Raw genomic sequence first — 144179 nt, forward strand, 5'->3', positions numbered from 1 at the left:
CCAGAGAGGTCCAAATGGACATTTGCAGCTCTTCTTTCCAGGAATCTGTCGCTGGTTGCTATAGTGATAAACAAGTTGGCTTATTAGGAAAAGGAACAAAGCACTAGAGAAAATTACTTCCAAATGGCCTATGTGCATACATAAACATGCAATCTCGTTCTTCATTGTCAGCTGGGGCAGCTGGTTTCTTGTTTCTGGAACAGCGCAGGCCCTATATACATTATTTTAGCAAGCCCAGCCCAGTCTCCACTGCCTGTCTTTTCAGCACACAGCGCCTGCAGGGCTTCACTTACGAGTTGGATGATTAAATTTCTTGGGGGTTTCCACAACTGGATACTGTAGGAAAACATGTAGGAAAAAAGTATTAGGTGACCTAATGAGGCTGAAATAAGTCTAAAAGAGCAGAAGAGGAGAGAAGGAATTATGGTTTTGCTGTATGCTGTGCTGCTGCTTCCTTTTTCCCCCCCTCTCTCTGCTCCTTGCTGATGCCAGGATACCTCCATGCAGACACTTACGGTGGCGATCTGTGCTTGTCAGATGGCAGAACGTTACACTCTCTGTAGGATGCCTAGCTTAAGCATTGGTCTTTTGGGCCTTCACGACATAGAATAAACCTGTTTTCATTTGAATCCCTAGATACACAGTGACTCCACTGAGATCGAGCTTATGCCTTTGAGTGTGCAGGAGACAATGGATGTTCTTTGACAATCCTGTGAGATGCAACCCCAGTTCTCTTTCTTTGGCTAGCCATACATTTTGATTGACTGAGCAATGCCGAAAGGTGTAAATCCAAATGCTAGCAACTACACTGCTTATATTTAATCTAGACAGGCAGGCTAGTCTTTTGCCTGCTATGATCTGAGTCACCTGATATCTGGGTTTACCCATCACAGAAACTAGGCTGATGTGCCACCTTTGCATGCCAGAGGAGGTTACCCACCTTCAGTTACCACCAGTTGATGCTGTTGAAAGAAAACCAAAGCAGTGAACCATCCTTGGGTTGAATCTATTGAATTACAGCCATATAATTCATGAAAACTATTTCTCTGCAGTGTTTTATCCACTAGCTAAAAATAATTGCACATTTTTATATGTTTATCCAACTGGTTTTGCTTCTGCCTCCCACAGGACTGTAATAGTTCTATCAGCTACAGAACCTATGAAACAATACATTTTAACAGCTTTATTTCAAATGCTATCTATAACTCTGACCATCTTTCCAATATCTGAAAAATAACAGTCTGTAATGTTGTACCTAGCTTGAGAAAATCCTGGTGTTCAGAAACTGAGGGCAAATTCATATGGAGCAAACACAAGGCTTGGCCAGTTTGCGTACCACTCCCCCACCGCCCCGCTGCCCCACTGCCCCACCGCCCTGGGCAGGTCCAGCCGAGAGGCTGTGTGGGTAGGCTGGGTCTCAGCAGAAGCCTCTAGGCAGATCTGCCTGATGGGTGAGTGACCCAGAGGGGTAAGGAGGAGAAAACAAAAAAGAACTTAGATGTTTTAGAGAAAGTGGAATGCTACATTTATGGCACAGCTATAACAACTCTCCTGCCATGCCTATCCTTTTCCACAGGTGTTGGAAAGACGGAAACCAATGAAGAAGAAAGAAACCGAGGTCACACAATTGCTGGCTAGCATTACAATCTCTTACAACTGTGTCCAGCCAGTGCAAGACAAAGAGAGTGCGGTGTGCTCCAGTTTGAAAAAAGCCTCTGTGGACCTGTTGAGAATGTTCCCAGGGATGAGATTTCTTTTGCATGTATGTGCATATGCACACTTGCACACACACACTGCTTTCTAGCACTGTGTCAAGCACTCTCCTGACAGAGACAGGTATCCTCCGCTAGTAAGAAGTGCAAGAAACTGAAATAGAAGTACGTTTTTTTAAAACAAATGAAAAATTGGGTGCCAGATCCTGACACATCTCTGACAAAAATCTTTGGAGAATGAGGGCAGCAATCAGCAATACCATAACAGATGATCCAAGCCATAAACTACCACAAACAAATAATTCTGGACCAGATCCTGAAGAGAAATGCCTGCCCACACGCTCTGATACAACCCAGAATATGCACTGTACTGCATATAGTGTGTGAAACCATAGGAACAGCCTGAGTCACACAAAGATTGGTACCATCCATCACAAGTCAGAAACTCGTCCTTTGTTTCAGAGTTGCACCTGAGGCCTCAAATCAAATGTGACAATTTTTATAATAACCAGTGCTAAGGCGTTTGGCAGAAAAAACTATCTCTGTAGACAGTTTGTCCCCACAAATGGAGTGGTTATTTGACTGGGTTCCTCCAGTTTCCAAAGGAAGAGCATTTTGCTTTGTCTATCAAGAAACAACAGTTTAATAAATAGTATTTGGCTTGTATGTAGTGCCTTCGTTATCTTTTACCCTTCCATCTAAGATAATCTACACCTAAAGCTAACAGGAAGCGCTGCTGCATTATTTGATGTCACACCTGATGTACCTCACTTATGACCTCGGAGCCTGTTCTGTGGCACGTCAAAACATCTTAGAGCGGTGCTGGGGTAAAAATATAGCTATTGTGATCTGTTTTCAAACAGCCAAGTGTCTCATATCATTATGTTACAGATCTTGTGTACAGATAGAAGCAGTAAATATTATGTTAGCAAGTGTACAGAAACACGTAGTTACCAGCTTTCTGGAACACAATTGAAGAGGTGGAAGAACACCAATCAGTTCATCGGGGTACCTCCCTGGTGCTGAGTTAGTGTTTGTGCTCCTTCCTAAACTGTTGCAATTACATTTAGCGATTCTTATTGCTGCTTTTATTAAGGTCTTATAGCCATAAACAATGAATTATTCTCTCTAGACTGATCTCTGAATACAGCATGCAAGTCCACTAAAGATAATATTTTTGGGTGAAAAAGAATATAAAGAAAAAAATAGTATTTTTTAACATTATCATATTTTTGGCTATAAAGAATGTCAATTAAACACATCCATTTGTAACCCTCAGTTTCTAGGTTCTGCCCCAATAAGTTTTTAGGGTCCTGACATTGTGTCATATAGTATCTAGAAGTGACTAGCTTTGAATTAACTTTTCCAAATGACCACTGACTTTCAAACAAGAACAAGAGATAGCTTCTTGGTACATTTCTTTAATACATATGTTTGCATTATTTGAACAAATTATCTCTCTAAATAGGATTGTACTGTAAATGAAAAAACAATAGTAAGTTCAGTCACTGGAGAGAGATGCTGTTTAGATGATTGTCCTCTAGGCGAACTGCATCAGCACAAAATGGGCAACTGTAATTTCATGTCCGAGATGTTTTCCATTTGGATATATCAAACTATTTATGCTCTCTGCATTCTTCCGTATTATTTCAATAATCATATAACAACCCTTCCACTCCCCCACTAAACATGCTAACTCTAATTAGCTCTCTGCTACACAGATGTTTCCTCATTCAGACGTTCAGGGTCTGGCCATGTGTCACCCTCACTTTCCTATGGATTTCAGCTTACATTACATCACTTCAACGTCCTTTCTGTGTGTGAGCCCTCTGGGTTAATATGTCCTTTTGGATAACAAATTGATTGCAGATAGATATGAATGATAGATATACACGGTGTCCACATTATCTGCGTTTGTTATACCCATGCAAATGTGAAGGATGCATATAAAATAGAAATGAAAGCAAGTGGTTCAATTCAAGGAGACTGCTGTGAAGACATGACCAATTTCTCTAATCTGCACTATTCCTACCAATAAATCAATGTATCACTGATGAATCACTCTTTTTCTGATCTGAAATAGTCCACAAGTCGGTGAGGCCATCATTTGTTCTATGCAAGGGCAAACGTTTGAATCAGAGAATTATGGAGAATTCATTTGTAAATACTAATGCTATGGCTCTGTGTTTTTATGGAACACGAAGTTTAAAAAGCGTAATTCAAGCTGTTAAAGTGTGTGCTCAGTTATGACAGCAGGAAGTGTTGAAAAATGCATCAGAAACTTCCCTGGCAGGACAGGATCCGTAAGAGGTTTCAGATCGTGCATTCCGTGTGTGTCGCGGCACCTGATGAATGCCTTTGTCTCAAAATAAAGACAGGTGGATTGTTATGAAATTCTCATATAGGAATGCTTTTTAAAAAGCAGTTCGCACGCCCGTAGGATCTATGGGGCAGCCGCACGGCAGCAAACCGAGGGGCACAGGGCTCAGCCCAGGGCGGGCGCGGCCGCGGGCCCCCTGCGGCGGGGGCAGGGGCGGGGGGCCCGACGGCGACAGACACCGAGGGGAGCCGCACGGAGCGGCCGCCTTATTTACAACTTCTGGCTTCTGCGGAGCTCAACAGTAATTCCCCCGTTAAAAAAAAACAAACTACAAAAGTGAAGCGAGCGGCCGCCCGCCGCTCCGAGGGGTGCGTACTCGGGCACGTACCCCCCGTCTCCCCCGGCCCGGCTCAGCGCGGCCCGTCGGGCGGCCGGCGGCGTCCCGGAGAAGGTGGCCCGGCCGCCGGCCGAAGTTGGCGCTCGCCGCGGTGAGCAGGAGCCCCCCGCCGCCGCCAGCCGGGCCACGGTGCCGCCCCCCGAGGGCGACAAGCTCCGCGGGCCGCAGCCGCCGCCCCCTCCCCGCGGCGCCCGGGGGCGGCAGCCGGAGCGGAGCGGGGCGGGGCGGGAGCCCCCCCCCCCGGCCCCCGCCCGCGGGGACCCTCCCTCCCGCCTCCCCGCCCGCCCTACCTCCCCTCCCCGCCCCCACGCACCGCCAGAGCCGCCCGGGGAAGCGGCGGCGAAGGAGCGTCTCCCCAGAGCCTCCCGCCGAGCCCCGGCCGCGACGGCGCGGCGCCCCCGGCCCGGCCCGGCGATGCCGAGGGCGAAGGAGGCGGCGGCGGCGGCAGGGCGGCCGCGCACGGAATAGAGGCGCGGCGGATCGGGGCCAGGCACCTGCCCCGCCGGGCTGCCGCAGGGCACCGCGGGCACCGAGCCGCCCCGCCGGAGGGAGCGCCGCCCTCCCCGGCCGCTCGGCCGCCCCGCGGGGGAGCGCGGGCGGGCGCAGGGGCAGCCCCCGCGGCCATGCGCTGAGCGCCGCCGCGCCCGTCCATGGGGCGGCGCTGAGGGGCGGCGCGGCGGGAGGGCGCCGGGGGCAGGATGAAGTCGCAGCTCTTCAGCCGGTTCCTCCTGCTGCTGCCCTGGGTGCTCATCGTCATCATCGTGCTGGACATCGACAGCAGCCGGGCGCCGCTGCCCGCCCTGGCCCCCCGCGGCGGGGGCGGGGGCGGTAGCGGAGGGGCCCGGCCGGCGGCGGCGCGGGCGCCCCCCCAGCGGCGGCCGGAGGCGGCGCTGCCCACCATCTATGCCATCACGCCCACGTACAGCCGCCCGGTGCAGAAGGCCGAGCTCACCCGCCTGGCCAACACCTTCCGGCAGGTGGCGCGGCTCCACTGGATCCTGGTGGAGGACGCGGCGGCGCGCAGCGAGCTGGTGAGCCGCTTCGTGGCGGGCGCCGGCCTGCCCTGCACGCACCTCCACGTCCCCACGCCGCGCCGCTACAAGCGGCCGGGGCTGCCCCGCGCCACCGAGCAGCGCAACGCCGGCCTGGCCTGGCTGCGGCAGCGGCACCAGCACCTGCCGCCCCCCCAGCCCGGGGTGCTCTTCTTCGCCGACGACGACAACACCTACAGTCTGGAGCTTTTCCAGGAGGTGCGTGCGGGGCGGGGGGCGCGCGCCGTTTCCCGCCTCGCCCCCCCTCGCTGCCGGCCTCGTCCCGCCTCAGGCGCTCGCCGCTCCCGCCCCTGCTCGCCCCTCGGGTGCCCGCCGCCACCCGTCCCGCCTCGCCGAGCCCTGACCCCGCTTTGCGGCGCGCCCGGTGCCCCTCGCCCACAGCCCGGGCGCGGGTGAGGCAAGCCTGCCCCCCGGCGAGGACCCCTCGCCGCGCCCCGTCCTTCCCCGGGGTCCCCAGCCCTGCCCGGGTGTGACCGCCCCTCTCTTGATGTTGAGTTTCTTGTTCCTCCCCTCCGCGGCGCCCCCGCACCCCACCCCCAACTTTTTACCGCTGTTTTCTCGCTTTCCTGCTGAGCGAGGCAAGCTGAGGGCTTAGCGATCCCGCGTTTTTGTTAAAACCGGGATGAAAAGCGCGCTTTGATACTTGTTTTTTTCGGGCTGCATCCCTCCCCGCAGGGCGAGCTCGCACGGAGAGAGCCGCTGTCCTTCGCCGTTTTTTCTTGGCGCGGATGAGTTAATCCGGAGCCGGCTCCTTCACGTGGAGTTGCCCAGTCCTTTTGAAGCCTTTCACTCTCAAAAGTAGCAAATCGTTTGTGTAATGACCAAACACCCTTTCAGGAGTCTCTTTTGTGAAGGGACCTGGTTTTGTCTTTATTGCGGCCCCTTGCTGAAGGGCTTTGCTCCTTCTCGGTGGGAATTGGCAAGTGCTCGGGGGAGAGGGTATCCAGCTTTCTTTCTGGGTGCCCCTTGGCAGGAAGGAGGGGTGTTTAGTAAGGGGACATAAAACAGCAGAAGAAAGATCATGTGCGTCTCCTGTGACAGCTGGAAGAGTAATCTTGGCAGTGAAATGAGGGAGGGAAACGGAAAAGTAGATTGGCAGCAGATAGGGAATGTGCAGGACTTCACACTGCAGTCCACGTCTTCTGCTGGTGGGTAGTGCTCTGTGCAGTGCTGTACACCCATGTTCTGCAGCTTGGAAGCACTGTGCTTCCTCACATGCTTCGCAGGCGGTAGGTTGAAATGAGCAAGATGCACGGAATGTGAAGCACGTGAAATTTCCTAAAGCAAGTTATTTTAGAAGTGGTTATGTCCTTTTATGTTTAGATGCAAAATGCTTCTCTTTCCGTGGGGCAGGTGGGCAGGTGCAGGGTCCCCATTCAGCAGGAATGCTCTGCTTCCTTTGCCCATTTGACATTCAGCGTCGAAGCTGCTAATTCCAAGACCTTTGCCTGGAGGCTAAACCTTTGTTGTAATTGATTTTCTTAAAATCTCATGGCTGTGCTTAGCGCATTATAATGCAGAGTGATTCCACGTACCCATCTTTGATGTGATGGGAGTGTCCACCTCTGTTCAGGATATAAAACTAATTTCATTCAATCTTAGGGAGTCTGTAAATTGATACAGAAAATACACTTCACCACAATGAGTAGTGTGGAACAAAAGATATTTGGAGACAAATCTCTACTTTTTTCTTCCTCCTTCATCTTTTTTTTTTTTTGTTCCCCTGAGTACCAACATTGAGGACAAGCTAAAGGAACAGTTTTGACAGGCATATGACATGTGACCCACAGCTGCTGAAAAGAGGTTCAGTCAGGTTTATTCTTTTATTCTAATTGCTGTGACTGATGAAATGAAAGGGTACAAATTACCTCTGATCAGCTAGGAAACGCAGGAAAGCAAGGGGATAAACCTGTCTGAAGGGTTAACCTTGAAAATTGCAAGCACAACAGGCAGTGTGTTGCCTTGTGCTAACAAGAATGGTAATCTCCAGTATGCAGCTCCACAGTTCTAAGGCTTCTTTTTCACCAGGGTTCAGCTGCTGGGGAAGAGGTGTTTATTCTGAGCCTTGTGTTTGCAGGCAACCACACATGCATGAATGAGTTTTCCCTGTGAAATGTGGTGGTTGGAAGGCTCTGTTACAGGAGTGGAGAAGGAGCTTTTGCTTCAGTTACCACTGCACGTTCCCATGACTGTTTTCCGGGCTCGCTAATGAGTTGTATGCAAGGTCTCTGGGATGCTGCTGGTAGTAACGCAGGGAATGCCTTGTCAGCCTGGCAAAGATGATACAAGTCTTTTGGCAGGCATTGCCACCGGGATGTGCCTTTACGATGAGTGGGAGGTTGTGTTTGGAGAGAGCCAGTAGTCTTATTTTCAGTCGAGGCACCGCTTGAGGGTTGTTTGTGGGGTTTTTTTGTTGTTAAAAAAACTCTGGTTTTATGGATTCTGCCTTGACAGCTCTGTAGTAAATCCTGATCTCTCCTTCAGGAATTGATTGATTTATGAGGGTAAACTGTGCTTGTCTTCTCCAAGCATGAAGAGAGCAGCTTCAGAACGTGTTGTGGGCAGATGAAATCTGGTAGTAACTCCTGTCATGAAAGCAGTGGTAACAACACCTGAGAGGGAGGGTTGTTTGTTTTTTTTTTGGTTTGTTACCCTGCAAGCAACAATCCTCCAGATCTGCAGTCGCGTAATGCCAGAGGAGGTCTGATAAACTGTAGTCTGGTCACTGGAGAGAGTAGTATAAATGTAGAGCGACAAGACTGGAGCTCTGAATTCTGGTCCTACCACCATCCTGTGCTGGCTAGGTGACCTTCCGTATGTCACAGGCGTGGGCCCAGGGTCATGTGGCTCCCAAACTGCTAACAGTAATGTCTGCTAGCATCTGCGGGCAAGCAGTTATGTACATTTGCTGGCTTATGAAACAGTAGGTCTGTCTTCTTTGTAATGGCTTTCTTCTGAGTCAAAGTCGGTTTCAGTAACAGCAGTGAGGGCTTGAGGGGGTGGGAGCCAAGGCTAGTTAGGACCGTGAAATTGACATGAGAGCAGTGTTGGAGTTAGGGGTGCATTTTGCTCAGAAGTCGTAAAAGCATTACTATGGAGCAGAAGTTGTGCCAGGGAACTGCACATCAGTGAAGGATTATGTTTAAGGCCTTTGCTGTGGGTTTCCCTAGTGCCCTTACAGAAGATGGAGCCTTTTTAACAAAGCAGGATCAGCAAAGGCTTTACTGTGAGTGGAGGTGTATAAACCATAAGGGCATGATCAAAAAGGAGCATCCTTTGACATGAAACGCCATGGGATACTTCTGAGAGCTTTTGATGAGGAAATTCTAATCTCTGTCCAAAGTACTTCTGTCTGGTACTTACAGGAGTGAGTACCTTATATTTGATATGGAGTCTACACCTGGGCAAAATGTATTTCATGGAAATCGGGACACACACCCCCACACCCACAAACCCCCTCAGGCTTACAGTAGTGTTTTGCTGGAAAATGTCACCATCTGTAGTAAACATGGAACCCCCTGGTCCTGTTTGTAATTGTCTTTTTTCGAAGACGTACAATGGCATGTGGGCGTATTGCTTAGTTTTGCCAGTCAAAAACTATGTCCTCAAAGTCAAACTGAGCAGGGTCTGGGCAGGTTTAGTTGTCATCAGGTGGAGAGCCTGGTTTGTCTTTCTGCTGCTACAGTGTATTCAGCACTGACTCAGCTAAGTATTTTGTTAGGAAAAGCTCCCCTTCCCTGGAAAGGCTTCAAAGGATGAATTTGTTCATTGATTGTGAAATTCTTTGGAGTACTGAGTGGGGCTGCAGCAGTGATGAAGAAATAAATCCAGGAACAGAGATGTGGCCTTAGGGTTATCCCCAACTCCTTCCGTTGGAGAGTATAGTGGTGGTCAGGTAAAAAATCACACTTTTACTTAAATGCTGGTGGCTCTGGCAGATTGTGTTTTATCACTTATTATTTTGGGATCCAGACCTTGAGAATAATTTATACCATTTCTGCTCAGGTATGAACTGTTCACCTGGAGGTGTCCATCTGCATCTCTCCATCAAAAACAACAGTCCACTTTCTGAAAATATGTTTTTATCAGTTGCATGTCAGTCTGTGTTCATAACAAAGCCACTGAGAGGCCTGATATCCCACCTGCCATATGTGATACGCTCTACAGATGTTTCTACGTCAATCGTCATAACTTCTATTTTTTACTGTAGGCTGTTCTTTTTGGAGTGACTCTGTTATTATTTCTGTTGCGTTTGTGCTGCGTCTTATTCCTGAATGCAAGTTATTGTAATATTGTGACTGATGCCTAGCAACTGCCAATTTCATATTTTTTAAAATTCCAGAAAGAAAACGTTAGGTAAAGCTGGCATTCCACATTCATAGAGATATTTTAAAAACAAGATTAGCCTAAGTACTGGAAACCAGACACATAGCTAAGTTTAGTTTCCCTTAACTCTTTGCATCATTCATGTGTTTCTGTGTCTCAGGCATGTTCTCTGTATTTTGTATTTTGTGTAGTTGGGCAAAAGCCACCACTTCCTTGGTCCATGTGTGGGTACGTATGCAGGTCGGAGGAGTAAGTGTCAGAGGACCACTCTGCTGTTGATTGTGCAGACTCCTCTGAAACCTTGGGTGAGGGATGAGGTGCTTATGGAGTACAAAGAACAGGAGTAAAGGTCCAGCATGTGTGAGAAAGTGAGCTTGCTGCATTCAGAAATGCATTGATTTTTAGAGATTCCTGTCTGGGTTATATCTGTCAATTTTGTATTTTGCTCAGACACCTAAACTGAGATGCATGTGAAATTAAAATGCTCATATCTAAAACTGTGATCTCCCTCACTGCCAGCCCTAGCCCTTTAGTCACTGATGTCTTAAACTTCTGTAGCAAGATTTGCCAGGTGCCTAGAGCATGCTGCTATGGCATGTACCACTTACCTTGTCCCACGCTATAAGGCGTGATGGGAATACAGTCTTGCAGCATGGAGTTCAAAGTAAATTACACATTAATTGTCATTTCTAAGGGAAAAGCCCCAAACTTGTATTTAATAGCTTAGCAGTTAGCCCCGTTTGCCCACTGAGTTGGGGACCAGAATTCAATTGGCTGTAGCTGTTGCCTGTGTAAGAACACCCTGACAATGATGGTAGAGCTCAGCCCTTTCTCCTGAAGTTGAGGTAGTCTTTACAGGTAACTCAAGATTCGTGGAGCCACAGAGAAGGTGAGAATATGATTGGTGAAGAGGACAGTCAGCTGGATTGCTCTTTGTAGAAGTAACTTAAACATCAAATTAAACAAAAATTGACTAACATTTTGAAGGTATGCTATTGCTGATGTCATGGTCTAAATTGCTCAGGTAGGATCATCCTCAAATCGACCAGATGGGAGCAAAGGTTCATGAAGAACAGGGGGGAAACAGGAAACATTTTGTCTTGGCTAATGGACGTGACCTTCTTATTGAAGGTTAGGGCTGTCCAGCTGTGGTGATTTTCATAGTGGCACTGTAGAGCAGAGGGCATGTTGTACGAGAGATTTGGACTGAAAACATTTTCTTACGCCTCTGCCCTTCACTCCCCCAAAAAGTATGTGTGAAGGTAGTGGATGTTCTAACAGCTCTTAACAGTTTATAGCCCAAAAAATAAATCCTTGTTATTAAGAATAGGTCAGAAATGCAGGCATTGCATGTCACACAGGTTCAGTTTTCCCATGATCACCTTTGTAAAACATTTTGAGAGCGACTCAAAAAAGACGTTACAGAAGAGGTGAATATTTACTGTTTATTCCAACTCTGACTAGGGAAGGGTAAATGCTCCTTAGATAACTTTTACATAACTGTCCTAATCTTTATACACTGTATTAAGCTAATTTCTATGTATTTTTTAATTGATATATTTATGCAAAAGATTGAAAAGTAGCATAAGTGAATCTGTTTATCTTTGAAAACATGAAGATCTCTTGGAGCTGGTTGGAAAAAATCCAATTTTTGTTATAGTCTTAAAAATAACATTCAGTATTCTAGACAGAATTATATATTAGCTGTCAGTCATTAGTTGTTTTCTTCATTAAAAAAAAAGGATCTAAATATGAGTTAGCAGTGCATTAAATACCTTTCTAGTATAAAAATGATTTAAGAACACGACATTTTAAATGCACACTGACATTCCCCTTGCATGTAGACATGTAGTACCTCTGCTAAAGAGGCTGGATTAGAAAAGACTGGGGAAGGAACAATGAAGTGGCTTAAAAATGAGAGGAAACAGTGACAAAAAAAAGCTATTTGAAGCACATTGATCCGAGTGAGGGGCTCTGGGTTACAAAGTACCAAGCACTGTCTGTTTCTGTACTTTAACAGCAATCTTTTTCTTACCTGTGAAACTGATACTGTTACTATGAAAGTAATTACACATGGTCAGCGGCTCTTCAGTAGTACAGTGAACACAACCAAGTAGAGTAACAGAAAGTAGGATGAGAAAAAGATGTAGTGAGTAGAAGGACCAAAAGGAAACATGAACAGCAAATGTTTTGGAAGTCTTCCCAGTACAGAGAAATTGGCTTCTAACTGCTTCAGTTAAATTTAGTACAGTTTTCTCCTGTAGGGAAGCAATATTGACATTTGTGCCCAAGGATGCTGGTATAATTTAGAAGCATTACTCATTGTATCTGATATGTAAAATGTTGCTTGAGAGAAGAGGGAATTAATCTGTCCTTCCCTCTGCAGTGTGGATTGGGTACGAATCAGCAGAGGAGGTTTAAAGCAGATGTTTGGAAAAAAAGCTTTCTAATGGTGGGGATGGTGAAGCACTAAATCAGATCACCTGTGAGGGTTGCAGAGTAGGCTAGATCAATGATTGGCTTTTTTTTTTTATTTGTAGACCCTTTCTATAAGTTTTCCCATGGAGACATAGCCTTTAGAGTCAAGTTTACTGACAACAAACTTACTTTTTAAAGTTACTGTCCCCTAAGCGTCACAGTCCCTGAACCACAAAAACCACTGGCACAGATTTCCTGTGACTCAGTACCTCCTTTGAAGTAACGGTGAGTAGGGGCAGAAGCTCCGTTTAATGCCTGGGGAAACGGGCGTAGCATCACTGCAGCGGAGCTATCCCTCTGACTTGTAGTGCAGTCACGTAAGCGTTGTTGAAGCAGAATTCGGCTTCAACTGACCTGTGAGTAATGCAGGATGTCTGTGTGAGAACTGATACGGAACCTGGCTGTGCTTGTGCTTTAACACATAGCATTTTCCTCTGTGGAAAAGTTGTAGTGAAGGAGCTCTAGATCCCGTCTTTGGTGGTAATAAATCAGAATTTTGCATAGAAATCTGCTGGAGTCTTTGCTGGGGTGGGGCGAGGCAGGTGTGTGAGCCTGGATGATAACATGTAGCCCGACCAGTACGATCACAAATTACATAGGGGTTGAAATGAGAACAGAGGGGTGGGGAAAAAAGCTTACTGTGTGTGGCAGCCAGGTTTGCATTTGCTGAGAGCTTTGAATTCTGAATAGAAACGCATCAACATCATGCTGCAAAAACATAGGGTGGTTGTTCTAGCCTGGAAGCCTTTTCACTGTACGAAGTATGGCCACGTTGCCTTCTGTCTGTCATTTGCCTTCATTCCCTTTGGGCTTTTATATTTTATTACTGGCTTGGTATCTTCTCTAGCCATCAGTCTGGCGCATTCCATTAAGCAGTTTTTCTTGATTGACTAATGAGATGCTATTTTTGGCAATGCTTTTATCACTGTCTATTATTGCTCAGCTACATTTTCTGCATTTTCACTTGTTATTCTTTAGTGGTTCCTCTATTGCTACTGTATTTACTGTTATATGCCTTGCACTGGGGGTTCTTTGGTCAGTTGTTACTGCTCTCCTGTCATTTCCTTGCCCACTCTTTCCCAGTTGTGTCCTCCCTGCTTCATTTGGGTTTGTTCTACCATGTTACAGAATGCTTTCCTCATCTTCCCCTATCCAGCACATCACTTTCCTCCTATGCCCAAGACCCCCTTTCAAATAACCAAAAGTCAGAAGCATTTCCAGGAGGGAGATTCACCCTAACTTAAGATAGCTGCTGAAGCCAGGCAGGATGAATCACATCAGTAGGCTCCTACCTGTTCATTAACTATAGAAGTCTAACTAGGATAGACCAGATGCCTAACTTACAAAGAGTTAAGTGTGAGTAAGTTGAATACCATTTATGTAAGCTACAAGGACTTAAAAAGCTGCATATTAAGACAGCATGTGCTACCACACATTAAAATGACAGAAGAGTAATTTGGGAAGCTGTTTGTAAGTTACAGGATTTTGGCAGTTGTTTAACCCACAGTAATAAAGCTATTTAGAATGACCATGTGTTTGAATTGCCTTTTTGTGTCCCAGTGATTAGCAGCATCAAATTAAAGATGCAAGTTGGCCTTTTAATCCAAATAATAGCTTTCTCCCCATCATACATAAATACAGCCTTAACACATCAGTATGTTAACTGCGGTAATGCTATTCTCAGAAGATTAAAAGAAATATTCCTACTTTCATTTGCCTAGCATATCCTCAGGCTGTGAGGTGTTTCAGAATTAGCATAAATACTGGTCTAGATGTGCTCTTTCAGTTTTTATTTAAAGGTATTGCTGTATTCTTGACACCTGCTTATTTCATTTTCCAAAAATGTAACCTGTGAGAATAAAGAAAGTAACCCAAGGACAAAATCAAGAGCTCTGCAGAGTGTTACTTACTTCCTTCTGAAGTGTGGTGGCTTTACTGACTTAACTCATAGACACCGAGATGGACCCAAGACTGTCATAATTAAAACTTCTTGGGTCATTTCATGCTGGTTTCATGAGGTCAGTGAGATACTTTTTACTGACAAGTTTTTCCTACACACTGTGTATGGCGAAGTATTAATGTACATGAGTCTGGTTCTGCTAGCATAAATGAAGTGGCTACTATTGACCCAATTCAGAAGTCTCATGTGATCTGGCTCATTTTGCAGTACAGCTGTCCAAATGCTTACTGTGAGAAAAGGCAGGGTATGTATGGGCTATGTCCTGGTTTCAGCTGGGATAGAGTTAATTTTCTTCTTAGTAGCTGGTGCAGTGTGTGTTTTGGATTCGGTGTGAGAACAACGCTGACAGGATACTGACGTTTTCAGTTGTTACTGGGGGATGTTTGTACTAAGTCAAGGACTTTGCAGTTTCTTGGGCCCTGCCAGTGAGAGGGCTGGAGGGGCACGGGAAACTGGGAGGGGACACAGCCAGGACAGCTGACCCAAACTGGCCAAAGGGGTGTTCCATACCATATGACTGACGTCACGCTGGGTATATAAACTGGGGCAAGAAGGAAGAAGGGGGGGACGGACATCTGGCGTTATGGCGTTTGTCTTCCCAAGTAACTGTTAGGCGTGACGGAGCCCTCCTGTCCTGGGGCTGGCTGAACCCCTGCCTGCCCGTGGGAAGTGGTGAATGAATCCCTTGGTTTGCTTTGCTTGCGTGCGCGGCTTTTGCTTTACCTATTAAATTGTTCTTATCTCAACCCTTAAGTTTTACATTCCTTTCTCATTCTCCTCCCCATCCCTCTGGGTGAGGGTGGAGCGAACGAGCGGCTGCGTGGGGCTTGGTCGCTGGCCAGGGTTAAACCACGACAGCTTACCATGCTTCAGCTATGCCCTTGTAGCTACAAGGTGCCTGCCCTCTCTTGCGGCATTTTGTGTTTACCATGAGTACAGGTGGTTGGCACAGGGTAGCTAAAATGCTGCCTATCAGTACACTAGTAATTTTTTCAGGTATCCATACCCTCCAGAAGGTGTTAATGGCAGTGCAAAAAAGTTAGTGGGTGTCTGTGTTGGTCCTGCAGTTGATGCTGGTGTAGCACAGTTGGGTGTGTGTGGCTTGATCATGCCCTTGGAAACCTATTGGCAACTTGCCTGTGTAGACAAGCCCAACAGGATGATGTCCTGTGCCCATGTCTGATGTGTTTGGATGTTGCTATAAATATAGTGTTATCAAAATTTGCAGAATGAATGTATCATTCACACCAGAGCTAGATGATCTTCATTAGAAGGTTTGTCTGATTTCTGTATCCAAATTAATAATTGCAAACTCTGCATTTCCTGAACGGAGGAGTAGGAGAGATAGGAAAAATGATCTTAAGCAGGGAGAACGGTTACAGACAAACACATTTAAAAATAACCTGTGGAGAGATTCATGGGGGTCTTTCACTGGCAAGTAAATAGTCAATGGTTTGGATAGGATCCTTGTGAGAAGTCCCCATATTGGCAATTGTGTATATACCCTGTTCTTACACAATACAGACTTCTGCTTCTGAGTGAGATGATCTGACTTGCTGCAGCAGTTATTAGGGTGGAAGTAAGATAATTTTGCTAAACAAATTTAAAGATACACAAAGAATCGGAGGGAAAGAAGGTGCATGCCTCTCTTCTGTGTGTACATACGTATTTGTGGATTTTAAAATAACATATTTTATGCCTTCCCTATGTGAAAGTTACCCTAAGAATCTGCTAATGTTTCTAGCTTAGCAATGTGAACCAGAGTGATGCGACATCTTTGTTTTTTCCGGTGCATCTCCTGGGAGTCTAGATGATATGCATGATAAATCTTTCACCTTGGCAGAAAGAACATGTTTAATATTTAACCAAGGTTCTCTTTTACTGAAGTAAAGTCTATCAATAGGGGACTGCAGTTACAAATACATAAAACTGTGTGTGTTTTTGCCGAGAGGAGTGCTTGGGAGGAGAAAGGGATAATTTTCCCCTAAGGAACAGGCCTCAATTACAACAGAAGACAAGAGATTGTTTTAAAAATCTATCAAATTAAGCCCATGTTACACTGAAATAGTTTAATACTTGCTTAAATAGGACCATTTTTAAGTACAGTAGTTAAAACAGTGGCTTCTGAATCAGTGTGGTTAAACTGTGCGAGCTGCAGCACCTGTGCACTCATCTTCTCAAGTTCTCACACCAGACTGTCAGTGATTTTCCCATGGGGAGCAGGGCGTCAGGGTTCATGTCATGTTATCTCCTGTTTACTGAAGAAAATGGTCTACTAACCAGTGGACTGAATTCTCTGACTCCCAGTCATGCGTGCTTTTTGCTAAAGAAAGAGTAATATTTTAGTATCTATTGATTCCTCAAGGTGAGATGAGGACCACATTTCTAGAATTGTATTTAATTACATTTACACCATTGGGAAAAACACTTATTACTGATAGAAAAGTAGCAGAAGCACCCTGCCTGACTTGCTTTCTGTCCTTCTTGGAAACTTAGCAGAGCTTTGCAAGAGAAAAATGTAGAAGTTAAAAAGACTTAGTCCAAGCTTCATTTTTTGTGAGTCTTTAATGGATCTGAGCTGCATCAATTGTACAAATGTAGTATGTTGCAGGTAGGGAAAGAGTTCTGTGTCACAATTTCCTATGCTCAGTGTATTTTTTACGAGTCTCAAACTAATTGTACTTGTCTTAATGAAGTCTGTATTTGTTAATCATTATTATAACATTCTCTTCTCGCTGGGCTTGTACAATACGTCAGCAATCTATAGAAATAAGTCCAGTAGCTATAGTCTCACAGATAAAAAAGATCTACTACACCTTTGAAAGCCCAAACAAACAAGAAAACAAATGCTGGGGTTTTTATGGCTTTTAAATGTTTTGGTATAAACAAGTAATATAAATAGGATATTTTCAGTAGAATTGAGGTGCCTATGGGCTAGAGAGCTGGAGAGTTCACGGAAAATGAGTGGGCACACACAGCTTTCAAATGCTTACTCTGTTGGTCCGAAATCTGTGAGCTAGAATTGCTTTTAAATACTTAGTCTTGATGATTAATGTGTAGGCTTTCCACCAACACTTCCCAAAAAAGCCTACTAGGAAAAGGTGCATGCAGTCACACCATGCCTGCCTCTTGCAGATGCGTACAACCCGCAAAGTATCAGTATGGCCCGTGGGACTGGTAGGAGGACGACGGTACGAGCGCCCAGTCGTGGAAAACGGCAAAGTTGTTGGCTGGTACACTGGCTGGAGAGCTGACAGGCCCTTTGCTATTGACATGGCAGGTAAGTACCAAGTCTCATGATACATGTCATAGTAACTACTACATTTTTATGAGTGGGAAAGACAGTGATTTCTCAGTGTAAGCAGCTTTTAAAACTTCTGAAGTGCAGCTGCTGTGTGTAGCCTTTTGGCACTAAATATCCTGGAAGTCTTAGCTTGCACATCACATCTAATTAAGTTGCTGCTTGGTGATATTTGAACTTACTTTCACTTGTTTTTAATTTTATGAGACAACTTGGCTTTTATGTTGTATAAATTGTTTGTCTGAAACAAGTTCATTGTAAATTAATTCATCCAGTTAATTTTTGCAAGGAGCCCCTGCCTTTCATTGTCGTCAGTCTACACCAGACAGTATAAATGCAGACCCTTCTTAGACCTCATGTTGTAAAATGCTACTTGATCATGAAATTATTTATTTTTATTGGTTATTTGGAATGATGGTGATAACTGTAGATGGATATAGTTTGAAACACTGGGCTTAGGGGAAGAATCATTGACAGCTGTAGCCTAGTGGATGAAGGTAGAAAAACTTCAAAATGGATCTAATCAATCTTCTGCTGTGAAGTTAGCACACCACGTAGCTCTGTCTCGCTGTCAGTCCATGCTTAGACAATCTTTTGTATATATTCACAACTGCTACAAGAATCACCGCTGTGCAGAAGTCTGATTTCTGATGTAGCAGCAGCTGGTTTCCCAGCAAATGATATGATATTTGCACTTAAGCATCTCCTGTATTCAGGAAAGAGAGGGAAGGGAAAAGTTAAAATACAAGAGCAAGAATGGAGTAGAAATAGACAGCCGTTTTATTTTTTCTTAATTTTGTTGTTTGTTTTTTTTTTAAAAAAACAACTTATGTTTTGGGAAAGGGAAAAGGACAGTGCTTTCCCATCTCAACAGAATATTTGTATATGGATTGAAATGTCTGATGAAAAATGTGTACAGTATTTACAGTACAATTGGTTAGAAAGACTAAAGGAGAACTAATCATTGTTAACACCTCAAAGACAGAAACATCAACAGGTGAATTTTTCTGCAATGTAGAAGCATTTCAAGTTAATAGTATCACCTGGCATGAAAATAACTATTTGAGTGTCCAGGTAGAGGCATTCCTCAGAGGAGAAGTAGATATGTCAATCCCCACACCCATGCCGCCTGTTGAGGACTGCAGCTGTGCATTTTAATAGTTTCTGCCTGTGGATTTGTAGATACATACTGATACCATGCTGCAGAAGTGGTTACTTGTGGGCATTATAGATGATAACATGGTTCGTTAGCAGCAGACAAAAAGCCATTACACAACACTGGCCAAGGGAGTCTAACATAGACACGAAGTTCTGAAGTTGTTTACACTTTGCAGTTGCTGGCTGCAAACTGGTGTGAGGGAAAAGCAGCTCCATTAGGAGCATTACCTGCTCATACTTTTACCAAACTGACAGAAGGGAGGGTTACAGAGGCGAACTGAGAGGATAGGAAGTTACTGCAGATCCACAGATGAGGAGTTATTACTTTGTGAGAGAACTTTTATTAGTCTTCAAAAAAATAACTGAAGAAATTAAATTACATTTTTAATTTCAGCAAGGATTGAAATGGATCCTGTGCAGGCTGGTAAAAAGTAATGTTAAGACTGCATTTTCGTTCCCCTCGGGAATATAACGGAAGGGCACAGACAAACAGAACAGAACCTGCAAATCTAGAAGTGCATAGGTGTCTCAGCAGGTGCAGTCTGTAGGATGTGTGGCAACACTCAGATTTCCACCCTTGCCCCCCTGACTCTCCAACATACCCCTGGGGACTTGGAAGACTTGCTAACAAACCTAAGTGGTACATCAGTGGCATTCCTCCATCTGCTAGCACTGAATATACAAGCAAATTGGATTATACCACATATAAGGAAGATCAAGGATCTCTTTTGAAAAATATTACCATGAAATAAAAAAGGTGCATACATTAAACAGCTCAGCTGTCTACACCTGTTTATATAACTAATGTTCTGATTCCCAGGACAAAGGAGACTCTTTGGTTTACAGAACTACCTTTTCATATTTGATTTTCATAAGAATTTCATCATGAGGCTGGGTGTGAAAAGAGCAACTGCTTGAAAGGTTTAGGACCACTAGTTTAACTTGTGGCTGTTCAGAGGAAGCACATCCTTTCTTTTAAGCACATAAACTTCTTATTCTAGACTTCAGAATACAGGGCCAAATTCAAATCTACTGTAAGTGGAGACAGGTCCTGCTGATTTCATTAGGGTCACCTCAAAGACCCTAGCCAGCCAACTTCCCTAGATTCCCCTTTGAAATACACTCACCGACAACAATTGCATTAGATCAGTAACAACTGGTTACTACTTAAGAGAAGTTTGTCGTTGATGCTGCTGTTCTTGAATGCTACATTGCATTCACAAAGCAGAGTAGCTGTTTCCTGTGTTGCTTCTTGTTTGGCAACCAACACACCATGTGAATTAGTTCATGTGTTTTTAAAGTTACACCTCAATTTTAACTGTAGGTGTGTTCCAGAGTTTCATGCAGACCTCCTTACCCTCAGGTAAGGAAAAAGCAAGAGAGAATTGGGTGTTGTAAGTGAAGCGTGACATTGATTCAGAGGTGGGCACTGTTGTTTATGATAGTCCTGATTTAAAATCTTCTATATTAAATAATGCTGTTAGTGGTTTGCTTTTGGCTTGTTCCCAGTGCCAGAGTTTTTGAGCACCCACGATCATGATTATCCTGTCAAGATTGTTCAAGGAGAACAGATGCATACATACAATGCTAACATAGGTTAGCATTCCAAGAGCTACTTCAGTTGTAGAGATTAATCCACGCCTGTGAATCTCTGGGCAGGCAGATTTTGGACTTGTCCAGAGGTCATCCACTGCACCCTAAGTCCCTCTGCTAGGGCCTGAGCAACCACCTATTTTTTTTTAATTTTTATTTTTCTGTAGTTATGAGATCTTTAGTACATCTATCTGATGTTTTTCTGAGAAAACAGCTAGTCTATTAATGACCCTGCCACCCCTCCATCAAAGGCTACCAAGTATTTTAAATGCCGAGTTCAAAATTGAGAGCCTCTTTCATGGTGAATTAACTGTCAGCAGATGCCTTTGTTCTGAACTACAGAAACTCCTGGTTGAGCATCTCTGCCTTACTGCAACCCAAACAGTGTGTCACAGGGAGCAGGTAACTTGTAAGAAGCAGACCCCAAGCCGTGGCATGTTCAACAAGCCAAAGGTAGTACCTTGAACTGTGTGGAAACCAGTAGGTCTGTTTCAACACCAGCACTGAGTATTAGCATTTATATACTGCAGAAATGATAAACACTTTCAGTTTCTAGCTTGCCTTCTGCTACTATCCGATCTAGAGCATTCAGGAAGCAAGGGCATTAATTACAGCAACAAAATCTTTTAAGACTGGCTTCAGTCTAACTGGATGAAGAAAAATGGTTCTGCCTTTTAACAGAAGCCATTGATCTACCGCAAGTGAAGGTGTGAATTAACAGAAACAGCTTCCATAGAAATGAGCACAGATGTAGTCTTTGCCCTGTCTCCCTGGTATCTTGTCCTCTAACAAATTAATTCTTCTCTACGTGTCTCTTCAGCCAATTAGATTTAATTTGCAGCCTTGCATTTAAATACAGAACACCTCCTTACATTCCAGCTCTGAAATTGTCCTGTGGCACTTCACGTGAACTTAAGCCCAATATGACCTTGTAGGAGTAATGATCAAGTAAAAGAATTGTATGCATGTAGCACTGTTCAGTTGCGCTATGCTGGAGACAGTAACCCCAGGTTAACCCCTGTTTGGGGGTAGCATTCAAAATAATAGTGTCTTTTCATCTATTGCCACAGGATCATTATCTACTGAGAAGTAACCTAGTGCCAGTCTGGTCAAAACCTCTTTTTTTGATCCCAAAATGATCCATCTGCGATAAAAAGTCAACTGAAAGTGTTCACTAGAAAATTCAAGTCAAAATGTCATACATGTGAAATTAAAGCAGTTCTAAAGCACAGCCAGAGAGCCAGGAGACAAGTCTCCTTGAATTATTTCCTCTCTTCAGGTTCCTTTATTGGATTCTTTTAAGAAACAAAGACTTTATGACCACTGGTCAAGGAAACAAACCTCGGGCCACAGGCCAGTCAGCGCACAGAGGTCCACGTCCTTGCCACATACAACACTCAGTTCAATAATTTTGACTTTTATTTGATGCCTGAAAACCTGGGGGATTTTTGATAGCACCCTAAAACAGTGGTTTGCAATAGCATGGTAGCAGGGGGCACGGCCCAGCTGAACACCTGTGTGTAGGAAAAGCCCACCCTCAGAACTGAATCCAGTTTTCTCAACAGGAGAGCAAGCTTTGCAACAAGAGAACCTAGGAGAAATTAACACATGGTTAAGTATAGGCTACAGGGCCTAGGGAGCCAAGCTGAGATGTGCAAAGATAACCAGCAGACAATCTGCCTGTCTCTTCTGCTTAGAGTGCACTTCTCCACTCTAAAAACTAGGACAGTCATTAACTTTGGTGCTAATGACTGTTTATTAATGAAGTTAATTTATTAATAAGTAATTATGTTAATGAAGTTAATTACTTCATCTTCTCCTTTCTGGATGACCAGCTTAAATCTTTAAAATTTAAATCTTAAATCTTTTTTTGAAAGAAACGGCAGCTCCCCTTACAAAGCAAGCTTTTTTTTGTGTGTGCCCAAAATACCAACCACACTAAAGCACCATGACTTTATGGTCTGTTCTAATTGAGGGGGAAAAGCCCACCTTAAACAAAAATACTGAACTAAACTAGACCAGTTTGTTCATCAGCAATAAGCCTACAGTCACGTTTCACGGTGCAGAAAGCTGGCTGTATGCACTGCAGCGCTCTTGCTGACTGAGTTTAAGCTCTCAGCTTCAGCTCTTCACAAATGACTGTGCTTGGCTACAGACAGCACTGGTGCGGAGCCCACCTTGTGCTCCCTCACAGCCAGGCTACAAGTTGTAGGAAGCAAGAAAGCCCTGTAGTCTGCTGAAGAAAAAGCCCTAGGAAGAGAATTCCAAACTGCTGTTCTTTTGCCTGGTACTGCTTACCTAAACCGAGCAGCTGCAGCAGAGAACAGCTGGATCCCAGCACTGCTGGTAGCAGGTGGCGCGGTCTGCAGAGCTTAACAGCACAGGGTGAGGACAGACTACAGCCGAAGTCGCGCACCTCCTGCAAGTCTTTTATTTGCTAGAGTACTCTGCAAGGTGTGCATAAGCCCTTCTTATCTAGGCACCTATTAGTCTTCATCTTAGGCAGGATATAACGTATAAACTTAAATGTGTTTTCTGCAACTGTGTCCGTCAGTTACATCCAGCCCATAGTCTTCATCTGCAGTGTCCAAATCTTTATTTAAAAAAAACCCCAACACCCCAAAACAACCAACAGACTTCAATTTCTGGTGTCTTCCTGTGCTTTGCTACAAGCAAGAGCATGACAAAAGTGGTTTCAGTGTGCCTTTATTACATGCGACGTAATAATTACTTCCTTGTATTTTCCTTTTTAAAAGGCTCCTATAAAAGCCACAGGTATTTTCAAGGAAGATACAGTAGCAAGACAGTGCTGGTAAGAAAAGGAGACAGATTTATATTCTATTAGAGAAAGTTACGCTCATTATTAAATTGAGAAAATTGTAATATGGGCTTTAGAATTAAGTGTTCTTGCAGTTTTCCAGAGCAGATGTCAAAATTGTTACTACTTCTGTCATAAAGGGACAGCTGGAACCACTCTGAACTGCCAAAAAAAGGATTTCTTTGGTAGGCTTGGCCATTAGACATAAGGAGTTACAAATGCAATACTTTGTAAGTTGAGTTTTGAGTCATACTTAAAGCAGCATACACTTGACTGAACATTGCTGGATGAAAGCTGGAGAGTTCTATAAATAATGGCTAATTGGAGATTCATGCGAGCTGCTTCAGAGAGGGCAAGTTTGTTCGAATTGGTGATGTGTCAGCTTGTAATCTCCCTTTGAGGGACCTGATGTATGTTATTAGAGGAACACTGCAAAGAGAGGCACGTGCGCTGATGAAGTCCTCTCAGTTGTGCTGTGCAACGCACAGATCAGCTGCAAACTGTCTTGCAGGCCACCGTTGATGAAAATTATTCACATGTCCACAACAATGACATGGTGTGCAAGGCAAAATGTTAATACGACTTGTCTTTCATCAACAGTAATGTTAAAAATCTCTAAAGATCACAGTTGTAAGTAACATTTTAACCTTTTTTCCCCCGACTCTCACCTTTAAATGTGGAAGTGTTTGTACAGTACAAATTTCATACATTTTACTTAAAATTTAGTCTTCTTTGTTAATTAGAAGCAGAAAGGAAGGATAGTCCGAGATCTTAGCAATACCTGACTTTTCAGGCAAAAAAAGCATGTTCTCTACATGATAGGAAATTCATTAAACATGTTGAAAACATGGTGCAATTAACAAAAATCTGATCGCACCTTCAGGGCAAAGCCAAACAATGTGGGGTGTACAAACCTACCAAATATTGTCTATCCACATAATCATATTTACACATTTATAAAAAGAACATGGGGGATTTCTAGTTTTAAGTATGAAATGTAAAGCCTAAACGTTTTTCTTGACCTTTTTTCCCCACCCGCCTCTCTCCAAGGATTTGCTGTGAGTCTTCAAGTGATTCTGTCACATCCGAAGGCCGTATTCAAGCGTCGTGGTTCTCAACCAGGAATGCAAGAATCCGATTTTCTGAAACAGATAACAACAGTGGAGGAACTGGAGCCAAAAGCAAACAACTGCACAAAGGTACCGATTTCCACACTTACTAAAAAGCTTTGGTATCATCTCTGTAGATGACTGTACTAACACAAATGTTATTTTATAGGTTCTTGTATGGCACACACGAACAGAAAAAGTCAATCTAGCTAATGAGCCAAAATACCATCTGGACACAGTCAATATTGAGGTATGATGTGGAGACAGTTACACAGGAAGTAGAGTACGGTGGATGTGTCAGGCGGTGTTCAAATCCAGCCAGTTAAAAGGGTCTAGATCTGCGTGAGACTTTTTAATAGTCCCCTGACGGACTTCTGTGGAAACAAAAGGAAGCTGTCAGATACTCTAATAAGCAAATCAAGTGGGTGTGCTTTGTTCTAACTTGTTTGCATGCATTTCTGAACTCGTCTTAATAAACTGACACTTACCTTTGTTTTAAGGCTGTTTCCACATAGTAAAAAGAATCAGAGAAACATGGCTGCAATGGAGTATTTTCAAAATCATAATTTATGTACATACTTTTTGTATTTATCCAGCTTAATGGTGTAATTACAAACTGATTTTAACTCACAAACTGTTGATTTAAATTGCATAAATGGATCCTTCAAATTGAGCATGTTTTCCTTCATTGAAAGTAGGCTTCTTGAAGAAAGAGTGGTCAAGCAGGCCATACAATAATGAAATAAAAACCCACAACCATTTATGGATTTATCCTTTTAATATAGGGAAATAACATTTTATCATTACGAGGCACCATAAAATGTAAACACAATCACTGTCATAAACCTGGATATCTCTGCGAGGAAAAATATATCTGTTCACACGGAGTTACTTTGTACACACATTGTGCCACTAGTTCTCTCTGTGTACATGCCTTGGGAGCCAGATCAGATACTTTATCACAGGAAATTCAAATGGATCAAATGCTCATTTTTAAAAGAATATAGCACTGATTTGTAGAACTACAGTAACATCCAGGTTTATCTTTCTTTCAATAACCATATTCCCTGTTATGCACACCATAATAACATCACAGTGAAATGTATGATGAAACAAAATTTGTTTGATACACTAGAAAACATTGCTCAGTGATACATTTACATTCTATTTATATATGATTAAACATTTGTTCATACAGTACCTTCTACAGGATTACTGGGTAATTTTGGGGGGGTCAGGGTTCATATTTTTGGATATTACTAACATGATAGCTACATCCCTTATATGCAAACATTTGATCTAGAATTTTGAGGGAAAAAAATCAGTATGTGGTTAAGCAGCTTCTTAAATACATGGTCTATGAAATCATACGCATTGTATGAAAATGCTGCCAATGATGTATAAATGTATTCTTGATCTGCTTTTTACTACATCAAATTCAAATCAATATAGACCACAACACGGTCAGTCAGTTATATTCTTAATCTGAACAGCTGGGGAAAAAGAAAAAGAATATGTACATGGAAGGAACAGCGAAAGTAAATGCATCTGAACAAGGAATGTTAGGTGGCTGTTCTGGGTGAGACTTCTATTGCAACCATCATTTCCACAGTTGTGTGCTGAGAGTCTGACCAGAGGAGCTTCCAGTCCATCCTGCCACTGTGCTGGGGGGCTGGCCAAAGCCCATCACGTTGCTGGAGCTGCTGAGATTCATTCCAGCCATTTGCTGATTCATCTGTGAAGCACACACACAAGCCCAGTTAGCACTGGTGCTGAAACACAGCACACGGCTAGCCAGAACACAGTTGTACCTCCAACTAGCCACCCAGTTAAAGTATGTTTCCCTAAAATTAATATTCCTCATTAAATAAAAATATGGACTCAGTTTCTAAGCATTTTAAAAGAGAGCGGCTTTTTGGGAACCATTCAGTCACCAGCTGACTGGCTGCAGCGCTTGGTGTATATGTCAAGTCTCTATGAACGCTCCACTAGTGAATTTACAGAGTGTGTGACAGAGGAGTCCGATGCATCTGGGTTGAGAAGAGCTTGCTTTCAAAGTTTCAAAGCTAACCAACAAAACTGTGGCAACTGTGATGAAGCAACACCAAAGCAAGTAAGAGAACCTTGTCTACATTTGCAACTCCAGATGTTTTTTGTTTCACCAGTTTTTCTTTGGAGACCTCATAGTCTTGAATACACAAATTTTTACATAAATTGTCCATTTAGGTAGCCATCAACAAAGACTGAGGTGCATTTATAAACTTGAGTATTATCTAAATCTAGCCATTCTTGCTAAAGAATCTACTGAAGTGTCATGGTTTAACTATAATTTCTTAAAGACAAGTGAAATCATTCACATGAAATTAACAACATTTAGTAAAGGTGGGAAAGAGTTCAAAATTCAGCACATTCTCTTCAGAGATGGTGCAAAAATATTTCCACTCTCTACAAATACTATCTAGTCACTGTAATAGTCAGTGCTCAATGTAATGACATTCTTCAGGTTACTCTCCCTCACCTTCTAAAAAATGAACGCTTTCTGCTTACTGAGAAGCCAAAAATCCAGCTGTATAAACAGAGTAAAGGATGTCCCCTCTCATGAGTTTGAGAGCAAAAAAAGCATTTGGAGCAATTAATAATCAGAGCTGATGAACAGAGATGTTGCATAAGCAACATGGGATTCAGGTTAGAGACAGCATTAGGTAAAAATCAGAGTTTATGTAAACACAAACAAACAATACCAGGTTGCAAAACTGAACCAGAATACTGGTGAAAAAAACCTGTTAAGTAAATCACAAACTAATGTTTCAAGGTAAAATTCAGTACTGTGTGCTTTCACACAGATATTTACAAAACCAACCCATCACTGAACATGGAAGTTTAAAAAAAGCTGATGGAAACATGCTTTACCTAGTTGTTAATCTCTCCTGGAGCAAAGTTCTTAAGAAGTAGACTATACAGAGCACGCTGTTCTGCTAAGTCAAGCAAGCTCTCCCCCTTTCAACTGGAGCCAGAGATCAGTTCCCAGGTCCCCTACAAACTGTGGAACGTCAGCATGCTGATACCATCTGACTTGCAAGGACTACAGAAACACGTTAAGAGCTTGTTCCATGAGCCAACTTGTAATACTGATTTGATAAAAAGCATGATTTTCATTTCAGAGCTGATATGGGTCTTTTGAAACTTGGATACCTAGCAAAAAACTGTTAGCAGTAAATCCGCAGATTTTTTTACTTTGACATTTTGAAATTATTGCCTTTTAAAAATTACTTTTCAAAGCAGAATGACAGCCTGTGTTTTCAAATAGGGACTGTTGTGTACATGTAAGAAATGCTGCTTACCTTCAGAAACATTCACACCACAGGACTGAGCAGAACAGTAAAAATTAATATAATCCAATCTCAGTAAGACACTACGGTTCACTTCCTGAATTACTAGAGTAAGCAGCGTGGAATTATTACACTGTTCTTTTAATGCAAACAATAGTATGAAAAAAATAGTTGCCATCATCCATACCAAACTCCAAGGGAATCCTTTAGGTTTGTTCCGCCTCCCCCAATAACCTCTCAAATACCCGACTTCAAAATGTTTCACTGGATATCGTACAAATATAGTACTAAGTGCACACTACCGCTTTTAGAGAACCTTTTAAACACGTTTAAAAAATTTTAACAAATAGCATGAAAATGCTACAGATAAATAATAGATTATTGGCCTAAACAAATAACCTGCAGGAGAATGTTAGAGTGCAAAGCACTGCACATTTACTGAGGTTTATCCTAAAGTCTGTAAATTAAAGTATTAATTGTTAATGGCTACTCTCATGCAATTAAATTCTGCCTTTAAGGCTGCGTTTACATTTCAATATTTTGTAACAATAGCTGAGCTAGCTTTTTACCTGGCTAGTTCAGATGCCTGGATGACAGTAGCTACAGAGCAGAGAATGGAGTTTGGTTTACCTTGGCAAAATTTATTCTCAGCTTATGTATTAGTTATCTTTAATTGAGTTATTCACTGATTTTTTTAACGTGTGCCTCTGAGCAGTTCACAGTCCAGCAGTCTGTAACTTGGCTACACTGCAACTTTCCTCCTACAGCCAGTCTGTATCTGAAACGCAGCCTGTTTTCGAAAGCACCCTTGCCTGGGAATAGCCTTTACCTGAGAGAGGTTCCATTGAGCTTGTTGGCTTTGTTGCAATCCATACTTGTTTTGTGGCGTGACCATCTGTCCCACCATTCCACCTTGAGGTCCAATGACATTTTGAGGAAGTCCCATCACACCAGTTTGTGTAGTACCAGTAAATCCATTGGGCATTCCCATTCCTACCATCACACCTGTGCTCTGTCCCATGACTGGCACTGACTGTCCCATCATGTTTCCCATCATCCCAGGTGCTGCAGGCACAGGAACTCCCATGGCTGGAAAGCCTTGAAAATGAGTTGATGGTTGTGTGGTAAATGGCATAGAAGACGACCCCATGAACATACCTGCACCAGAGAAGGGAAAATTTCAGCAAGTGTGTTTTGTGATTTTCTCCCCGGTTCCCCTAAGTCAGAAGTGCACCAAAATAATCTGAAAGGATAACTTAATCGAGTTGCACATCAGTGAGGTTAATTTAGTTTCTGGTAGAAGTAGAAAATTGCTTAAAAATGCTCAAGGGAAAAGGACTCGCCACCAGAGGTTAGAAGCCAAACAGAGTCTGGCAAATCGCTGTGATGAGCCAGAATCTTTTAATCATTGTATTGGAGCTCTTTGTTTTCCATACAAACATAGCCAAAACCAAGATACGACAGCTCTGTGCTGATCCTGGCAGCCTGGTGTTTGCACAATGGAGACTCAGACCTTAAGTGATGAATTGGATGGCAGATGGATTAGATCAGATGGAATTCACAGATCTTTCAGTGAACTGTATACTGGGGAATTTGAACAGCTATAAATAAATTAAAATCCCTATTTTTTTCTTCAGCTTCTGTATTACATTTCAGTCATTTTCCCATTTTTATAAAAGGTAAAAATAAAAATATTTGTTTTGAGTATAGGTAGAAGGGTAGCCAACCTTAGTTTTACACTTGTAGGAGGTAACTGTTCTCAGTAAAGCTTAAAATGGGACTGAATAGAAACCTTCACGAAATTATTTACCTGGAGCATTTTGCTGCTGCATGGTTCCTGTGCCATACAGTGATAAGATGGAGTCTTTGGAAAGTTGTTTCTTTGTTGACTCTTCAGATTTTGTTGTTTGCTCAGTGAACAGATCAAGATCCCCAGATGCCGCAGACAAGGTGGCAACTGCTGGTTTAGTGGAAGCGCTCTGGGAAATAAAGGTCAAGACAGACTACTGAATGAAACTGGTAAAAGATGTGAACGTTAAATTTTTACTGCACATCCTCACTCCTGAACCAAAGAAAACCCAGTTCTTTTACAGAAATTAACTTTAAGTAAATGAGGATTTAGACAGATGTAGCATGTCCAAAGGTGAAAAAGCAGTGTATACAATACGGAAAGACCACCAGACCGGACGGAGGTTACAAAACAAGGAACACTAAATCCCTGGCCAGCTCCAAGGCGTACACATACAGATCATTCATTCCTGTTGCTCCTACATTTTGCATCAGTCAGAAGCATAAATCATGAGCTGTAGTTAGATTATGAAAAATAATTAGGAAATCAATAAGGAGATTACAATTCATATCTCATTAATCCTCTCACAGGCAGAATAGATTACAGCTAAAACAAAAGATTAAGTGCTTTGAAATGTACTGCTACAACTAAGATCCACAACCAAGATGAACGGTATTTTTGGAGAAAAGGCAAAAGTAAAATTTTGGTCGGTCTACTTCAAAGTAATAGAATTTTTAAATACATTGTTTATAATTGACTTAGAGTTCTTTAAGCACGTTTCATTTATTGAGAAAGCATAATTATCTAACACTGCAGTCTACAACCAAAAAACTAAAATATGCGCAGGCTGTCAGGGGTTTTATTGCCCTTGCACCAAAATGTTTTGTAAACAAATTAGATCCAGGTGTCTTTCGGTGCTGTTATTTTGCTGCTCCTACACATGCAGTTCCATATGGGGGCTTGCTTAGGTAACTAGGCAATATACTGTGTTCTTCTTATTTCTTAAAGTACACGATTCATCCTGTTACCAGTGGGAACTTTTAACGCAAATCAACTGTATGTGCACTGAAAAAGAGCCAGGATTGCAATGTGTACTTAAATTATGGCCTTATTTTAGTCCAGCTAAATACCTGATCCCACAGCATGTGCGAGTTTCAGCTCTCTGTGTGCTACCACCATGACCAGACTGGATCTGCAACTGGGTCCATCTATTTACTCTCATCACATACCCAAGTTTAGCAGACAAGAAGCCACCACAAAATAGGCAGATACAGAACACACCTATATTCATGCTTAAAGCAACCACCTCCAAACTTCGGGTGCTGCTGGCAGGCTGCTGACTGGGCCCCGAGAGGTCCACTATGGTCACACACACTTACACAGACATTCAATATACAGCTTCAGAAAGCACATCTGACACCCGAACTGCTAAAAAGCTCTAGCAGAAGGCAGCACTATAAGTTAGGGAAAGAATAACTACAAAAAGTTCTGGTACCAGCTACATTGGCCAGAAACCGTCAACAGAAAAGAGCGCAGATTCACGTGGCTGGTGATTAAAAATCTCCAAAACTGCTGTGGAAAGGGAAGAGTAAAAGAACAAGAAATGGGAACTCTCTGGCAATTGAAACCCCACATTTATACAACAGCCAATTTGGGCCCAGGTCACCAGACCACAGGTGGTGGCACTACAAAGGGAAAGCAGCCAGAAAGAGACCAGGAATTGTTCAGCTCCTGTGAAACCTTCTCTCTGGCCCATCTACACTTAAAACTATCAATTTTCTTCTGTACATATAAAAAAGCCACTGCCTCTTGTGTATTACTGCCAAAATTTTCTACCTGCAAAGTAAAATCAACGACAGTTTTTCTTTTTTTTTAATGGGTAGTAGGAAGCCCCTCTCCATTGGAGACTGTTCTGTATCAGTGTGGCATAACCAGTCTTTGAAAACACCAGAGTCGGGTTTAAGAGTACATTCAGGTAAAAGCCCATCCTAAATAGCAGTATTTGTTTAACCGTGCATGTAGCCAGGGAGTCCCAGTATTGGATTATTCCATACTGGCATGGTTCTACCACAGCATCTGCCTAAGACAGCCTCTGCACAAGAGCTGTGCTCAGCAGGCTGGAGAAGAACATGCAAGTTGTGGAAGCGAGTTAACGGGCAGCTTCCTCCTCGCTGCTTTGCATGGCAGTAAGGAAGGGGTTTGCTTTTCTCTAGAAAGGAGAAGAGCAGACACGTCTGGGTTTGGTGGTGTTCAGTTTTTTTAAACAAATAATAGAACCAGAGAAACATCATCTCACCTGGGATGACCCACGGGTTTGCAGTGTCTCCAGATCTATGAAACACTGTTACTACAGGAGTTTTAACGAAATAAAGCAAATCACTACATGTGCGCACAGAAGAGAAGGGAGACCTGAAGACCTGGAGGACTGATCATCTATTACGTTTACATCATGAGATTAAATGTTCATTTAAGGTCTCTTCATTCCATTTGTTTATGGAAGATTTTGAGAGGAGCCAAAGCATGGAACAAGCGCTCCTCAAAGCGTTCCTCAGCTAAATAAATGGCAAGTAATGCAGAACACATGGCCAGAAAATAGCAGGTGATATTCAGGTAAAAAAAAATGCACAACACTGACATGATTTTCACACATCTAACATTCTTCTGCTACCCGAGACCTCTGTAGAAACACACCTGGCATACATATAATAGTTTTCCTTTAAGAAAGGCTACATGCAGTGCCCTCAAACAGTCACTGTACCAAACCAGAATGCTCATCAGGTGGTTAGGGAGCATGCTGCCAGGCAGCTTCATGATGTTAGTGTAACAGTATTTTTCAAAACTACTCAAAGTCAACTCCAATATGCTTCATGTTTAAAAATAAGTAATTTTTGCCATCAATAGCTTATGTATTACCTGTAAAAGATAATACGTATTCAAAAGGAGTTTTTACTGTGAAACATTACTCAGATGTGTCAGGACCACAAACATGGTAGCTGAATCCATCACTTCACATGTGCCATCTGACAACACGAATAGCATGTGGCTAGCAAGAAGTTTAAATTAATGCATGAGACTGAAAAGAAGTATTTCCATTTTGGCTTTTAATTCCCAAAAGACTGCAAAGCAGCACATAAAGATCTTGACATCCTCAATATTTTAAGTTGGTCTGACAGTTGCAGCAGTCCAGATGGCTTCTGTCCATTGCCTGTGGTCCTGTCACTGGGCACCACTGGAAAAAGCCTGGCTCCATGCTCTTGCACCATCCCCTCAGGTATTTCTACACATTGCTGAGATCACTCTGAGCCTCCAGGCTGAACAGGGCCAGCTCTTTCAGCCTGTCCTCACAGAATCACTGAGTGGCTTGTGTTGGAAGGGACCTTAAAGATCACCCAGTTCCAGCCCCCTGCCATGGGCAGGGACACCTCCCACCGGACCAGGTTGCTCAGAGCCCCATCCAGCCTGGCCTTGGACACTCCCAGGGATGGGGCATCCACAGCTGCTCTGGGCAACCCGTGCCAGTGCCTCATCATCCTCACAGTAAAGAGCTTCTTCCTCGTATCTAAATCCACCCTCTTTCAGTTTACAACTGTTACCCCTTGTTCTATCACTACATTACCTGATAAAAAGTCCTGTGTGTCCCTGTCCACCCCCATCTTTCTTATAAGCCCCCTGAGGTACTGGAAGGCGGCTGTAAGGTCTCCCTGGAGCCTTCCCTCCAGGCTGAACCACCCCAACTCTCTTGACCTGTCCTCATACAGGAGGTGCTCCAGCCCCCTGAGCATCTTCGTGGCCCTCTGGACACACTCTTAACGACGCCCATGTCTGCCTTGTAGTGAGGGCTTCAGAGCTGAATGCAGCACTCCGGGGGGGGTCTCACGAGAGCAGAGAAGAGGGGCAGAATCACCTCCTTCGACCTGCTGGCCACGCTGCTTTTGATGCAGCCCAGCAGGCAGTTGGCTTTCTGGGCTGTGAGCACACACTGACGGCTTGTATTTTTCATCCACCAGTACCCCCAGATCCTTCCCGGCAGGTCTGCTCTCGATCCACTCATTGAAGCATAAATACAGGCTGAGCAAATTGCCCTGATCCAAATGAAGGAACTGAACTTCAGCTTTCAGATCCTTCAGAATTCAGACAGTGGTAAAATAAACATAAGCAGAAGCCACAAGCAATTCAGTTCATCATATTACAAGGACTAAATAGCTCCCCGGTAAGACCCTGCTTAAGTAACGTTCACAATAAAGCGCACTCTTGAAATAACACATTTCTACATAAAAACTGAGGACTTGGACACTTTATCATCACCACAACTTGTGAACGAGTTGAAGCTTGTCTGCTGATCTGTGGCGACCATACCAGGTACACCACCTGGCCTCAGGGGAAAATCAGGGTTTAAGAACATCTAAAACATACTACTATTTTACATGAAAGCTTATCAGATTTGAATCGTGAAGAACATACCATCTCTATAGATTTCTCAGCCACTGAACAAATTCTCAGCTCCCAATGCAATACCCTTCAAATTGCGTGCACACACTCACACACACAAAATCCAAAAAAGTTTGACTGGATTTTAGTATCCTGCTTGGAGAAAAACTTACATTAGATGTTTCAGTGAGTTAATACTTTCAAAGTTAATACCTCACAGTTCTCCCGTTCTCCCCTTCCCTGTAAGTTTCAGTGAAGAATGAAGATCACGCTTTTGCTGGAAGACATACCCTCACAAAGTCTGAAATTAAAATCTGGCTAAAAGTATAGCTAAGAATGATAGAGCTCTGCTCAGTTCCTGTACTTTGTTTGGCAACAAAAAACCTGTTCTAATAGCTGTGATTTAGCTATGCTCACTTCACATGAAAAAATATCATTAAACACACAAATGTCTTCCCTTTTTTCTGTCCATGAATATTGTACAGTGGGTAAATTTATAGCGTACGCCTTTTATCAAGCTTTATAGCAGGAGCTGGGTAAGGTAACTCTTCTTAAACCCCTTGAGTTTGCCAATAGGCCAAATTCTAGAAAAAAAAAGTTACTCATTCACATATTGTTTTTTACCAGCCCTTTTCAAGTTTTTTATCCAGCTATACAGAATAATAGGAAGAAATACTGTGTTTTTGAAAACTGTAATAAAGTCATATATCCCGAAAGCACAGTGCAAGTACATACAATCCTAAATGCTCAAGACATTTGAAAAAGGAAAAACAAATGCTTTTGTTTTCATTTGAAAATCATGTCCTGGCTATTTCAATGGTCATAAATCCTAAGGTTTGCAGACATCACCTTGTTCCAGTCTCATAACAAAACATTCAAACAGACATTTCTGTACTCCACAGTGCCATAAAAACACGTGCGTTTAGCACTAAATGGCTGCCTTTCAAGTTAAGCTAGAAAAGAAAAGCAATCTTGTGAGAAATCCACAGTCATACATTGCTTCTACAAATCAGTCTGAGGAGCACCATTAAACTCCCTTCTCTTTCGATGCTGACAAATCCCACTGTGACCTTTCAGAAGCACCTGCTATGCAGAACATCATGATAAATATCTCTGAGCGAGAAAGCAAGCCACACTATTCCACATTTGATCCATTCTTCAACTTTTTTTTTTTTTATTTCAATGCATTCTATTAATAGGTATTTCAACAAGTACTACTCAACTCGACTTAAGAATTGGCCATGAATTTCTACTCTACATTTGCTCATTCCAAACGCAAGAACTGAATGTTAGGGTTACTCAACTGCTGGACTGAGTGCTAGTTTATGCCCACTTTCCCATTTGCAATCTCACACAAAATAATTACACAACAGAATCACACCCCTTTTTTTTACTTCAAGGAATTAAACAGACTGAGCTCTTAAAAATCTCACATTTTGAAGCACCCTTTCCAGTCTCCAGTATTCTCCTGACTCTTCTCTGAATCCCATACAACTTTTATCCATATTACAAGGTGAAAGATGTTACAAAACTCATACCACTGCTAAATGAGAGGTACTCTCAACTTTTGCCCAGCATCAGTTCCCACACTAGACACTACCATCCTGAAACACAAGGCCTACAATGCCCTGTTAATCCTAAAGCAAAACAGAATGTTCCCTTTGCACCAGTTTACCAAGCAACCCATGTAATCAGCATCAGAAACCCCATCTTCTGCCATTTACCCACGTCCCTGTTTCTTATCTAGGGAAATTATCTGATTATATTACTTTTTCTTTCAGATTACCAACTAAACATGGAAGATAATCAAGAATTAAATCTTGTAATACGCCATAAGGACCAGGAGTTTGATAGAAGTTCTGTTTGCCGCTCCTGATTATGGCACTCAGAAAAAAGCAAAATACCATTAAAAATCTGGAGCGTTTGTTAACAGCAAGTAAATGTATTCATGCTTTCTAGTATACAAACAAGGTGACACTTACCAGATATTAAGAATAATACTATCCTTTTTACCACTTTGTAATCCATCTAGTAAGTACCACACTTGGTCTAGAAACTAGCACAATAAAAATAAACTACGTTTCAAAACATTTCTCTCACAGAATGTCCAGTGACTAAATCTTTATCATAGACATACACCTTGAATTATCTAAGTTAATTGCTAATAGATATAATTCAATATGTTTTAGCAGCCACTGCATTATTTACCCCATCACCAATAATCACCAGCCAGAGAATCACCCTTCTCTTTGCTGCTTCTTACTCTTGAATATTTAGCCTTCTTTTGGATTTCCTGTATTCTACAGGTAAATCACTCGCTTAATCAGTGGGTCACATCATTTGTTCAAGGAACTGAAACAAGAGAAGAAGGCTCTTCTCCTGCTCCAAAAATAAGCTTCTAAATTACCTTAAACGGCCCCACAGATGGGGAGGTTAGCTGGGGGCTCCTGGGAAGCCTCCCTCTCAGAAGCCAGGCTGGGTAAGGCAGCATGCACGTGTGCATTCTGATCTGCACACCAGCCACACTCATCACCAACACCTCGTTCTTCGGGGCTGATAGCTACTTTAAGAGAGCTGCAGGTTTATGCAGTTTCTTTGTGTGCCCCAAAGCTGCCCCTCTCGGCTACAACAGGCACGGCAACGGGGTCGCTTCCAAACTATCATCGCTGTGAGAGCAGGAACAGGCCAGGTGCAGGGGTTACGCTACCCTTCTTTGAAGGAAGGCAGGCATGCAAGTTCTGAGATGAGGCAAAAGACAGATCAGCCCAGTAGTAGTTTTTCTTGACATCTACTTGAATATGAAGCTTGAGACCCCAAACTTTTAGCAGCTCTATGACAGAAGCACCTGCTGTAGCCTTTCCTAAATATCAGCATCACAAAGCAGTAAGAGGTCTTGAAAAGTATGACTTAAAGCTCAATAACCTGAGAGCATAAAGTAAAAATATATTCAGCAATACCTATTAAAAAAAGAACAAGATAAGAGGCTATAAATTAAAAGAAAACATGACTACCATCACCAGGGTAAGACAGAATCCAGTTTAGCTGGATAACCAGGAACCAGAAGGGAAGACCGCACTATCTCTTAATTCTGTATTTAAGCAGTGCAAAAGCTTGAAAAGGTGAAAAAAACCCGTAGCCATTACAGCTGAAGAGTCTCCAGCCATGACTGTTGAGAAGTACGCATTCTTTGCATGTGAGTTCGCTGAAGAAAAATACGCACATGCACACACGTATTTATGCACACATATAACTAAATAAATTATACCTGAGCGGGAGGTACAGCAGCTGCTGGTAAAGGATTAGAGATCATCGGACCGAAGATATCCAGGTCATCATTCAGCGCTGCAACAGCAGCAGTGCCCCCATTTGTAACAGATGCTTCAGCTGGACCATCTTAAAAAGACAACAGAATCACATTTAAAGTGAAAATTGTTAATATTTTAACAGCATGAGAATAATTAAAGCTGCCCATTCCATCCTACCCTGCCCTCAAAGATGTATACAATTTCTGAGATAAGACATTTTGCAGACTGTGATATCGTTCAGATTTTGAAAGAACTTCTTTCCCTAAGAAGCTGGTATACTAGTGTGCTTCAGAAAAAACACAGTCAACATCAAAACACTTAAAAGACTCCCCTAAGGACAGGCATGCCAGCTTACCAGTACACATTACTCTTTTTCAAGTCTCTTTTTCAAGCACACCAACATTTTAGTGAGAATTTAAACAGATGTCTTACTGAGAAGGCCCAAACTTAGTAGGCAAGCCAGTCTCTGACAAAATACACTGATCTGTGTTCTTGAATTAAAATTTGTATTTTAAAATCCATAAAGTTATTCTTGATATGCTAATTTACTCAAGGGTACATAATTAAACTTTGCATTAGGAAAAAAGTTTATCCTTCCTCTTCTTTCAAACATACTTTGCACTGACTTTATTCCACAGCTCCACACGAACAGCCCTGCCAGGCACACTGGGCTAATTATCCGTAAGAATCTATGGCTCTTACTCTATATAGTTAACCTTCTACAGCCTTGGTGCTTGTAACCACTTTAACACATGAATACATTTAGCGATCTAGGTGAAAGTGGGTATGTGCAGGACGCTTTGAGAAGAACTGCAAGAAAATACTTAAAAAGATGTAGGGACAAAAATACCACGACATGGTTTTAAGGAATAGAGCAACTACTTCCCATTTGATATTAAGCTGTCCAAGAACAAGTGGCAAGAATTGCCTATTAAGTTTTGTACCTAATCATATCACAAGTGGGTTGCCGTCACACAGAGCTCGACAAATATAAAGTTAAGTCTAGATTATGCTGAATGCTATGAATATTGCATAGTGTTAACAGCAAACTTAAGAAAGCTTTTTTTTAAGCAAAATAAGAACTTCAGTCTCAATGTATCCAATACTCACGGCAGAAGTCAGACTTCTCTGGCAGAACAAACTGGCTGAATTAAGTCAAAATTTTCTCTCCAAACAGAACCACCATGACAACTAGCATGGCTGTTTATATATCACAGGAGGATCAATATTCTAAAATCCCCAGATTACAGTACACTGAAAAAACTACCATTAACATCATAAAACAATTTCTACCTGATGCTTTAGCATGTTTAAATAAACTTCCTTCTCACTGTATGTGTTGTATCCACTGTTCTCTTTATTCACACTAAGTTTCTGTAAAGCAAATGTTACCTTACCTAGCACCCTAATTAAACGATGTGGGTTGTTTTGTTTGCTATTAAAGTCACACAATTACACATAGGTAGCTAACTTCAAATATATCCATCAGCAACTTCAGATGTACATTTACAAACTAACACAGCAATATATTCCCAATTTTAAACACAACAGAATACAGATGGCCACCTTTAAACTTTAAAAAGCATCAAAGACCAAAAAAAATAGCTGCTATGTATTTCAGAAAAGGTGTCAACTTCCTCCTTCTGCTGAACTTTAAGAAGTTATTTTCCAGTGCCCTACACCTGCAACAGTTACCTACCTGAGTGAAAAGATCCATTTCAAGAGCAGAGGTCAATCACTGGAGTATCAGCATTAACAGTTTAGTTGTAACATATGAAACGTATGTCTTACTACCCCAGAGAAACATGTAAGGCTGAAGGCAGGTGTGAGATTTAGGCACTTTAAAGTTTCTAGAACTCTAACGCAGACAGACAAGTGGTCTGATTAATAAAGAGCACAGCTGAGATGCAGTATTTAATTAAGACCAAATCATAGGAAGCTTCCTACATTTATTTAAAATATTACAATGGCATCTCTCACATAATTGCAACATTCTTTCCCATCTGCTAAAGAACAGTCACGTAAGAATCAGTATTTTGTTTTTTCTAAGAAAAAAAGATATAATAGAAGAAAAGAGTAAGTTATTACTTAGAAAGGTCTCTCTTTGCTCTCCTCTACTTTTTATTTAAGAACACAAATAACTGGCAGACTACAGCAAGATTTGTCTCCCTACAGGCTGAATATCATAATTTTTCATTACTTTGTTCTGCCACATGCAAGCTCACTGCAGTTGGAGACTACCTGTCTGGCAGCCCAGAGTATCGACAAGCTGGAACAAAATAGCAGAAGCAGTAAAAAGCACCAGTCAGTTGATCAATCTGGAAACCACTTGAGTGAGGAAACCATCGCAGAAGACCGACATGACTTTTGGCTGTTAGCTCATAAAAGGACATAACATGCATGCTGAAACGATCCATTCAGAAGATCGCCACTCAGATGCCTTCTCATTTCTGTCTGCCTCCCAACTCCAATGGATGGTGGCCCCCTTTTAGCTGCCTTATATGAAAGTATTTATTTTAAAGATAAAGAATGTCACTGCTGTATATCTGAAAACCTGACACAGAAGTCACGAATACCAAAATCCAACAATGTACAAGACGTCAGAACCTGCCACCATCCATGCATATCTGAATTCAGTCTTTGCTAATCTGCGTGCCTTAGTATATACAGAAAATTTGGCAAAGCTATAGCTGCTGCAGAAACCACAACTCTGAACTGAGTTTAGCATATGTAAAATCCACAGCATATTTTTTAAGCACTTACTGCATCTTCTTCATACAGGGAATTATGAAACATCCAAGTGGAAGGGTGCTGATTTGCAATTCTTTGGGAGCTAGATGCTTGCTTTTGTGACTACTTCAGATATTTAATTAGAGTATAAAATAATTTATGTATCAAACTTGAACATTAATAGCTTTGTATTTGCTAATTCTCAAAACCACTTCATGTGAACGGGAAAGAGACCAAATTCTGCACGTTAGCAATGGCAAGCGGATCCAATAACGAGAACCAAAATACCTTGAAGGCAGGGATATGAGAAGGACAAGTGAGTGGCATTTGCAAGAAACTGAAGCTCAGCAAGCATATTTATTGCCCAAACTTGTGCAAATTTCATGAAGATAACTGTGCTATCTGGAAGAGCTAAGACCCAACAACTGCACAAAGGCCATGGGAATGGCTTGGCAATATTAGCTCTTCTATGCGGAGTAAATGGTGAGTGGCTTGACAATAACCATAGGGATGAAGTAGCCACCTCAGCCAATTCTATTACTACATCATGATTTGATTTTGCCAGGAGAACTGCTGTTCCACCAATTCTGAAAAGCAAAGTTACAAACTCATCTATGATTATGACAAAGCTACTTACACCTTAGTGCAAAGGTCTCCTCCTTCCCTTATTTCTGTTCTGATGAATGGAAGTCAGTGGACAGTATAATGACCAGATGTATAATCTGCTCCACCATTCCACCCACAGCAGTGCTTTAAGATGTGTGTAAATAAATAAACTGGCAGTTTAAGTAGCAAGCTTCTTCTGAGGTCAGTTCTGCAGACAGGCAGTTCCAAAAACATCTCCCCAAAGGATCACCATTTCAGATAAATTTAGGAACGAACGATGCATAATTTTCATGCAAAAGGATTGTCTGGAATTAATAATTTAATGTTTTCATTTTCTCAGTGAAGCACATGCATTTAAAAAGTCTCTCTCTTGTCATATACCAAAGTGGTTCAGTTTCCCTGAATGTAAAAAAGTTTAATATATAAGACTGAAAATTTAAATGCAATCATTTACTAAAACAAGCATTTCACATATTTAGAACATTCACAAGAGAACACATTTGCAAGAACATAGTATTTTTCAAGCTTTTAATATGCTGCTTACAAATTAATACTACAAAACCACAGGTTTTTGCTAGATCACTTCTGTATATGTGTTACTTGGTAGTATACATACCTCCTTCATCTCTTACTGAATTTTACACTACAGATACATATTTCCCTGTCTGTATCAGTACAGAAACCAGACATTTTTAATTAGCATTTACAACACAGTTTTAAGGCTGTATGAATAGTACTAACAAATAATCCTGTCTTACTGATTTCTCAAAAATGTAATACTTGGAACATTGATATCTATTAAAAAGCGACTTTGAAAACATTCCCCCTTGAAACTAAAAGATTCCATAAAGAACTAAATTTTAGAATATAGAAAATCCTAACTGTTTTCACTTCAGTTTATTACTTGTAGCAATATTAGTATCTTAAATTTTTATATATATATATATGCCCATGCAGGCATACACATACTTGTATTCCAACACAATAGTTCACACTAATTACACAGAGATTACAGATATTCTCAACTTCAAAGCACCAGGTCACTGATTAGGAAGCACTTCCTCCTTTCCCTCCTAATTTTAAAATATTTCTGTAGCATAAGAAAGATATTCCAGCAGACTTCTGAGTTCTAAATTATTCTAAGTATATTACTTTTCATTCAACTTGTGCTGCCTACCATTAAAAACTAATTAGAAGGGGTGATGTGTATTTAACAGAAGGGAACACAGCTACAGTCTTTCCAGGAAACAGGTCATAATCAGACTAAGCTATATAGGCCTCCCTGAACATACTGAGAAATTTATAGCTTCAGCCATCACAGAATTACTTTGAAACAACTAACTTTTAATCAACACTACTTCCACCACTTTTCCAGAGAATGCATCTGTAGCAAGGAATGGAGATGTGGCAGAAGCCATTGCAACCAGAGTGCTGGCAAGGCAGAGCTTCCACGCTCGGTCAGAGAAGGCAACATGACAAGTCAATAGATGCTGTTCTTCACTGTTGCTCCTAGCTGTGGTCCCAAATCTTCACTTCTTACAATGTCTGACAACATGACAGGTAATATCCACCTGCTGCCTGCCATACTGCGCAACAGCAGATGCTGCTTCTGATTTCAGATTAAGAAGTCTTGTTCAAATTTGACATCAGAAACAAAAGCTATTTACTTGGGTTCCAGTGAAGTTTACCTTTACAGTGTTTCTCGGTATATATTTTATCAGTGCCTGACACGACAATTTCCAGTTCAGTGCTGCCTTTTGTTATGAAAGCTTCCATACACACCATTAATCTTTGGTATATCTGTCTGTATCCATCTGTACCATGTGACCAGCAGAAAAGCTTCAAAGGGATAGCAAGAAAAGGAAACAACAAGAAATATCTGCTCTAAAACTTTGTGTAACGTTTCTGAAACTAATTTTCTATGGGACAAACTATTCACAAGAAGTTTGTAAGCTGCCACGTGTTTTTTATATATACAATTGCTCGTGACAGCCATACCAATACCTGCAACAGAGGGAGAATATGCATATGATTATTTATTACCCCAAATTACTAAAAAGGTAAATCTGAGAGAAATAGTTAAATACTTGAAACAAAATCTGGGGCAAAAGTACAAACAAAGTTTGTCTGTCCAAAATTACTGTGGAATTATTTAACTGCATTAGTAAAATTTTATTCACTGCTAAAACCTTCACAGAACTGAAAAAGCATTCATGGGGAGGCCACGTCTATATAATGCTTCTTAGAACAAAAGGTGGAAAGCCAGAAAGCTAACAATGCTGTACGCCTCAAGTTGTTATAAATGTTTTTATTTTGGGTATGCACATTCCTTACCTAACCATAATCTTAACATAGCAGCAATACTACAAATGTTAACATGCTCAGAAGCTCAGGTAGTGGGGTCACACAAACTTCATGAGGTTCAACAAGGCCATGTGCAAGGTCCTGCACCTGGGTCAGGCCAACCGCCAGTATCCATACAGACTGGGAGATGAAAGGATTGAGAGCAGCCCTACAGGGAAGGACTTGGGGATACTGGTGGATGAAAAGCTGGACATGAGCTGGCAGTGTGCATTTGGAGCCCAGAAAGCCAACTGCGTGCTGGGCTGCATCAAAAGAAGCACGGCCAGCAGGTCGAGGGAGGTGATTCTGCCCCTCTGTGCTGGTGAGACCATGCTGCAGTCCTCAGTACAGAAAAGACATGGAGCTGCGGAGCAGGTCCAGAGAAGGGCCACAAAAAAGATCAGAGGGCTGGAGCACCTCTCCTATGAAGACAGGAGAGAGCTGGGGTGGTTCAGCCTGGAGAAGAGAAGGCCCCAGGGAGACCTTACAGCCCCCTTCCAGTACCTCAGGGAGGCCTACGAGGACGCTGGAGAGGGGCTCTTCAGCAGGGTCTGTAGTGACAGGACAGGGGGGAATGGCTTTAAACTGAAAGAGGGTAGATTTAGGTTAGATATAAGGAAGAAATTCTTTGCTATGAGGGTGGCGAGGCACTGGAACAGGTTGCTCAGAGAAGCTGCCCCATCCCTGGGAGCGTTCAAGGCCAGGTTGGATGGTGCTTGGAGAAACCTGGTCTAGTTGAAGATGTCCCTGCTCATTGCAGGGGGGTTGGACTAGCTGACCTTTCAAGGCGCCTTCTGACCCAAGCTATTCTATGGTTCTATGAGTCTATGATCTATATATACATATATGACACTTATGTACTTATAAACGTAACTTTATTATATCTTAAATGCAGGTTTCCAACTTATGACCAACCATGCTGCTTCGGTCCTTACCAAACAGTACCAACAAAAGCACATTTCTCTGTTATGCAACATCCAGCTACACTTCATACCGTGATTAAGCTCTCAAAACTTCACAGAATTCCTTCAGAGAGTATTTCCCCCACACAAGCAGACAAGCAGCTTTTAGCAGATCATACTTGACCTCCAGCCATGCTGGATGAAGGCCCCACACATCACATTCAGTTAACCACAACAACATAATACATCTCTTTTCTTCTGGTCATTCATTGTGACTTACTACAATGGTTATTCCAGAATGTGCAACTGCCTGTTTTATGAAGGGCACATCTAACCAGTAAATGATGCAGAATATGTAAAACGCACTTTCCTTCTTTCTGATAATTCTCCAAGGTAATGTAGTTTAAAAATAGTAATTTATCTTTTTTCTGAATGTTGAAATAATTTCTAAGTGACATACCTTGACAAACAGAATATCCAAAATTGCCTGTGTGATATTCCAAGAAAAGATTACCACTATCATACACAGCTATAATATAATTTTTTTACGAGTATTTTTAAAAACTGGATTTACATCAATCTGGAGTAAGCGGAGACATCTACGTTGTAAGACAAAACCCCTAAAAGAAGCACAGAGCGCAAGGTTAACACCAGAGAGATGAAAATTCAGCACTGTCAATGATGTAAGTGCTTAAGAACTATGGTTTACGTGCTGGGACTTTCACACTGGAAAATGTTTCCTGTAATTCCCCTATTAAAAATCAATGTTATGAAATCCCATATTATTGATTTTAGCATCAATTTTAAGTCCCCACAACTTCAATAGGCACTCTTTCAGCATGGACAAGATGCAACTAATTGTAGCGATCCCTAAAAAAGCAGCTTCAGATTTAGCCTACAGAAATAGGCTGCGATTTCTTACAGCTTGGGAAGAGAGGGAAGCAATTTGGGGTTCCACAGCAAGAACACCAACTCTATTGCTTGTGAAGAGCTATATATATATATGTAGAAGACTATATAGCTTGTACATGTCTGTTTTCCCACCTTTCTGCGTATGGAATACTGAACTAAAATCTACTCTGAATCAAAAGGCCAAAACCCACAAAGGTTGCTGGATCATCAAAAAGTGAATATCCAAGCAGCATCTCAATAATAAACCCCCTGAACAGGAAGGAACTCAAGGGAACCACATGAATCTGTATCTCAAAAGGCTCAGAAGAAACACAAACATGATAGTACAGGCACTGAGGATATTATGCCTTCTGTGCTGTTACAAGATTTAAAGATACAATTTGCCTAAGCATATTATCTTGAAAATTTTGCAATTTCTAAAGAAAAACAAAAAACAATCTATTTTTAGAAAATTATCTTGTCTGGCTACAATCTTCACTGGATAAATCCTATCTCACAGGATGTTTACCTTCTGATGAGGTCACTATTACAAACCCAACAAACGAAAAGAGCAATAACCCAAAGCTTAACACTACACCCAAAGCCAGCATTGAACCTACTCAAGAAAATACTTTGCAAGAAGTTGGGCTGTTTTGAAAGCCAAATTTATTCTAGCAGGAATTGTGATCCATTCAAATTACTTAATCTGCTATCATAAGTGATACTGGTCTGCCCTAGTAAAAGCTGCTACTGTTCTTCATTTGCAGAAATGAAGTCCTAAGAGAACGAATCCTCATTAGAAACATGTCTGCTCAGTACGAAGAATGAGCTATGCTATCACAGACATTTTAATATTGCTTGATATGACATATCAAACATTTTAATCAGCAGTGTGCCGCTGCAACAACAAACGGGATTCCGGGCTGCATCCGCAGCGGCATTACTAGCCGAGACAGAGATCATCCCGCTCTATTTATCGCTTGCCAGGCCACATCTGTGCCCAGTTCTGGTCCCCACAATTCAAGAAAGATGCAGAGAGACTGCAGAGGGTCCAAAGGAGGGCCACACAGATGGTCAAAGGGCTGGAGAACCTGTCCGATGAGGAAAACCTGCTTGAATTAGGTCTTTTCTCCCTGGAGAAGAGAAAGCTCGGGAGAGATCTTATCCCAGTATGCCAGTACTTAAAAGGCAGCTACAAAAGAGGACAGAGACTCTCTATTCACCAGGAGCCACACAATCTTTTTAACAAGGGGCAAAGTGTACAAACCGCACCAGGAGAGGTTTTATCTCGACATAAGAAAGACATTTTTTACCGTGAGATCAATTACTGGAATAACCTCCCCACAGACGTGGTAGAGTCTCCATCACCTGAGGTTTTCACGATGCAATCAGACAGGACGCTAGATAATCTCACCTGGGCTCCCCTTCCCACAGGCTGGAATAGATGGCTTTTCAAGGTCCCTTCCAACCTGGGCTATTGTACAGTTCTATGATATATTGGGTTGAAGTGATCTTCATTTTAATACTATCTGAAGGAGTCTACTGCCGGCATTAATTAAAAGACAACACTCCAAATGAAACACGCAGGTCTGCTTGCATTAACACGTATCTCATTTGCAGCTCAGTGGATTCCAAGTGCTACTAGCTTATTACACTGCATTTCAATTTGTTATTTAAAAGATCTTTAAACACTCCCTCCTCTAAAATTATTGGGTTTTAACATACAAATTATAAACTTTGCCCTTTGTATATCTCACTGAAGAAGCACAGCTGTTGAACACCAATTATAACACTCTTTCTATTGCATATTACATCTCAATTTAGGCTATGTAATCTGAGTTTATTATCATATCATAAAACAGCGTTACCAAGTTTCGTTCCAAAACATGACTAAAAGGATAGAGAATCCTAGCAAATTTTAGCTCTTAATTAGGTTGTTGGTCTGGTAAAGGAAAATAAAGGAAAAGCAGTTTTCCATCAAGTCTAAATTACCCTTTTTCTTTTTTTTAATAGGTTCATTCTATATCCATAATCTAACTTCTACTGTGTTAATTAAGATTTGCTTGCCTATGGCGGCAGATTACTTGGAATGAGATATGGACCGCAACACACACATAACCGGTACAAAAGTAGTATTTCACAGCTCTTCTACACCCAAAGGGAAAATAACATGCATTTTGAATGATAGTGTGAATTCTAAAACAGAGAAGATATTTATTGTTTTCTTGCAACATTATTCATATCTTAAAACCAAAACTTAAAAACCAACAAAACATTTTTCTATGAAGCCAATTTTCTAGAATAAATACATTTAAAAGTTTACCAGCCTCTCCCAATATCCTGTAGAAATTACGTAGCTATTTAAGAATAACCATGACATTGATACATATTGAATACTCTTAATACCCACTCACAACTCTTAGAAACCTTCCCTAACAGTGAACAACAAAAGGAAATAAAATAGTTACTGCAATATTTCATTCTACGAGTTCCATTTTAAGATGCTATGAAATGAAAAAACACACTTTCAGTAACACTAGGTAAATGAAAGACAGATTTTATGAATATGACCTTCAACAAGCAGAAAAAAGCATAAAAGCATGGTATAGACAGACAGTGCAAATTACATTATTTGGGTCCAACAGTTTATTTACAAGACAAATACACAGTTACCTGCCAGTCAGAAAACAAAAAGGTCTATTAGATAAAAAAAGAATGATGGTCACAGTCAGTGTACAACACTGAAATGCCCAATATATTTAGTTTTATGAGATAATAGTCAGCTGTGGTCAGACAGTTTACTGTTTTTTTAACTAGTATAGGTATTTTATGATATCAGTTATTTTATAGATATACAATTCAGATGACCTCAGCGTTTTCATTAAAAAGTACACTTGTACCATAAACATTGAAATACCACAATCCATAAGCCTTTTGAAGATCACTTTGATAACTTCCCCTTCCCACAGGAGCTCATTACTCTCCTTAGCAAAACACAAGTATTGATATACCCAGATCCCTACGGCATTTTCCTTTATAGTTACAAATTCATAAGCTCAATCTTATGGTTTTCAAATTCACCTATCAGTAAACACAGATAAAACAGAAGTATCTCTATTAAAATACAAAACAACATACCTGTGTTTGATTTAAAAACAGGTAATTATGTATTGCTTACCAAGTCCTAAGAGGTCAATAGTGGCTTCTGATGACTTTTTTGGACTTGCTTTAGCTTCTGATTGCTGATCCTCTTTCTTCTGTGGCTTTAAAGGAAAAAAAAAAACAAACCACACAAGTAACCTTTCTGAAAAAGATACAGCGCTTCAAAAATTCTCATTAAACATGCTGCTCCAGTATCAGAAGTAAAAGCCCTTTTTTACATTTGTTTATCGCAATGGAATAAGTTGCAGTTATGGTCATAAAGGACACGGCACATGACTGTAAAAAAATACCCTTACACCTTTACTGGTATGCAGTCATTTTTAAAATAAATCTGAGTTCCAGGATAGGTTAAAAATAAGCTGAAATCTTAAACTGAACCACTGCATATCAGAACATACCTTGTTCAAGACCAAAATTGTTTAGAAAACCACCCGCTAGAAAAATATTCCATGGATTCCCTGATTCTATACTGTATTACAACTTTCACCTTTGAGTATGGGATCTGACGAATAGCAGACTGATTCCAAATGCTACTCAGTATTGCAGAGAAAAGAAATTATATTTGTTATGAGAAAAAAATATGTTTTCTGAAAGTAAATTTTTATATATAAAGAATTTTTTAGAAGTGACCCTTCAAAATAAAGTTTTCTACAACTGACCATACCTCAGTAAACATACCATATAATTTAAATTATTATGAACATCTTTCAGAATTACCAGTATTTCAGAAAAGAATATAATAAAGTTTTGCATGTTTGGTTCTTCTCCAACTCTTTAAGGAACATCACGGTCACAGAGGCTGTAAAAAGAAGCATTTCTGACACTTTGCTTGATTTCATGAAACCGATATTTTCTGCTTAAACTGCTTAACAATTGTGAACATTGAATAAAAACGTTTTTAAACTGAAAAGCAAAACTGTAAGAATTATATTAAATGCGCAAATTTTCATTACTCCAGATCAGATTTATGATAACTACATAAAAGCAAAAGTTTGAAATAAATTAAAACTTGACAGGGTGGGTTCAGAATGCAAACCTTTCAGAGAAATCCAAACACTTCTGCACACATTAGTAAGAACTAAACAGAGTTCAAATAGCACTCTCTTATTTAGTACTTATTATTGTAGCAAATAAATTTCATCACCTAAACTAAACATTTAAAAATGTATTGGGAATAATCTACTTAGGTTCTCTGCTCTGTCAAATAACATTTTCAATAATTATTAAATGCATATTTGTTTCATCACACTCTAAATAAGAAAGGCAGTCAATGAAGATACAAGTTACAAAAATACAAATTTCTACAAAAATAAGATCCTTTAAGATACCCTTTCCCAATATCATTGCTATATTTTTTGATCAGCAGTTTCTTTCCCATTTTGCTCCCTTGCCAGTACTTAAACTAATAGGGTTTTAAGGTCACTTCACAGTTAGTTACTTTAAGAAAGACTGCAAAATTATTTTCAAGCATGTTAGTGCAGCAGATATTTCTAGACATTAATACTGCATTCATTTCCTTGATGGAGTTTTTCTCCTGAAAGCACTATTCAGCTCCTTTACAGCTACATGGTTTTTACCAACCACTAACCTTCTGTCTGGAAAATGAAAAAAAGCTATTCGTCTCCTAACAATTTACCAGTACTTCATCTGTACAATAGTGGTCACACAAAGCAATGTTCAGCAGCTATCTAGAAAAAAATTCCTTCCTCTTACCCTTATTTTTACCTGCAATACTGTGTGGATCCCCCCCTCCTCCTTCTCTCACCATGACAAACACCAGTTGCTGGAATTTCCTATCCTCCTGTCTGAGATTTAAAACAGCTTTAAACTTCCATATGCCTTTATTTCTGGTTGAGATGTTTCACATTACATACAAGGGCTTTTGTGCAAAAGTATCAGAAGATACTTTTGGTGCTTAAGGCCTGCCATGATTCGTAGATGGACAGGGGCTTCTCTAAAGTCACCTACACTTAGGAATAAATTAAGTAAGGTTAGCACTAATAGGATAAGTTAGAACATGAAGCTTGCATGCATGCAATTATTCTTGATTTGAGAATACCCAAATAACACACCTTTACCGTGGCGTTTCTTAAGACGCTCTAGCTCTCTCTTTGGCCTCATGGATCTTGGGCTACCTGACTGTACTGTGGTCCACTGGCTGAAGGTATAAAGGAAAGCAACGCCTGACTGAAGCATTCTATAGTAGAGATCATGCCGTATTTCTGGCTCCAGTACAGAGGACCTCCAGAGGTCCCTTCCAGTCTATATAATTCTGGCATAAACAAGGTATTGAAACTTTCAGAGAAGAACAAAAAAGTCAGTCAGACTGGTGCTACTTGAAAATTTTATTCCAAATCATAAAGAGAAATGTGATGTTTAATTTCTTTTTAGTACTTTTGCCCCAGCAGGACTAGTACATGACTAAGCTTTATGTAGCGAGTGATCTTTAGAGATGTTAAAGCTAAATATTGCACAGAGTGAGCACAAGTGTGCAACAGCAAAAAACTGTATAACAAGGCAGTGACATTTCTTAAAATTAATGTTTCATTTAGTGCTGTGCTTTATCTAAAGACTACCGCATTTTGCAGAGGTGCAATATAGCATGAAAAATGCCTGGGAATCTTGCTGCACTACGACTCACCTCAGTTTCTAATACTAGTCTGCTTGAATCCCACAGCAATTATTTTTAAGTACTGACATCAGTACTAGATAAACTATTATTTGTCAAGTCCTTTGGGAAAAGGCTGCATGATAGTAAGAGACTAAGCAGCATTAAATAAACTAAATATAGCATTAAAAATCTGCTATGAAGGGAACAGGTACACAATATTGTGCATTTATTTTCAACTGGAGCCTTCAAGGTTACTGGGGCTACTATTTTTTTTTTTTTTTTTTACAACATTCAAGGTTGGCTTAGCAACACGTGAGGTTTTATGAAGTATGAGGTTATAGCAACTCCTAGATGTATTTAGTTCAGCTCATATATTAACAGCTTCTCATTCAAAATCAGTTTTATGGTAGTAGTACATTCTTGTGAAACACCGTTCTTGCAAACAGCAGAGCATCAAAACATCTTTGATATGCAGGCCTTACATTTCCATTTTTCACAGTTGTCACTAATGGCCACTATGCTATTCTTCAAGGTTGTTCTCACATTGGAGTATCTATTGAAAGCAAGCGATGCTCTCTGCCTTAAGTTATTCTGAGATTACTGAAAACTGTTTATTTACAAATATCACTAAAAAAAACCCCGAAGCCAGAACAAGCTTCTAGGGAGTAAATTCTTTTGCATCCTCCACATTGATCAGCTTATTATCTAGCACAACTTGGATTTTTTTTTTTTTTTTTTGCCTTAAGAAAAACTGAGTCACTGTTTTGAAAAAAAGCCACAATAACCCATTAGAGTTATCCCAGTTCAACAGGTACTAGGTACTTCTACCAACTTAAGGAGGCAAATAAAGAATTAACTTTGCAACATCTAACAAATATTTTCACCTATAAAGCGCATCTCCGGTGGAGAAGCGGGGACATGCTCATTATTCAGATCCAGTATGGGCATCGTAAATTTTTGCAGTCACGTCGATGACAGGTAACTGGGATACAGTAATACTTTACTGTTGGGGTTTTTTTCCTCCCAGTGCTGTCCTTTTAACCTTTCACTTAAGTATGTCCTTCTGTCACTCCTATCTTCAAGGGCAAGAAGGAAGACCCAGGGAACTACCTGCTGCTCACCCTCACCTCGGTACCTAAGAAGGTGATGGAACAATGAATCCTGGAAACCATTTCCAGGCACATGAAGCACAAGAAGGTGACTGGGAGGAATCAGCATGGCTTCACCAAGAGGAAGCCATGCTTGGCCACTCCAGTAACTTTCTACGTCATGACTGGCTTGGTAGACAAGGGGACAGCAGTGCACTTTGTCTACCCTGACTTCAGTAGGCTTCTGACACTGTCTCCCATAAGACCCTCATAGAGAAGCTGATGAAGCAGGGCCTAGATGAGCAGACAGTGCGGTGGATTGAAAAATTAACTGAACAGCCAGATCCAGAGAGTAGTGATTAGTCTAGCTGGAGACCAGTCACTAGTGCTGTATGCCAGGGGTCAGTACTGGGTCCCGTCCTGTTCAACATCATTAATGAGCTGGCTGATAGGGCAGAGCGTACCCTCAGCAAGTTGGCAGGTGACACAAAACAGAGGAGTGGCTGACATGCCAGAAGGTTGTGCTGCTATCCAGCGACCTGAGCAAGTGGAGAAATGGTCTGAGGAACCTCATGCAGTTCAGCAAGGGGACGTACAAAGTCCTGCTCCTGGGCAGGAGCAACCCCAGGCACCAGTACATGCTAGGGAACCACCAGCTGGAAAGTAGCTTTGCAAAAATGGATCTGGAGGTTCTGGTGGACACCAAGTTGATCATGAACCAGTAATTTGCCCTTGCGGCCATGAAGGCTAATGGTATCTCACCTGGGCTGCACTAGAACAATTATTTATTGCCAGCAGGTTGAGGAAGGTGATCCTTTCCCCATACTCAGCACTGGTGAAGGCACACCTGGAGTGCTCTGTCCAGTTCTGAGTTTTGCAGCAGGAGAGAGACAGACACAATGGAGAAGTCCAGTGGTGGGCCATAAAGATAATGAAGGGACTGGAGCATCTCTCATATGAGCTGAGAGCTCTGGTACTGTCCAGCCCAGAGAAGGGAAGGCTCAAGGGAGTTGCAACATGTATAGGTATGTGAAGACAGGGTGTGCAGAGGCTGCAGCCAGGCTCTTTTCAGTGGTGCCCAGTGACAGGACCAGAGGCAATGGGCACAAATTGAAACACAAGAGGTCCCCTCTGAACATCAGGAAACACTTTTTTCTCTGTGAGGATGACTGAGCACTGGCACAGGTCACCCAGGGAGGTTGTAGAGTCTCCCTCCTTGGAGTTACTCAAAAGCTGCCCAGTTACAGGCCTGGGCAACTTGCTTTAGGTGACCCCTGCTTGAGCAGGGAGTTGGACCAGATGACCTCCAACCTCAAGCATTTTGCGATTCTGTGATTCACTCAAGTGACAGAGCACACAGAAATTGTCAGCTATTTTATTTGCTCTTGGTAGGCATTTTTGCCAAGGCTGAAGGACTTTCAAGCTTTCTGGCACCCTAACAATCTCTTAATTTTCTCACTGGAAGGGGCTAAAGCAACCTTCTCGGGAATACTGTGATCTTGTCTGGTGCAATGCCTAATGCACAGAAACACTGTTTATTGTGTGTGTTTCTTGTACATTGTGTCTTGTAGCAACAAGCCCTTTCTCCTATGAGTAACCATTCCTTACTGGATTTTGTCTCATCTGTATCTATCATAGCCTCTTCCTGAAGCTTGCTCTCAGAGACCATTTTTGTAGCAGCTTTTTAGATTGCTTCAGCAATTAAGCGCAAGCATCTTCTGCAGGAATATTATGCAATATTAATACACCATACTTAATAAACAGAATCTGGGGAAAAAAAAATCAAGTACTACTGCAGGAGAAGTAACAGTTGCTATGAGGACCCTCTGAGAGACATGCCATGCTGACAGTATGGGAAGGTGAGTACTTTAAAGGAGTCAAGAAAGAATGGACTAAGATCAAGAGTAGCTTTTTCTTCTACTGTCTGATCAGAACTTCTGTTTTTTGTTCTCCTGAAAAGGCTGTGTGGTAGACTAACACATGTGCTACTCCTTTATAAAGTATCTGCATTTTGGCTTAATATTTAGAAGGTAGACTAATTATCAAAATATTAGATAATCACATGGATAACATTTCCCTAAGTCCTACGTTGACTGTATTTTATTAGAAGTATATAAAACAAGTGTACGTGGCTGTGTGCTAAAAACTGATAAAGGTGCTATCATGGAAAATTCCCTCTTTAAATTTCTGCTCTCATTCAATTCACCATTTAGTATCCAGTGATGACAAATTTCCAATTTTATACCCAAATCAATCTACATCTAAATCCTGCCTGCTGTACATCTACAATACAATAAAAACATAATGTGACAGCATGGTGCTAATACCTTATCTGTAAGTATTCCTTAGGTAACAAGATTAATCACCTTTCAGTATCTAAAGAACAAATATTTATGGGAAGTTCCTATTTTAAACTTTTCCTATAACAAAATTAACAGCTGCAAAATTATGTCCACAGATGAGAAGCTGCGTCTCTTTCCTATTCAAATAAAATGAAAATACTTTGCTGAATATTTGGATCTTCATTTAATTTCTACACACTTTCACTGAAAGTCAATTGGCTTGAAATTAGTGGACAGAACTATATATGCTGGCAATCTGCATATACCTCCACATTGCACCTTGTTCAACTAATGTTTTGTGCTAAGAAACCATCACAAATTCAAAAGCAGGCAACTGTGGAGAGGACCAGGCCATCTATAATTTATTACAATTTTAAAGCAAGCAAGTGCATACTCCTGCTTTAATATTGTTATGTAATGTAAGCCTCTTAGACTCGCATTGAGCCGATGCCTTCATTAGTGGAGGCTGCACCAGCCAGTCTGTTTGTAACTCATAGAGATACTGCCTATGTTTTAATCAATCTTGTTAGTTTTCCTACCATTAGGAAACAGTAGGGTTAATCACTTATCGATCCTATTAATTTTCCTACCAGTTCATCTCCGAGATTTTAAAGTAGTTTCCAGTCCAGTGGAAAAGTTACAAAAATCTGTACCAAAGGTTTGAGATTTATTTTGCTCAAATTCTGACTACATCCTTAAGGACCAAAGAGCATCATTAAAAAAAAACTTCCCAATTTACTTAAAAGAAGAAAGTTTTCCATTCCATCATGAAAGAGTATCTTTTAATTCAGCAACCCACATTTTATGTTGCATTGCTGGGCCCTCTCCTGTATTCTTTACTCATTTTGTGCAGCAATAAAAGTTATTTGAGGGTTTAATTTGATAAATAGGTTAAGAACACTAGGAGAGCAAAAAACCTCCAAATTTATTTGTCCCTAATGGGTCTCAATTTAAACAGCAAAGCTCAGCTTTATACCAACCAATATTACCTTTTACTGAACTCTCACAATGCATTGCTCTCGATATACCACTAGTAACACCATTCTAGTTCAACTTATGTGAAACACCTCCTGAATTAAATGAAACCAACTAAATCAGCAAGTAACAGTGTTAATTACCCTATCCACACATTAAGTTCTAGAGTTGATTTTACAGACTTGTTTTTCTCTTATGTCACTGTAAAGCAAGTTATCTAGTAAATAAGGACCCTTCTTTGACAAGGACAAGAGGACTGATACCTACTTTATACCATACATTTTGCACGCTAGTTGCCTGTATCGGTCTGGCTGGGATGGAGTTAGCTTTCTTCATAGCAGCTGGTATGGTGCTATGTTTTGGATTTGTGGCTAAAAAACTGCCAAGTAGTGCTGGCACAGCATCGAGGCTTTTTTGTGTTCCCCCACTCTGTCTCTGCAGCAAGCAGGCTGGGGGCAAGTAAGCTGGGAGGAGACACAGCCAGGACAGCTGACCTGAACTGACGGAAGGGATATTCAGTACCGTGTGACATTGTGCCCGCTGAACTTTGCCCTATCAACACATGCCATATTGATGTAATGCTTTTGATAACTATCATTTTAGTTTTGCTATTTTTGCACAATCATGTTTCTTGTTTTGCCAACTAAAGCAAGCCAACCTCTAAGCACCTTGTTTAATAAATTCAAGGACTATATATGTGCACACGTACATATACACATACAGCCAGTAATACTTCACCACTGTCGGTTCATTTTCTTCATAACTGCCTTCTCTTCACTTTCTCTAACATTCTACAGAGTTCACCAAGCAGATACAAGGAGCACATTAGTCAAGTGAATCAACCTATATACAGAACTCACCCTACAAAGCATAGTGAATTCCCAAGTCCCGTTTTCCCACCAAAGCTTAGCATACATAACCCTCAGAGCCCTGAATCTGAGCATTACAGTTTTGCAGTAGACTCATCCAAAGGTGAACTCCCACTCCTTGGAATGGGCGCTATGTTTTCTTGCAGACAGCAAGTCTGCAGAAGATGGGATTGTGAAAAACACTAAGTAACACCTCAAGCACAAAATGCGTACTGTAGGATGTACAATGTCTCAGTCGGGCATTTCATCAGATTTTGTTCAGCCAGCTATTTTTGGACGTAACCATTAAATGAGTAACTGATTCTGCCTCAGAGAAAAGAAGTATAATGAAAGCATTGCCAAGTCAATCCTCCTCCTCCCTCTGTACAAAGATTACAGTATAGCACATACAAAGGATAAGGTTATCTCATGGGCAGGACAAAAAGGAGGGTCACTGCCACCACGACTGACAGACACACACATATTAAATTCACGTACATAACAGCATTCTGTGAGGTCTGTCGCTGGTGTTACTGATTCTCCCTTTCTGCGAAACAACAGCTTGTCCTTTCCCGATGCTCAGCACTGTGCCTATACACATCTGGCTACTAGGTGTAGAAGATGGGTAGTGGAAAGCTTTACACCAACTTGTCTGTTTGACAAAACAGACAACGTACGTGAGGTCTTCTAATAAGAAGGAGAAAAAAAAAAAGGAATTTTCAGATTTAGCAGCAACCACGTGGCTCTGCAGTTAACCCCATTCTCTTTTTTTAATTACTATTGTAGCAAAATAGGAAAATAATCCACATTTGTGAAATTATTAAGGACACTGCAATCCTTTCACAACGTTTTTTAGTATGACCATACACTCCAGAACCTATGGTCAGTCTAAACTCTGCATTCATGGTCTACTCTTCTGCACATCCCTGTTCAGAACATCACCCTCCTCTGACAGAGGCAGCTGAGGGCATTTTGCACTGGAACTGACAATGGTGAAACAAACTTGTTTGGTAAGGCCTGGTTCAAAAGTGCCAGCACACAGTGAAAATACTGTGGTTATTTATTGTAAACGAGTGACTTTGGGAGAAAAAGAGAATAATGTTAGGTAATTCAAGTTTCCATTTTCTGCTTCTGCAAAGTTATGCCAATTATCTTCGTATGTACTAACGTGAAGGTTTTAACAGGTCTGAAAGGCTTATCACACCCAATAGAAATGTAACCACCCCAAAAAATACTTTAAAACCAAGTGGAACTTTTTCTGAATTCACTACCACAAGACATTAATGTGAATAATTCAGAAACACTTATTATTAACATTGACCTTATTCTCATTTACATTACCTGAGAACACAGAAGTGGTAGCATACATGGTGCAAGACACAAGCCACATGACTACCTCTGAAGTAGAAAAACTCTCCAGTCAGAGCAGTCGTAAGTAAATCTCTCTCCTACTCTGAAGCAAAATATCAGTTACTGTCAAAAATCTGATCCATCAGCTGTCCACTCCAGTTATCTGCTCCTGTTTTCATACTTTAATATTACACACAAAAAATACTTCTCTGCACACTTTCCTCAATTTTCTACTTCAATGAAAAATTCATATGAATCTACAATTCAGTCTGTTTCATACACATCTGACTACCCATGCATTTCTTATTTCTATACTCTACCTTAACTGCAAGAAGCTTTATGAAAGCTGAAGATCCATCAAATAATTTAGTGAAAAGCACTTCTAACTTACTTAAAAGCAATTTCCAGTTTACTCACTAGAGCTCATAGACGCTTCTATGGCTACTGAACAAAAGCCTTCCTTTGCTTTTATTAGGTAGGAATTGTATGTCTTGTGCATGAAGTAATTGGATTCCTTCCCTCTTCATTACCTGCTTGCAATAAAACTTGCCAGACAGCATAAACATTTGAGAATTCCATTATGAGAAAATAATGTTAGTAATTTACTATAAGCTTGCAATAGGATTGTAGGTATGGTTTTTCCTGACAGCTCATATACTTCTACTATACAAGTTAGTTTAGTCCGTATCTATTTAAGCAATACTTATGTAGGTATTCTAGAATTCTTAAAGAACATTTTTACAGCTTTTGCATCTGACGTAAATAAGTAAAAACTAATCCCTTCATAATATTCAATTTAAATCACATTAAAAATGAAATGTTTTCTGTTTACCGTCCTAAAAGATACCAGCATTTTTTTTGAAACTTGCAACTAAATATGAAGAAACTTAGAGATCAGACTAACTCTTCAAAACTTAGGATGCTTTTACCAAGCGATGAACTTCTATTTTGCTTAACTAGCAAAAAAGCCAGAAAACAAGCATACAAGTCATACATATATAATACAAATAATACTGAATCACAAGATACACTACAACGGTATCATTGTGAAGTTGTACAGACTACAGTGACTCTGCAAGCAAACTCTGACGCATTACTAATCAAGAGAAAAAACTGCATGCCAAGCAAAAAAAAGCTGCCAATTTTTTAAAAAACTGGAATTACCTCAAAAAGCTAACTCAAAGGGAAAATGTAAGTTTATTACTTAGGAGTCTATTACAATTATTCTAGTGAATCACACTCTAGACACTGAACTACTCATACTGATGCAGGTAAGTTAATTTAAGGCATTTATACCAAAAACCCAACAGAACTGAATTGCCTTTTATTGTCGTTCTTAAATAGGATTCTGTACACATAAAGGTCATTCAGTCAAAACACAGTCCTGAAGGAAAACATTGTTAAGTGGTTCTTGACCTACATCTCCACTTTAAAAACCTATGTATACAGATTTCATTAGATTTTCACAGTTAGGGCAAGGTATGTGTACATTATGTAAAATGTGTTATATCTTTCAGTCATTTGAATTAAAAACTTCATGGCAGAACTGACAGACAGCTGCACCATAATCTTGCTCCATTAGTAAGATTTTATCTGGGTCTAGGCTAATACGCTAATGATTTCTACAGAAAGTGGATTAAAACTATTCCTTTGTTATTACTTACTGATCACCCCGCAGCACCATTTTATTTTAACTGAATTTAAAATGTTGGCTCAGATTTCATTTACCTTAGTCTATGTATTCTAAGAAGGCTTAAAGCCTTTCAGGTCGCACACTTAGCTGAACCAGTTTAGCTCCTTTCTAATGTATCAGACATTCTCTGAGGCCCTTTTACCTTGCTCAAAACAAAGTATGCAACTGTAGAAGAGAAAACTTAGTAAAATGAAGTTGTCTTTCTTTTTATACTTACTGCTGAGACTATGGCAAAATAGAAAATATTAAATCTTTCTGTTTAAATTCTTATATTAATGTATTAAATCTACATAATATCAACCATATTTGAAATACTATTTGTATGCATTAATTTTCAAATATATTTTGTTCTTAAAGCTGACAAGTTCAGAACAGAGTCTGAAAAAAAAGAGGGCAAGCTCCTTCTCCCTAAGTTGGGCTCCTGAAGAAAGGCATCAAAAGGTTGCAAGATGAATGCTACGTAACAGTCACAAGATGTAGGAACCTGAAGCCAAACTAGAGATGGCAAGACTGCACAGAACGATAGGTGGTGTAGTCTGAGTGCAGAGCTATCAAAGTCTTCTAGGGATTCTGGGGGTAAGGATCTGAGCAGAGTTTGGTGCCGCTCTGTATCTGTGGAATGACTGCATTCGAGCCCTGAAGCAAGGACCTGTTTACAAGGACACAAAAGGCAGAGGGAAAAGCTGTTTATCAACCCTTTTCCTACTTTGTATTATCTTGTGATGGAACTTGATTTAGATTACTTTTAATCTGATAAAACCTGTTTTTTAAATCTTTTAGAAGAAATCATTATGAAGTAGAAAATCTAGACAGATGCATCTTAAAGCTGTAGCGATCCAGCATCCCACTATGACAGCTATAAATTGGATTAGGGTCAAAGTGTGAAATGAAATAAACATGATTTGTATTTTTATAAGCCGTTTTAAATACATCTTCAGTTCTATGGTTATATGAACTCAGCTTACATATTTCTACTTCATTTCTATTGAGCTCATTGGCCTGGGCAAGATAACAATAATGCTGAATTCTAGTTCCTCATCAAGCTGTTTTCTTTTACAATTTTCCTTCTAAAAACCTTTTGAGTCATAGACAGAGCAACATTAGTGTACCCAATCAGAATTAAGGGCTATGTATTTGTAGTTCATTCTTCATACAAATCCAGATAAGAATGAGCTGTTTCAGGCATGGCAACTGACCGAGTTCACAGTGAAAAAACAATCCAAGCACTGTTTTCCATCCCTGTTTGTGGAGGTATGCTTTGTAATCTTTTCCTGAACTGTAACAAAGTGGAATTTTGCTCAAAAATGCTTTTTGTATGAAAACTAAGTTCATCCATTATCAAGACCCTACATCCTTAGCCAGTGACCAGCTCAGACCTTGGATTTTTCCAAATGCAGATATCCTACTCGCTGGCTAGTACAGCAGATTTGCTATTACACATGTGCACGAGCACAACATGGGTGTCTCCAGTCTTAGACATGCTGCCTTTGCAATAGTTGGCTTCTAGATGCTGGTATATGCAGTTGCTGACCCTGCTGACTCTTAGTTTCCCCAAACCTGCAGCCTTTTTGGCTATGGTCAACACCAGTCTGTTATCCTACTTATCTGGTAGTCCAGTTTGAAGTTTGCTAGTGTTCACACACACACGGAGAAGAGACAACATACTCACATACAACGTGGTTGCAAATAGAATTTGGCAAGATTATAGGACAGCCTGCAGCGATCAAGCGCAGGGCTCAGAGAAGCATACTGCCCGGCAACCCGCATGTACGTGACTGTCCCTTTTTATCCCCTTCCCCCCTACTTCCTCATACTTGTTCCATCTCAATCCACTGAGACTCCTCAATTTCCCTACTTTTGGTCTGTCACCTATACATCCCATAATAAACTTCATACAATATTCTCTGCCCTACCCCCAAATTCTTTTCTCTTTACCTCCCATAAGTCCCACTGCCTAGTATACAATTACTTGCCCGGAGTTCCTGGGGGAGAATCAATTTCCTTGACCCACCTCACCAGTCTCCTTTGACGGACACAGGAGCAGCAGATCACTATGGTCTGTTTTCACTCATTAGATTATTCTGGATTTCCTCCCTGTTGTCATTCCTCTGATTCTTGCAGTCTTTATGTTTTAGCCACACAGCCTTACAGCATCACACTGAATATAAACCACCTCTGAGCTGGGATTCTTCCTAATAGAGTTCTGTTTCTTAGAGTGTAGACTGATACTCTGTACTGCCAATCTTTTCTATCATTATGGCAAGCAGTACAATACAAACACTTTAAGAAGTCTAAGCATACTGTGTATAGAGTATAGAGAGATGCATCTTTTAAAAGCCTCTCCATTAGCTCCATGGAAATTCAATCCTGTCACTGACAGCTAATCAGACTGAAGTAGCGCCATAGGTTAATTTTTCTTACTTCTGTATCAGCTTGTTGCTTTTCTTTCGCTGCTACAGAAGTTAGGAGCAAATTGACAAGTACTTTATCATCCTTCATACACAAGTAGATAATTTTGTTTCACAAATGCAGAACTTCGTAAGAAGGAGAAATGTTTAATGCATCATTAGCTGTTCATGTCTACAACCATTAGCTGTATTAGTTTTTTCTGCCAGTCAGGTTTTTTCCCCTCAGTTTTGTTCTTATTTCAAAATTAATCACTTTGAAACAAATACTTTAGAAACTAATTAGTTTTAACTTATTACAAGCAACACTGAAAAAGAGATTTCCCTTTACTTGATTCCATTTTCTTCATCTTCACCCTCCATAATCTTTAACACTATCAAGACGCATTCTAGCCACAATCCACTCTAGCAGTCTACATCTCAACTGGAAACAAGTCAAATGAGTCAAACTTCTGTTTTTATTCTTCCAGTTTAAATAACGTGAACCTATTTAAAATTTATGGATATTCTGAAAATGAGTGTTTACAATTTTCAATATGTAAGGATCACTAAAACTGTGTAGACTCACAGCTTCAAAGATTCAGAAGTTGCACAACTGACCCTTCAAAGTGTTATTACAAGGGCTATGACTCGCTTGCTCAGGCACACATTTCAACATTTATGCTGAAATTCAACCAATTTCTTTTACACCACTAAAACAGTCTATGTCTAAACAAAGGAAACAGATACACTGATATCTAGTTACAGTATAAACCGAGGATTAAGTATGTAAGACCAAAAAATACATAGGTCATCTTGACCAGAAGTTCCCACGTTACTACACTACCTGCTTAACAGACAAGCCTGCAGTACCTTACTCTGACATAAAGCACAATATCCTCAAGCTGAGAGAGGCCATACTTGCTGGGCAGAGAGGCGCGACAGATTTATTTTTCAACAGTACACTGACCTGCATGGGGACCAACCTCACAACTGCCTCCATTTTCTAGCTGCAGGTGCCAATTTTAGAAAGGAAAAAATTGAAGTAAAACTGAAAGACAAGCTCACCTAGTTGTAACCCCTTTTTCAACAGAGACAGGAGGCAACTGATGGCAGATGATCAACAGTGTTGATTGATATATAAGGAAATCAGTATTAAAGAGATGCTAGTTACTTGAACAACTAGGTAACCGGTGAGAATTCTGTACCATCCTTAGCACCTCACAAAATTAGAGCAAGAAACTTGCTCATTTCCTCCAAAAAAAAGATCATTTCTACCTTATCTTGCTTTTATCTCTGTATACCTGTAGCTACAGTATTACCTTACAAACACGTTTGAGTTAATTTTGTGGTGACAGTTATGTAACAGGATGAATGCCAGAGCCATAAAGTTTTCTGTGCAACTGCTCTAGTGCCATGAGCACCTATCAAAACATAATAAAGTCAACAGTTCAAATAAATACTCATTCCTTTCAGTAAAAAGCCACACAATCAATACCTACATCAGCTATGAATCTAAACTGGAAGACAGTGAAAGTTGCATGACAGTGTTTGGAAGCTTGTTGAAACCTCTTACGGCGATTTTTTAATTATTTTTTTAACAATTCAAAGCTTAAGCTAATGTTGGCGCTTTTAATATTGTCAGTAGCATCTAAAAATATTTTTTATGGAAAATAGAGTTACTATCTTTATTCGTAAGTAACATCTGCACACCTGACTGTCCTTCCCACTACTCCACATTGTCCCAGCTTGATGGTCACACACTGGAGTGAGATCTCTCTCCCCTAAGGAGTTTAAGCATGTACTAGCTTAAGCACAGTAAAGCGAAACAGAACACACAAAGATACTTGATTGCTTTGCTCATGCTGCAATACTTGCGTTATTTTAGGGAAAAAAAGGAAGTCTTATTCAAAACAAGAAAAGGTTATTATTTTGAGTAACATTATTTAAATTAAATGTCCTATTCCTGCTCTTAGTGATGTAGATTCATAGAACTGTTTAGGTTGGAAAAGGCCTTTAAGATCATTGAGTCCAGCTGCTCCTCACCCTTCTTTACATTCAATTCCATGTATCAGTACCACTTCTGTAAAAACATCATGGTTTTTGTTCTTGCATACGTGTTTGATTGTATACAGTCTCCTAACTAGTACTATAATGTTTATAAAACCTTTTAGATGTGATTGTATATTTGCACTTTCAATCATGCATGCTCCTGTGGTTTCAAATGTCTCAGAATGAGTAAGTCTTGGTCATACAGAAGTTTTTATCTGAAGATAGCATCCATCCATGAATAAGGCTGATTTAGTTCCTGCTTATTTAAATGTGCCCACTTTTTTTCGTTCAATATACAGATAAGTATGTGTAGATGTGGTCTTCCTACTTGCCTCAAAGTCAGTAGAAAAAAGGTGAAGCTTGTCACAAGCAAGCAGGAGAAACCTAAAAATGCCATCTGTTAATAAGTATTATGAATCGAAAACCCAGGGCAATTTGTGGTTTTGACCCTGCATGGAGCAAAAATATACCTGAGGATCAATTAAAACTAAGCATACTTAACAATACTTTTTTGTTAAGAATAGTTTGGCAATTTAAGGGCCAATTTAACCAAAGCAGGCCAACCCCAAGCTTGTTCTCACAGTTTTAAGATTCCATTTCTGCAGAATTAAAAAAAAAAAAGTTACATTAAAATACTGTTCTGCTGCAGACCAGAGTTGAGAGGATCAAGCCAATACAGAGAACATGCACCAGGCTGAGGAAAAAACATGATACCCTTCCTGTAGGTTGACTCCTTTTCCAACACTAAAAAGACAAATACCCTTCCTCTCATCTGAGGGAAAAAAAAAAAAAAAAAAAAAGGGTTTCTTTTTCAATTGCTTCTACCTGCAATATCGATTTCTTAATTTCTTTGTCTACAAGTCCCAATACGTAATAAGAGCCATGCCAGATTAATTTCATTAAGACTATTTTTCAAGGCAATCCTCAAACATAAGTAGTCCTTTGTTAGCTGCAAAAGGAATGAATTGCACAGTTTGGGAAAGAATCTAATTTGATTTGCCTTTCTTCAGATTAGCATTAGAAGCAACCAAAGAACCCAAAATAATCTGATCTCTTCCATAAGACTGAAAAGGTATGATTAGAAATGTAAAACCAGGCTGGGACAGGTCCATAAAATGCAGACGGAGAGAAAGAGAAGCTTTAAAAACCTCCACCCTCTGTGGGGGTAGGAGGCAAGGAAACAGGTTGCCCTAAGTCTTATCACATATTCCTCAACCCTCCTGAGCTTCAGCTCATAGCTACTTAGCTTGAATTTGTGAAAACAAGGACTAAGAGTATAAATAGGACTGTGTATTCAACCAGAAGGCAAAATCCGTTTCTGTTTCTCTGTTCCCATGAATACGCTTGATTGCCAATATATTATAATTTAAATTTATATTACATTTTTTATGTAAATATAAAGAAAACCATTTAAAAATTAAATTACTCAAAGACAAATAATGTTTTGAAGTCTAGGGAAACATATTAACTATTCGAGTGATTTAGCAAATATATCTTCAGTACGGTATCAAAATAAAGAAAATAGAACATGTATAATGTAATTCTATATTTAAATTATCATTCAGGTCAATATTTGTGAGTCAACTTATTCCTACAACTTAAAAGTAAACGCCTAAATATATCACTTATATCAAACTGGTGTTTAAGGGGACACCAAAAATTTTGCAGGCTTTCATTCTCACAGTGCCAGTCATATATATATAGAAGTGAAGAACACTAGAGCACTTTGCTCAAACTAATTTCTCCTTGTACAAAATGATTAGGATGATAATTTAGGTAAGTAAAAAGCATCGCCAGAGAATTAATGGGAACTAATAGTTCCTCTTGTCTCACTTGCCCAGACAGGTTGATTTTTGTGGGAGTTTTGGGTGTTCTTGGGGGGAAAACCAAAACACCACCCTAATAGGCTACGTTAAGTTCTTCCTATTTGGTTAAATGAATATTTGACACATTGTTTTTCCTATATGAAGGGGAAAAGTTACTAACATAATTTGCCCTCACTTTTATTTGAGGGGTTACCTAGCACTTTTGAAATGCAAATAAACTTATGCCAGTACCTCCGCAATGCAGGCCTTCTGGTGGTGGTTGGTACCAGCTGACTGAGAGGCAGCAACTCACCATTACTGCTGAGTCTAAGCTGGCAATTTAGTCTCCAGTTTGGGGAAGAAAAACAGCATTTGATATACTACCACTGAAAGATAACCTCTAACTGACCCTTTTCTGTCACTTAACTCGACATGCAAACAAGAGCCAATTTCAAACTCAAAATGCAATATAATAAAACAAACTAAGCTCACAGTGTCAAATAGTACTTCAGTTCATCAAGTTTAACTGCTGCAATTCTTCAGAAACATTCATCATCCTGATATGTTCAGCAGAATGAAAAAAGTCTTGACTTTGAATGTCAGCATTAGTTTGCAAAAGCACAAGTAGCTTGTAGAAAAAAAAAGTTTGTTCTTTACATCTTACCCATTTAACTTTACTATCTTAAATGGGCTTGCTTTGAATAAATTAGATGTGGATTCACAATAACGGTGGCCCTCAATATGCAGTATTTCACGGTGAAACCATCACATATTTTCATGAAAGTCTTCAACTGATGTGAAACCTCTAAAATAAACACCTACATACACAGTGCTAAACTCAAACACTTCCAAAGCATTCAGTGCCATGGACTTAGCTGAACTTTCTAATTTTGGATATCAGAAATACTTGCCAAATTTTCCGTGGGCAGTTTTCCACATCACTTCTGGCTTAATTCTGAATTGCTAGCATCGATGCACATCAGGCTTTTTTCATTTAAAAATTATACTATGGAAAAAGTTGTACCCTAGAAAATCTGAACATTTAGGCACATGAATTTTCTCCCCCTGAACTTTGGGAGCATCCCAAAGCCTCACAATGTCATACCTAGTTATGTCTTTTCTGTTTGAATTTGTACTGCAGATAGACATAAAAAGGCATGTCTTGAAAAAAACCTAGATTTGTCCTAGTTGGTCTGAAATTCAAGTCATTCATACAGCTCAGTCCAAGTTCCCTGTTCTAAATAGTTCAATTCAAGGCCTTTACTGAATAAAGTATTATTCCTTACACCATTTGATCGTTTGTAAACACAGTCTTCTTCAGTCCATTCTTTGCAACTCTTGGGGCATACAGTCTCCCCAGTTCACACACTGGTCATGTTCCAACCATGTCTCTCATAATCCCAATCCCCCAGCCTGAATGACTGGACTGCATCCCATCTCCTTCCATTCTATGCTTCCTTTCAGTGGAAAACAGGTAGAAGGTGGATGGGGTACACACAGAGCCTGCTCCAACACGCTTCATGCAGCATGAAGGTTACCTAAAGCGCTTCTCTGACCTATGAGCAGAAACTCTAGCTAAAACAATCACACAATTTAAATCTTAGTTCAGAAAACTACTATGAGGCTTTGATAGCTCCCTCACACACCAGTAGAGTATTTAGGTTACATATTTTTGAAGTCCCCAAATGACTGTAAACTAAACACATTCAATTACCCAAGGATGCACAAAAAAACTACTTGGTAGACATACTAGAAATAAAAAGGAGTTCATTGTTTTACTCTGTTTCCAAATGCAGAACTCATTCAGACAGCTTAGGGCAGAAAAGAAAGAAAGAAAAAAAAAAAAAGAAAATCATGGCCGATTTCAGAAATTTCAACAACTTCAGCTGTGCAAAAGAGTAATTAATAAGAAGGGAAAGCTCCTCGGCAGCTGATGAAAGGGTGGGCAGGATGTTGAAGTTTAAAAGATGGCTATTCAAAGCCTAGCTGGTTTTTTTGTCACCTACAAATGAAAAGTTTTCACATTACGATCAACAAAACACATAAGATTGGTGGTCAAACTACTGACTTCCCTCTCCACTACTGAAATGGGCTCTTAAAGTATGACATTTAATTTTTTAGCCAATTAACAAAATCTAAATTTTGAGTACAGAACATCTAAAAGCTGCTTTCATTGCATGACAGTCTGCCTTGTGCTATTATTCTTGCTGTTGGCGTGAGCAGCATGCAATTAGCTCAGTTTGATTATTTGTTCTTGCAATTCAACACATTTTTATATTGCTAAAATTGGCATTTCTGTTGCTTGCAAACAGGCTGGGCTTTGACAGGACATCTCAGCTTCATGTAACCTGGCTCCAGTTTTCATATCATGAAGAACTCTATAATAATTGTTCCAGTAGTTTTCTTGCATTTTTTTTCTTTTTCTCTGAAGTAACTGAAGGGTAAGGTTACTTTAAACATGAGCACTGAGGAAATTGGAGGTCTCTAATTGTGGTAACGGCATGGGGAGAGGAGAGGAAGGACCCTTGGTAAGCTATGCAAGTTTCCCAACTTTCTTCAATTAGACTGATAGAAACCATTACAGCTGCCAGTAGCTTGGCAATGTCACTTATTTTATTAAGAATTGTGCAGATCCTACAGGCAACACCACATTGTTGGCTGCTTCCAATAAAGTGCTAATCACTAGACTAGACTCAATCTGTAGCTGACATAGTAATATCATATTAGAAATTACCCAGTAATTTTGTCACACAAAGTGAACAGCCCAGAAAAAGTTAAACAACTATCCTTGCTCCTCACTGTTCTGCAGTAGATATCTCTGATCTTGAGGAAATTCTAATTTACATCTGAAATCACTGTCTCCAACTCGAACATTCATAAAAAATGTTTCCCATGAAACCTGTTTTAAGGACACAATGATTCTTACTGAAAAGCAATTTCACTAAGAAAGCCCACTGTTGTTAAATCAGTTAAAAGATTTTCAGTTCTTTCTACTTATCCAAGCATGCTAATCAACAAAGTATCTTTTATACCATAATTACATGACACATTAAGGCAATATTGAAATACTAGTTTACTAAATCAGTGCTACAAGCTTTCAGCAATATTTGAAAATAAAACAGAAGTCACAACAGACGTTCATATTAAAGGCTAAAGATCCGTTAGACACCAAAGAAAGGCTCTTACATGGATATAGGAGCAGATTAGGCAGTTCTGTGAAGCAGAGATCAGAACATGAGAACTGAACGTGAACATCTGAATTCTTTCGGATGCATATTCTTGTTTTAAGAGCTAAGAAACTTAACATAAGATACAAAAAAGATGCTGGGAACTGAAGACTTGTAGGAGTACATGACGCTTGTAAAGAGATCTGAAGTTTTCTATAGCTTCAACGCTCTACCAGTTTAAGACCTATCATCTTCTCCATCTTTATTGATTCTTCTACAGTACGGCTAAAACACTGCTCGCAGTACCTTAATCAAGAGAAGTCTCAAAATTGTGGTAGAACTGCCAGCTGCTTGGTCATATATTTTTATTTCATTCACTTCCCAAGCCTGGAATGTCTAGGCTGTAGATAGATAAACCATGCCTACAATAAGGATGATCAGTGACTTCACATATGCAGTGTCCAAAGAATCCTCAGATTCTGTTTCCTTCTCCAGGAAGCTGAGAACTGGGATAAACAGCCAGGTACTGCTTAATGTGGTTGCTGAAAATGCCAAAACGCCAGCACCCCTCTACTGATGCAACACGCAGTATTTAAAATTACAGTCTCTAACAGGATGTGAAGCATATCAGTGTTAGTCAAACTAAGATGAATATTAATGTTTATCAATCCCCTGAAGCAGATTCACACCACAAAAGCAGCAATGTATTATTATTCCATACATAAAATTAAAAACCTTTTGGTCTTCCATCTCACCAGTCCATTCCAATGGAAACAAGCATTTGATTCTATCTTTGGATTCTAGAAAGCAACCGCAGTTTTAAAGTATGTAAAGTTTACAGGCTGTGTCTAAAAATAATTTATTTTGAATGATCTTTAAAAGCCTTGAAAAGCCTAAGCTTAAAGAATCTCTTAAATTAAAAAGATGACACACAGATGAGTACGATTTGAGCAATCAGTGCTGACACATTAATAATGAAATAAAATATGCTGCAGTATTTCAAACATTTTGCAGCTGTTACAACTTCACTATTATCTAATGCAGATACATTTACCAAATTCCACATTTTTTAGTACAAGCACTTAAAATCAAAATACTTTTTTTTTTACCAGTTAATGATTAAGCAAGTAATCTAATGACATTTCAAATGTAAATCTAATCAGTGGCATTGGAACTGGTTTTTATTTCAAGTATTAGGGTAGTCCCTCGACTGTGACTATGCACTGTCATCCTTTCTCCTCACCTAACCAAGTATTCCCAGCCATGCAACAAGGTTCAGGCATCCTTGCAAAGGGAAACTCTCTAAAACCAAACTTGACCAAAAGTACACCTCTGGGTTTTGGAAAGTTAAGTTTTCCAAACCACACCAATGTTTTTAGCCTTTATAACTGAAATATCTTGTTCTAAGAACAGAATAAAACATTCAGTTTGGCTGGATGTCCTTGTAAAGTATCAATAATCAACAGTTGTAATATTTTTATTGTCATCCATAAATATGCTTTAACCTCCTACCATAAGGATAGCCTTTTCCACTAGCTCAGGGAAGACACACAAATTGTCATAATAAAGTTTGCTTCTGTGCTAACTTATTCCAAAACTGCTTTCTGATTTCAGAAAAAAAGATATTTGTATTGGGGAGGGGCTTTTTTCCACTCCAGGTGCACATACATTTTTGTCTCTTGTTTTACTATGTAAAATAAAAAGCTTTATTTGAAAACTGAACTAGAAATACATCTGCAATCATAACACATGCATACACAACATTTTTCGTAATTGTAGCACAGCACTACTGTGGAATAAACTGACAGATGGGAGACTCCAATGCATTCTGTGAACTAGCGTGCAGAATCAGAACATACTAATGGATTCACATCATCTGAGAGAGGACATCTGTCTTAAAATAAATTTTTGTATTTAATACTTAAATCACCCATTCCATTTTTGTTTAATATTAAATCTATACAGAAGTGTAAGTGAAATTTTAATTGTACCCATGTTGCTAAGACCGCTCATTACGCTTTAATACGGCTGCATAAAGAAGCACCTTAATTGGTTTCCTTGTCATGTTCTGTGACATGATCTAGTTGAGCATTTTCAAGTTACCTAGAGTTATGTTTAAAATCGATTAATTTATGAAAGACAGTTTTAAGGAATCATAAAGCGCTCAATGAAACTGAAAATCTCTGTGCAAGAGCAGCAATGGTATATCTTAAAAACCTTGATAAGGTTTTTAACCTGAGCTTAAATCTTAACAAAGCTTAACTCACTTCCCTCTTCCCCCAAACGCATTCCTCCTCATATGGTCAACTGATGTCTGTATGCAAGCAACAGCACAAGGAAACCATTCATGTGGATTACCTGGATTACTAGTCATACACACACACACACACACACATCTTAAAAAATTCCTTTTCTTCCAAATCTTTGTATATTTCTAATACTATGTGTAATTTTAAAATAACTAGAAAAAACAAACTATGCTTACCTTTTCAACTGTTAATGGTTTTGATGGTTTTTCTGATTCTCTCTCTTTCTTTTTCTCTTCTTTCTTTTTTTCTTTTTCCTTCTGAAAAAAAAGTATTTTGCTAGTACACAATAACAATGCATTTGCAAACATACTGAATGTCTACAGTCCTACAGAATATAAGAGATCTTCAGTTACTCTCTTTCAATTCAGAGTTTATGCTATCTGCTCTACTTCCAGAAGCGACTCATTTTGCTCAAATAGTACCACTAAAAAATATTTTCATTTTGAGCATTCAAGAAATCAATTACTTCACCTGCTCATCTGCATTTCTACTTCTAAACAGAAGGAAAAAAAAAAACCCAGTGTTGCTTCTCCTAAGCTAAGCAAAGCTCAAAGAAAAAAATAATCTACAAATACTCCATTAACTCTGGTAACCTCTGTCATTAGGACAGATGCCAGTCTTGTTGACCAAAGAACTATAGGAAGGTAATTTGCATGCAGCTTTCTGCAGAGAGTTAATTTTTAAACGCTAATCTAGTACACTTAAAAAAAATAATATTCCTGAATCTAAAAAGTTGACTTGGGCCATATGACAGACCCGCTGAGTCATAAGAGATCCCTTTGCTTTATATGCACCATAATGACAAGACATAAGCTTTTTTTATTTTAGTTTTTAATGAATAAATGGGTTCATATTACAGACCCAGCCCGACTGAAGAAAAGCATAAAATATTCCTTAAGGCATAGATGGACTTTTTAGGCCAGCAAGTGCTTTGACAGAGTTAGCAGTGATAGACCCAGCAATCTGCATTGATCTTGTACAACTACAGTACAGTAATAGTGAGTATATACATGAACATTAAAATGGATGGAACAAGAGTTTATCATCTGTAATAAAGGAGATGAGACAGTAGCTCCTAAATGTTCTTTCAGCCATTAGACTTGGATCCCTATGTTCAAAGCTGCTTCAAAACAGATTTTGGTGGGGTTTTGTTGGTGGTGGTGCACAAAACACTTTTTTAGCAAGCTTCCCAATATTTGGGAGGTTAGACTGAAAGGTTAGATAACTGTCCGTGCAGCTCCATGTCGTGGTTTAATCCCAGCCAGCAATCAACTGCCACGCAGCCGCTCACCCCTGTGCCCCCTTTGCCCACGGTGCTGGCCTTGTGTGCATACACAGCCCCCCACAGGCATACACAGCCCCCCCCCCACGCCCATCATCCCAGCTCACCCAGAGGGTTGGGGAGGAGAATCAGAAAGGAATGCACAACTTGAGGACTGAGGTAAGAGCAGCTTAATAATTAAGACAAAATAAATAATAATAATAATAAAAGAACAATACCACCAACAGTAACAGTTACAATGAAAAGGAGAGAGGAATGAAATCCAAAGGGAAGGGAAGGAAGGAAACCAGTGACACATAATGCAACTGCTCACCGCCCGCTGAGCCTTGCTCAGCCAGTCCCCAAGCAACCATCGGGCAGCCCCAGCCGACCTCCCCCAGTTTATATACCAAACATGCCATCCCATGGTATGGAATACCGCTTCGGCTAGCTCAGGTGACCTGGCCTGGCTGTGTCCCCTCCCAGTTTCTTGTGCCCCTCCAGCCCTCTCACTGGCAGGGCCCAAGGAACCACAAAGTCCCCAACCCAGTACACACAGTACCCAGCAACAACCAAAACCATCATCAGTGTATCAACACTGCTCCCACACCAACTCCAAACCACAGCACTGCACCAGCCACCAAGAAGAAAATTAACTGTCCCAGCTGAAACCAAGATACTTCAGTATTAAAAATAAAACAGCTTACTAGGCTACAAGTTTCTGCCAATAACATTGTGGGGTTTTTTTCTTTTTAACATCCAATATATCTAATTTTTAAAGCTGTATAACATGGCATTTGCTTAAAAGAGTTCTAACACTAAGACAATGGGTTGGGGTTTTTTTCTGGTTTTTAGGGGGATCATTAGGCACAGGGGGACCCAAATAACACATTCTTCATAACATCCAATAATCAATCTTCAAAACTTTCACCATGTTTACCAGATGGATTGGGGTTACTCCACTGAAGTTACTCAAGTCTCAACTAACTCCTGTGAATTACTCAATCAGGCATTAACCTGAACACTCAGGTCCTGGAAACTGAGGCTATACAGTGAGCACCCACCTAAACATGGGTCTAGCAACAGAAAGCAATGACCACAGTCATGAAACTGCAGTAAAGGGGCATTTGGAATGTCTGTTTTGAAGAAAAGAAACAGAGACCAACTTAGGTTTTAGTGAACATTAAAAACACGAAAGTGAGCACAGTAGTCCAAACCAACAGTCCACCCAATACCGTATCTCACCTGTGGCAGTGCCAGGTGTTCAAGAAAAAGTCTGTATGACTGGGACAAGTCTAGAGCAGTATTTTATTTTGAGGTCATCATAACAACCTGAGACTTGCAGGCTTACTGACCTGAGATTACAAATGCATAGCTATGTCTTTCAAACAAAGCTTAGCCTTTCTTCCATTTACCGTGTTACTGATCCCAGTACCAACCTGCATTCTAAAGACTCCCAAAATTCCGTGACCATAACAATGTACTGCAAATCATACAAATATACTGTCTGAGCTACAGTTTTCCAAAAGTCTTTCATTCCCTGTCCTCACTCTCCACTCCAACCTTCCAAAGTTGAGTAACTTAATCCTGTGGAAGCTTTTCATCTTAGACAACTGCAATTTTTTTCCTCTCCTCCTGGGAAAGGTTGTTGGAAGTGTCGTAACAGGACACTTACTTTTCAAACACAGTACCTTTATAGTTTACTTGAATATGTTTTAAGTGAAAGCAGAGTTAAAGCTTTTGCATATGAACATCCTCAGGCTGGCCTGATTTCCAGTTTTGACTTGCAACATGTTTTTAAAATACGTTTTGTTAGAGAAACCTTGCTGATAGAGAAGTTTCTAGAAACTTATTCTTCAGGACTTCAAGAATGAGGAGGCCTTGCAGTATGTTTCATATGGAAAACACTCCATAAAGGTGACCCAATATAAACAAATGCCTCCCATTGCCCTTAACAAAGCCCTGACAGTCTCTTAGTGTTATCTATGAAGACTTAAAACTCCACCAGTGTATCTACCTTCACATCTCATAAAGCCTACAGGAAGTCTCTTGATTCCCAGTGACTATTTTCACTCACTTCATTTTCACTGTGGACCTGAAAACCCTTAAGTCCTTCATCTTCACACTTCACAATTTCAATATGCAAGCTTTCTGCTTCAGCTCCATTAGATAAAAACGAATTCAGACTAAATAAAAACATTTCTCAGATGTTGTATTCATGCCAGAGCTTCAACTCAAGTGTTTCATTACTTGCAAAAGCAGTCAAAAAGCACCATGAAGATAACAAAATGAAACTGGCTTTATACTGGCCAGCAAAAATTATTCTTCCCCCCCCCCCAAGATTAATTTCTAACAACATGGCATACTAGTTACACAGAGGAAATTCCAAATTTGAATGCACCAAGAGAGGCAGGTAATAAAGGAAAGGTGATTTTCATTCTAACTGGCTGCTGCTATTCCTGGTACAACTTTAAAAATACGTCAAATTCACCAATGCTTGTGGGTCTACTCCATGCCACTGTCCATTTAAATTTTAATTAATGTTTAAAATATAGCTGAACTAAAATAATTCATATCTGTCCACTTTTTCTGGATTTAGAAAAAACCCCAAACATTAACTTATGATCTAAACATAAATATTTCATTTACTGTATATAGTCTCAATTTAGAGTGAGGTATCCAAAAGAGCCCAACATTGAGCATTCACTCTCTAAAAACCTGTATTTCGTTATTGTTGCAAATTGTGACATTTACTGAAAGGTCATATGAAAGATACTTGTTTGTGTGTTAAGTTTTTCAAAGGCTCTTCTAAACAGTAAATGTAATGTCAGCACATACACATATCCAAGCTAGAAGGAATATTAAAACCAACATGAGTTAACAGAAGTGTCACTAAATTAATTCTGTATTTATCTCCAAGGAGATTGAACTAAATGGCTGGGAACAGTACTGATAATTTAGATCCTGAAACAAGCAAGTAATATAAAATAAAGATACCAAAAATTATTCCTGAGGAGACAGGACCAATGACACTCATGCCCACTGGATGGGAATGAAATGGTGTTTCCACAGTTTTGTGACACTAAACCAGAGCAGAACCAGAATTTTGTCATATAAACACCAAGAGGTAGCAATCATGCATGCACTTTGTCCTACGTTATCAGTTCTTTTCACTTATATAGTCCAGAAAGCAAGGAAAAAAGCATTTTAAGTGCCTGAAGTATTACCAGTGATTCAAATATTCTAGTTAGCTTACTCGATAGAAACACAAACAGTCGTGTAAAGCAGTAACCTGACAAGAGTTACACCCAAAAACCATGTACCTCTGCTTTGCTCTTCTCAGCAGCAGCTTGCAGAGAAGGAGAGGATGCCAAAGGCTGAGCAGCATCAGAAGAGGCTATCTGTACAAAACAGAGGAAAGAAATGAGAAAGAAAATAAGCAAGAACAGCTGGGAAGGGAGGGAACAGAGGTAGCTAAGAGACATGATTTTCATTCTTTTTTTCAATAATTTTGGGTGTGGGGGAAAAATACAACATAGAAGAAACAAAGAGGAGACAAAGTCGTCTTTTCTTTCTATCAGTACAAATTTTCAAGGAAATCTGTCAGGTAGGAATGAGTGACTTATAATGCAAATCACTAGAATAGAATATAAGAAAATGAACTTGGATAAGATCATATCACAGGCCTAAGAAAAATAATTAGGTTTCATCCATTGTTCAGTTTTATCCAGTGTGACTATTGAAATATTAATGTTCTGAAGCACGAAGGCACACTGTCCCAGAGGAGGGGGAAAGATGAGAGTGCCTTTCTTCTTGTTCACTGTAAGAAAATATTTTTATTACGAGGAATGCAAAATCACTCTGAAAGTTATACGTTAATTAAATTTCTCATTAACTCTTCTCTAAGAGCCCTCCAAATGAATAAAGAGCTTAGGGTTAATATAAAGCCACATCCTAGCAGAGGGTGCCAGACCTTCCAGATAGGTGACATTTCTTTTCTAGGAATCAGTATGTAAAATTGCTGTTAGCACCACTATACTTCCAGAATTATCCAAAAGGTGTAAGTTATATATGCAACAAATGCAGTTTGCTCAAGAAAATAGGATTTCTCTAAATGTGTTTACATACATCTTCCTATCCTATTTCTTTATGCATAGTTGATCACTTTAATGGAAACATTATCTTTCTATTCCCCTTACTATAAAAATGCAACTGAATTACATTTACCAAACATGTATAAGATCTTCAGAGCTATAAAGCTGACACTTCTACACTGTTTTGTATCAACTCTACTATCTACAAGGAAAATTTAAAAATAAATGAAGCTATTACAGAGCAGGTCATTATGTTGGATCAAAATAACCAATTTAGATGGTATGTTTTTACTTAGTTCAAAAAATCCAGCTTGCATTAAATGAAAACAGAAAACTGAAAAAAAAAAAACCCAAACCCCACTTCATGTCTAAACACCCATATTTCTTACAGAAAATCCTACCAGTACCATAGCTTATACAGCTGGAATTTTAACAGAACATGTATATATTCAGTATTTTTACAAACTCAGACACTATGCCTATCCTGGAAGGTGGTGTAGAGCTTCAGGAAAGATATTTATAAGGTTTAATTTTTAAACCAAATTTTACCTGCAGAAATATGAAACAGAGTCCCCGTTTTTATATTTATAAAATATATTTTATATTTCTATTTAAAATCCTCAGGTTATTAGAAGAGTTATGGATATATCTGCTGCAATGGAGTAGTTTCTCAAACTGTTGCTATAGGAACACAGGGATCCTGTTTATTCCCATCACACCACATTGTAACCAAATAAACATGTCAGAAAAATGATTAAGTAACTACATGTATTAAACTATGAGCACTAAAACCACATTCCTTACTAAGATTTCAATTAAATGCTAACGAGTAAAATTGTGATAATGCAACATCTTAGGTATACTTTCAAGGTTTCTAAGGATAAACTGGGATTTTGTTTTTGGTTTGCTTGGTTTGTTGGGTTTTTTCATTCTTTTGTATGCTTCAGATTTTAAGAAAATTTGTTTGATAGCTTTCAGAGGTGAACAGCAGGTAACAGCTACTCTCCTCACAGAACCAGGTAAGCAGAATTTCATTTGGGGGTCGGAGGGAAATCAGCACTATAGATGCTTGCATCACATTTTCATCCTCCCATAACATTCCTTTCTCAATCTCCAGATCATCATCATAAATTAAGGTATTATCTAACCTAGTATATAAGGTAATCCTATGAAGGCCTGAAAGTAATTATTACAGTTTTGCCAATCAAGTAATAGAATCATGGAATCACAGAATCAATGAAGAAGCATCATGCAAGCTATTTGCAGAAGACAGAGTGAAAAGCAGTTGCCACCTAGCCTGGGATATGGAACAGGGTGTACAAGACGAGAAATGCCCAAGAAAAACGTCTAAAGACAAACAGCAGCACTATATTCACTTCAGGCTAAAAAACAGCACTTGAAAGCACACTTCACATATGTAAATATTCAGCTAAGCAGGAATACAAAAGGCATATGACTGAAGCTAATCTTTAAGAGAAGACACATGACAACGTATAAAGAACTGATTAAGTTCATACAATGAAAGCAATAGTATGAGTTCGGGCTGCTGAACAGCTTTATTGCCACTGCATGGTGTTAAATTTCTTATCTACCCGCTGCACCAAATAAGGAAATCTGAATGAAAAAATCCGATCAAGTCAAAGTGAGTGGCTGGATAAAGCTGAACAGAAAACAGGATTAAAAGGGGGGCTGGTGCAGTGCGCTGTGGTGAGCAGTTATCAGTCAGAGTACGGAGAGTTGGTTGGGGTACCAGAGAAGCTTGGGAAAATACTTGCCATTGGGACAAGCTGACACTTCGGGGAGAGCTGACTTGTTAACCCTGTGCAGGTTGCCAGCTGGCACTGAACCAGCCGCCCCCTGACCTCAGAGCATCCAGCCCGGCCCTCGCCGAGTGCCGAGGAGCCCGAGGGAGAGGCAGTGCTCTCCAGCTAGAATCAAGTCCCTGCAGCGCCAGCTGTTCTGCTCCTTGTCTGTCAGCTGTCATGTTGGGTAATGCCCATATACCAGAACTAGCATCAAATAAAACTGAAAATTATAATAACACTGCGATTTAAGGGTATTCTATTATTATCTTGGGATTTTTTCGGTTAGAAGACCGAATTTTCACTAATATCCAAGTCGTTATTATGGATGCTGATACCCTCTTCAAGCACCAAGAGAAACCAGATCCCTTAGCCAAAGCACTTGGTTTTCAGGAGATTTCAGAATAGTCATTTTTAACTCCAACTAGTCCCATATTTTAGAAAACCAGTGAAGTTGCTTGAGATTCTGAGCTGTCAATAAAACCTCACAAGTTTTGTTTTCCCTTGTACTGTCCCCCAACTCTTACTTTGAAAGGTTGTGGTATGTTTGTATTTTCAAACTGCAGCACACTTCACAGATGTAATATGCAGCAAAAACCTGGACAGATAATCTTTCTCATTAGCATAAATCAAGCCTATACAACTTCTACGCTTGATGATTCATTGCCAAACCCCAGATTAGACCGTTCAAAGTTAGTATTAACACCTTCTACGTCCTGTTCGCAGTGCAGACGTACCATTAGCTATGGCCAATGTTAAGTTACTGAACAGATGAAGCACCAATAAGGAGCAGTGGTTGACAACAAGTTGTGTGCTGCTGGCTTGCATTTTCAGTAAATCTTTTTTTTTTAAAAAAACTACTGCAGTGATAAAGCAGTATCTTTACAGAACAGAGCCATTCCCATCTGTAGTCAAAAGAGATTTATTAACTTGCCAACAAATGACAAATGAGAAAGCATCTGATAAGCGACCTATTTCTACACTCGGGGCCAGTAGAGAGAGCGCTGAAGTTAGACTAACACCAGTATCAAAGCACTCAGCCACGACAGGTATATGCATGCAACTGTCCTGGAGTAAACGCTGCACTAAGTCCTGGTGAAACTGCTTTTAATTAGTTGAAAGCCACAAACACACTTTAAAAATTTATAGTAAAACCCTGATCACCATTCAGGATTGCAAAGCAGCATTTTAATAATAATCTAAAAACTGCTTTTTAGGACACTGAGATCACTGAAAAGCAGCACTATATAAATGCTACATCAAAGTAACATAAGAGTTTTCTATTTGGTATTTATCAGCCTTTATTAATAATTATTTGTTTCCATAAGCTTCATCAAAAGCATCAGTACAGGAAAATTACTCCATGCTTGGATCCAAGTCCGAGTACCTGAAAATACTGTTCTTTACAAGGAGACATCTCCTCTTTGGTGCAGCAAAATAAAAAAAAAAATGTTTTGCAAAAAACCCAGTATTCCACAGCAATAATTGTCTTCTGTTCCCACTTTTCCAATTCGTCAGTTTTAATCCAATTGTTATATTCCAGTGAAAGCACAGAGAAAAAAAGCTAAAGAATTAGTTTCTAGAAAAACTGGCCAATACTAACACCAATTATGATGTCTGAAGAGCAGACAACAGGAAAGGTAGAAAATATCTTTGTTTAATTTTGATCCAATGGAAAAAGACATTTGAGCAGGAAGGTACTAAGAATAAGATTTGTCATCGAAACCACTGAAGACAAGCGATCAAAACCTCATCTAAATTTCCACATCAAAATCCAAAAAACAATTTCCAGAATCTTCCAGAATTCAAGTGAAGAAGCAGACACTGATCTACTCTGATAACATGTTAGCACTAAGCTCTGGAATGTTGTCAACTAAGGCGTCCTTGATTGTTGGCACTTTATAAAGTACCAAACAAAACCAATGGCAACCCCTGCAACCAACCATACCTGCTGCTAGAAAAAACCCAAAGTTGACGTGCTTGTGTGCATTAAGAATGTACTGCAAACTGACAAATAGCATCTGAGTATTTCATTTTAATTTTTAACTGAAGAGTAGTTGGGTATTTTGATTAAGAATTGAGTTCAGAATAGTTTTAAAAAGGGAATGAAGGCAAGGAGCTGTTTCTTAAGTTTCCACGTTTATACTCGTATGTCCACAAAATTTTGATCGGGTTTCAGACCAAAAGACTTGTAGCCATTTTATGTTTAGCAATTCTTGAATCTCTTTCCATTGTTTGTGTTTTGGGGCTCCTTTTTAGAAAGCTGATGAAGTAAAAATAACCATTTTGCATAATGAAGCTCAATACTGTCCGTAAAACATCAGGTACATTCAGTACTGAGCAAGAAAATACAGACGCATGCAACAGTCCTGTAAGATTTCATTTTCACCTATGTTCTGTGAGAGACTCTTTGGTTCACAAAAACTTAAGATCAGAAAAGAAAGGGTCTGCAGGTTTACAGTATTACTCCAGTTCCCTGCCCCTCTTACAGGGCAATAAGTGACCTGTCCCCATTTTCCCCATTAAAAACTTTTGTAGTATTTATGAAGTTATTACTTAGTAGTAGCAATATCCAAATACATGCTATGTCAATAGTTCATGTAAAAGCATCAGCACAAACAGTATTTGACCCAATGGCTTTGATTTAGTCTGTGCACCAGACTACTACGAGTGAAAAAAGTAAGCTTACAAGAGTCTTTAAATGAACCTATCAGAAAACATACAAAATCTCAGAATTATTTTACCTTAGTTCAGTTTGTACTAACATATTACTGATGGTAACAGTCATACAAACACTATTGGTCAATAAGGTCAGTGTACTAAATTAAGTTTTCACCAACTTTTATTTGTAGTTTTTCCCAAATCCTGCTCTTTATGTAATAAATATTACTATTTAGCTTTTTATTAAAAAGTATTCAAGTTAAAGCTTTAGAAACCTATATTAAGCTTCCATTAAAATATAAAATTTAGGGTGCTATCACTCAGAAGATTCAAGAGATTAAAAAATGAGTGTGCTATCAAACCACGTCAATATATTCAGTAAATTTGCAGCTGAACCAAATACAAAGGTGCCCTCGAGTGGCCATTTCATAAGCACACAATATACTGGGAAATGACCTAAATGAAGAGGACTACTCTACACTCGTTTGACAGGTTTTAACTTCAGCTAATAGATATGTTTTTCTTATTTCAGCAGACTTTTGACTTTATTACTGTGTATCTCCAACAAACGTTGACAACGCTAAAATTCGTATTTTATTTTAAAGTACCAGCAATTACAGGCTGCTATTAAATGCATATAAACACACAACCAATTGCTTGTCATTTTTTAAAGAGGCCTATTCCCGAAATACTGACAGGAAAATGAGAATAGTAATGTACTATCAGTAACACTTACCTATGAATTTCTGCAAGACTTCTTTAGGCTAACTGACAAGGCTTTTTTTAGAGTTACTAAAAATGTCTCCTCTATTCAGTACTCTAACCACTGGACATCACATAAAAAGGGTCGTGTCCCACGTTTCACAAAACACAGCAGCAGCTGGCTTTTCAGAGATGCCAGTACTGCTCTTCTGGCAACATTCTGAACACACTTACCACTCCTACATCCCTTCAGAGTGCCCATATCCTGTTACAGGAATACGGTGAAGCTTGTGCACAAGCTAGCTGTAGTTCTGACTGTGTGCAGAGCTACAGACATTCATAAAATTTACATCAAGCAGAGGTGCAATTAGTGTTCTGAGAAATACAAATATATTTAATAGTATTAGACTTGAGTTCAAAATATTTTTTCCAGCTCTAACCAAGAGCATCCATACATGTTGTTGCCCACATTTTGTTTTAGATTATTTAGCTTCTGCTTCAGGTAACCACCTCCTGAGATATTTATGGAGAGTCACCATGGCTTAATTAAAGGCTGACACAGGATAATCAAAACAGATGCTTTTAATCTTTTACTGGAGTGCCCTCCATTTCCCCTGTGCAACCTAACGGATGTCTTCTGTATTTGTTCCAGGGAAAACTGTCTTTACCGAGAGCTTCCCAACACTTCACAACAATACCTTTTTTTCTGCTAAGCGGCTTGCTCTGCTGCATGCAGGATCGTTTACATTTTCATGATCCATGTTAAACTGGCAATGCAGTCACTACAGATTTCAGCTTTGGCAGAAGCTTTGTTTACTTGGACTTAGTAACTTGTAGCTAGGCAGTCCAGCTGTGTGAACTACTCCTCAAATGAAAGTACTTACGGAACCAGGGAAAACAAGACCCTGCACGTGGGAGCTACTAGGAATGCAGCTGGCATATGCACACCTTGGCTTCTCTAACTCATTCATTTAACCACTGGGGGCAAAGTCACTAATGATATACCCAGGCATTGATACCGAGGCCAACACTACTTAACTTCTTCATTAATAACACATGCAATAGGACTACGCTGGTACATCACCAGCAAGATAGCAGATGACACAGAATGAGGAGGGGTGGTTGATACACTAGATAGGTGTGCTGCCATTCAGAGCACCATTGACAAGATGGGCCAGCAGGAACCATGTGAAGTTCAAAGAGAAGTGCCAAGTCCCGCACCTGGGGAAGAATAACCCCCTGCACCGGTACAGGCTGGTTGTCACCTGGCTGGAAAGCAGATTTGCAGAAGAGGACCTGGAGGTCTGGGTGGACAAGTTGAACATGAGCTAGAAACATGGCCAGTTCTGGGCTCACAAGTACGAGAGAGATGTGGGCAGACTGGAGCCAAATCCAGCAAAGGGACACTAAGATGATTAAAAGACTGGAGCACTTTTCAGACAAGGAGTGACTTAGTGAATTAACACTGTTTACCCTGGAGGAGAGAAAGCTAAGGGAGGAGGGGGCCTGGAAGAGGGAAGTCTTATTAATATGTATAAATACCTGGTGGCAGGGAGCCAAGACTGAGGCACAATGTTGCCTGTAGTATCCAGAAACAGGACCAAGAGGCACTGAACACAAATTGAAACACAGGAAATTCCATTGAAACATAAGCATAGGGGTTTTTTTGGTGGTTGGTTTGTTTTTGGTTTTTTTTTCGTTATTGTGTGGGTAGTTGAATTCTGGAGCAGTTTACTCGGAGGGGGTTGTGGAGTCTCCAGCCCTGGGGATATTCAAAATTCAACTGGACACAGCTCTAAGCAACCTGTTCTAGCTGACCCCACTTTAAGCAGGGAGAACTGGATGATCATGAAGGGTCTCTTCCAGCCTGAGCTATTCTATGATTCTGCAGTCCAACCCATTCTAACAGCATGATCTTGCAAACTAATTTATCTCATTTCCACTACCCCTGCCCCACAAGTCATAATTCTTGTATGGCATTTCAGTGCTTCCTATTGATGCCCATCTCCATTAGCATATTTCAAAAATACTTCATATCACTTGATTCACAAGTTCTTCATAGACCACTAAAAACCCACAGTGGTTCTTGCAATACGGGGAGACTTAACTGGTAATCTCTCTCCAGCTCAATGACTAAATGCTTCTGGATGCTAGCTACTATAAATTTCCTGTTCACATACCCTATCTCACCCCAGTTCATCCATATATGTCATGTAGGCACCTTAATTTTAGTGTGGTAAAGGTATTATGGATTTAATCTCATTTAAGATCACTTTGGAAAAATCTCTAAATTCGCATCACATTTTATCCAGTTGCCTGTTTAAGTTCATGGCTTTTAAACTATACACAATGTCTTAGGAAAGCATGAAAAACGTAGAACCATTATTCTTTTCCTTCACTGAACTTTAGGGTTATATGAAACTTCTGCTCCACACAATTTACACCCTTTCTTAAATATAGAATCTTCGTTTATTATTCTCTAAACATTGTCAGGACATGATAATATATTCCCACTTCATGCAGTGGAATAGACTGTGCTAGTCTGTAAATTTTGAGACTGAAAGTACCTGGAATCCATTTAAGTTGATTCAGCATCCACCCTGAACAAGGCCATTTCCATATGCATTCTGAGAAGTTGTGCTCTTTCTTCTTCTATATACTTACTTTTATTTAAAACTGCTGAGATTGTTTGTGATAATACCTACACTGCTAATCTTTTTCCAAACTCAACACAGTGACCTCACTGCTTCTCCTCATTACTTGTGTGGTATAAAGATACAAAAATAAACAATCTTTTAAGCAAGACTGTCTTTTCACAGTTTGTATTTTACATCAAAGAGGCTGTACTGAGCTTTTAAAAAATTTGGAAAATATGATTGCTTCCAACTTGATTTCCTGAACCTCTGTGCAACTTTAGTACACTTTTAACTTAGCAGCACGTAGATACAGTCAAATTAAATGATTTGGACTGGGTACCAGAAACCCCTTCATTAGTGCACTCCTGTGTCTCAAAGAATCAACCCAGCAGCTGTTACTCAATAGCTTATTTTAGACAGATTTTTTCTTTCTGGAACCTTTTTTTCTAAAAGATTCTAAAAATTATACATTTCCTCTTGGCTTATCGGCAAACTGTGCAATCATCTACTTCAATGCTTACTTCCTCTAACCAGTAATTTTGGGAGATTCTTACTAACTCCCAAAACCCTAAAACAAGCAATGTTTGCTATTTCTCTTGATCACTGCATCTAAGATCATGAGCCTCATTAACAACTGTCCCTTCACCTTATCAGCTGCATAGCTTTGATTACAAGTATTTTGGACTCAATACAGAGAACATCAGTCAAGATGAATACTCTGTTCAGACATTACTTTCATAAAAACAAACATCTCAAAGTATGTCTCCAACAAGGCTTGCATTTGCTCCACTTACATTTACAGCATCTATTCTGAAACAGTCCTTCAAGTCATTTATTTAAGCATACAGGCTCAAGATTCTTGGGGAAAGCTATTTGTACAACTATAAGCTGCGCTCTAAGAGTGCTCCAGGAGACAGTAAACTAAAGGAGCGTAAAGAGTTTAATAAATAGTTTTGTTTGCCCAAAGCAAACAAAAGATTTAATAGGCAACAGCCTTCAGGACTAAGATTGTTAAAAGTGAAACTGCTTTCTTTGCCCTTCAGTTCCAGGACTGTTGTGTACAAGAACCCCTATGATAAATACAAGAGGATTTGCCTGTGCTTTAAAGCGACAATCTGGTGCAAGCCTGCAGCGGAATTATATTCCTGAAGAGTTTGGTGACAGCACCCACCTGAAGGAGAGTTTTAACATAGAAAATTACCTCACACCCCTTGACCTACGGTAACTGTCTGTGGTTAACTACAGAAGCGATGCAAGCTCTCAATTGCATTGTACAAGCTTTCAGGGATAAATCAAGTCAAACAGCATAGTATATTGCGCAGTAAATAGCTCATGTTTTCATATCTTAGATGCATCATTTCCAAAGATGCCCTAATCATTTCACTACTGTGTGAAGTTTGGATTCTGTGCTATACTTTGCATCATTCACAGCTTATGTATGCCTAAAAATCAAGAGGTTTGGCAGAAAATTAATTCTAGGACAACAGTATTATGCTGAGGATATTCAAAATAAGTGGACTTGCTAACTGCTACCCGCTGCTCCCAAGTTGATTATTCAAAGAGCAAAAAAATTCCCGCCATTAACAAAACCAAACCACATGTGTTATTCACAGAATATATATATATATTCCCATGTAACATCCTGTCAGCTTCAAGTGTTTTCACTTGTATTCTTCTTCTTAAATTTAAGCATACAGAAAAGGCATAAAACCCCATGAAGTCCTGAATGTTTCAAAATTACATCACACCAAAGTGAAACAGGGAAGCAGCTGGCCAGATCAAGAGATGTGAGTTTCTTAAGCAGTTGGTCTTTACAAGTCTCGACAAACCGAGGTTTCACCACAGTAGAACTATGAACTGTTTTCTGAGAAAGCAAGTGTTGATCTTTTGTGACTCTTGTTAATGTTGGGTGAGAATTATGATAGGCACTGGCTTGAGAAATACTAGTTCTAACCCTGTCATGGGCTACGCTGCTTAAATGGAATATACTTTGATAATAAGGATACATTTTCCTAAATATCATAAATACAATACAATTGTCTTCACAGTTTCAGTCATAATACCACAACCCTACAACTAAGCATTTGTAACATGTATCTAAGCATTTACAGATCATTGCAACTATAAGAGTTTTTCAAAGAGCTGACATGCATCTGAAGATACTTCGATGGGGTACCAAAAAAAAAAAAAAAAAAAAAAAAATCAGTTTGCCTCCCTGGGTAGGCTAATTTACTCAAAATTCTCTTCTTTACAATGATCAGAATAAAGCTTAAAAGTAAATACTGCTACCTTAACAACAGCTAAATGGATTTTTTTTTTAAAATGGCAATATTCCAGTAGTCTGGAAAAAGTATTTCTACAAATGCATTGTTAGACATTCTGAAACTTTTTCGTCTTGTCTTATAACATTATCAAGTAGCAAACACATACAAAACACTAACAATTTATAATGATTAGAAAAAGGTTTCTGCTCCAAGTAAGATCTAAAAAAGTATAAATATTCCAAAAAAACTGAAAGGCGCCCATAGAACTCATCCACATCAGCCTATTTCTTTAAATATCAGATTAATTTTAACTGTATTATCAGTGTTAGCAGAAAATAATTAATAGACCATTTCCATTTTTATTTTTTCCCAGGCTCCCCCCCCCCCCCCCCCCCCAAGATACACTGCTTGTTGTGATTTAAAGCTCCTGCTTCTTGTTTCACTTGAAGTACATATGAAAGTACATCTGTGAAAAGAAGGAACAAGCATAGTGGGATCACTTTGACAAATTCCCTACCTACATCTCCTAACCTGACCCTGAGCACCATAGCTTGCTTACCTGGGGCTACCATGCCTGCTGTATTTCAGAAGATTTTTCTCAAGACTAAAGCCTAAGAATTAGGCCTAACCTACCAGAATATTTCCCAGTACCAAACTAAACAAAACTACAGAAATACAATGAAAGAAAAATGAAAACAAAAACCCCAAACACGCCACTGTTCAAGGCTGTCAGCCTCTCAGGTCTTTCTGTAAAGAAGTTACATGCCTGCACCAAGTCTGAGCATGGAAACGAGGATAATTATTTACCGACAACCCACTCTTAACAGCAGAGTAAAATGTACCACTCAGTCCTAAGCAGTGATGCAGAACCAGCATTTCACATTTTCCCAATAATGACAGATCTGAAGACTCTGAGATCTATGCATTTTAATAGATTTTAAATATTTTTTAAAGTCACACTGCTTTGTCAGTTTTGTAATGTATATTTAATTTCTACTTACATTTTAAATAGAATAATGCATTTAACTAGACAATAAAACTGCAGATGCTTTTTTTGCACGCAGCTTTATCCGGCATTCCTTTTCAGTGAACCGTGAAAAAAAATTGTTAATTTTTCATATTTGCCTGTATTTAGTCTGCATATTTGATGGCACTACTGGTCTCTGTACTAGCTAATTTTGTTATTATAGTATGCATCTCTAAACCCCAAATATAGTAATATAATAGTCTTGTCAGAAAAAACCCATCTCATATAATTAACAATTTTAGATAAAAATTTTGTAACAAGGGAAAAGATACATGAAACCTAAGCATCATAGAACCAGGAACTGAACCTTCACATATACTCTTGGGCTCCAACAGTCAGAGTACATTAACACTAGCACAGTTGTTATAGTGTTAGACAAATGTAAAAAGATTTATGATCTTGCCAAAATTAAGGTAAGAGAAATATTGTGCCGCATGTTTTAAGATAATCTGTTCAAAACAATTTTTAAGCTACAGGAAGCTTTTACCACAAGCAACTTGTAACAGTGGACAAAATCCAGGAAAGCCTCTTGAATTTTTAAACCTCAGTGAAATTACCTGGTTAAGGAAAGCAGCCCTTAGGTCATAACAAGCCTGTTTCTGCACTTCTGTATTACCTGCTCATACCTTGAAGGGATTCATTTTACCAAATGACAACATACATACACATCTCCAACTTAAACCAGTCTTAATCCAAGCAGAAGGCCATTGCTATTGCAAAGGTGATAACAAAAAGTGAGTGCACTAAAAAGTTCGCATCACCCCAGCAATTCTGATTTTGATTAAAAATAAGGCACAGGGTGCTCTCTGAAAAAGTAAGTGGGGTAATACAAATTTTCTGGAAGAAAAGAGCTTGCCATGTTGAAGCATAGGCTCCCCACCTGAACAGGTCACAAGATTATTACTCATGAAAGCATCGTGCTAGCAAATGCTGAGGCCTACAAGCAGGAATCGCTTCAGTTGCCAGGTAATCTTAGCCACCTCCTGGCAGGGTGGGAAGAGGGAAGGTGTCTTGGATGTCATCAGGACTGCAAAAAGAAAGCTTTAGAAACCATCACCACCTGCTGCACAGGGGCACAGAAACGTATCCCCGCAGAACTCCCTTCCTCACCCCATTCTTCTAAAACTCCTCACAGACCTCCATGTGCTGGAAGCATAGAGCAACTTCTCCCCTTCCCTGCCAACACCATCCAGGAGCAGGAAAGCAGCATACCAGACATGCAGAATGGAGGCCCAGCTGCGCCTTTTCCTCCTTTTCCCTGTCAGTCCCAGGCCCACCTGAAAGATGATCACTGACCACCAGTCACTGCACTACACGTGCACACGAGCTGGGCTGGGGACAGAGCAAGGAGGGTAATCCAATACAAGCAGCACATTAGAACTATGGGCACTACAGTAGTTCAGCGAATTCAGTATTGTGTACTTTCAGGATTTCAGATTGCCCACCTCAAGCCTGATGTTTGGTGGCCTTGAAGAAATGCAGATGAATGTGAATGTGCACAAGTCATCTGCTGCCAAAATATTTCATTATCAGATTTTGTTTCTATCTCAAAGAGATTAAACCATTTAGATTAGTCAATGAAAGAAAAACCCAAGTAGGAAGAAATAAAATGGTGTTCCCTACTCAGCAGTAACATGCGTCTCAGCTTGTCTGGATTTTACCCTTGCTGTTATCACAGGTAAGTGAATAAAATTACTTGACATACGATAAAGCAAAATCTGATTACTCCTTCAAACACATTAAGGCAGCAGTGGACTACTATATTAGACACTTAGGTTCTCTATTTAGAAAGATCTCAGGAGTCTTTTGAACTTTGTAAAGCATAATTTTAAACAATTCTTCCTATTTTCTACTTAGCAATAAAAGTAAAGAAGGGTAACTGACAGTGTAATTCAAACCACAGTTGTATTTTACCTCTCAAATGAAGCAATTTTCCCCCTACCTCAACAATGCTTACTGAAATACCCTTCTCTAGTTTGCAAGTTTGGAGGTTTTCCCTTCCGAATGAAACTATCATTGAAAGATCCATTTTCTCAGATGGGAAAGGCAGCATAAACTCCCACTCTTTATACCCACACTTGCACTCCTTTCCCTATCAAAGTTAAAGCACAAATAAAAATATATAAACTAGATTGTATGTCCCAGAAATAGCCAAAAAAACCAAACAAGGCTGTGAGCTTCAGCAAAGGCTGACATTTTCTAAACTGCTTTGCTAGAAAAGCACTCACCAACTTACTGTAGTGAACACAGCTACATGATTCAACAGCTGGTTTGTCATATTGCCCATGTTTGCTATTACAGTGCACCTCACTGCAAGGAAGTCTGGAATTCAGCAGACCAATAAAAGACCCTTAGAAGAGGGGCCCAAAACACCATAGGATTTCTCATCAAGGTAATTACAGAGAACGAGGGAAGACAAAGTCACCAGAAACAGTAATCCTATCTTATCCCTGTAACATGGGAAAAGATACTCAGAAAGGACTCAAAATATAGCTGAGGAACTACCCATTACTGAAAGAGAAAAACACAATATAAAGAGTTAAAAACACAATATAAAGAGTTGGAAGCAAGCTATTTGTTGGATCATAACACTTCGCATTATAAATGTAATAGACAATGTATGTTGAACTTATAAAACCTAGGAATAGCTTTCAAGAGAGAGAAAACATTTAGCTCTGCATCAAAGTTTTTGACTGTGAAAGACACTTTAACATACATAATGTTTTCTACATTTCTCTTATGTAGCTTTCAAAAAAGAAAAGTGACAGAATTCTTGGTGAAACTACTTACATTGAAGGCATTAGCTGCATTTTTATCATAATACTTCTTCTTTTCATACTTATCCCTAATGAAAAATTCCACAGCTCTGGAAGTAGCCCATTTAAGGAAAATATGCATTCAGATAAATAGCAGCATTAACCTAAAAAAACCTGACGGGTTATTCAAATGAAAGAATTGCACCAGATTCTTGCTCCATCTCATTTTGTAGTTCTAAAACAGAACAAACTGCTTTACACAGAACAATTGCTATTGCAGTGTCAAAAAGAGGGTTGTTTTACTACAGAGAATGAATCAGTTTAATCTCTTAATGAAACAATACGAGAAAGATATACTAGAAGTAACACAGTGTTCCACAGTTAGGACGTTTTTGCTTGATATTTATAAGCTACGGGGCTGCATTACTGCAAATTCTTGAATAAAGGTACTCATATATGGTAAATAATTAATGGTATTGTTTACCATCAGAACTTGGGAAAACAGTATTTTCTTTTCAGGTAAAAGGTGAAATGCATGTACCTGTTCCCCGATTTGCACAAATTATATCATGCATCAAAAGCTGATCGTAAACAGTTCTCAGAGGTAAGTCCTCCATGAGAATCTCCTACTATAACAAATACCTCTGTGGAAGGGAAAGAAAACCAAAACACTAGTGCTAGAAATACATTGAAGCAAAGGTGGAAATAGCAGCAAGGATATTGATGTAGAAGATCAGAACTGACAACTTCCTAGCTCAAACACAAGGAGGATAAATAGTTGCTTTCCTCAATTATTGTCTCATCCAAAAGCAGTGTGATTACTTTTAACTTTAGTAAAGCTGATTCTCTGGTATCTCTAGAATAAATTTCAATGAATTTGTTTGGTGATCTGATTATCCATTCAAAAATTGAAACTGCAACTGTGGAAGCTCGGATTCATTGCCTCAAACTGCCACAGCAATTTTTCTTCGATCAATAGAAAGACACTTTAGCTCCACATACTATTGCTTAAGATTAACACTGAGCTCACAGCACCCAGTTCCTTCATTCTGTGCATCAAGTTATATCATCAACAATGACATTTAGATTCAAACTGTATGCAAGTGTCACCTGAACACACTGAATCATAAAAGCTGCAAAAACCGTAACATTCTTTGCTACCTCTTCCCAAATACGCAGTTGTGTAATAATATGCAACTCCCATAACTTTTCAGATTTAGCCAAGACAGGATTCCCTCAGAAATTTTATTTTCAAATTCACAGTAGAAATTATTGCATTATATAACCATAGTGGGAGGAAGAGATAGAAAAAGGGAATTGAATCTTTTTCCATGCTATTGGGCTGTAATTGGATAACTACATTAAATTAGAAGTAATTTAGAATTAAACAGAAAATATTTTAAACTTTATTTCTATAAAATACCTTAGAAAAAACTATCACTTCTTCAAATAAAGTCTTAGTTATTTGCCAAAATTAACATTTTCAGATGGCATATTTATTTTGCCAAGTGTTCTAAGTTTTGGTTGCTCAAGATTTTGGTGTTTGGTATTTTAGTTCTTTTGCATAAATATTTCCCTATTTTTAGCAGATTCCCAGAATGCACACTTGACATTTCAGACAATTTGAAAGTTTTAATTTGAAAATTATTAATCACCGAATCATAAGTACGTAAATTTCATAGGGTTTAATTTTTCAGGATGCTATTACACTGGGATATTGAGTTGTGTATTTTGAAAAATACCCACTTTATTCAAGTTACACCACTTCAATATGCATGATTTTCCGGAGCACATTTAAGTTTCTTTAGATCAATAACCTACTGCGCTCTTGGTAACAACAAAAAAAAAAATATAATTAAAGCAACCTCAACACATGCCAAAACTGTTTTAAGAGAGTAAAATGAAGAGACAAAATACAATTCTACAATTCACTCTACTCTTGTGGAAATAAAAGTAGAAAAAAAACGCTTTCAAACAGGAAGCTAAAGCTGCCATTCAAAAACACATCAAGATGATCCTCAAAGTTAGCTTCTATGCCAGAGCATCCCTGGCAAGTACAAGGGAAGAATAAAAAAATGCCCAGAAAGGTCAGTCTTGTGATTAAGCAGCAGAAGTGATGGGGGGGGGGGGGGGCGGGGGCTGGACCTTTAGCCGGAGATTTTGGGAAGATCTCAAATACACGTTTCTCTTGTGTCTCCATTCTACTACCTAAAAAATAGAAATAATTATATTGTAGTGCTACAGGAAGTTAAACACTAACATAGAAGAACAAACACAAAAGTGATCATTACATGCAAAGAGTTTTCATGGTTAATCCAAAAGAATATTCAGAGTATTTAAAATATTCATAACCAGAATACCGATGAGACAGTGCTGATTTTGTAGTGATACAAAGGGCAAAGAGGAAAGGCAAAAAAAGCCCACAACAGCAGCTTGTCATGAATGCCATGTAGGTAAGTAGCTGACAGAGTTACGGGGAAATTGAGAATAAAACATAAAATTGAGAAATAAAATAGAAAAGGTTGGCATCCTCTCTCCTAGCACTGTGTTTTTTAATAAACACATGAAATTAAATATATGCAGTTGACCAAGACCTTAGAAACACTTAGAAACCGACAACTGTTTAAAAGGCTATATAATTATTTCAAAATATACAGTATCAAAGTGATTATTTTTAAAGTCTAAAAATGCAGAGTTTGGTCTGATCTGGCAAGAAAAGCTTATAGTAAAGCTTTATTGCTTCTCCTGCAATAACACCAGTGAATTCAAATTAGCTGCGGGAAGAACAAAATATACATCTTCAAGACCTATTTTTGAATAAGTTTTAGTCAAAGTATTTCAGTCTTATGGCTGAAATAAAGTTCTAGAATATTACAGCTGGAATACTACAGTTACATATGCATAAGAAAATTGTATTTTTATCTTAAAAGCTACTGCAGTATGAAAAAACGTATCTTTTTTGCTCAAGTGCATTTTGTAATGAGGAGGCTAACCCTTAAAAAAAAAACTTCTGCGCAGAGCATATCAAGCATACTATCTAATAAACAGAAGGACCAATATCACTTTCGGACATAGAAGAAGAAAATTCAGATCCAGTTACAACTAAGTCTGTTTAGCCGCCTCCATAGCTTGTATCATCTTCAAGGTAAGAGAGGTAAGGAAAGATTCAGCTCACTTAACAGTAGTTGTTTAGGATCTCATTATAGTTAAAGACTTCCAGTAAGATCAGGTGAAGCAAATCCTACCTGTGGAGTAACTTCACTGTATGAGGAGCCAATACAAATCTAAATTAATGCCATTATACATTATCCTAATGATTCAGTACATTCAAATAAGGTATTAAGGAAAGTTATTTATTGGTGACAATTTTTCTCCCAACCTTCCCTTCCAGGTATATGGTAATAACCACACGGCAACACAAGTGGTGGCCATTAGGGAGGTTTGGTTTATTTAGATATTCTCATGCTACTCATCTGTGCTCACACACTTCAGAGAACGTACGCACTCCAACTCAAAAAAATTACAGAGTACCTAATCTAGAGAAAGGAATCCATACTTCACTTGAGTAGGATCCAATGGCTCATTTTACTTCACCATTCAGCTCATTATTTCCTGTTCAAATGTTTCTAACTTCAGCTGGCAGTTACTCAAGATACAGACAGAATATTCAAGAGCTTCCTAGTATCACTCTAACTTCCTACATACAGGAAATTTATGAAGTCACCTCTTCTGAAAGTAAAAATAAATGGGGCTTGCCAAATCTCATTATGAAGTAGATTTGCTATAACTGAAGTAATTTAAACCTTTTCTGAACAGTTCCCAACTTCCACTGTCATATCTTGTACAACAATGTCAATGAAATAAATAAGGCGAGTTGCCAAACGCAGCAGTTCCTTGAATCGGTCATACCATCTAAGTCGCATTAAACATCATTTCAATGTGAAAGCTAAACCAAAAAGGATACTGATCTGTTTGAGGTCTTCGGAAGTTCTCTGGTAGATTAGCTTCATAGAGTAGTCTTGCTTTAGTATTTCCCATTTCCTGCATGCACTAAGGAAAAGCGGTAGAAAACTGTTAGTTCATGTCCATTAATATTTTAAATCCTGAAACAGTCAGAATGCTACTGGTATGCTTAAATGACATCAAGTTTTTAACTTGGAGACCTCCCTGCTGTCATATGTCTTAGGAGATGCTCCCATGGCACAGGAGGGCTGCTGCCAAGACTTGTTGGACAAAAGCTAACAACACAGACACTGTTTACTGCATAAACTAACCCATCCAGCAAAAGATAAGCTTTCATCTTTTAGGATGGCTGTTCAAACCAAGAGGAACAAAGGTAAGAAAATGTGTCTGGCACCATAAAGAGGCTTCAGACTGGAGCAGACTTCGAATAGTGAGGGCTTGGTACACCAAAAGAATGTAATCAACAATGAGACAAACGTGTGAACCTTACCTTACTATCCCCTACTAAAAAGGAAAAGGCTTGCAACACATTTGCTACAGACATAACAAAGCAGCAGCTTTCAGAGTCCCCACATAAGGTACAATATAGCTAATATGATACAGAAAAGATAGCTAAACCAATTTCTGAAGTGAGTTTTCAGAATTTAAACTCATTACAGTAGAAATATAACACATTAAAACTACTTTAATTGTAAAACATTTAAGTTGGGGCATCATGATACGCTCAAATCCTTTCAGAAGGACTCCTGGCATTCCTTTCAAATTAGAAACATATTTTAAGGTATTTTACCTGTATTTGTTCTGGTGTCCATTGGTCCAAGTTGACAGACTTGACCCTTGATATATGGACCCCAAGATTTCGATGTATTCCAGCACATCTGATGCAAATAAAAACACCGGTGTTCCAAGAGGCCCATCTTGGACCTAAAGGGAATAGGGAAATCAATTATTTTCAAAACTCCATATACTGTGAAGAATTTCTTTAGCATAGTTCTATACTGACAACAGGAATAAACAAGTATGGATAAAGGCTCACAACTGTTACTCTGGGGTATCTATTACTTCTAACAATCTCCATTGTTAGTAATTTTATCTACGTCTTTCTACTTCTAAGTGATGCCACATAACATTTGAGTTAGCCAGATTAAGCTAGGAAGTCATACGGTGGTGTACACAGCCCTCCCCTGCACATGAGAAAAAAGAACCCCAAACAAACTTTACAAACTTGGCTTACTAGTAACAACAAAGTTTTGCTTACATCTTGAATAATCCTTGTGGCTACGCATAAGATGCAAGCATCAGCAGAAATCAGTAGAAGTTGCCCCCTTTTCTCCAATTAAAAGCATCCCAAGACACGTATCTGAACTTGGAATTAAATGCAGGGCAATCTTATATTAATGTAACAAATGCTTTAGTACCTCATACAGCACAGACTTTACAACAGTAGCATGCAAGCTCTTAGGGAATAATACACAGATTTGCAAAACTAGCTCATGAAAATGTCCACGACTAAGAACAGTGGAAAACTGAACCCATTCAGTACCCTCGATTCCTACACTACAGTATCAGTTGCCATTCACAGCCCAATGAATTTGCTCACAGAATCAGGTCGATTTATGAACCTTACCATTGTTTCTCAGCTGTGTTGGCATGTTCAGAGAGACCTAGAATATGCTGGCCTGAACTCCCAGTGACACTTGAGATGTCTGACTTGAAGTTACTAAACAGTCTCAAACATTTATATCATTTTATTTCAGCCCCATACACGACCAATGTTTAAGGCACTGCTTTAAAGCCCATCTGATTCGGAGCTCTAAAGAGCTCAAAGATTAAGTCATTGATCATCACAAGCAAGAAGGCACACTGAAGAGTTGGAAAACATTTCAAGCAATTAATTTCCACTTTTGTATGATAAGATGCGGACCTAGACCACTTATGCAACTGTAGCAGTTTGCATTACAATATTAATAAATCGTACACATTCCTGTGGCCTAGAAAATAATTTTATGCCTTCTTCTCCTGATCTTTAGCTTAGAACTGTGTTGGGTTGACCACAGTCAAGCACCCACAGAGCTGCTCACTCACTTTCCTGCAGGACAGAGAGAAAACAGAAGGAAAGTGAGATGACGTGCAGACTGAGATAAGAACAGTTTTACTAAGTGAAGCAATAACTGCACACAAGCAAAAAAAAAAAAATATATTTCTTCACTACTTCCCATTGGCAGGCAGGTATCCAGCCACTTCCTAGAAAGCCGGGCCTCAGCACACACAAGACTTGCTTTGGAAGACACCACCGTAACCAAGAATGTCCTTTCTTCTTCCTTTCCTTGAGCATTTATTGCTGAGCATAATCATACGGTGGGGAATGGTCAGTTAGAGTCAGCAACAGTCCCAGCTGTCTCCTCCCAATTTCTTGCCCACTCACCCACAGCCCACTCATCTGCAGGGGGCAGAACAAAAAAATATAAAAATTAAAAAAAAATCCCTGATAGCATGCAGCACTGTTCAGCAAAAGGCCAAAACACGCAAGTTGGGAGAAATCCTTTCAGTTAAGACTCCATTCTTTTGAGCTGGTATTCAAAAATCCCAAGATAACATTCACAGGTCCCCAAATTTGTTGCAAGAAGCCTTCCCCTTACTAGTGGAAATATTGGCTATATTTAAGGTAGCCACCTTGCTTTTAATTTCTCATATTCAAGATCTCAAAAAGTCAAGTGACCTACATCCATTAGTCAACCTTTAAAACCAAAATGATTAAGATGACTGGCAGTTTTCAAAATTAAGTGTTACCATCATAGAATTGGATTTCAGGCGTCAAGAGATCTAACAGTTACTCATTGAAACTAACACATAATTTCCCACAGGGCACTTCTACGTTAAAACTACTACTTGTCAGGTAAGATCAAACCAGCCAAGCTTTTTACAACGTGTGTCTTAAATAGTTCAACAACTAGCAACCTGTTAATCTGCCTTTCTATTTTCCCTTATAAAACACTACAAACACAAAATACCCTGTCCTTACAGTCTGTGTAGACCTATATTATTATTACAGGAAGATCCCACTTAAAATTTATATGACTTTACTTTTAGTACTCCAGGGTAGAGCTTTGCAGGCCATTTGCCTGAACATAGCAAGTTTCAGCTAAAGCAGTATACCAGAAGAAACTTCATAAAAAAACCTTCTTAGCCACTTCACTGTAGATGGACAACGCACCTCAGCTTATGCAATTGCTTCATGTACCCATAGTGGTTTATAAACAAAAAGGTAAGGCAAAGCAAGAAGTGTCCAACAGCTTCTCCAGGTTTTTTCCTCCAAGGTATAACCCAGGGATGTGCCTTCCAAAGAGGAAGGTCGGTTTTGATCGCATTATAGGGACAGAAGGTGCTTATCTGTTGCATTTATGTGCCATTCACGTTATCCTATACAGTGTTTACAGTCACTATAAACTTTTTACTGCAACAGTTTTTGTACAGCTAGACATCACATGAGTTTCCTATTTTTCAGGTTCTTCCTTAGCTATGATATCTCAGACAAGCAAGTTCTACATTAATGAGAAAAGACCAGAATGAGGGCTTGACATGACTAAAGTCTCTCTTAATAAACGAAAAGACAGATCAGATCATTAATATCATAGTTTAACATTTTAACTTAATTTTTTATTAACAAGACCATAACACAGCTTGTCAATTAGCTGGTTTTCTCCTGGAAAAGAGCAGTCTTTTATTTTCCCAGATGCTCAGACTTCATTAGTTTGTACTTATTCCTGAAGTAACTTAGGGAAATCAAATATATTTAAGCAATAAAGTAACAAATTAAGCAACAGAACAACAGACAAACCTGAGTCTAGACAAAAATGTTCATATGTAATCTCTGAATGTATTTCAGACTAATGACAATACGCAATATTGAACACTTCAAATGACTAATGTTTTTAATTAATACAGATTAATCATAGCCACAGTTAAGCAGTAGTCAAAAGAAGTTACAAAATAATGTTTTCTCTGTGGGCATCAAACCAGCTGTGCTTGACTTAACCAGTCAACTAAAGCTTGAAGTCCGTAAACCTTCCTGTGTGAGAAATGTTTAACAGTTATTTGGACTGATTCAATAAACAATTTACAGTTATCTCAATTCTGTATAAAGTCAGAATCCTTATTTCTGTACACAGGAAGTATTTTGCACTTAGTGGAAATACTCACAGGTTTCTTCTCACTGAATCCTTAAAGATACCTTAAAGATTTGGGTTTCTCCAACAAAATTTACAAAAGGAATCTACTTTATCTACTGTATGTATCTTGCTAGCTAATTAAGAAGAGAGACATTTGGCTTCAGAAATGAAGACTGGACATTAAGAATCTTGATGACTACTATTTCATGCTATTTAAAACACCTTTGTATGTCAGTAGCAATGCTATCTTACCTATCAAGAACTGCACTATACCAACTCAAATCAGACAACATTAACATGAAATACTATTTGACGTAAGTTTTAATACAATTGTAATTTTATTCTTTTGAAAGCCATTTTAATACAAACCTTTTACTAAAAGATTTTACAAGAAGAGCCGAGCTGCACTTCACCAGCTTGCTGCACCACTTATCAATGCACCACTGACATAAAAACATACTTCAAACAATGTCTTCGGTACTTTAAGGTATTTTTAACTGCTTAAAAATATTTTCAGCCTCTTTCATCCTTTTCTGAAGTCAATTTAAGGAAAAAAGCTGTAGGACTTGGTACTGTTCTGAAAATGACCAATGGTTATACTGGGATACTATGAAGTCCCTGAAACGCTACCTGGCTGAAACAAGGGGAAAAAGAATCAGCAATCCTAAACCAGACTGCTGCTTCCAAGATGAGAATCTAATTTATTTTCTTCAATCTAAATATTTTATTTCTTTTCTATATTTTTCTACTGGTTAAGTTTCCTTTTCAGTTCTTAATAGGTAGTTAGGTAAGGTCAGCTGTGAAGGTGTGCGTGCTATTTTCCAGAGGAATTGTCAAGACAAGATTTTTGAATGCATTAGGTCACTCTTGTGAACATGTGACAACATTCCTTAGGATGGCCTGACATTAACAATTGAAGTAACCTTTACACAGTAACTAACCCTGAATAAAAATCCACGAGGTACATTGTGCATATTTAATCTTACTGGCAACTTTAATTTGGTAACCTTCATAAAAAGCAATGACTACGTTTTGATTTGAATTTAAACCCAGCACAAGTGCAAACTTCTTGTAAGAGCTAAGTAGAAAGATGGATCTGAGCCGTCAAATGACTTCACACAAATTAATCTGGAGCCTTGTCCATGTTAAATGGAGAATACCAGGGGACATTTCCTGCTGCACTGGGCCTGGCTGGGATGGCATTAACTTGCTTCATAGCAGCACGTATGGAGTTGTGCTTTGAATTTGTGACTAAAACAGTGCTGGTAACACCAATGGTTTAGCTACGGCTGGACAGTGTCCGCAGAGAGTCAAGGCTTTCCTTCTACCCCCACACAGTAGGCAGGGGGTGGAGAAGGGGCTGGGAGGGGACCAAGTCAGGCACAGTGGACCCCAACTGACCAAAGGGACATCGTGCTCAGGAACAAAAGCTGGGGGAAAGAAGGAGGAAGAAGCGGGGGCATTTGTGGTTATGGTGTCTGCCTTCCCAAACAACTGTTACGCATGCTGAGACCCTGCTCTCCAGGATGTAGCTGGACATCTGCCTGCTGATGGGAAGTAGCGAATGAAATTCTCTTTTTGCTTCACTCATGTGCACAGCTTTTGCTCTCCTTATTAAACTGTCACAATCTCAAGCTACAAGTCTTTCCACTCTCCTACTTTCTCCCCACTCCACAGGAGAAGGAACCGCGCAAGACATAGGGTGGGTGTTCACCTACTCGCCAGGATCAACCCACCATGCCTGCTACTACATTAGTTTGTGTTAGGAATTGTACATCAAGTTTTGAATAGAAACTAGAATTCCATTAGATGCACAGGAACAGCAGTATTTGCTATGTGTTTAGAGTATTTATGGAGTCCTTTACTTGAGACCATCTAGACTAAGAATGAAAAAAATATTTAAGCAGGAAATGTTGTGTCTTCTGACATGTCTTTAAGTTTTTAGAATTGCTAGATAACTTGTGAATTTAAGAACCAATCTGGAGAGTTTTTTCCAGTTACAGTAGACTTCCATGCCAGTATAGTTACTGTACAGAACCAACATCCTCCCTACTTGCAGAAATATCTACAGCTACTAAAAAACTGAGAACATCTCAAAGAATTACTTCAGTTGTTTAAAAATTAAGCAATAAAGAGCTTGAAAGTAACTTACATAATTTTAGAAACAAATCTTCACATAAGTTTATTTCAAACCAATTTTTAAATTGCTGCAAAGGTTATCCATCTTGACATGACATTCTTTTATTCCAAAACGCAAATTCAAAGTGTGAATTTTGTGAAAAAAGCATCATTTTTACATATTTTCCAGCGAGGCAAAAGCTTTTGTCCCAACATATTTCAAAAATTTCCCCCCTTTTTCCCCCACACTGTCCCTTCTTCAAGATATTATTTTTTATGGGATATTTCTCCTCCATATTATTTAAACCAGACTAGTACCTTGCACATGCTTGATGTGTGTGCATATACTCCCATATATCCCTTTCTTCCCATATATATATATATATCCACCCCCCTAACTCATTCAATTAGGACCATGTGTTCTTCCACTCCATTACATTAGAAAGCTGACTGAAGAAGCTGCAATAAACATTCACAGATTGCTGACACACCCCACTAATGTAATTATAGCTGATACAAAAAGTTGGTTGTAGGTACAGCTGATACAGATCTTCGGGCAAGAATGATGACAGGAATGATAATGCTGGTATAGTGCATTTCCAAAGAAAACACAAGACAAAGCACATTAGTTTTTACAAGTCCAAGGTTTAAGTTTTATTCCAAACTGCTGGGTTTTTATTTTGCATCAGCAGATGCATAGTACTGTATTGGGTCCAGAACAAGGCTTACATGACACTGCTCATTCAAAACGCTGAGGGAAAAGCACTTCACCTGTATTACAAAAAACGTGGAAGCCTTGTATACTAAGTGTATATCAATACAAACAGTCAATACAGTGTGAAACACTGCTTCAGTGCTGTGATTAGTTTGTATAAAAATCCTGCAACTGCTTTAAACACCTCAATCAACTCTCCATCCTCTGCTTCTACCTGCAGTAAGAAATCAGTGAGAAAGGTTATACGCTAACAGACAAGATTGGGCAGGAGTAGGACCAACTGTCACACAAACAAGTTAAAAACAAAAAAAAGGCAGCAGAGACCAGAACAAAATAAAGAGGCAAAAGGAAACAAAAGTACTGGGATATGACATAACTGGGAGATGCCCACAATGGAGCAAGTATAAGATTACTGCACGTATGACTACAAAATAGGAGAATGATGATGGTTGCCTCCCTCACTGCAATAATTGAGAGTTTCCTTCCCTCCATCAGTCCACTACCATGTGTTCAGCTTAATGTAACTGCAAGGTTAATACTGAAATACTTCTTTTGCTGCAACACAAGTGCTGCCCACTCTTACTAAACATCTCAATTTACAGAGAGCAAACAGAGGTCAGAACTGGGGCAAAACGAACAAGTACACAGCCCTTCAATTTTATATTTGCTGTCAAAGGGATGTGTGACTGGTTTACATCTCGGCAAACTACTCTGAACCCTTTATGCTACGTGCATAAACCCAATTACCCAGGAGACTACAAAATTTGAGACAAAGTTATCAATGAAGAAAGCTTGTCAAGCTTAAGTTTAAATAAGGTTTGTATGAGATGCACATAAAACCAAAGTTAGTTTCCACTCTACATTCTTGCAGTTGCCAATTAGCAATTCTACAAGGAAGGAAATCAAGTATTACATATAACAGAGCGCTACTGCTTTGCATTTCAATACAGTCTGCAGCAAACTTATCTTGGGTCAACATCTTCAAATACTTATGGCAGACTACAATTCGTCCTTGCCCTCAGCTGCAGCTCACCTGTCTTTTGACCATAAAAGTGGCCACAGTGAAGTCACTTGCTTTTTCCTCTGTGTCTCCAAATTCTGCTGCTGGTTGAGAGACTTGTTTTTTCAAATAACTGGCTCCATCTTGTGGAACAGGGCATTAACTGCAAGAAAGCCTACACATCTTTTCTGACTCGCCCTGACTCGTTGCTAGCCACTTCCTGAAAACTATCACTTTCTAGCCAAAGACCAGTAAGTCTCAATGGCTGCATCAGCGCAAGCATGCCCCATGCAGTGCTCACTCTCTCTGTGTTACTCCCCCAGTTCATATTACACAAATGTTCTGCTACTCCATATTTCAACCAGGTTATCAACAAATATTTTGCAGAAACATCTGTAATTTCTTCAAGATGGGATACAGATAAAGATCATGAACAGAAGAAAGCACTCACATATCAGATACAGAGCAAAGAAAGAAACCCAGAAAGCAGTGGTTGTATTCTGTGTAATTCAACACAAGAAGAGCTAAGTAACACAAAACTGTCCCTCCTCCAGCAGCTCCTCAGGGAAGAATAAAGAACAAGGCGAAACTATAGTCACTCCTCCGAGATTCCCTCCTTGAAACACAGCATCCTAGAGACAGCGATTAAGTCAAGGCTCAAAACCAATACAGTTATTAGAATCCATTTTCAGTCTAATCCTGCTTCTTCAAAGACCCCTCTTACTAACCTCACTGGAGGCTGCTTATTTCTCCCCCCAAAAGGTAGAATCACATCCACCATCTCCAGCCATTTTTGATCCACAGTCTCTCAGCAGACACAAAGAAAAAAAAAAAAAAAAAAAGAGGAAAAAAATCCAAGAAAACACACACAAACCCCACAACACAAAAAGCTTAATTGCAATGCTAATCATGTCCTCTGCATCAGACACTGTGAATTAAAGAACAAATTTTAGAAAGAATAAAAGATCTTACATAAAGATCTTCAAGCAAAGGTAACCACAAGAACCAAGGTACAAGAATCTTTATTCTCAAATAAAATGTTATTCAAGGTCTTTGAACCTTCAGAGACTACTGATATGGGACTGTTTACCCATCACTTGATCCACTGAATTAGTTTCTGATTAAGCAGAACAAACAGCCTGAAGCACGTTCTTGTGTCACATCTACTTCCCCACATTAAGCTTGATTTCTTTTCCTCTACAGTAGAAAAGGCTTCCTTGCTTTACCACTATACCCTACGACTAGGAAAACCATGCAAGCGCAGTCTTTGCATGCTTTTCAGATATCAAAGTCTAAGTATGCAACAAAATACTGTTCTATATAAACAAAGACAAAAGGTCATAGCTTAAACACATCTTTAAAAGATCTTAGAAGACATCTTCAGAAGTCTCTTGTAGCTGGCTTAGTAAGCCTGTGATAGATAGTCAAGGCCAGAATTTGAGAACTTCAGATCTGTCATATTAAAAAAAACAGAAGGGGGGTTCAAACAAGCAGGGCTGTTTTAATAGATTTAAATAAAATTGAACTCAACAGCATAACATTGCACTGAAGGCAGACAATACAAGCAATGAAACAGCCCAGCTCCATAACAACTGCAATTTGTGGGGGTCAAGGTATATTGCAAGGACAGTGGAAAGACAAAACTTAGAAGCATCACTTGACTATTTTTAGCCAGTGTCTGGTAAGTGGTATAGTGTTTCAGGGACAGAATTCCTCTAAGTTTGTCTTTTCTGTCTAGATAACCATTTTTCATGAGTCATCAACAAATCCATTAAGCTCAGTCCTATTCATAACTCTGAAGAGGCTGTGTAGAAGTACTCTGAATGAAACTCTTCCCCCTGCACAACCTGTCCTGCCTCCAGAAGAGAGACACAAATATGTATCAACCAGTTTCAATTATTCCTTCGGCTCACTGATCCATCTGCTTCAACAGGACCAACAATTGTTTAAAATGTTTCAAAGAAATTAAAGACAGCACCCCTATATCAAGAGCTGTATAAAACCTTAACTAGAAAGGAAGTACAGTGGCATGAACGTTCTTTCAGTTCTATGTTTAAGCCACAAAATTAAGTGCCTGGCTTGATAACTACTTTAATTCTGGACTATATTCAAGTCATACAACATTTCAAACATCAAAAACTTCACACAGGAAACTAAGTTAGGAATATGAACAAATGGAGTTTGTAAATCAGAGGACTGGTTAGTTACAACAATTGGAAATACACAGGTAACGGCAGTTTATTTTTGAGATGAATGGCCTTTTTCTTGTCTAATAGCCAGTTGGCACAAGCTGTCTTGTAAGGTGACAAAGTAGAAGGATTGAAATTGTTTGGCCTTATTAACGAACAGCAAATTACTATAAGTCTGACTTTTGACTGAAGAAGATTGTAAGAAGGTAAGGGGTTTTTTTCAAATTAATCATTTTACCATCATCATCTAATGTTTGGTATAATGCAAATGCTAAGTTATTAAAATATAAGATTTAGATCACTGTGAAGTTACATACATACATAGTTGATGATTCTTCATGTAAAGTAACAGCAAGAGAAAAAGGAGATCACAAATGGCTTTTGGGGATTTGTTCCCCAAAACGGCACAAAGGCCTCCTATTAATCTTAGAAATGAGAGGATTTAAATAGAACACTTTCCTCATTAAAACACTTATTTTTAATACAAATAACCATTTAAATCAGTGTTTCATATTGAAACGTCTTTTAAAACAATTTTCCAAAGTTTGTATTCCTGACTTGGAAGTATTTTGCACCACAGATTACCCCCACCACCCTAACACTGCCCCGGCAAGCAGGATCATAACCAACTGCTGACCTGTCAGGAGAGCAGCTCCCGGTCCTCGGCTGGCAACCACACCTGCCATGCTCACACTTGGTTACCTAGAGCACACGCACACGTATACGGACGGCATATACAGAGCACACAGGACACTGCCACAGTACTCCTGCCAGCCTGGGGGATGCCAGCCTGCTGCAGCACACCCTTTGGAAAGTCAAGTCACTGCCCTAAGAATCAGAAATTACAGAGTTGGCACAGCCCTGACACATTCAGTAAGCTACAGCTTCAGAAATCAAGTTTACATTTGGCTAAGGAGTAGCGCTCTAATTCTACCCTGCCTGCTCACTTGTAAAGGGAAAGACTGCTTGTGTCAAGAGTTCAAACTGCAAGAATAAGGTGCACAAGCTGTCACTGCCTGTTAGAGCATTTGGTACTTTCTAAAAAAGACAAGGTTACATAGTCTATTACAGTACCGGTAGGAAGCTTCTGGAGCTGGTCTTGACTGCAATTTTTCCCTCGTCAGCAAGGAACTGCTAAAAGGCTTCCTGTTTTAAGTATACGATTTATATTCCTTTTATATGCAGAAATAAAAGGAAAACTGGGGAACAGTGAGTTCTTACAAAATATTTTTGTAAGTTGATAGCCAAGCATCAAGTAAAAGCATTACTGATAAGAAGAAAAAAAAGCATAAATCTATGCTACTCTGTTGGGATGTAGCAAGAGCCTCCCTGCATAGCCAGACACAGAATAAAGGTTATATAAGCATCTGCTGAAAAGAGTCTTCAGCCAGTAATTGCAGTTCTTCCTTGAATGATGACAAAAGCCTCAGAAATATGATTTTTTGGAAGATGGGTTTATGATATAGCCTTGTTTGCCATGAACTGGAACAAAAGATTACCTCCTATCTGAGAAAAAATATCCAGTAATTGCACTAATCACTTCCCTTTATCATTTTTACTCAAACATAACTGAAGAGACTCTGAAGTAAACACTCCCTAAACTACACAGCCTCTGCACAGCTCTCAGTGACTCCAGAGATACTCTCCCTCAAACATTCTGTATTACAAAGCAGGTAAATGCGCTTCCACGACCTCTCCCACGTGGACCTACATTTGAAAAAGAGGCAGAGAGAACCAGAGATCCAAGTCTGCAGACAAGAAGCAGTGCCGTATTTCAGGCTCTGGACTCTAGAAATAGAATGAAAACATCTGCAAAGACTGGCCAGTTAGTTTCTCGTACCAGTCTTCTCTGCTATACTGGTTTGTGCTGGGACAGAGTTTATTTTCTTCATAGCAGCCCATATGGCACGGTGTTTTGGATCTGTGAGCAAAAGAGTCGATAACACACCAGTGCCGTAGCTGTGGCTGAGCTGTGCCTGCACAGCTTCAAGGCCTTTCCTGCATCTCAGGCTGCCCCAGCAGCAAGCAGGCTGGGGAGAGGGGCAAGAGGTCTGTCAGAGAGCCTGTCTGCCTGCCCCCAAGCACAAATACATTGCAGTTCCCAGGCACAGCTGCCTACCGTGCAAATGCAACTCCATTCTTGGATGATCCCTGAGTTTTAGTGTAAGAACATTATCAATCTTCAGAGCAGCACCTGCTGCAGACCGCAGGGTATTACCAAAAGATCACAGGAAAGAACAGGCTAACGAGGACAGAGTCAAGCCTTCCCTCCACTTTAAACTCCAATGCAATGCACACAAATCCTTCCCACAAATCCTCAGGACTTGCATTCTAGGCTAACTACACCCCAAAAACTGTACTCTGGGATCCCAAAGTGTCAGCAAACAACTTGACCTTGGAGTGCTTCAATACCCATCCTTGTAGCTGGGTTTGGGCTGATCCACAAAACAAAGTATGTGTGCTCTCCAAAGTGCTTAAAACTTGTTCTTTGTAAGTTACAGCTACTGTATTTCCTCATTTAATAAAAGCTATAAAATAATTTAGGTGTGACTGGACATCCTGAGGTCATTTAGGCTAACTTAATGATCCAATCAGATTTAATTAGGCCAGGCTGCCAAGGGCTTCATTCAGTTGTCTTGAACACCTCTGAAGTATGTTCCACCACCTCTCTGAGGAAAACTTGGTCCAGTATTTGACCACTTCATGGTTTAAAAAAAAAAAGCTTCTTTATATCCAGTAAGAATGCATCACACCACACAAGGCTGAAGCGTGCTTTGCATTTTTTCAAAGGCATTTTCTTGCTTCGTAGAACTATAGCAGTCTCCTCTGAGATGATACTAAATTAAATAACACAGCTAAGCATTCCAGCATACCAGACAAACATCAACACTCAGGTTTCATTAATCACCTACATGTGACTGGGCAAGGAAGAAAAAACATTTAAGTTGCATTCTCAACAGCTGTTTCAACTGGCTTTGCATTTCAAGAAAAATGGAAAGCAAGGGTGGTGGGTTTTTTTGGTGTAATTTATTTTTTCAAAGTGATTGCTACCTTCTGTAGTTGTAAGAAAAGAAGTTGTGGCTGTAAAGTAGCTTTCCTCGCAATATCATTTTCTTCAAAAGCCAGGACAAGAAGCTGAATACAAGACCAAAGCACTTGGTTGCATTTTGTCTGGAATGCAAACTTGTGAGTAAGTGTTCAGAGTAGAATTAAGGTTGCTTGAGAAGTATCAGTTCTCCAAATATATTCCCAAAACTTTGCAAGATTCTCTATCAAAATCTGTTGTATTTTGAAAAAAAGTCTCATTTAAGATCAAACACTTGACAGAAGCTTTTTGCTGTGCAAACATATTTTTGGAGTAACATTTTTGAACAGGAACTCCATGAACACCTTAACTCCATGGAAATTGCAGTGAACGAGATAAGTGTGAAGGGACATTTAGCGTCATTTCTTTCATAAGCTGTTTGCTACAGGCTGCAGAACACCCAGAAAAGCAAACCAAAGCTACACAGTCTTTATTGGTAATGATAGTTACCTTTACTGAGAACACACAAGAGACCCTCAGCCATTTTGGTGGGTTAACCTCGGCTGGCCACCACACATCCACTAAGGCAGAGAAAATAAAATGAAGAAACTCATGGGTCAAGATAAAGGCAATTTAATACAGAAAAGCAGAGGCCATGTGCAGAAGCAAAAGAAAACAAGGATTTATTCTCTACTTCCAATCAGCAGGCAATGTCCATTTCCCGGGAAACAGGGCGTCTGCTGGGAGCCTCTGGGAAGCTGCTCTGGAAGACAAACATCTTAACGATGAATGCTTCCCTCCACCTCCTTTCTCTTAACTTTTTTTGCTGAGCACAACATTATGGTATGGAATATCCCTTTAGCCTGTTGGGGTCAGCTGTCCTGGCTACATCCTCGTTCAGCCTCTTGCCCACCCCAAGCCAAGTGCCCTTTGGAGCCACTTGGGAGGTTGGAGGGACAGCCTTGATGCTGCACTAGCACTGCTCAACAACAGCCAAGACAGCAGTGTCATCAACACCCTTCCAGCTACAAATACGAAGCGCAGCACTGCGAGGGCTGCTATGGGGGGAGTTAAAGTGAAGTCCATCCTAGTTAGACCCAATGCAACACTTCAGTACATTTACAGTTGTAAAACGAACCCACCTAGATATCACTTGGCAATGAGAACAAAGACTGAAAAGCCTATGCTCAACGTGTTATTGGCATTTCTCTTTGACTTAGCCGCTGCTTAGGAGGGGAGCTCAAATGCAAAGCACTTTGCCACTGCCAAGGTAAAGGGTGAACATCACATACAGCATTTGCCACATTTGAAGGGATGCTTTTGCCATCATCTACAGGTGACAGGCAACTGAACAAATATCCCGTAGGTACATAACCTAATGGGAAAAGCCAGTCCCTACACTTAGAAGCATCACTACTTTTTGGTGCGCTGTGTTTCTAGTAATTGTTATGAATGACTAATTTAAACCCAAATTAATTGAGCACACATTACATGAAGCTTATTTCAAAAGATCATTCAGTCCCAGTTACTACTCTGCCATGTTTTGAATCCACCTGCAAGTTCAGCTGCATTCAATCATTGTAGGTGAAACAATGAATCACTTCCATTTTCTTTTGAAGCAATTCCTATAGGACTACTACCTTTAATACTACTAATTAGAGTCCTGTACTATAAAGCTTTATTTCCATTCAAGCACTTCAGTATAACTGCATTACAGATTGTTATTCCCTCTTCCTTAAAAAGGAGATAGTACACAAGAACATGGCAATCGTTAGCCAAATCTGGAATGTCACATTCCTTTTCTTACCCATGCAAAAGGGACAGTTCCCTACTCCTCATCAAAAAAATCCCATTTTCTTACACAAAATTAGAGCCAGGCATAGCTTTCAGAAACAGAACTGCTCTTTTACCAAATCACAGCTGCAAAGTTAGTTGCTTGGCAACACTGCCTCCAAGTATCACAAGCTGTCCACAACTCCGCTCTGACAGTGACTGAACTACAACCTCTACCTCTCTTTCCTCTGCGGTCTATTGGAAGTAAATCCCTTCCCTCAAGAAAGAGCGTGGGCAACTGACAGTCTAGGTTTACCGAGATAGGCCTGTGTAATTTTCACTTCCCCCATAAAGCTTGTCACCATCTCCATAAAGTACAGAATTAGTGCTCTCTATAACCACATCTATCACAGAGTTGCCGCGCTAGAAGGTTCTCTGAACCTCCAGGTTCTTCCTCCTCTTCAGCCTGTGACCCCAGAACCCAAAAGCATCTGGCTCCTCTGGTCAAAGGAACATAGAACTACTTGTAAGTATTTTGCGTAAGCTGGAAACAACGCAGGAACTCAGGTTCTCTTGAATGGGTCAAGTTTCATAGCACCAAGCACGAGCTCCTTGACAGCACACACTCAAACATACAAGTTTATCACCTACTAAAAAGCAACAAGTGAGATGATGACAAGAGAATGGAAGATAAATAAGGCTTAGCATTATACCATATAAACAGTCTACTGTAAACAAAGATGAATATGAAATAGGTATCCATTCAAATCTGTTTGCCAAGTTTTCAAAGAAAATAAAGCAGTTGTGTGAATACTTTTTATGAAACCATTCAACAGAAATGTAAACAGTAATATTGCTCAAGCTCTCAGAAAACATTAATCAGATAAAAGGCCAGAATGAAAGGAGAACAGGAATCTGTAGTAGTTTTGCCCCAGTCTTCCAGAGGAGACAATTTTTAGCCATAATAGAGTTCCAACCAGCATTTTTAAGATCCAGGGAGCTTTCTGACACAAGCCATTAGTTATAAGCAACCTTCTACCATCTCTAGGAGGTCATTTAAGTTGCAAAGGTATTCTCCTAGCTAGACTTAAACAGCATTTCAGTCAAATACAAGACATTAGTAACCTTTCTACATAGCCACTCAAATCCCACTTGCTTCAAACGGCTAGATTTAGTCCTTTTTACCTCTATGCACAGACCACAATATTTCTGTATCGGTTATTTCAGGAAAAGTCAAGACTCTACTACAGTCTTTATTCACTGCTGTTTAATCACTTCCCTTTCTCATAAAGGATGTCAACTTTAAACATAAAAATCTACTTTTGATCTACATAGGCAGATGCTTGCACTAGGGAGAAAAGAAGAGAAAAAAAACATTTGTGGTATCTGCAGTGGGAATCCATACTGGCTTGTAAGTGATGCAACAGCTGAACTGGATCTGAAGTAGCTGAGGTTGGAAAGGACCCCTTGGAGATCACTTAGTACAACCACCCCCTGCTCAGAGCAGAGCAAACTACAGCAGGTTGCTTAGGGCTGCTGCCAGTCAGGTTCTGACTGTCTCCAGGGATAGAGACTCCATAACCTCTCCAGGTAACCTGCTCCAGTATTCAACCTCTCCTAGAGTAAAATAAAGTTTATTCTTATGTTTCAGTGGAATTTCCCGTGTTTCAATGTGTCAATTACTTCTTGGTCCTATCACCGGACACCACATACACATCTGCCTCCGTCAACTTTGCTCTCTGTCACAAGGTATTCATACACGTTGACAAGATCTCCCCAGTAGCCTTCTCTCCTCCAGGCTGAACAATCACAGCTCTCTCAGCCTCTCCTTGGATGTCAGGCACACTAACCTCTTCATCTTGGCGCCCCTTTGCTGGACTTGCTCCGGTCTGTCCATGTTTCTTTGTAATGTAGAGCCCAGAACTGGACACAGTACCACAGATGCAGTCTCACCAATGCTGAGCAAAGGAGAAGCATCACCTCCCTCCAACTGACTATGCTCTTCCTGAAATTCAATCCAAGATGTCGTTGGCTGCCTTTGCGGCACGGGTGCGTTACTGGCTCATGGCCAATTTGTGACCCACAGGATCCCCACCACCCCCTCCCTACAGACAGGGCTTTGCACTTCTCTTTGTTGAACTTCATATGGTACCTGTTGGCCCATTTTTTCTGCCTGTCCACTTTTATGCTCAAAGTAGCAGCACATCCACCTGGTTTATCAACCACTCCTCCCAATTTTGCATCACATCAAGCTTGCCAAGTGCAGTCTGCCCTCTCACACAGGTCATTAATGAAAACGTTAACCAGTATTGGCCTCAGTATCAGCCCCTGAGGTACACCAATAGTGACTAGCCTTCAGCTCAACTTTAAGCTGCTGATCACAGCTCTGAGCTTGGCATTTCAGCCATTTTCACTCAACCTCACATCTCTATCTAGACCACACTTCATCAGATTACCAATAAGTTACATGACAGTCTCAAAATCCTCATTCAAGTCAAGATAAAAATATCCCTTGCTCTCCTCATCCACCAAGCCAGTCATCTGGCTCGGTCATTGAAGAAGACTATCAGGTTGGTCAGGCATGACAGGCCCTTTGTTAATCCACACTGACTATTCTCCATCATTTTTTTTTCCTTCATATGTGTTTTCAGGATTATTTGCTCTGTCACCTTCCTAGGGACTGCGACAAAGTTGACTGGCCTGTGGCTTCCTAGATGTTCCTTCTTCCTCTTTTTGGAAAAGGCAATGACATTTGATTTCTTCTAGTCCTCAAGACACTCCCCAAGTCACCGTGACCTTACAGTGGCCTCGAAATGACACTGGCCAGCTCTACTGCACTCAAGGGTGCACCCCATTACAGCCCACAGACTTGTGCACATCTAGTTTCTGTAAACACTCCCAAACCTGACCCTCTGCTACTGAGAGTAAGCCTTCCTTGCCTGGAACTGCTGAATACAAGTCAAGGTGAAGAAAGCATTGAACGTCTCAGCCTTTTCCACATCCCTTATGACCAGGTCCCCGTCCCATTCAGCAGCAAGCCCACATTTCCTCCAGTCTTCTTTTTCCTGCTAATTATCTGTGTAAGTCCTTCTTGTTGCCATTCACATCCCTTGCCAGATTCAACTCCATGTTGACATTGGCTTTCCTACCTAGACATATCCTTGCATGCCTGGACAGTGTCTCCACATTACCTGTTTACTGAGATGTGCCACACTAGAGCTTAAAGTCATCATCAACCAGCTCTCCTGGACCTCTCTATTCTCCAGTACCATCTCCCAAATGATTCTTCCAAGCAGATCCCTAAACAGAACTAAGCCCTCTCTCCTGAAGATCATTATTGTGATCCTACTCTTTGTTTTCTTCTCTCCTGTTCAGATCCCAAATTCTTCGATCTCATGGTCGCTGCAGACAAGACTACTCCTAACCTTTACATCCTCAACCTGTCCTTCCCTTTTTTTTTTTTTCCGTAAGTAACAGGTCCATCTAGAGCATCTTCCTTCATCCTCATCCACTTGTATTGAGATATGGTCATCAGTGCATGCCAGAAGCCTCCTAGATTACTTGTTCCCCGCTGAGCTGTCCCTCTAGAAAATAGGGTGGTTCAAGTCCCCCGTGAGCATCAAGGCCTGTGAATGTTAGGCTTGAGTTGTTAGAGGAAGGACTCATTACTACTTCTTTTCTGATCAGGTGGTCTAAAGCAGACACCCACACCATCACCCACCACGATCTGCCCTCTGATCCTGATCCATAAGCTCTCAAATAGCTCATGGGCCATCTCTAGGCAAAGCTGCGTGCAGGCCCACTGCCAAGAAAATGGCAGCTTCCCCTTATCAGCATCTCAGCCTGCCCTTCCCAAAGCTATCCCTGTACCTACCCACTGCAGTCCTCCAGTTGTGCAAACTATGCCACTCTGTAATGCCACTAAAATCATAAGCTCAGTCTTTACTCATCTTTATTCTCCCACAATATCTGAAAACAATTTGTTGTTGACAGTACAGTGAAGATGGATTCAGCTAGTCATGCGTTCAACTCCTCAAGTGTTACCCTTTAAGTAGCTCAACCTGACAGTAAGATATCGCTTAAAAACTTTACCTGCTCACAAGCAAAGTCATTAACTCTTGGGGAATGTAGTTGTGGCCACAAGAAAACAATACAAAGCATCTCAGTTCCTAATGCAAAGCTGAATCATGCTCAAGTGAACCTTAGTGAGCCAGCTGACAATGCAACACCTGAGCTAAATTAACTGGTGACTACTCCCTGAGTAATGGCTGATAATTGACTCTTTAAATCCTACAGGAAGCATGAATTAAAGAGGGAATCACTCCTCCAGGAAAAAAGTACCTCCCTAGAAGCCTATTTATCACATACATATATCTAATTGCTTCCTCTGTACTGTTGACAAGGACTTCTTAAGGCAGCAGCACAGTTACTCTTTCTTTACAGCATTCAGACCAAAGAGGACAAATTCACAAGACACTGTTAGTTGTCAGTTCCACAAAAGAAGATTTAGGAACAAAGCAAAGATCAACAGCTGGTATCAGCAGCATCCTGCAGGGGCATCTTTTCCATGTCACTAAGGACTGATAGAACCACAGCTTGGGTATCATTAGGAGACACACACCAGTAGCCCCTGACTAGAAGAACCAGGGTGTCTTGCACTTCAAAAAGCAAGAACATGGTCTCATCAATACAAATAATCACTTTTCTGGAACTGTCCCACCTTTATGGTCAACACAAAGCAAACAGCTTAGACTGCTCCACATTTAGAAGTATAGACCTTGGCAAATTAAGCATGTATGGATTTCTGCATCTGTAGTCCACCTTAAAGAACCTAAAAAGTTACAATATAATAAAAAACCCAAGTCCCACAAATATTTTTATTAGTAGTCACAGAGAAATTTAAGTTGAAAGGGACCTCCAGGGGTCATCTAGCCCAGCCTCCTGTCAAAGCAATGCTAACTTCAAAGCTAAATCATGCCACTTTGGGTCTCATTCAATCAAGTTCAGTTAAGTCCTGAGGAAAGGAAACTGCACCCACAAATACCATTTTAAGGACTTTGATAAAAAGCCTTCAGGCTACACACACAATTTCAACAGCAGGAACCTGTATTTGCAAACAACCCTGTTCTATTACAAGCTAAAGAGATTTCCTGTGACTTCAGAATATTTTCTGCCCTATTAGAGTCAGGAGATTGAAACAAATCCCTTCCTTACAGGCAGAAAACACACCACTAGAGTCACCCAATACTGCAACACTCTGTCCACGCACAAGTTTCAGGCTAAAGCTGCCATGCTTTTCTTCCACCAGCAAAAGTGGTGTCTTAAGAACTCTTTCTTGGGTGAGACAATTAATGGTAGCTGCTGTTGAGGCCCTGAGAGCTATTTCCTAACAAAGTTTCAGTCTCACACAGCTGGTGTCAGTCATGGGTAAAACTGGATAGAACAAAGAGAGTATCAGGAAAGCTTTATTTAGTAGCAGGGAAGCAGGGGAAAAAATTCTGGTGATACTGTGTCAGGAGAGACCAAAGGGAGTTTCTGGTCCCTTAAGGTCTTTGAAGGCACTATCCTTCAAAAAGAGGCCAGAAAAATAACACTAAGTAGCAGATGATCACTAGGATACATAGTTCCTTGCTGTTATTAGAGGTCAAGATAGATCATTCCAGTTGCCAAGCTTAAGCAAGACTCACCGTGAATCAAAGCAGCTTGCCTTCGTTATTCCTTGTGGAAGGGTATCACAAAGCCTCACTGGACAACCTCCAGTTGTATCTGTTGATTCATATTCTATGCTGTTATGCTCTTATGATCTTTACCAACCTGCTTTCACAGCAGCAATACCAACTTTGCAACAGAATTCCACAGAGAAGTACCAACAGTCGCTTAATCCAAGTAACCTGAAGTTACACCTGATATTTGCAACTATATTCACTGGCACAAGATATCCACAGCGCAGTAATCAGCTCCTGGTTGGTTACTACTCTGTGTCTGAGCTTCAGCATGGGGCCAGAAGTCGCACTTGAGCTGACATGTGGAACTGACCTCCAACATAAACTGTGTTCCATTTCCCCTGGTGTCCTACTTCAGCAGCCTCTCCACCTTAGGAGAGGGACAGAGAAGATCTTCACCTGAGGACATGCAGCAGAGCCAGTGCCTTATCCTAGAGCAAGCCAATACTGCTGATGAGCTGTTCCAAAGCTTTCTTATGACAGTCAGAGGCAAAAGCTGAAGCCCTGCACAGGCTGAAGCCATGGGCTATAAGAGTTATCCATTTGCTTTAGGTTAATGTCTCAGGAAGAAGTACACTATTAAATTATACAGGCAAATCTAATACAGTGAGAATACCGGCCATCAAAACAAGCAAACAGCAAAGGCAGCTTCACAAAAAGTGATGTTCACGTACATTTAAGTTGGTCTTCTGGCCACAGAAGAGACCATATGCAAGACCTAATTGCCCACCAAAAAAACTGAGTCTGAACAGCTATAAACATACCTGGAACATTCCGGATTTGTTTCAATAGCTACTTTGCCCATTTCAATTTAAACTAGATTCTTTTCCTCCCCCACTGCCAGGAGACTTTGTGTTTGAGATTGGCAGCTTGCGAGAGAAGTTGAAGTTAATTTTACCTGAAGCCAACACTGTATTAATCTGTTCTGACTACACAAATTTCAGTACTGCAACCTTTCTTTTTTAGTGTCTCCCCACACTCCTAAGAGCCTGTACCTGCCACTCTTCGGACAGAAAAGACTGAGTCTTCAGTCACATAAAGACATCCAAGGACTGTATAGTACAGCTATAACTATTTATTACAATATTAATGCAAATACTTTTCAAAGTAAACCAATTCTAATCTGGCTGAACAAGCAACAGTGTTAACGTGGCTCTTTGTACTAGGATTCTGGTAAGAGATCATTTAACCAGGCTTCACGCACTACCAGGCATGAAATAAGTAAACACTGGGGGGGGGGGGGGCACAACAGGGACAAAAAAAAAAACAACCGTAACACCTCTCCCAATACAGAAATATATTCCCCTTTTCTGAAGGCCCAAGACATCTGCAATTGCACATAGAAAGGTTTGCAAGTTTCCAATTAAGTTACTTTAACATTGTTACAGTTAAAATTAAAGCAATTGACGATTCAGGTAATTGCCTTCTTGACAGAGATGAATTTACAAGCAGACTTCAGTAGTCAATCCATCCGTACTAAAGCCAGCATCCAAACGCAAGCACAGACAGCAAAGGTATGCTAGAGATTATTCACACTGGTTTCAAACATACCTCTTTTGTTCAAACATTGTTAGGAACAGTAATTGGAGTCTTATGGTCCACACTTGCAGACACAGTCATATTAGACCAAGATTGATTGCCTTCAGTTTACTTTAGAGGTCTACTTGCTTAAATGGCTAGTCCTTTGACACTGCTGAATACTTTGTCCCCTTCTAATAAAGAGCATCTCCTTTTGTGCTTCAACTTCCAAGCATTTGATTCAGTATTGTTTAATATCAGCACACAAATAATACCAGCCTTGCTGCCAAGAAATAACACAAGCCTAGGAGACTTCTAACATGTTACAACTGGGTACTAAGTACATAGAATTAGCAAATTATAACCCCTATAATCCAAAAGCTGATGACTGAAGCTAACAGTTTTTGATTTTGGCTCCATTTGACAGACCTCAAAGAAGTGTTATTCCTCAAGAGATTCAAACGTCAGTACTGGAACAACAATAAAAATTCATTTAGTCTCCTTCTACAGTGAAAGGGAAAAGGTCCTCGTGCTTTACAACAGCGTTCAGCATACTCTTCACAGACAGACAGACCCATAGCTATTTTTTTCTCCAAGACCCTTCCAATTCCTGCTAGCTTTACCTAGTTACACACACAAAAGGAACACAACAAAGTTTCAGTTGCTTATCTCTTTCAAAAATTCAGTATTACTTCAGTTACTACCAAATGCCTTACTACCACTTACAAATATTGGAAACAGCAGTATAACTTCTTCCCAGTAGTACAACACAAGGCAGCAGATGTCTTTCCTATGCAGATGCCTGTTCAGATAGGTATGTGAAGAACAGTCATTGCACAGACAAGCAATGCCTTGTCAAATGTCATTCCAACTTCCTCACTCTTTCAAAAGTCTTAGTGATTACAGAGGCTGTTCCAGAACCTTTGATTTTTAGGCTTCATCCCCACAGAGGCATCTAGTCTTTCGCTCCAAGACTTAGAGTTTGAAGGTGACATACGGCAACTACAGTACGGCCCTGCAGCAGGTAGTTTCCAACACATTTTAGCAGTGATGGTCACCTTCATAGCAGTTGTTTTAACAGTTAAAAGGCAAATACAGAATTAAAAGCACTTCCAGAAACTGTTGCCAGAGTCAGCAATCTTAGTTATTGCTTAATGCTTACTCTGGCAGATGTGTCCTCAGATGCATTCTCCACCTTCGGAAAGACTTGCAGAACAGAGCTGTCTAATGTATCTGCATACCTCATACTTAAAAAATAGGCCAGAAACCAAAGGATGGGTTTGTTCTTGATACAAGACCACTATTAATGACAGCAAGATTATTTTGAGGAAGGCCAAGAGGTAGCTTTTTTAATTCTTACACAGAGCAAGCATGCAATAATATAGGAAAGATGCACACTTGAACTTCCTCACAAACAATGCAAATAGTGGTCATAATTAGAGCAAGGAGAGCCAAGTCATTAATTTAGGAGTGAATCAGTAGCAGGACAGCAGCAAGTTCTGATGATCACCTTTTTGATGAGAGAAGTACAAGCCAGCAGAGAAGCCTTAATGATATGAAGGAAGAGTTCAGCAGTGGCATTACAGTAGATACAATCAAAGTAGTGAGTGATAAATACACAAATAGGACCACATTAAGTTTTTTAGGGTCAGAAGGATAAGATTCTAAATTATATCTAGCTACATAAGGATTCCCATAGCCTCAAACAACATCATTTAAATAGATATACAAGTACAGTCCGCAAGACTTCAGCATCCCTTGAATGTGACTGAACAGAAGCCTAGAGTAAATGTTAATACCTCGGGTTTAAGAGAGACTGCAACAGTGACAGGAAGGAATTCGTGACGATAGCCTCCTAGCTGGCAATTCAGCATGGGTTCTTAACCAAACCTATCTGAAAGATGGTACTGAAAACAATGGGTTTAAGTATTGGCAGAATAAATCCCAAGATACAACGGCAACTCAGTTAACAGAGTTAATCATGAAGATAACGTTATCCAACAACTAAGTGAACAGGAAGAAAACAAAAAATGAATTCAGGGGTTCCCACTGAGCAACACAAAGGAGAATGTCAAAGGAGCAAAGCTCACACAAAAGTAACAGAAACTGAAGCAGACAGCATTTCAAAGAAAAAAAGAATCAAGTTACATCAGCAAAAGGAAGAACATACATTCTGAACTAGGACTGACACCAGAGAAGTCCTAAATATTTAGTCACAAACAGCTTCACATTTGTGTCTGCAGAACCCAGGATGAAGAAAATCTCTAGTGGAACTGGCAATAGGGAACTCCAGGCTAACGATAAACACGACCAGAGATGAAAGAGATGCTGTTTGTGATGCAAGAGGTGAAGGAGACTGTCACAGTCTGGGGAAAGCCATGCAGACAGCTGAAAGCCTCTGGTTATCTCGTAGAGAGCCATGTTTAAAAATTGCTGTCTCAGATATTACTGCATACCAGGACTAGCAAAACTACAACTTTGCCAGACACCTGCAAGCCACGAGCACTCAACCCCCATGGATTAAGTGTGTAACATTAAGAAAACAACAGCTGGCTTCAACTGAAAAAAAGTATCCTTCACTTTTCCTCTTATTTGGGTCAAGAAGAAGTTTCAACAACAGCTGATATAATGAAGAGTTCAACAGTGGCACCATATGTTCATGACAAGCTCCATTTTCAACTTAAAAACTGATCACAATTTCTCTTCTGAAAGTATACAGAAATCTAGACTTCAGGGTATAGTGGCGGCATCTCAATATTGTTCATACAGCTCCCCTTCCTAGAAGAAAACTTCCTAAACTTAAGGATAGGAATCTACAGTGTGTCCATATACAACCATCTCTCAATCAAGTGCCTCTAGAACAGCTGCAACTAAGATACATTTATCATTCCACACTCTCCCCTCCAGCAATAAGAAAACCATACACTTAACTACAGGAGTATAGGCAAAGGCAGATGGCACTATGAAGCTAATACAATACAAGATTTAAAATAGGAATTGCCAGAACAGGATAAGGCAAGTGCAAATCAAACTTCAAGGGAGAAAGAAAGAAAAGAACATCCTCAATACTGTAAGCTCACATTGCACCACACTATTTTCATGTCAGCTTTCCCTGGGGACAGGGTGAAAGCAAGTCATGCCTCCGGCATACGAAGAGGCAGCAAGGGAGAAGTGGGGTTGAGCAAAAAAAGAAAACAGAGAAGCCTTCAGAAGTGCAGTCAGATTTTAGTAAGGTAACCAAGTAAAATAATTTACAAGGAAGATGAAAACTGCATTACAGGTACTAGCAGAAGAGAGTCTGGTCAAGAGATTGGTAGGTCCTCCAGAACCTGAACAGAAAAAAATCCAAACTCAAGACACATCAAAGCTCTAACTTATGAAAGAAAGCTCTTGTGACAGCAGAAAGATATGAAAGTATCAAAGAACAGGACAGTGGATAAAGATACGCAATAACAAAAATACAAGGAAGAAGCTGAAAGCATTAGCATTGCTGAACTAGTGAAATATACCAAGGACTATGGAGAGTTACAAAATACTTTGACCATGGTTAGAAACAGGGAACTCTGAAGACAGGTCAAAAATTAGTTGGAGGATTCCAGACTGATCTTGAGCAGCCCAGCTCCAAGGCCTATGCTATGGAACAACACACATACGGAATTCCACCAGTAAGCAACTCTGAGCAGCATTCAGCATGAAAAATCTATAGTGCCAACAATACACAAAACATATAAACATGATCTTTCCAGAAAACCACTGATAGAAGTCCTGTACATAACAACCAGAAGACTGGGGACAAAGATAGCTATGCTACAAAATGATTAAGAATTACTTGCAAAATACAAAGATCTATTATCTTTGGTGTAATCGACATTATATACTACTTCGGGTTATATACTAGGAAAATAGAATCTTATTGCTGATGTATCAAACAGCATTGCATAAGGCGGTGCATGATTTATATGGCCAAAAAGTAGCATGTGCAGATTGGGAAGGGAAATTACAAACATCACGTCATCCCTGGTTGCTCAAACTACCTTCACCATACTTAACCTCCAGCTGAGGTGGAGAAGGGCTGAACAACGCGGTTCTGGAGCTAGTCACACAACGCAAACACCTGGTCATTATTCAGCAAGTATTATACTTAAAAGAATAACTTACTGTGCAGTCATCTTATTTAAGGTAACATCATAATGAATCGACTCTAGACGAAAGAGGGATGCACTACGTTTTTCCATTTCAAAGCCACAGAATCAAAGGTAAGTAGAAACGCAAATATGTATCTACTTTTGTGTGGCATAAAACTAATGGACTAAAGAGTGGGAAATCTGACAGCAATATAATTTCAAAATTCCACTCATCACCAAAGCTAGCCCTGTGACACATTTGACTAGACACCGGCATCCAGATTCAAAGAGCCTGGCACTTACATGACCGAGTCAACATCGGAGGGCACTGTTCTGGGCACTCCAAGCTCTGCCCATCCGGCACCTACCCCCCGCCTCAGCCGGTCGCGTCCCGAAGGCCCACTGCCACAGCCCGCTCCCGATCGATACCTGGCAGCGCAGGAAGAGGACGCGGCAGTGAAACTTCAGGAAAGGGCTAGGCCGGTCAGTGCGCGCAGCCTCGGCGGAGGGGCTCCTCACTCGGAACAGCGAGGCTACAGCTCAGGCGGCGGAGAAGCGGACATCGGCCCACAAGGCAACCAGAGGCTGCCTGCCTGCCACCGCCGCTCGCCCCGAGCCGCGCCGGCTCCTGCTGCCGCCCCTCCGGGTCCCGTGTCGGGCGGGGGCCGGTCACCGCCACCGGCAGGGCGTCCCCGGCAGCGCCCCGCCACCCCTGCGGACGTGGAGCGGGGCGGGGTGGCGGCGCCCCTCCCCGGGCCAAGCCGCCGGGCCCCAGCCCCGGGCCCCCGCCGAGGCAGCCGCGGGCGGACACGCACCGGGCCCGCCGGCAGCGCCGCACCTGGCCCGGCCCGGCCGCCCGGCCCGGCCGCCCCCCCCGCCCAGCGGCCGCCCGCCCCGCCGTACCCTTGGCCTCGCAGTCCGCGCAGTACTTGTTGTCCTCCTCCCGCAGCAGCTTGGCCAGGATGGCCTGGTGCTGCTCGTTCTGCTTCTGCGCCTTCTCCCGGCAGGAGCGTGTGGCCATGGCGGCGAGCGGCTCCACGCGGGCGAGCGGCGGCGGCGGGGCTGGGGCTGGAGCTGGAGCGGGGCCGGGGCGGGTCGGCACCGCTCGGGACGCGGCGCTCCGGCCCTGGCGCAGCCACGGGAACCGGCGGCCGCGAGCCCGACTTCCTCAACCGGAACTACTTACGCCCGCAGACGCATCCGCCTCCCTCCCCTCCGCCCACCCACCCTCGCGCGCACACACGCCCACGGCGGCCCTGCGGCGAGAGTGAAAAATAGTCCTTCGGGTCCTGATACCGCCCCGACACGTCGCCCTTCCTCGGAGGGGTGACAAAGGGCGGCGGATGAGGCGCCCCTCTCTGCCCTGACGTGGCTTTGCGGGGCACGGAGGGGTGTCCGGGAGCACGAGAGTCACCGCGAGAGCAGCTGTATCCATCCGCCGGCGGGTGACCCCGCCCTCTAGGTAGTGCTCGCGGGAAGGGCGGGGCTCGGCGCGAGCCGCCGCACCTGGGCGGGCGGGGCGGCCCCGAGGGCGGCCTGAGGGAGCGCGCGCCCCGCCCCGCCCCGCCCCGCCCAGGCTGCCCCGGCGGGGCTGTGGGGCTGGCGGGGTCGCGGCGCTGGGCGCGGAGCGGGGGCAGCGGGGGCAGCGGGACGCGTTCCTTCCCCGGGCAGCCGCGCTGTTCTCGCCCGTGCGCGGCGGCCGGGGCGCCGGAGTCCCGCCTGTAGCCTCGGGGTTCTCTGTACGGGCCGGTGCCGCTGCCCTCGGGCCCCGCCGGCCGCAGACCCGCCCGCAGATCCGCCCGCCTCCGCCTCAGCCCGCGGGGCAGCCCCAGGCAGGGCGCCCGCCTGGGCCGGGCTGCCCACAACATGGCGACAGCAGCCACCTGCCCTGGGCGCGGGCGGCCTAGGCTCGGCGCTTTGTCTGTGGGAAGGTGGATCTGCGCTTTCCGCTGTTAATAGCAACCATTTTGCCCTCGGGCTGTGGGGTGGCCGGCAGTCTGTACCTCTCCAGGTGGCAACGCACGTGTCCTTGGGGCAGGTGCCTCCAGCCCAGTGCCGGGGGTGGGGGGGGGCGGGGGAAGCTGTTGCAGCCTCTTGACTGAATGGGCACTGCCATAGCATTAATTTGCCCTCTGAATCTTGTCCCAGAGTTTCTGTCTCTAAGAAAGCATTATGGGCAGCAGAGACCTTGCAGCGAGGCGACCGGTGCTTTGTGGCTCCCGCTGAGGTGCTGTGAGGCTCTGAGGAAGGTAGAGTTGGATCCCGGGGCTGCTCTGAGTTGGACCCCAAGTACCTGCAGAAGACGTAGCCCAGGCTGACTTTCTGTGACCGAGGCTGTGCACCTCTACACTTTTCCCCTCTTAAGTACCATGTCTCTAGTCTCCCCTTTCTCCATTTTGTCCTTTTGCCTCTGCTGAGTACTGTTGAGCCTGTTCACCAGTAGCATCCTTTTTGTCAGCTCATTTCTAGCTTGCTTTATTTTTTTTTTTTTGCCATTCAACCCTTCCGGAAAGAGCTGAAGCCTATATATAGCCTATAAAACAGTGAAGTGAGGCAGATGGAAATTCAGGTCTTTTCTCTCTCAGCCATTAAATTACTGAATCATTCTCTGTATCTTTCTTTTTCCGAGATTCAATGGTGAACTAATTATCCCCCAAGTTTACAAGAGTTACAACGGAAGGAACTGAGAATACTGCACATCAAGTTAATTAGTAGCTAAACTAGCACCTAACGTGGGAGAAGGTGTTTAAATCTCCATCAAAGTAGGGAGTTTTAGGTCTGCCCGTGGACTGGGAGAGTGTTCTGGCCAGTGAGTTATTGGGTATGACGTTGCAAGATGAGGATGTGGTATTGATGCGTAATTCCAAGTGATGGTTTAGCATCCTACTTGGAGGTAGGCATTAAGGGTTAAAACTAAAAATACAGAGTGGCAAAACCAAGTGAAGCTCCAGCTGCCTTACTGCAGTGCCTAAGTCCAAAGACTTACTGCACCAGGAGTATAAAACAAATGTTAATGTGGTCTGATACTAGCCATACTTTGTTAGGAACTCAGTTATCAGGGTACAATAGTTCTGGCTGCTTAAACATGATGTTAAACAGGACTGACTTATTTATTTACATCTTTATAGATGTAAATATAGATATAAATATCTTCTTTATTTACAAGCATATGATTGTTTTCCTTTTCTAGCCCAAAGTGTTTTTAATTATTGGATCCTTTGTAGAGAAAATCATCTTCAGCTAGGAGGGCAGCAATTACCCTTTACTCCTTGCCATCATCCCAGGGCTCTGAGGAACAGAATGCTTTTCAGAAAGACAAGAGCTGTGGGTAGGAATTCCCTGAGAGAGAAAAGGAGGTGAACTTGCCTCTCATACACTAGGTAAGCAGCACCACTGTGTTTTTAGACAAAAATAGTAGTTTCTTTTGTATGTTGTTACCGTTGACCTGTAAATTACATCTACTGAAACTCTCTACCATATTGCCAGAAGCTACCAAGTAGCTTTGAGCAATCAGTTTAATTTAATGTGCATCAGTTTCTCTGATTCTAAAATGAATACAGTGATAATTGCCATGAAAAGTGGCTATTCATCCAGTTCCTGTGCTTGAAAAAGCCTACACTAGTGCAGAGTAAGTGTAGCGTTTGGTGTGTGCTTTGGCCCTTAGTGCCTTAAAATTAGGTGTCCCGATTGTGTATTTCCTGGGTCTAACTCCCACTTTGTGTGCATGCTTGGGTGGATTGATGTGGGATATCCTCCTCTAACTGCTGAGCATGAAGATGTGCTTCTCGTGTCAGCTCTGAAAATTATCCTTTCCTTCAAAGTACTTATCCATGCTTCTGTAAAGTAGTAGAAATGGGAAATCACCTGCTTTACTACGGGGCTGAGATGAGTAAGTTATTAATATTTTAATAGAGAGTGCTTTGAAAACAACATGCTGTAAATGCATTATTAGATATTTCCCTGGGAGCTCAGATGAATCTAAGGAAGACAAAAATGGATCCCTTCCATGCCTTTGCTTTTTCTAGATCCTAAGGAGAAGCAGAGTGTTGTAGATGTGAAGTTATTCCCTGAAGCATTTTTCAGAGGGAGGAAAAAAGGAAGAAAAGATGTCTTTCAGGATACAGTATGATTTATAGAATGAGTTAAGGTCTGCCCACACAGTGCCGTGAAATATAGTGCAGAGAGGCCACAAATGTCATCACCTAAGGCTCCTCCAGAAGAAGAATCACAGTTGTCCTGCTGAGGCTATCAGCTTGGTGCCCTTTGCTTCATCTTTCATTAAGCCCTGCAGAGCACAGCCTATATATACAATCCAGTTTGGGAACTAAACGTTTAAGTACATACTTGTGTGTTTCAAGACCTTGTATCTTGTATCTTCAGAATCAAGTGAGTTTCATGTGGCTACCTGAATTTTCCATAAAGTAACTTAAATACTTGCGTTCTGCAGTTTCCAATGCTAGCGATTATGTTGTGTTCAGCAAAAGCACAGAATTACCCAGCATGAAAAAGACCTCTCCCTGGCTGTCGCTATTTGTCATCCTGTGGGCTATTCCACTCTTTTGCAGGGATACCTATAGATAAGTTGTGAAGTTCACATTGTTTTGTAATCTGATGGCTGAATTTCACTGAATCTAGACACCTACCTTATTCAGAAATCATCCCATAAACCAGCTTTAAATATATTTGCTAATCAGGACAGTATTAGCATAAATTTGACTTAATGGGGGAGACTGTATCAGGTGCAAAGTTATTAACTGGATTGAAACCAGGTGTTAAAATAGCTGTGTTTTTCTAATGCCTCATCCTGAAATATCGAAGTCCAGAAATAAACAGGGTTCCAGCTACAGTTGTTGAGTTTGAGAATTTCTGATTCATAAGAAGCCTTGGTGCTTCAAGTGTGTTCATGTTCTTAAGGAAAAAAAAAATACTTCCAGGGAAAAGGACACTTCAATAATGTGCCTGAAATTCAGCTCTTTGAAGTTGGCTCCCCAGGTTGTGGAGTCTGGGGTCAGTAAGGTGGTACCTGCAGTCCTTGGCTGGCAGAGAATGGCAGAACCTGAAAAGTTAACCACTGCGTTTCAGCAAACACTTTAGATGGGATTTCTGTCACAGACTTAAGAAAATCTTGAGCTATAAGCCAGCCACCCTGTCTACCCTTGATGGCTAGTGGAGAGAAAGAGACGTTCCTGAAGGTGCTTTGTCTTGTTTGCAGACAGGTGTCTGACTGGGGTGAGCTGAATTACCATCTGGAAGAGCCTGTGTTAGTAGGAGGTCAATCACCTTCTCCAGCTTTGTGTCTCCTCGCTGACTAGAAAGGGTAGAGAGGATGACCGCCCTGTACCCGAGTATACAAAAGTTAGACATCTAAAAAATGAATTCTCAGTGTAGTTTTTAATCAACGATAATCTTTTAGCAATGTACTTTGTGTAGCAAAATACCTGCCTAGCGCTAGTTCTGTTATCTTCAATCAAAAAGAGAGGAAGCCATGGTAACTTCACATTACATGAAATAATATCTGTGTCAAGGAATCTACAACTATACCAAGGGTTTCCTCATACTTTTATTCTTTGCTTAAAAATAAAAGTACAGCCCCACAAACAAATCCAATGAAGTATTAAAAAATGCAGTATATTTACCAAAAAAAAAAAAAAAAAGCCCCAGCCTTTGAAAAGTTTTGAGTTAGTTTTCAAAGCTTGGTTTTAATTCTGCTTTGATAAACCTTTTTAATGTTAATACACAAACTATGTATAATTGAACATAATACATTAGTTTATACTTTACAAAACGTAGACCATACAGGACAAAATATATCGATACTATAAAAAGAACCTTTATGCTTTGCAAAAGTTGTTAGGGACAAGACTGTATAAACTACAGTTAAAAATATTACATACATAGGAGTAATAAGATTGTATCTCATCATCCCCAAAACGCATATTAAACGTCTGACAGTAGAGTCGCTGCAATCCGAAGCCTGATTGATAACCACTGTGGGCTTGCCCCTGGAGCGCATGAGCCCTGTGTTCTCACAACGTGCCCCTTACTGCCTGGCGCCTGAAGCAAACGGTGTTGCTCCCGAGATGGTTAAAATGTATAAAAGGAGCAAGATTTATAAGTGAGGCTGCATCTTCTTTAAAGAACCTGACTACGTAGATTAGAGGTAGTAAATTTTTTCTTCCAGTTTCTTGGTTCTTTCTTTACTTCTACGCACAGACTAAACACCTGGTATTAGATGAATTATCAACATTACGACATCCCAGATAACGCAGTCTGATTTCTACAGGTGCCGAGCATTTGAAATACACTGAAATCGAAAGACTGTGGTGTGTTTGCACTTATGAAAATTAAACCAGAAATTCTTAAAACTAGAAAGGGATGATGGAGAACATCTTTTATGAAGTGCCATCATCTAGTGATATCGCAGCACTTGATGGCACTTCACCAACAATTCTGTTTTCTTGAGAGTTATTAGTAAATCTGTATTTTAATTGTAAATACAAATGAGTAGCTGGGAGGTAACTATAAACTAAATAGATGGATACAAATGACTAAATACATTTCAATGAGCTTTGCTGTCAGTCATAATTGTGTAAGTTCAGAAAAAAAATACCATACTGTAGAGCTAATATGCATATATACAATTATGTTTTAAACTACTGCATGTATTTGGCTGCTATATTCTAGTGTGGATTACAGTGTAGGATAGTGTAGGTGTAGAATATAAGGAAATGGAAGCTCCATATGATTCTGATGGAAGCATGGAAGCGATCTTAAAAACTAAATGCTTTGCACTTTCCAAGCTCACAGTGTATTTTCAGCTATTTAAGGCTATGTGTGTCTTTCAGCCTAAGTCTTATCATTTCTATTTATCTCATTCTAAGATTGGGCTTTTTGAACAGAGAGGCTGTTAGATGGAACTTTGTGAGTCATGCATTTGGCTTAGTGTTTGAGGATAAGAATACCAGCCTTAGGTATCAGTAGTCCTTGATATGTAGCCAAGAAGAGCAACAATCAGATGTAAAATCAGTTGCAAAATCATACATTTTAAAGATTAGGAAGAAATACGAAAAGAAAATACAAAGAGGGACAGCTGAGCTCCATTGCTATTACTGTTTCATGTGCTACTGTGCAAAAGGTAGTCTTTGAAGCTTAAAAACATTTTGTTGACTGGGTAAATGACATGATAGACACTAAAACTAGGACAGTTTTTGATCTTGGCTTCACATGGAACAAATCTTAATTTTAGCTCTTCAACAATAGGAACTGTGATTCATGTAGCCCATTTTTTCACCCCAATGCAATCATGAACTTTCAGAGTTCAGGTTAAAGACTAGCTGATGAATTCCAAGCTTTAGATTGTTGCAGACAAAAGAGAATATATATACATGTAGCTTTTGAGATGGTTTTTCCTCTGAAACAGTATATTTTTCCTTCTCTTTTCTGTAGTACTGTTTAAATACTAGTGTAAATAAATCTTTTCAAAGCCCCTTATGATGAGGAACAATTAATAACTGCATGTTAGATCTTACCTCTTTGAAAGTCTGCAGTGGTCTGGTCCTGCCAACGCTGCCTGTTTTTGTCTTAGTGGAATCTTCCTCAGAGAAATGGAAATGTTGAGGAGACATGCTGTAAATACTTTCATTTTACTTTTTCTCCTTCAAGATAATGTCACACTGGGGGAGACTGACGGGGTGGGCTCATAGCAAATCACACTGCCTTCTGAGTTCCTCTGAAGTCCAGAGATGCTGAAGAAGGATCATTTCTACTTCAAAAGCTGGTATTTTTAGTAAGCAGTGAGTCTTTTATCAATAGAAGAATGTCCATAGCACTCACCAGCTGAGTTCCTATCTGCAGGAAAACATGTTTTTTCCTCAGCCACTGGATACTCAAGAAATGAGAAAAGCGATTTGCTGTAAAAATAAAAAACATAATCTCTTCCTTCAGCCTGTGTGTGATCGATCACTTGAGGAGAAACATACTTGAATGTGTTCACAGGGCAGTGGCTACATCTGACAGCTAAAAAAAAAATCTTCTGGGTGGCCCTCTCTCAAAGCATGAAGTCAGTGGTGGTTGCTGTGATCTTATTCTTGTTTTGTGTATAAAACTTGCAGTTATACTGCACGGGAAGTGGGATGTCGGGAGGATATGAGCTCTGACTCCAAGAATTTGCAGTTCTTGAAGAGCTACATGGCCCTACACAGGGTCTCTCTGGACAAGCATCCGTCTGTCTGGGAGTCTCTCCAGCTCACTAGCTTGCTTCAACTTTTTACTGCCCTGTTTTAGGCTGACCCTGGAATTCCCTCCAGATCAGATTAGGTTTTCACAGAAGAGGGAAGTTTTTGTGGAAACCCCCTTGTAACTGCATTGCTTTTCAATCAGAGTTTTTCTCTCCCTACAGAATGTTTTCTTGCTCCTTTTGCCCTCAGCTGTTTACTTTATCTGGCATGTTTGTCTTTAATAACACAGGCCCACGTAGTTATGTCACATAATAAAAGAGAAAAATTAACATTGCTATGTCTGTGCTTTTATTACTACAGCATCTTTGACATCAAAGTCCTGCGCAAGATACTAGTAAAGCAACAGGGATTTTCTAAAAGCAGTATTATTTTGATTGTTTAAAAATAGACTTCTATCACTAGAAAGTATATTGAATTTTCTTTCATGGCTTAACGATTTGCTGTTATGACAGACTTAATCAATCTGATGAGTCCATGTTCAACGTTCTGGCAAGTATAATCAGCCCTGGAGTGTTTTCTTACTCCCCAAAGGCACATTGTTTCTGTGTTTATTTTGTTCCGATGTTTTATCTTCTGAAAGTATACTGTTCTGATACATGTATTGAAAGCCATGTGTTTAATTTACTGAATATGACATGATCTTTTTATTTAGGAAGTGAAAGAAGTAGGTTATAGAACAAAAACTCCAGCTAGGTAACGGTTGCTGAAGTTACAGAGACAAAAAGGAGAAGGTTGATCATATGAAAATCACAGGGTAGATTTAAAGACAGTTTATAGTAATAAAAAAGGCTGTTAGAGACTAAGACAAGTCCTATGTCTCATTTCTAAAAATGATCTATACAACATCCGTTTGTTTGACTGCAAGATCAAGATCTACTTTCCATAATTCATTTCTTCCTTCTGAATCTTCATTTTGTGTTCTTTAATGTCACTTTTCTGCCAGATTATTCTAGAGCCTTTGAAGTGCAGAAAAATGGTCTGTTTTCAGGCTTTTCTCCCATGCAGAGTTCCAGGATGTGCCACAAGTCTTTGGAAGAGGGATTTGTCTCCTGAAAAATATGAAGCATTTTACTGAGTACTACAAAATAATGAGTAAAAAAGAAAGCAGAGATATTCTAGGCTTAAGAAAAAAGTAGATGTAAGTGTATCTTATATGTGACGCTGAGGCTACTAAAACTGATCATTATTTAACGAGCACTGCTTTTTTTAAAATCTCAGTACCCGATTCTGTGAAGACAGCAGTAAGTGCATGGCGCAACAGAACGGTTTGTTTCTGTTCCTCAGAAATTGCAGGTCAGTCTATCGCATGGAACGTTATGTACCTTTCCTGTCCCAGGAAAGGCAAGAAAAACTTGAAGTCATGCCGTAACAACTGCTGCTTCATACTAATAGCTTTAGTACATTGCTACACCCTGCTCATGTTCTTGGATGCTTGCTTGGACCAGTTGCAGAAATGACCTGGAACATGCAGATTATTGAAATAAGGTATCCAATGTAACACTTTAGTACCTTGTGTATCGGGATAATTTAGACTCAAGAATTCTGTTTAGATGTTGTTGTGTTAATACAGCATATTTAATAATGGTCTGGTGCTAGGCAGGCCATAATTAGTTGTTCTCTAAAGGATAATTTGTAATAAGCAGTGTTATCCATACAGCTCTGAAGTGAGATCATCTCTGAATCTTCAGTTTAAATGACACACTGAAGGTCAGCCATCATCTCTGTGTATTCTACCATCTAGTCTGATAAGAATTGTCTTTAATATCCACGTGTAGAGCATTCATGTTCATGACAGGTCTTTAATGCCAGGTAAGACTTTTGGTATTCTCTTTACTATGAAGTACAAGTGGTCAGCCTTAGCAGAAGGCTCTTAGTAAGTGATTTAACAATAGTTAGGATTAAAATAAAATGGTTGTGTACTTTTAAGTGATGTTAATTAATTTAAATTTAGAGTTCTATCAAATCTCAGAAATGTCATCCTTTTGACACAGTAGAAATCCTAATCGGAGTGCTAAGATGTGCTGCTGAATCCTTTCAACTCACTCAGGGGAGACTTAGGACGATAGTATGACTTTTAACCAACAGGAAAATGCAAAATAAGAATGGATTAAAACTGCATCTGATGGAAAGGTGTTGGTGGACAGGTGTCTTTCTCTGCTATTTCCATGGGAGAGAGTGTTTTTTAGTTTGATTAGACTTGAATGTTAGTAAATATTTAATTTAATTTCTAGTTTGGGGCTGTTTTCCAAGAAATCAGCAGTGTTTTTTTTCTGTCTCCCTGATGATTCTGAAGTCCTCTGTGAGTCAAAACACTGCAAACAGTTCACAGCTTGCTCCGCTTTCAGCTTAATCTCACTGCCTGTGCCTCAGATCACCAAGCGTCAAATTTCCCTGGGTGTCACACCAGTACTGAAATTTATCCAGGTCAGTGTTAGACAAGTGTCTTATATTCTCAGTGACAGATCTGCCTCTGCATTTCAATAGTTAAAGATGAGGTTTCATGTCCTTCAATTTGCAGTGTTCAGAGACATGACAGATTAACTAAGCTCTTTAAGTGGCTCTCTAATTTCAGGTTTGCATGACATTGATGGTATAATTTAAAACAAAAATTCTGAGCTTTGTCATCTTTTTCGTAGCACGCATTTCCATAACCTACTTGTATTCTATAAAAGGAAAGAAAAAATAATTTCCTATGGCTTTTTTTTTGGACTGAAGATTTAACTTACCAATTGCATCAACCTCACTTCTGCACCGCACAGTATTGTAAACAGGCAGATCTGTCAACACATGTAATGTGGGTTTTCTTGCCCTTTCCTGTGATGTGTCTGGTGGTTGTAATCAGAGATAGCATTTTTGTCTGATGAAGTGGGTCTAATCTAGGCAGACCCAGGTCTGGTTTTGGCCAAGTCATTCCACCTCCAAGGGCTTAGTTTCACCATCTAGAAGATGAAGATAATGTACTGTCCTCCTTTAAAAGTGGTATCAGATTTATAGGGTTAAGCGTTGCTAATGAACATATTATCATCAAGTCTTGCATCCCTGGACCTTGGATTAAGGTCAAGGCATTTGCCTTGTGCTCGTTTGTTTTTTTTTCTGAAATATCTATCTGCTTTGTATTTATCTTTCAGAAGATGGCATGGATTTTGAGGTTCAAGGAAACACTTGCTTCCTGCACTTGAGAGCATCTATCTGACTTTGTTAACCCTTTACAATATCAAGCTGTCTCAGATATAGGAGAGTTTCTGGCATGACTCATCCTGGAATCATAGCTCCCGCGAGTATGCACGAGAGGAGCAGAACTGGAAGGTAAGCAGGTTTTCCCACTTCTGATCCCATTTGTGGCTGAGAATAAAATACCCCATGTGTTTTAGATTCTGTACCTCTTAACTCATAAACATGTCTGGGGGCATTAGAAAACAGTCTGATGCATATTTCCAGATTAATTTGTCTGCAAGAAATACTACAAGAGCCATCAGTATGAGAAACAGCAGATGACAGAAAAATGCTACTACTGCCTGATGATGTGTGGACAGTTTGGCCAGCTCAGGCAGGGGATCTCTGGCAAGGGCCTTTCTGAGTCCCCAGTGCTCTGGGGTAAATATCGGGGAGAAGGCTGCAGGACCCTGAGCTACAGCTAACACCAGTGTGCAGCCAGCAATATTTCATGAAGTTTGAGAAGTTCTTGCCCCTCAGAAAACCAGGGTGAAGGCTGCAGAGCTGGTCCCCAGCTGAGAGGTGCCCACTTGGCGGGTACCAGCTGGGCTTAAGCCCGAAAATGCACACACTGGGTGCTCTGCATGCCCTGCTTTGGCTGTGGGGCTTACACATGTGGAGGTATCACCTTCTGTTTCAGCCCTAAAGTCACCATCTTTCATCTGTGGTCAGAACCAAAAGGTCCTATTTTCTGCTATGGAAAAGCCCCTTTTCAATAAACTAAAAATAAAGAATAATTTAAATATTTTTACTTTTATTAATACAAATGTGAATGAAGGAAAACATTTAAAAACATATCCGATGAAATTACGTGGTTGGGAGAATCTGAAGCTTTGTTATTAGTGAATGATTGCTGTGAAGACTCCTACTCTTTCAATTTTCAAAGATAAACAACTTCCATGGGTGCCATTTGTTTAAATTGTACTTTTAGCATAAACACTATGAAAAAATATTGGCTATTAGAAAAGCAAAGAACTTGGTAGTAAATTGAAATTAAGAAGAAATGGGACTTCTCCTTCCTCAGCTAACCTGATTTTAATGTTAATGAGACCCTGACAAAAAAAGAAACCTCCGGGAAGGATAAAAACCGAGAAAAAATAGTGAAAGTTACAGAAAAGAACTGCTTTAAAGTGGTTAAAAGAGTCTAAGTTGTTGCACGAGCACTGGTGAGATTTCTCCTTCCGAGAAGTTTTATTCCAGTCACACACAGACATACTTGTTCTGAGGGAGATGCCTAAGAACTGACAAAGTATCCACACACTGTAGACAGTCTGAATGTGACACGTTGTTTAGTGTGTTAAAATCAGAGGTTTAGCTGATGTTTCCAAGAGGTCACTTGCCTAAGGACAGTACGTGTTTGTTTTCACCTCAGTCTAACTGATAGCTGCAGCTTATCAGTCTTCTCCGGTTTCTCTCTCCTCCTCCGTGGCCTTCAGTGGAGCCCAGTTACGCAGCTTTTTCTGACATGTGCCTCTGTGCTGTATGAAACAGCCTGCAGGTACTGACTGCTCGGGAGTCTGAGAAATAGACTCTTCCCTTCAAAAACAGTTTAACCTTCACTGAGCTGAACAGTGTTACCTCAGATTTTGTTCAGATGTCTCCAGTTGTGCAAACTCCTGTTGATGTCATGTGTTGTCTTGGCCAGGATGCTTGTGCTGATCATTGATTCTTTTAACATATTTCAGCTTGCATTGTCTTGTATGAGCAATGAAAATAATCCTTTCTTACTGTAAGGGTTTAGATCAAGAATTTATCCAAAATTCTGCTGGTACCTGTTTCTTCTCTGAGGGAGAGGGCAGACACGTGTTAATGTAACAATGAACCCGCAGCAACAGCGTTAGCAGCCTGGAGAGCAGGATGGGACCTCAGCACCTGGGCTTTGCCCCCATGCTCTCTCAGGCTGCGCAGAGTATCCCCATTTCTTTGCCTTTAAAAATATCTCAGATTGGTGTCCAAGAGTATTAATACCTGTACACTTATTTAGAGAGGTAAACTATGTGAATGTATTGCATCTGAGTTGATTCTTACTCAAGAAGTAAGAGATATGTGTACAAGTGGATTTCCAAAGAATTTTTTTATCACTGTTGTCCTCTGCAGACACCAATTTCGTACTCCATGTAGTAACTGGCATTCCCCACCATCAGCCAACCGTAATAATTTCATTCGTACACACAATCTTCATTGTTCGTGCACTCTTCCTTGTTTTTCTTGTTCTTAAATGCACTTCAGCCATGACTGATGTGGTTTAGTTCATATGACACAGCCCTCTGAGCACCGTTGACCATAAACTGAGAAAACATTGATAGCCAAGTATTAGGCTCTACTATTTTCCAAATTCTTCCCATGGTTTACCGGTGATGCAAAGGCAGCATTTTGTCCCAGTTCCGTGACCACTGCAGAACAGCAATACAGTCTACAAGTAGAAGAGCAAGCACCACAAGGTACAGAAGCTGCACAAGCCTCAGCTGGATAAGAAGAGTAAGAAATATGGGCTATATTTGGCCAGGAATTGTTTTTTAATGGCAGGGATACAGCAAACTGCATACATACCTGGGGAGAAACCAAGAATGACGTAGTCCTGCAACCTCTTGCTTTGGCACATGCAATTAGAGGGCAGGATACAGATCATGGAAATTAGATGCTGTTCATATTAGAATTTCAGGTGGAAATAAAAGTCATAAAAATACCACACAGGAATAGGACTGAATGCCATATGAATAGGCAACAGCAAAGATTCACCTATGAGTGTAAAGTATGAAAACAGAACTAAGCAAAAGACTGATATACTCAGATTTCTCCACTGAGAAATATAACTGCATCTGGCAGCACTTCAGATTTTCTTCTCTCATTACTCTAAAAGCCTAATGACGTTGTTACTACAAATGAGAAATATCCAACATGCCTTCTTGTGGCTTCAGTTGAATATTTGCAATGAGGGGAAAAAAAAATCTTTATTCACATTGGATTGTGTCTCACGTATATTAAAGTCAGTAGAAACATTACAGTTGATCAGGTCTCTAGTATCTTAAATTTGTTCTCTATTTATTTCCACTTCGGAAATACACCAAGTCCTATTGACTGATCAGAGCATGAAAAAATCAACTGTAAGAAGCAATTTCAAAAGAAAAGCTGATCAAATACTCGTGAAATTGTCTCTAAAGCTAATTTATACCTTTGTTTATTGGTTCTGTCCTTTGCCAATTTATTTTGTGTATATAGGGCTCCTTGAGAAACGCTGGGCCTGAAAGAAAACTCTACTGAAAAACTACATATGGTTAAAAGCTAAACAGTAAGATCACGATAAGAAATAATGGAAGACTGGAACAGAAAATTGTTCCCCCATTGTTCCACAATCACAGAATCATATTATCTTTTATGTTGGAAAAGGCCTTTAAGATCGAGTCCAACTGTAAACCTAACACTGCCTAGTCCACCACTAAACCATGTCCCTAAGTGCCACATCTACACATCATTTAAATCTGAAGTTTTAAAACTAAATTTGTAGTTAAGGAGTGATGCAGAAAAAAAAGGATGCTGATTAATCTATCAAAAACGTAGAACAACATTATCACACTTCTTCAGTTAAAGACTCCTTGACTTTGGCTTAGGATTTTTGGAAGGAAAGCCTAGTTTTGTGGCTAACAAATTTATGCACACAGTGGGTTTGACCACAATGCAAATAACACTTCTATAACATGCTTCACCTGGAGAACTGTCTCGCTAGGGCAGCTCTATGGATACGGAAGTCATAACTCCTTCCAACCTTTTTATTTTTTAAATCTAGACCATGCTATGAGGGGGCTTCTTTCAAAGCAATGGGTGATACCCCTGTCAGATGACGGATACTGGCCTAGCTGGAAGTTGGGTATAGTGCCAGCAGATAATATCAGTTATTTTGCAGTTTGGTGTGTCCCATCAGGATTCCTCTTCCATGACAACAAAAAATGTGGATTTGTTAAACAATTTCTCAGTAGTGGAGACGAGACAGTATTTGCTTTTTGTGCCACTCTTGATCTGCCTGTAACTTTCCCAGTTTTCAAGATGATACAAAATATTTATAAAGTAACCAAACTCCAGAAGAAACACTATTAGCTGTAGTTTTACTACATAAAATATTTCATTATAATTCTTACCCATCGAATTTTCATGCATTATGAAATGGTTTCATGAAGTGCCAACCTTCCACACAGGGATGAAGTCTGCAAACATTTCAGTATTAGGTGTGTGTGTATATATGTATCTATCTGTGAATAAAGATATGCAAATGTATGTAGATATTAATGTTCTAGAAACGGTTACCATTTTCAGTTTCAGCTCAGTGGGAGGCTGTTATTGAAATGATTTCTTTCCATGGAGAGGAACAACATACACATTTTGTCTTGCCAAGGAAGACCAGAGAGGAGAACCGCATGTCTAGTACTCAGCAGGACACGCTAGGAGGCCAGGCTGCTATCTATACCGTGCCTGAGAGCACTCAGGTAGTTCAGAGGCCAACCTGGGCTTAGCAGCCTGCAGAGCCCACCGGTCCCCAGAGAGGACAACGCTGGGATGCTGCTAAGCAAGGCTCTAGGTTATCCTGCACCTGCACGGGACAGCAGGGAAGCACAGTGACGCACGCATTCTGCAGCTGCTAGGGTTTGCCCAGCCCACAGCCAAGGAGTGGGGGAAGAGAGCTGAAAGTATTGGGAGTGAGGTGATGGGAAAGGATGATGAATTTGGGCTTGGATGCAACACAGAGGATGCACGAGAGGGGGCTGTGACATTTAGTGATATGCTGGGCTGTACTGTTTATTTCTTACTGTTCACAGGAAGCTAAGCCGACTGGCTTCCCACAGAAGCTGGTCTTGGTGCGTGCCACCAGTGATGAGCTGTAGTGAGTTCTACTGCTCATGTACTACGTAAAAATAACCCCTGCGTGCCAATCAACATCAACAAATTACCAAGGCACCAGTGGCCAGTCTCCAAGACACTGAACCCTTCCCAGAGTCCACAGCAAATCCAAGCCTCTTGTCCTCGAGTCAAGCAAAACGGCGTATTCATGCTAAAACTGGCTCTAATGAGACAGCTTCCTTGGAGACAGCCTAACATTAAAAGAAAGGAGAAAAAAAAAAGCAAGCCAACACCACAGGCTTAGGAAAATTTGGTTTGTGTCCAGGAACAGTACGACATCCAGACTGCTTCTGAAGCTTTATGAATGTGTGTCTGGCTGTTGAAGTCCAGCAGATGGAAAGGGTTCTGTGGACTACAAAGTGAAATTTGGGCTGCTATTCCCAAATTAGGTTCTATGAGAATTTCCTGCAGACCAGGCAGCCCAAAATGTTACAGCGGTTTCTTACCACATTTCCCCATCTCCACTCATCATCTCATTTCCATACCTTAGCATTTTGCTCCCAGCAATCAGCAGATGATGAAGGAAGCTCCATGCATTAATTTCCTCCCCAAATCCATGAGCAATTGTTCTTCCCTCTGCTCTGGGTTAACAAACCAACGTTATGTTTTCCATTGCCACTGTGGTCTGAAATAACACCAGCACCATCATTAATGCTGCTCTGCCACCAGTCCCCTGTTTCAACACAATCTGAAAGGCCAAAACCTATCGTTCCCATAAACTGCAAGAAAAAAACACATGCACTCCTGTGACAGGGAAAGTCCCGGGACCATGTCAAAGCAGAGGTGGAAGAGCACAAAAAAGAGGCAAGAACTGAAACTGTTGTTATAGCATAAAATAAATGAGTAAGTTTTCTATTTTCTTCTGATGACCAGACTTGAAAGGTATGCAGCGCTGTGGGTCAGGACCATTCTTCTTAGCGAGGGACAAGCGCTCACCTCCACATGCTGCCAGCTGAAGGGCTCAGAACATTTCAGGCTAAAGGAGGTGCGAGGGGGGATCTGCTGACGGACATGCTGAGGGGCCTCCTCAGCAGCTGGGGTGCTCCTGAACTGCGGAGTCCCTGCCAGGCCAGGACTGCAGGATTCGCTGAAACAAGGAAAAGGCTCGGAGGAAGGGTCAGTCGGATGGTACGGTGACCTTGCCATTTGGGAGGGGAAGGAAGAACTCAAACGGAGACCTGTTTGCTGGGATTCGGGGTCCAGCTCCCGCAGCAATTTAGCCCAGGTCTAGCGCCGGTTCAGGTGGGGAAGGCTGCTCCTGCCTCCCCTGCTGGCAAGGGTTAGCCCATTGACTGCCGACCGCTCCTCGACCTCTGGGCTGTGCCCACAGGGCAGGCAGCAGAGGTGCCCCCACAACACTCCTTCCCCGAACGGCTGTGACCCCTTCCCAGGCAGCCGCCTCTTCCCCACTCGGGTGCTTGTCTGCCCTGGCACAACTGAGCTGCCACTGGTGGCAACAATCAAAAAATTCTTTTTCTCTTCAGCCCCAAAGGATACGAGGCTGCGGGCCAGAAAGCAGACAAAAGGAGGCATTTTAAGGCACAAGTATTGCAATATGTAACAACTGGTTAGTAATACACACATAGAGGGTGACCTCAGGTAAGTACAGTGACACGGCGCGCTACCATAATGCTCCAGTCATCTCATTTTCCCCCCTTATTTTCAGTAATACAGGGAAATGAAACACTTTGTTCCCCTGCATCCCTGTACTGTTGTGTTTTCTGGCTTCCTGCAAAGCACCACAATTGCTGTGTGAACCCTGCTCAGAGCACTCTGGTTTTTTTTCCTCATGCAGGGTTTGCGGAGCACAGCAGGCCTCTGTGACACGGCCGGTATTATCCATACTTTATTACAAATGGTTTCACAGGAAGGACCATCTGGTCGTCAGCTGCCCAAATGCGCATTTGCCTGCCCTCGTGCACCTGTTCAGTGTGTAATTCAGCCTCTCCCTGCCAGGTGCTCTCCCACCAGAGGTCCTCTCCCACCAGAGGTCCTCCTCAGTGAGGGGACAAGAGGACACAGCACACCTCCCAAAACAGCAGCAAGTACAGACACCTCTTTGAGACCCCTGTTCTTAAAGAGGAATAAATCCCACCTTATCTTCAAAATGGAGACAACATATAGGACCAGAAGGTAACCGCCTGGCTTGGAGATCAGCATCACACTATTACAAAGCAACTGTGTCGGTGCTCAAGTAAGAAGGTCAGGTCCAGTGTCTGAGCTGCCATCACGCACAGCAGGCATGCACGTCACTGATGACATCACTACGTTCTGGGAAGCCCATTTGCTCAATAAAACTAGGTGCCATTTAACAGATGGTTTTGCCCACAGTCATTCACAGGTGAGCCTACAACATACCTGCCAGTCAGATCTGTACTACCTTCGCATGGGATTTCTCTGTGCAAATGAAACCATCAACCTGTAAAAATCACCTGACTTGTTCTGGGACTGCCCTGACATACCTGAATGTCTGTACTGGCCAGACTGGACCACAGCCACATGCTCTGAAAAATGTTCAGTAACATAACCTAACAGCTAAGCTGCCTTCACCGATGCCCAATTAAATGAGACCTTAAAATGAGTCTGGGTTTTTGTGTAAAACTTCCAGGGAGACTGGCGCTACTTCTTAGAGGCATCTCTGTCTCCTTCTTTGCATCCCCGACTTCCCACGAGAGTTACATTTTAATAGAATAATGAACTTGAATTTGAGAGTCAGATGCAACTGGAGGAGTTCCAGTCCTTGGGGTTTATCTTTTTTATTTGACTGTCCGAAAGATCTTCATCTACAAAATACAAATTATCAAAAGATTTCCTTCAGAGAAAGGAGGGAGAGGGAGCAACATCTGCAACTAGTGATTGATTTTGTGAAGTATCCTGTTACTATTCCAGAGGAACTAAGGGTACCTATCAAAAAATGGCTTCAAGGATGGCAAAAATTAAAAGCAGGATTAAATAACATACAATTAACAATAAAAGAGCTGTAGCTGTCATTACTGGGCAGAAAAAATGACATCACCATATACAGGGAGGATGAAGCAATATGCCTGCCAGACCAAACAGTTACCTGTCATTATACTGCAGTTCTATCTCAAGAAAAGCATCTGGGGAAAAATCTGTCTAAAGATCACACATACATACTGTAGAACTTGCAAATAAAAGCCCTGGGGTAAAAAAAATAGGCTAAAAGCAGGATGTTCCCTGAGCTAAGCAACATTTGCTCATCTGTCTTCTAGGAAATGGTGAAATTTTCCTCCAACTTTCAAATGGCAACTGGAAACACACCATCCTTTGTTCTTTAACCTCTCATGAGGAATTCACGCAGACTAAGGGTTTGCTGAGCAAATATGTTAATTTTTTAATATTTTGCCAGTTTTATCTTGATATTGGCTCCCTGTCTTTCAGCAGCATATCAGATGAAGAGAGCTCGGTTGTTAATTTGACGTACTTCACCCTTTCCGTATTAGGGACCCCCCCCCCCCAAGTTCCTAGGTTTGAAATACTTGCTGTCACACAGGTATAAATATATTCGGTGTTACCCTCCTAGCTGTATCATGCTTTAGGCATTTATTTGGGAGGTTAGATAGGCAGAAGGAATTTAAAGTCTTAGCTTCAGCCTTCTTCCTCTCATTTTAAGGGAAGCAAACTCCCTTTCAGGAGATGCCCAAGAGCTGGCCCTGAGCATCCCCTTCCCTGCCAGCAGCATTTGGGAAGGGCACAAGCAACAAAAGCACTGCAGGTCCTGATGCCTCATTGCAACCCTCCCTCTGAGAAGGAAGCAAGTTCACTAACACCCTGGCTCCTCTGCTGTCACCACCACAAAGCTGACTTTTTTTTAACAGTATGTCACTGAGGACAGCTATTTAGGCAGCCCTTGAAGTTAATGGAGAGGACACACTTAAAACTTTCTCCCGTTCACCATCTGTAACGAAGAATTCCTCTCCCTGTACTAAGATGGACTACTTTTTAGAGGCATCTCCTACCAGTGCAACTAATTACAAAGCAAGCACAGATGGCCAAGTCACATAATTTCAAAACTAGTGATTAGGAGAGAGTCCCAGTGTAAATAATAGTTCAATATCTGGTTTCTAGAACCAACCTGACCAGCAGTTCACTTCAAGGCTCACCTAATTTTGTCAGAGCCTAAATTTGAAAATTACAACTGTGTTTTGATGGCCAGGTATGTCAGCTTTATTATAAATTAACTTAAGGACCTTAAAGAGTTTATTTTAACACTCTCATCCTAAAAGTGCTGACATTAAAATATGTGATTTTTTGCAGACCCACGACTATAGCTGACTGGGAGATTTAACACCTGGAAAATGCATGTCAAAGTCCTTCTGCTGTAAGCTTTAATTGGCACTTTTGATGTTCTTTGACAGGAAAAAATATCTGTTCTCACAGTAGGAAAATGTAGAGAGATGCTGAATATTTCTGAAGAAAATATATACGGTCAAAGTTATTCATCGGCTTGGTTTCCAAAGGATGGGAGGCCAGCATCTGCACTGCCCCATGACTTTAGAAGCCAATGAACTCCAACCTATTCTGAAAAGGTTTCAAGGAGAGAAGTTACCAAGGTAATAAGTTCTTGCAAGCTCTGTGAAAATCAGTGGCTGGGAAAGTGGACCAAATAATGCCCCCGGGGGGAAAGATGGGCAGAAAGATGCCCTGTCTCTGGCTTGGAGGAGGTAATGTCAATCAACAAGGGAACATGGAGAAAGACACTGGACCTACGGGAGGTGTAAGACATTCACAGGAAACAAGGCATCATTAGTTCTGCTCTTCACAGTGCTTGTTTTGAACAGAGCTCTTTTCTCAGCATTTGTCAAATCCTGACTTTGTAATCACGATTCAGTTTCTACCGTGCCACCCTTTCTGCAACAAAAGTCCTAGGGAAGATGACATATGGCTACCCCCTACCAGCAGTTACCACGATGTAAGAGGGAGCACAGCCATACCGACATTAGAATGCAGACTGCACATCTCAGCTGGTCTGATGTGAAACAGCAACCACCAGCTAAGCAACAGTGTTTTCATATTGCATGTTATAGAAGCATGAAAGTGACCACAAGTTTTTATGATCACCATCAGCACACAGAAACACACCTCAGATCTTTTCCTTATGCTTTGACATGCTTGATGCTATGTTAGTGACTGACAAACAATTACAAAAAGCACAGAACTTCCAAATCTTCTTCTCTATAAATGAATACACAGTTTTGCTATTTTCCCAACACTCCACAACAAGGTGTTGTGGTCTTTTTAAAATAAAAATACCAAAATAAGGGTCATAAAAAGACACGTAACATACCTGTCGCTACAGATCACTGGAACCTGTGATCATTTATTGCAGTCAACTGAAAAAGTAGTATAGCTCTGTAACAACATTCTACAGTCCTTTACAAACATCTGCTACCATAAAGGGTAATTTTACTCTGATTCAGCTATGGCCTAAACCTTGTGGTTTAACTTGGTAAAATCAGCACTGAAATCTATACTTCCCGAACAACGCAATATATATCAAATATTTTGTTTAACTGTAGAGTGCAACTTTATATATTTTGTAATAAAGTAATTACAGAGCAATTCTTTCAAACAACAAAGGCTTCATAATTTTAATAATGTACCAAATGTATCTACGCAAACTAGCAGAAACAAGTTTAAAAGAGAAAACCTACTGCAGAAATGAAGCATACAGCTTTTTAGTAAAGAAAACGAAACAGCTGCAAGCATCCTCCATTACTGCCAGAATTTGCTTATACGGACAGAAGAGCTTTCCTCTGTCTCCCAGAAATTTAACAGAAAATGGATAAGCTCCCTGCTTCTTTACACTGTTATACTAACAAAAAGGGCTACAAAAATAGATTAAATTGATATTTATGACAAAACCATACCTGTGGCTAATCTAATGGCTAATGCCAGAAGCCATTGCTTTACCCTAATGCCGTGTCCCAGTGAATGGCTAATAAATATGAAATACCCGGGAAGAGCAGGAAGATAGCACTGAAAAAGTGCTGACATGCTTCTTTCCTAACTGCAGACACCGCAAGAAAACAAAACAGAAATGATCATTTAAACCCTACGGTATCATCCTATCAGTTGTTGCATTCAAACAATGACTGGCAGGTGCCACAAGTGCTTTTGCAGCACCACAGGATGCTATTTTGGACTCGCTACCGGAGCCCAGGGCTCCTCCTTTTGGTAAACTCCAGACCATACAAAAAGACCCCTTTGGCCATTACATGTTACTTTGCCCACACGTTCGGTTTCTTATCTCTTACTGACACACCTCCTAACCAAATTAAGCAAATACTTTGTTATTGGCACTGGCCTAGAAGGTGGTAAAAAGGATCTGAAGCTTCTCAAGGTTGAAGCGGTATCCCCTATTTCCCGAGTGCCAAATCCTTGACAGCTATTTACCATGCTGGTTAGCAAAAGCCTTTTTATCTTTTGAAAGAAAGCAAAATCCTTGCCTTTGTGAGGCACTCTGTCTTGTTGGTACAGACAGTGCTCTCAAGAAGTATCTTCCAAATCCAGGTGCTCCACAGATGCAGGCAGGGAGTGCCTAGGACCTGCCTGAGCCCTGGCAGGAACCACCGCCTGTGTCTCCAACAGCCACAGTCACCACCTGCATGGAAGCAGGCACACAGGGGCCTGGACAGCACTCGGCTCAGTACTTAGTCACAATGCAGCGGGACACTGAAGGGCTGAAACATAAAGAAAACCGTGGAAAAGCGAGACCAGTTCTTTATATACTGAATCAGAAAGGTGCAGTTCTGCATCCAGGGAGGACTCCCAGCTGCAGGCTGCGCTGAAGGCAGCAATCAGATTTGAAAAATCAGAAATGCCAATAAGTGGATCTAAGTAAACATTCACGGAGCATGTGCTGGGAAGGGTAAAACCTGGTAAGAGACGACAATGAACTCATGCAACAATCCATGGATCAGGAGAACAAGATTTAGAATTAAAAAAATAAAATAACTGCAGTAGTGTTACTGCTTCTTTGCTCATTAAAATGTTAAGCGTATTAAGAATGATGCAAAGAAGGCAGAATTTTCCAATTAAAATTTCTGCTTCCTATTTGAAAAGGTGGTATAGTAGCAGTAGAAGTATTTCTTAACCCACTTGTAACTGCAAAGGCAATGCATTACTAGAAATAAGTATTTTAATAAACACCATGCATTAAAGATAGCGGAGCCAGTGTAACTTTAGGTAACTGAAAAGTCTATGGATTCTGGGAAAACCTTAACTGTTACAAAATGGAAACTATAACGATTAGGTATACAGACCAATTCTCCAATATCCAAACCATGCTGCAAAATTTACATTTATAGAAGATTAAAGGTTCATAATTACTACTAGCTAACACCTTTTAATGAAAATCAGGCTTTAGTAAATGTCATTTTGCTGTTCAGCAAGCTATTTGGTTGATAAACCTAACTGAACAGTCTTAATACTTTTGTAGGGTATCATCACGGTGAGTCAAACATCTTAATTCACAACTAGCACAATACTATGTCAATAAAATACACACCAGCTACACGGACTGGCAGATTTCAGTGAGGAGCTCCCCCACTGCCTGCACGCCAAATGAGTTTTAGGGAGGCTGTAAATTTGCGATAGACTAACACACTTCAACACTCTAAATAAAATCACGCAAAGGGCAAAGCTGGGCAAAGCCATGTGTCCTTCAAGAGGCAGAGTAACAAAACAGAAATCATGAAGTAAAGCTGACTTGCATTCAGGTAAAACTTTTGGCACAGCAAAAGGTGAACATATCCATATATGACAAAGAAATGGAGGCCATAAAATAGGAGACTGTCCTGACCTCTGCAAGAAATTTTTATTCAGTTTTAATGCCCACTGTGGTGCTGCAGGAAAAGCAGCTAATAGGAACTATGAATATACAGGCTGGAGCGTGTAGAGTAAATGAGCAGAGGTTGAAAAATCAGCAAAACACCAGGAAGGAAACACAAAGGGATGAAGAAA

General features: G+C 40.4%; 2 protein-coding genes across 7 annotated transcripts; one reads left to right on the forward strand and one right to left on the reverse strand.

Moving 5' to 3' along the window:
- The first annotated feature begins 4741 nt into the window (after nucleotides 1-4741).
- On the forward strand, nucleotides 4742-37004 carry B3GAT2 (beta-1,3-glucuronyltransferase 2). Of its 2 annotated transcripts, XM_055712973.1 has the most exons (5): nucleotides 4742-5679; nucleotides 17381-17525; nucleotides 24166-24314; nucleotides 24394-24474; nucleotides 35552-37004. In XM_055712973.1, the coding sequence occupies exons 1-5, from the start codon at nucleotides 5128-5130 to the stop codon at nucleotides 35561-35563; spliced, it is 939 nt and encodes a 312-aa protein (XP_055568948.1). In that variant the 5' UTR covers nucleotides 4742-5127; the 3' UTR covers nucleotides 35564-37004. The 2 variants fall into 2 exon arrangements, with proteins under 2 accessions (XP_055568948.1, XP_055568949.1); XM_055712974.1 differs by lacking the exon at nucleotides 35552-37004 and having other exon boundaries at nucleotides 24394-24858.
- Nucleotides 24984-121036, reverse strand: SMAP1 (small ArfGAP 1). Of its 5 annotated transcripts, none has more exons than XM_055712969.1 (11): nucleotides 120757-121036; nucleotides 94290-94423; nucleotides 93501-93586; nucleotides 89571-89646; nucleotides 74918-74995; nucleotides 70510-70587; nucleotides 47726-47810; nucleotides 37036-37163; nucleotides 29364-29532; nucleotides 28383-28711; nucleotides 24984-25959 (listed from the first exon to the last, which is right to left on the reverse strand). In XM_055712969.1, the coding sequence occupies exons 1-11, from the start codon at nucleotides 120872-120874 to the stop codon at nucleotides 25825-25827; spliced, it is 1416 nt and encodes a 471-aa protein (XP_055568944.1). In that variant the 5' UTR covers nucleotides 120875-121036; the 3' UTR covers nucleotides 24984-25824. The 5 variants fall into 5 exon arrangements, with proteins under 5 accessions (XP_055568944.1, XP_055568943.1, XP_055568946.1 ...); XM_055712968.1 differs by having other exon boundaries at nucleotides 70510-70590; XM_055712971.1 differs by lacking the exon at nucleotides 74918-74995.
- Between the last annotated feature and the right edge of the window lie 23143 nt (nucleotides 121037-144179).

The sequence above is a fragment of the Falco cherrug genome, chromosome 6 (assembly GCF_023634085.1).
Source record: "Falco cherrug isolate bFalChe1 chromosome 6, bFalChe1.pri, whole genome shotgun sequence".
NCBI lineage: Eukaryota > Metazoa > Chordata > Aves > Falconiformes > Falconidae > Falco > Falco cherrug.

Bases quoted from the DNA above. Each gene is read 5' to 3' on its own strand.
- B3GAT2 (XM_055712973.1), top strand. From the start codon at position 5,128: ATGAAGTCGCAGCTCTTCAGCCGGTTCCTCCTGCTGCTGCCCTGGGTG. The intron at 17,526-24,165 runs GTAAGTACCAAG...CCTCTCTCCAAG, and splicing joins CTTTGCTATTGACATGGCAG to GATTTGCTGTGAGTCTTCAA. The intron at 24,315-24,393 runs GTACCGATTTCC...GTTATTTTATAG, and splicing joins AAGCAAACAACTGCACAAAG to GTTCTTGTATGGCACACACG.
- SMAP1 (XM_055712968.1), bottom strand. From the start codon at position 120,874: ATGGCCACACGCTCCTGCCGGGAGAAGGCGCAGAAGCAGAACGAGCAG. The intron at 47,811-70,509 runs GTAAGCATAGTT...TTTCCTTTAAAG, and splicing joins AACCATTAACAGTTGAAAAG to CCACAGAAGAAAGAGGATCA. The intron at 37,164-47,725 runs GTAAGCAATACA...TGTCTTTTTAAG, and splicing joins TATTGACCTCTTAGGACTTG to ATGGTCCAGCTGAAGCATCT.